Source organism: Leucoraja erinacea, chromosome 5, assembly GCF_028641065.1.
Source record: "Leucoraja erinacea ecotype New England chromosome 5, Leri_hhj_1, whole genome shotgun sequence".
NCBI classification, from domain to species: Eukaryota; Metazoa; Chordata; class Chondrichthyes; order Rajiformes; family Rajidae; genus Leucoraja; species Leucoraja erinaceus.
In genome coordinates this window covers 45,592,360-45,736,538 of record NC_073381.1, presented here as the reverse complement: position 1 = coordinate 45,736,538, position 144,179 = coordinate 45,592,360, and the positions used below count along the sequence as shown (strand labels likewise).

At 43.1% G+C, this 144,179-nt stretch overlaps 1 protein-coding gene across 1 annotated transcript; it reads left to right on the top strand.

Annotated features, from left to right (window-relative positions):
* The first annotated feature begins 37,235 nt into the window (after window positions 1-37,235).
* Window positions 37,236-130,091, top strand: slc30a2 (solute carrier family 30 member 2). The gene is made up of 7 exons (XM_055635491.1): window positions 37,236-41,463; window positions 74,224-74,429; window positions 93,265-93,411; window positions 110,996-111,149; window positions 117,046-117,262; window positions 124,457-127,409; window positions 128,042-130,091. The coding sequence occupies exons 1-6, from the start codon at window positions 41,384-41,386 to the stop codon at window positions 124,595-124,597; spliced, it is 945 nt and encodes a 314-aa protein (XP_055491466.1). The 5' UTR covers window positions 37,236-41,383; the 3' UTR covers window positions 124,598-127,409; window positions 128,042-130,091.
* The last annotated feature ends 14,088 nt before the right edge of the window (window positions 130,092-144,179 follow it).

Sequence of the window (144,179 nt, the reverse complement as noted above, 5' to 3'; positions counted from 1 at the left end):
ATGGTGTTGGGTAGACTGATGGGACTGAAGGCTGATAAATCCCCAGGGCCTGATGGTCTGCATCCCAGGGTACTTGAGGAAGTGGCTTTAGAAATCGTGGACACATTGGTGATCATTTTCCAATGTTCTATAGAGTCAGGATCAGTTCCTGTGGATTGGACGGTAGCGAATGTTATCCACTTTTTAAGAAAGGCGAGAGAGAGAAAACAGGGAATTCTGGACCAGTTAGCCTGACATCGGTGGTGGGGAAGATGCTGGAATCAATTATAAAAGATGAAATAGCAACACATTTGGATAGCAGTAACAGGATTGGTCCAAGTCAGCATGGATTTATGAAGGGGAAATCACGGTTGACTAATCGTCTGGAATTTTTTGTGGATGTAACTGGGAAAATGGACACGGGAGAGCCAGTGGATGTAGTGTACCTGGACTTTCAGAAAGCATTTGATAAGGTCCCACATAGGAGATTAGTGGGCAAAATTAGAGCACATGGTATTCGGGGTAGGGTACTGACATGGATAGAAAATTGGTTGGCAGACAGGAAACAAAGAGTAGGGATTAACGGGTCTTTTTCAGAATGGCAGGCAATGACTAGTGGGGTACCGCAAGTCTCGGTGCTGGGACCACAGCTATTTGCAATATACATTAATCATTTAGATGAAGGGAATAAAAGTAAATTAATTAACAAATTTGCAGATGACACAAAGCTGGGTGGCAGTGTTAACTGTGAGGAGGATGCTATGAGGATGCAGGGTGACTTTGCAGGGTGAGTGGGCAGATGCAGTTTAATGTGGATAAATGTGAGGTTATCCACTTTGGTGGCAAAAACAGGAAGGCAGATTATTATCTGAATGGTGTCAAGTTGGGAAAATGAGTACAACGAGACCTGGGGGTTCTTTTTATCAGTCACTGAAAGGAAGCATGCATGTACAGCAGGCAGTGAAGAAAGCGAATGGCACGTTGGCCTTCATAACAAGAGGAGTTGGGTATAGGAGCAAAGAGGCCCTTCTGCAGTTGTATAGGGGCCTAGTGAGACCACACATGGAGTATTGTGTGCATTTTTCGTCTCTATATTTGAGGAAGGACATTCTTGCTATTGAGGGAGTGCAGCGTAGGTTCATGAGGTTAATTCCTGGAATGGCGGGACTCTCATATGTTGATAGAATGGAGCGGCTGGGCTTGTATACTCTGGAATTTAGAAGGACGAGAGGGGATCTTATTAAAACATATAAGATTATTAAGGGTTGAGACACTCTAGAGGCAGGAAACATGTTCCCAATGTTGGGGGCTTCCAGAACAAGGGGTCATAGTTTAAGGATAAGAGGGAAATCTTTTAGGACCGAGATGAGGAAAACTTTTTTCCCACAGAGAGGGGTGAATCTCTGGAATTCTCTGCCGCAGAAGGTAGTTGAGGCCAGTTCATTGGCTATATTTAAGAGGGAGTTAGATGTGGCCCTTGTGGCTAAAGGGGTCAGGGGTATGGAGAGAAGGCAGGTACGGGATACTGAGTTGGATGATCAGCCATGATCACATTAAATGGCCGTGCAGGCTCGAAGGGCCGAATGGCCTACTCCTGCACCTATTTTCTATGTTTCTATGTTTCTATGTCTAAGAGAGAATAAGATAGAGCTCTTATAGATAGGGGAGTCAGGAGCTATGGGGAGAAGGCAGGAACGGGGTACTGATTGGGGATGATCCGCCGTGATCACAGTGAATGGCGGTGCTGGCTCGAGGGGCCGAAGTGGCCTACTCCTGCACCTATTGTCTATTGTCTATTGAATTTGAACTCATGGACAAAACGTATGATTTTAAGGAGATGTCTGCGAGAAATAAGAGACCACACAGCAGCAAAATTCAGGGGTTTCATTCATGAAGAAATTATGTGTTATCGTCTTTATCACCTAAGATAAAAAGTGGGGAAAACAAAGCGAAAAAGACCATAATAGACATAATAGATAGGATGGTAAAGAAAGCTTTTGGTATGCTAGCCTTTATAAATCAGAGCATTGAGTATAGAAGCTGGGATGTAATGTTAAAATTGTACAAGGCATTGGTGAGACCAAATCTGGAGTATGGTGTACAATTTTGGTCGCCCAATTATAGGAAGGATGTCAACAAAATAGAGAGAGTACAGAGGAGATTTACTAGAATGTTGTCTGGGTTTCAACAACTAAGTTACAGAGATAGGTTGAATAAGTTAGGTCTTTATTCTCTGGAGCGCAGAAGGTTAAGGGGGGACTTGATAGAGGTCTTTAAAATGATGAGAGGGATAGACAGAGTTGATGTGGACAAGCTTTTCCCTTTGAGAATAGGGAAGATTCAAACAAGAGGACATTACTTCAGAATTAAGGGACAGATGTTTAGGGGTAATATGAGGGCAAACTTCTTTACTCAGAGAGTGGTAGAGGTGTGGAATGAGCTTCCAGTGGAAGTGGTGGAGGCAGGTTCATTGGTATAATTTAAAAATAAATTGGATAGGCATATGGATGAGAAAGGAATGGAGGGTTATGGTATGAGTGCAGGCAGGTGGGACTAAGGGGAAAAAAAGTTGTTCGGCACGGACTTGTAGGGCCGAGATGGCGTGTTTCCGTGCTGTAATTGTTATATGGTTATAAGGTTATATAATTAGGAGGAGAAAAGCAATGGATCATTATCTGACCAGCAGTGTCTGGAGTTACTGTTGCAAATTTCTTCTTGGGACCAAGACGATTCGGCAGATGTGAGTGTGGATTGCTGAACCCCTGATCTTCCAATCTCTTTAAGCTGGTTCCTTGGTGTGCCACTTGGCTTCAGTTGGGCTGGAAATCTCTCGGCCTTTGCACAGAGATAACTTTCACTAACTGAGATAGAGGCAGTTGATATTTTTCACTGACATTCATGAGATGGTTTAAGGCCTCTTGGCAACCGAGTCCTCTAGAAGGATTGAGGTCTCAGGCTCAATCTGCGATTGCAGGAGGTGTGAAGTGAGATAAGTGATCCAGACTGCCAATCTTCTGTGCAGTTCCTTTCTAATCATTTAAAAGTATGCATGGTTTGTGAGCAGATTTTACTTTCAGCCTTTCCTGGTCTACTTTTTGTTCTTCCTTTATATTTCCCCTTCCACCCAATCATGAGTAGTGACCTTTCGACTGCACCTTGTGTCTTCTTGCTCTACTGGGGTGGGGTGTTGTGCTGAGAGGGGATAGAGAACCTGGGTCATATCCAACCCCAGTGCCCAAAAAAAGCCAAGCAAAGTCACCAAACATTTCCATGACAGTCACCTGTGTACTGGAGAATTGCAAGGTACACACAAATGCTGGAGAAACTCAGCGGGTGCAGCAGCATCTATGGAGCGAAGGAGAAATGCAGATATGAGAACAAAGGACAAAGGACAAAGGACAAAGAACATTTATTGTCACATACACCAATTGGTGCAGTGAAATTTGAGTTGCCATTGCAGCACACATATAAAGTAAACACAACGTTATAGAATTTAACATTAAACATAAAAAAACATCCCCCACAGCGGGATCAACGTTTCCCACTGTGAGGGAAGGCAGCAAAGTTCAGTCCTCTTCCTCTGTTCACCCGTGGATGGGGCCTATTGAGGCCTCCGCAGTCGCCGCTACGGCAGCCCGATGTTTCAGGCCCTCCCGCCGGAATGATGGAACAGCAGCGTCAGAATAGAAGAACACTCTTAGCGGCTTGTAGTTCCGAAACGGCTGCTTCCTCCTGGAGACCACAGCTCCCAGAAGTCCACAGGCCGTGCTGGGCGGAGCTCCAACATTGGTGACCTCGGCGAGAGATCCCAGGCTCCGCATTGATAAAGTCAGCGCCACCACAGCTCCATGATGTTGAAGTCGGCACTCCGGAGCTCCACATAGCGACCCAGGTAATGCATCGCCCCGCTCCGCGATGGTACCTCAGTGCTGAATCTGCAGCTCGATGCTCTGGCCAGTCTCCGACAGGAAAGGCCGTGCCAATCCAAATGGTAGGCCGTGAGGAGGGGGAAAAGATGCGGCTCGGAGGAAGGATGCATCCTCGCCCAGGTAGGGACTGGAAAAAACGGTTTCCCCCTTCCCCTTCCATCCCCCACGTAAAAAGACTAAAAGGCCTCCAGAACAAAACTTAACAAACTAAAAATAAAAATAAAGAACAGTATCAACTTGGCTTTTGTCCTGTGTTGCTAATGTCTACTTGACACTCAATTCTGCCAAGTGATTGACTGCCTATTAACATTACGAGTATAATAAGATTAGCATGTTTGTGTTCAACAGTTTGCCTTGCAGGAAAAAAAGCCAGCAAGTAATGGATTGGGAGATCCAACCCTAAATAATTCAAGAAAGTTTTCATGGTGAGTTGGTTTGAGGCTGTGAAGGAACAAGTGGCACAGGGTAGTAGTGTCAATCCCTCATATTTCCAATGACTCCAATGTGAGCCTAACATCAGTGGAAGGAAAAATTCTGCAAGAGAGGTTTAACAATCACTTTGAAGGACAGGGGCTAATCAGATAGACCGTCTGCATGGCTTTCTCAAGGGCAGATCATGTCTGATTAATTTGATTGAAATTTATTGATGAGGGCAGGGTAATAGATGTGGTTTTACATGGACTTTAGTAAAAGCCTTTGGAAAGGTCCCATATGGGAGATGTTCAAAAGATCAGAGCCAATGGGATTCAGAGTAAATTGGCAAGTTCCACATTTGGCAAGAGGATTTGGAGGGTGATGGTAGAGTTTATGTTTGTGATTGGATGCCTATGGCCATTGGTGTCCGACAAGGATTGGTGCTGAGCCTCTTTGTAATACACATGTTCTCCTGAGTAGCTGCCTGGCCCGCTGTGTTACTCCAGCACTTTGTGTCTTTTTTTTGTAAACTAGCATCTGCAGTTCCTTATTTTGTACTTTTTTATTTGCAGATATTTTCAAACTGCTGCCAAATGTAATGTGAGAAAAGCCTCAGAGGGAAATAAATATTTAAGCAAAGGGAGAAATGTAATCAGCAATGTACTGCATGTGATGTGCACTAATTTCATTTAATATGCAGGCCAGGTCTTTGGAATGGCAAGATAAATAATCTTGGACGCGCAGGTCAAAGACATGATGATGATAGAGTAAGCACATAAAATGAATCCACTCCTAACTAGGATCCCTGGTAAACAATTGCATACCAACATATAACATAAATTACAGAGAAAATGTAAATTGGATTGGAGATCATAAAGGGAAGTTTCTGAAAGAATGGAAAGGAAAAGAGATTAAATGAGAAAATGTTGCACAGTGCAAGGTTAAAGTGAATGATAATGTGATAAATAAGGGAACTAAAGGCTTGGTTGGAGGAGGTATGAAAGAAAAAAGCAGTACAATTAACTGAAATTACCCATGAAAAGTGGAGTGCCTGTCTGAAAACTGAAATAAATGGTGACAATGCTAATTGTATGAAATCACCCTAAAAGTAGTGATATACCTTTTAGAATATGCAGTCAATTCAGATTACATTGACCTTAGCTATAACTTATAGGGAAAACTTACTCCGATAATCCGACCCGAAACATCACTCATCCTTTTTGGCCATAGATGCTGCCTGGTCTGCTACTCCAACACTTTGTGTCTATCTTCAGTATAAACCAGCATCAGCAATTCTTTTCTACACGTTTGGACTGTTCCACTGCAAGATCTCGTTAAGGTATGCCTACTTTGAAGATGTTCTCCTCGCTCCGACTGGAGATCTGTGAGTCTCTCTCACTGCTCCCCCTCTGATTCCAATTGGTCTCCCACCAATGTTTTAACCCAGACTTGCTCATCCTAATATCCCTTCATTATCATCTCTTCCCCAGCCAATAATGGGCCTTTGTAGGCACCATCTTTCCTTGGTCATCGCTTTGCTGACCCTGAGTTATTCTGGCCCTTTCCTACCTCTAGTTCCCTCCACTCTACTTTCAGTCTGAAGAAGTGTTCCGACCCAAAATGTCATCCATCCTTTTTAACCAGAGATGCTGCCTGACCCGCTGAGTTACTCCAGTACTTTGTGTATATCTTACTCTATCATTACATGGACAATGACAACTGAAGTATATTCCAAAAGCAACAGAGCATTCGAACATAAGAATATATCTCAAATAAGAATAACAATAAGGAGATACTGTAATTTAAAAAGGAAAAATTAAAGGCTTTTTAATTTCAATATACGCAGCCTTCTCAGGAAGTTTGGCCAATTGATAAACAAACAGGAATAAACAGATACAATCCAAAAGCAATTACAGAGATTTTATTGCAAAGCAACCAAAGTTGAAAATTGAATATTCCAGGATACTTACCTGATAGATGTGATAGACAAGACAGGCATGGAAAGAATTGCATCTGATATTGAAATGGTAAAAATAACAAAGAACAAATCTTAGCTCAGTAATTGAAGAATTAGTTAGCTGGAGATAAGAGGCAGTGAAAACCATAAACTATTAGTAAGAATTCCTTATAAGCCCTCAAATAGACGAGGTAATGTAGGACACAATATAAGTACAGTTATTGAGCCATATAGCAGTAAAATAAGCCCTTCAACCCAACAAGTATGTGCTCAATTGCATGAATCCATCACAAATCCTGTTTCATTCTTTCTACAATCTTTTCGACTTCCCCAAATTCTACCACTCACATACACACTGAAGGCAATTTGCAGAATTATTATATAGCTTACAACAAATATATTTCCATTAAGAGCAAAAATCCAGCAGGAAAAGTGGTTCTCCTATCACTGACAAGAGAAGTTCAAGATAATATTACAAAAATAGGCATAAAATGGCATCAGGAAGAGCAATACATTTTGAAAAGGAAGAATTTCAGAATTCAGCAAACATGACCCAAGGTCGATAGAAAAATAATGGTATCATGGGTTTCATGCAATGAAAAATATTGATGTTCAAATGTGTCCATGTACACAAATCATTGAAAGCTGATGTGCAAGAATAGCAAGCAATTGCGAAGGCGATCAGTTTGTTGGAAATACTTGCAGTGGGATGCAATGAAAGTTTACCAGATTGATTCTTGGGATGGGAGAAGTGTCATTTTGTGAAAGCATTATGTAGGCTTGACCTTTATTCCTTAAAAGAATGAGATATGGTCTCATTGAAACATCAAAAATTCTTATGAGACTTGCCAGAGGAGATGCATAGACGATGTTTGTCCTGGTTGGGCTATCTAAAACCCAGGACCACAGGCTTCAAATAATGGGTTGGCCATTTAGGCCATTGAGGTGAGAAGGAATTTCTTTCCCCAAAGGGCAGTGAATCTTTGGATTTTTTTACCCAAGAGAATCATGGTCAGTCAATGTGTTTGTTCAAGCAAGAGATCAATAGATTTATGGGAATTAAGGGTATTGAGGTTAATACAGGAAGATGCCAAAGTAAAACAATCAACAATGGCCTTACTGAATGAGAGACCAGGCATAGTGACTCAGAGGACCTTTTCATTCTATTTCTTATCCCCATTTTATTATTTCATACTTTACTGTTATGCTGGAATTTGTAAAATAATAACATAAGGATATAATTGCATAACAATAATATATGGATCCAAGTGTATACTTTTCCTGTATTCCTGCAAAATATTTTTTCATAGTTTATATTTGAGTTGATCACCAAAGCTTTGATATCATGGGTTATACTTTGTGTTCCTGCACCTGGGGATATATATCCAGTAAGGATATAGATAGAAAATCATTTTATCTTGCCTGCCTTTTTTATGTATTTACTGCACCCATCTAGTACAAATTGTTGAAATCTAGATTAGTTTAGCAGTTCTACCCTGGACGAGTTAATTCTGTGGGGTTTTTTCCCAAATAGGAGTTGATTTTGCACCTTTCTAATTCACAAATTAAGTTTATATGGAGCCTTCAACCATTCTATTTTGGGGTAATGTCTTTCTTGGGGATATCAACATAGAGAGGACAGCAAATCCCAGTTAAATGTTTGGAAAAGGAGGAATTTTGAAGGACATACAGAATGTACCTTGTGTGGTCCACGGTTGATTAAACTGGACATACAAAGAATCAGTGCCAGAAAAAGCTCAGGCTCAGAACGAAGGCTGTCAGTGACATACTGTATGCTTCCAACTAAAACAATACCTGCAGGTGCATTCAATAATTGGCATTCCTGTTCTACTTCAGTTGGAATAACAATGCTGAATTTCTACACAGCAAAGCCATTCCAGTGTCCCTCGGGGATTTATCTACTTTAATTTGTAATGCAATCAAGGATGTGACAGATGCTGGATTTTTTTAACACAATCCAATCTCTTCCAAAGTAGCATTGACATTAACAGAAAGAATACAGTTACTTCAACAATTGTGTTTCTTTCAAAATATATAGATTGTACCCACGTTATTCCTGATATGCCTTCGGACTGCAGTATTCATGAACTGCAAGGGTATGGGTCATTCACTTGAGAATCAGGAAACATGTGAAGACATCAGACGAGTTCATTTAATTTCACCCTAAAACAATTGTGTATGTCCAGGTTAAAAAGTTGGAAGTGCCTTTGCCAAGAGATCTTGCTTACCTTCTTCAATTCCGTAATCCTGCTGAATCTCCTGGACTCTTCTGCAACCATTTTCATTCAGGCAAATAGGAAGATGTTTGCAAAAATGTCTAAGGTGGGCTTTCAAATTCCACATAGAAACATAGAAAATAGGTGCAGGAGTAGGTCATTCGGCCCTTCGAGCCTGCACTGCCATTCAATATGATCATGGCTGATCATCCAACTCAGTATCCTGTACCTGCCTTCTCTCCATATCCCCTGATCCCTTTAGCCACAAGGGCCACATCTAACTCCCTCATAAATATAGCCAATGAACTGGCCTCAACTACCTTCTGCGGCAGAGAATTCCAGAGATTCACCACTCTCTGTGTGAAAAAAGTTTTCCTCATCTCGGTCCTAAAAGATTTCCCCCTTATCCTTAAACTGTGACCACTTGTTCTGGACTTCCCCAACATCGCGAACAATCTTCCTGCATCTAGCCTGTCCAACAGTATGGAGAGAAGGCAGGTATGGGATACTGAGTTGGATGATCAGCCATGATCATATTGAATGGCGGTACAGGCTTGAAGGGCCGAATGGCCTACTCCTGCACTTAATTTCTATGTTTCTATGTAACCCCTTAAGAATTTTGTAAGTTTCTATAAGATCCTCCCTCAATCTTTGAAATTCTAGCGAGTACAAACCGAGTCCATCCAGTCTTTCTTCATATGAAAGTCCTGACATCCCAGGAATCAGTCTGGTGAACCTTCTCTGTACTCCCTCTATGGCAAGAATGTCTTTCCTCAGATTAGGAGACCAAAACTGTACGCAATACTCCAGGTGTGGTCTCACCAAGACCCTGTACAACTGCAGTAGAACCTCCCTGCTCCTATACTCAAATCCTTTTGCTATGAATGCCAACATAACATTCGCCTTCTTCACTGCCTGCTGCACCTGCATGCCTACTTTTATTGACTGGTGTACCATGACACCCAGGTCTCGTTGCATCTCCCCCTTTCCTAATCGGCCACCATTCAGATAATAATCTACTTTCCTGTTTTTGCCACCAAAGTGGATAACCTCACATTTATCCCCATTATACTGCATCTGCCATGCATTTGCCCACTCACCCAGCCTATCCAAGTCACCTTGCGGCCTCTTAGCATCCTCCTCACAGCTAACACTGCCCCCCAGCTTCGTGTCATCCGCAAACTTGGAGATGTTGCATTCAATTCCCTCGTCCAAATCATTAATATATATCGTAAATAGCTGGGGTCCCAGAACTGAGTCTTGCGGTTCCCCACTAGCCACTGCCTGCCGTTGTGAAAAGGACCCGTTTACTCCTACTCTTTGCTTCCTGTCTGCCAACCAGGGGTCCAATACTGAACCCCCAATACCGTGTGCTTTAAGTTTGTATACTAATCTCTTATGTGGGACCTTGCCGAAAGCTTTCTGAAAGTCCAGATATAACACATCCACTGGTTCTCCCTTATCCACTCTACTAGTTACATCCTCGAAAAATTCGATAAGATTCGTCAGACATGATTTACCCTTCATAAATCCATGCTGACTTTGTCCAATGTAACCTATAACCTGGAAATTAAAAAAATAGCATAATGTATCTGTAAAATTAATGGTTATTGGAATAGTATTGAATTTTACATATTATGCGATGGGCAGCTCTAATATTACCATTGCAGGGACAAGTTGAAGACAGACAAGGTATAGTGATAGGAGACACAATAATCAGCGGGACAAACAAGTAATTTTATGGCAGCAAAAGGAACTCCAGGATGGTGTGTTGCCTACCTCAGATTCAGATTCAGATTCAATTTTAATTGTCATTGTCAGTGTACAGTACAGAAGACCTGGTGCCAGGATCTAGGATGTCTCAGAATGACTGAAAAACATTCTCAAGGGGGAAGGTCAGCAGCTGGAAGTGGTGCACATTGAATTGAACTGAATTTATTTGTCATTCAAAAAAAATGTTAACAAAATCTCATTACCATTCGGTCATAAAAAGCAAACAAAACACATAATTACATAAATTCAACATAAACATCCATCACGGTGACTCTCCTCCAGGCACCTCCTCACTGTGATGAAAGGTAAAAAAGTCTTAGCTCTTCCTTGGCACAAACGACATAGGTTGGAGAAAGGATGAGGTCTTGCAAAGTGAATATAGGGATTGTCCATTGTCTATTGGGAGTTAGGCAAAATGTTGTAGTGGCCATTTGGCTTGATTTGCATGTAATTGATGATGGCATGTGCCTTTAAATTTTAGACTGCCAGTTATATTGTGGGTGGGATTTATGACGTGATTTTGGGCATGTTTGGAGCTTAGATGCTTGCGCAGAAGTTTAGTTTTTAGATTAGTTTGGAGAGACGATAGGGAAGTCTAACCCTTTGACCATGCGGGGTTCATGCAGGATCTAAAGGAGATCATTCCAGTGTAACAGAGACACGAGGAGTTTTCTAATGTTTAAAGTAATAAGCTGTAGTTCGATGAAGATTGCAGTAACGTTGGAAGAAGTTTGGATGTATCTCACCGTTTTCTATCAACAATTAAGCATTTATTCATCTAAAGACTGTGTTTTCAAAGACTTATCGATGAAGAAGCTCTGAAAGTCTCTGTGAGCCAGTTCGCATGCGTTTCGAAGATACCCCCTCCAACAAAAATGCTCACCCATTTAGCGGCTAGGGTGCTAATTACCTGAAAGATATGAAAATCTGCCGCTACAAACGTAAAGAGCAGGACCTCGAGGGTGGTATTCTCTGGTTTACTCACGGTGCCACATGCTAAAGAGGGCAGGAATAGAAGGATAGGCTAGATGAATATGTGGCTGAGGAACTGATCCAGGGGACAGGGATCTGGGTTACAGGATCATTGGAATATTTTGTGGGACAGGTGGAACCTGCACAAGAAGGATGGATTGCACCGGAACTAAAGGAGAACAAATATCCTGGAAGGGAGATTTGCTTGTGTTATTCGTGAGGGTACATTAGATTGATAGGGAGCAGGGTCCTTGAGCAGAAAGGAGGTAGAGGTTGGGGACAAATACAGAAGTCAAAGAGAGTAAGATTAGCAGACGAGACAGGCAGATGCATGGTAAAGAGAGACCTGTTGATTGAACTGTGTTTATTCCAATGCCTGCAAGTTAATAGGAAAGGTGGACAAACTCACGGTGCGATTGGCTCGAAGGTGTTGATATTAAAGCCAAAGCAGAAACTTGGCTGTGAGAAGGGCAGGACTGACAACTAAATATTCTAGGGAACAGATGTCATAGTTATGATAGAGATGCAGGTAAGAGAGAAGGAGGTTTGCCTTTTTGATCAGGGAGGACATAATTGAGACAACATTCTTGGGGGATCATCCATTGAGGGGAGCTATGTGCATAGAACTTAGAAATAGGAAGGGAATATTCACTTTGATGGGAATGTATGATAAGACCCACCAATTGTCAGCCTGCATTCAGTCAAATCAAGTCACTTTTATTTCTATAACGCATTTAAATAACAACTCTCGTTGACCAAAGTGCTTTACATTGGTGGAGGTACTAACGTTATACAACATTGGTTCATATATTAAGTACATACATAAATACATACATATAGCCCTCCCTCAGAGGCCGTCAAGAAAGGCTTGAGAGTAAAGATGAGTTCTAAGTCTCGACTTAAAAGAGTCAATGGAGGGGGCAGTTCTGATGGGAAGAGGGATGCTGTTCCACAGTCTAGGAGCTGCAATCGCAAAGGCGCAGTCGCCCCTGAGCTTATGCACCTGGAGGTCCCTTAGAGAAGCAGGTGTGTAGGGAGATTGCAGGTAGATGTAAAAATGATAGGATACTGTTAGAGGGAGATCTTAACTTCCCTTATATTGACTGGGTCTCTCATACTGTAAAGGTTTTGGATGGATGGAATTTGTTAAGTGTGTTCAAGAAAGCTTACTTAATCAATGTATAGAGGGCTGTGATGTAATTAAAGTGAAGGGGGAGATGTGATGTATATGTAATGTAATATGTAATGCAAATGCCAGTGCCCCTTGTGGCCAAAAGCAGAAGCTGGCAAATGTACCTGTGCCTCATGACTGAGGTCAAGTGACCTTCTAGCAGATTAAACTTTTCCTACAAGATGTCGGATGTGTCTTCATTATGCTAGTCACAACAAAGTCTTACGGAAGACATTACAAGGGCCTTATGAGAGAAGGTGTAATATTAGACCTCCTCTTAGGAAACAAAGTAGGATGTGACTAAAATGTCAGTGGAGGAGCACTTTGGGACCAGTGACCATAATTCTATTTGTTTAAAGCAGTTATGCGAAAGATAGGACAAGCCAAAAGGTTAAGGTCCAAAATTAGGGCAAAGCTGATTTTGGAGGCATTAGATAGGAACTTATAGAGGATGATTGGAAGAGTCTGATAGCAGGTAAGGGGATGGCTGGCAAGTGGGAGGCTTTCAAAAATAAGATAGTATAGGGGTAGCATGTTACTGTTATGGTGAAGGGAAAGAGTTTAGGGAACTCTGGTAGATGAGAAATGTTGAGGCACTGGTCAGGATAAAGCAGGAGCCATATGTCCGATTTAGGCAGTCAGGACCAAGTAAATCTCTCTACGAATATAAGATGTGTAGGAGTGCACCCAAGAAGCAACCAAGAGTGCAAAACGAGGACATGAAATGGATCTGGCAGGCAAGGTAAAGAAAAATCCCAAGAGATTCTACAGGTATATTAGGTGTACAAGGGTGGCTTAGGAAAGGATAGGTTTCCTGAAAGATTAGCATGGCTGTCTTTCACTAGAACCACAAGAGATACAGGATATATTCAATTTACTCATCCATTTTACTGACGAGAAAATCATAGAAGCTGAGGAAATGAGGCATAGGAATTGTGATGTCTTAGATCATGTACAAATTACCAAAGAGGAATTATTGGAGCAAGTTATTGTGAATAAAACCCCAGGGCCTCACCAGATACATCCTCAGACCATGTGGGAAGCTAGGGAGGAAATTGCGGAGGCCTGTGCAGAGGTATTTTCATTATAATTAGCCACCAAGGAAATTCCAGAAGATTTTACGGGGGATAATGTTGTATTATTATTTAAGAAGGGCAGCAAGGACAAGCTGGAAACTAGTGGTTTGTGAGCCTGACATCAGTGGGGGCTATGTTGCCGGAGGGGATTCCTAGGGATAGGATCTACCAACATTTGGATACGAACGGACTGATTAGGGATAAACATCATGGTTTTGTGCATGGGAAATTGTGTCTCACAAATGTGATAGCATGGGTCACCACGAGGACTGATGAAGGCAGGGTAGTGAGTGCTATCAATATGGACTTTAGCAAGGCCTTTGATAGGGTCCGCATGGTAAGCTTATCTGGAAGGTTAGATCGCGTAGAAGAGGATAGTTCATATCTGGAATGAGCTGCCAGACGAAACTATAGAAGTGAATACAATCACTTTTAAAAGACATTTGGACAGATATATGGATAGGAAGTGTTTAGAGGTTTTAGTGCCAAAAGTAGACAAATAGGACTAGCCCAATCTGAAGCAATTATGGTTGAAGGTGTCCTGTAATTGTTTTAGAAATCTATTGCCACTTGAGCATAACTGTTCGGTCTCTAAAGAAGCTGCACATTTGCAAATTTCTTTTGACACTGACTGAGGGAAATTGATATTTCCAGAAACACTTTGTTTCAATTTGACTTTCCTCAGGGGTTCATCACCAAAACTGTATTTTACTTTCCACTCATTAAGCTTTTCAATTATAACATTTTCCAATTCTGATGAAAGGCCAATGACTTGAAACACCCTCATTATATTATTTTCTTTCAAGACATTGCCGGACCTACATGATCTCTCCAGAAACCTCTGTTGTAATTTCAAATTCCCAGCTTTTACTATACTCTTCTTCATGCTGCTTCTTGGACTGCTGTAATGAAGATTGTGTTTGATGAATTGTTTTCTTCTTACCTTTTATTTGAATGTGTTTGCATAATTTCACAGATACACCGCATTATTTTAGATTTGCACTTTAACGATGCGGAACTGAGCAATCAATAGGAAAATTGCTTGTTGACCCCTTTATTAGGCATTGTCGAAGGAATTCAAAGACCTGTTTTAATGAAGATTACTGTGTATGGCATGAGACAAAAAAGATTTGTGGAAGTTAATTACATACCAACGCATGTCATCCTTAAAAACCTGCAACATTAAACATTAAAAACCTGCGACAAATCAGGCATATAGAAGATGCCTGATTTGTAGAAATGTGGCAAGTTAAGCAGTAAGGGTGAATGTTAATTATTTTACACTCCTTTTAGGGGATATGTACCTAATATTGATTGAAATCTCTATCACAGGATTTTCATATCTCAGCCATAAGAATAGAGAATAGCCTAGCAAGAGTACAGTAATGCAGATTTTTGTCAATATCTTAAAACAGAATCTCAAATAGAAGTAATAAGGATATCTCAGAATTATTGCATTGTGTAAAATGATTCAGGCTTACTATCTGATAAGGATTGTTTCTTATCATTACACGCAAATAGAACAGAGTAATGGAACAGACACAAAATGCTGGAGTCACTTCGCGGGACAGGCAGCATCTTTGGAGAGATGGAATGGGTGATGTTTCGGGTCGAGGCTCTTATGAAGACCCTTTTGTGTCTACCTTTGATTTAAAGCAGCATCTGCCGTTCTTTCCTACACAGAGTAATGAAACAGGCAAACCATGGACATTTACAGTGCAGGGGTCCTTTAAGCCCATCATATATATATTGTTTTTGCGCCAGTTATCAAAAATAATTGCCTATTTCCAAACCCTGTCCATGTGTCTTCCACCGAATCAATTATTTGTCTTTTTTTTTGGTAGAAATTCTTTTTTGGGAAACTGTTGACTTTAGCAATAATTGCTCAAATTACAGATAATACTGCTCCTACATAACATGTTTTTATTGCAGAATGTTTGGATGGATATCATAACTACTTTTGCACATTCCGATTCTCATATTGATGAATAAAAATATGTGCAGATGCATCAATGACAGATTTAGGTGATTTTAAACCTCTTCAAATATAGTTCATCAGTATGTAGATCTTAACTGTAAAATAGTTATCTTATGTATTTTGACATTTGATGAAGTGCTATATAAAAATGTATTTTGTAAAGAATTGAACACTATTATAAAAAATAACTCAGTTCCACAAATAGATGAATGGGGAGAAACATTAGGGTAAATGTAAAGAGATAGGTTAATAATTGCAGGTAGTGCTTTTCCTTTTTAAAAAATTATTAGCAGGCGGCACAGTTGCACAGTGGTGAATTTGCTGCCTTACAGAGCTTGCAGTGCCAGAGACCTGGGTTCGATACTGACTACGGGTGCTGGCTGCATGGAGTTTGTACATTCTTGTGACCTGCGTGTGTTTTCTCTGAGATCTTCGGTTTCCTCCTACACTCCAAAGATATATAGGTTTGCAGGTTAATTAGCTTGGTATAAGTGTAAATTGTCCCTAGAGTGTGCCGGATACTGTTAATGTGCGGGGATTGCTGGGCAGTGAGGACTCGGTGGGTCAAAGGGCCCGTTTTCATACTGTATCTATATACATAAACCAAAGGAATAGTCAGATCTCAAGTTGGGTGTTGAGCAGCCAGGTTGTTGTCTCTGTGTCAATGTCTGCCAGGCCCTGAGCTCCATTTGGTGGTGGTAGAGCGGACACCCAGAGATGACAGGGTTGGCTGTCTGTTGTAATTGATAATACCAAATTAGAGAGTAAGGCGATCAAAATAAAGGAAGTTGTGGACCAATTTACAAACACCTGACAGGTGCGACTTAATCTAGAGAACTATAAAATAAAACATTTTGAGGCAACTAAAAATGTAAGAAATTAAAGTAATAAATTCTACGTGAGTCAAGAGTGTTTTATTGTCATATGTCTCAGATAAAACAATGAAATTCTTACGTGCTGCAGCACAACAGAATATGTAAACATAGTACACTGTAAACAATATAATAAATGAGAGAGAAAAAATATTCAGTGTGTGTATATATACAGTAGATACTCACAAATACACACACATGCACACATACATACACACACAAAAAAATAACAATAGTGCAATAATAACGATAATAGTATATTGTAGTTCAGAGCTTATTTGCGGTTGTAGTGTTTAATAGCCTGCTGGATGTAGGGAAGAAGCTGTTCCTGAACCTGGACATCACAGTTTTCAGGCTCCTGTACCTTCTTCCCGATGGCAGGATCGCAAATGAGTGTATGGCCAGGATAGTGTGGGTCTCTGATGATGCTGGCTGCCTTTTTGAGGCAGCGACTCCGGTAAATCCCTTAGATGGTGGGGAGGTCAGAGTCGGTGATGGACTGAGCAGTGTTCACAACTATGTAGTCTTTTTCGCCCCTGGGTATTCAAGTTGGCAAAGTAGGCTGTGATGCAACAAGTCAATATGGTCTCTATGGTAGAAGTTCAAGAGAATCCTCTCTGACATACCAAATCTCGTAATCTTCTCTGGAAGTAAAGGCGTTGATGTGCTTTCTTTATAATTGCATCAGTGTGCTGGGTCCAGGAAAGATGTTCGGAAATATGCACACCCAGGAATTTGAAGTTTTTGACTCTCTCCACAGGATTGTGGGTCCTCATCCTTATTCTTCCAAAGTCCACAATCTGTTCATTGGTTTTACTTATATTGGGAGCCAGGTTGTTGTGCTGGCACCATTTGGTCTATTGGTCGATCTCACTACTACACTCTGACTCATCACCATCGGTAATTCGTCGAACAATGGTGGTGTCATCGGCGAACTTGGAGATGGAGTTTACACTATGTCCGGCTGTACAGTCATGAGTATAGAGCGAGTAGAGCAGGGGGCTGAGCATGCAGCCTTGAGGTGCTCCTGTACTGATTGTTATTGAGGAAGAAGTGTTTCTGCCAATTCGAAGAGACTGTGGTCTGTGGATGTGGAAGTCAAGGATCCAATTGCAAAGGGATGCGCAGAGACCCAATTCCGTGAGCTTGGTAACCAGCTTTTTTTTGTATCAAAAATAATTTACTTAATTACGATCATGATACAAAACAAAACTGGTAATACACCCACCACCTTAGTACAAAATCACCAAATTATCCAGACACAACATTTTCAAACAGCCAATCCTTACAAAGATACTAAATAACTACTACACAACCATGTCCCTCTCATACACCACCCAAGCACAGACGTAACCCCGGAAAAGGGGCAAGCATCTGGCTCGGGCAAAGCCCTCTTCCGCCTGGCGCCGTGACAGGCGGATGGCCAGCTTGGACAGGCCTAGGAGCAACCCAACCAGGACATCTTCGGACCTACCCTCTCCCTAGATCCCGGTCGCTGACAGCAGAGCCGCTCCTCCCCCTACGGACCCTAGGTGAAGTGGTGATGCACCTTGCCCTCCAGATCTTGTCTATAAGGGACACTCTACTGGTCCCTCCACCCTCAACAAGAATGATGCTGCTCTGGGTCTCGGCGTCCAAGAAGGACCTGTGCTGATGCCAGTCATTCCCCTTCACCCCATGCACCTTCTTGCCCCTCCCCCTCCTTTTGAGGATGAGGTTCAGCGAGCTGGTAAGCCTGTGTAGGTTTGGCCTCGGGAGTGAGGCCAGTCTGGGCCGATGTTGGGCTCCTTCGGTGGCCATGATGAACTCGTGGATTTCCTCCACTGGAATGAGTGGAGTGGTGTCGGGGGGAGCGAGAACATCAATTGACTCTGTCCGAGGAGTTCCCTTCCACCCACTCACTGCAGATGGAGTCACCATTCCCATCCTTGGACCAACGGTTGCCTCTTCCCCACTCGCTGGTCTCTCCTCCACCTCAGTCCCAACCCTGGGGTCAGTGGCATAGGGGCCTTCCCCAGATGTACCCAGAGAGGCAAGACCTTTGACAGTGGGGGTGCCTATCCCTCCCCCAGTTGGGCCCAGAGTGGGCTAAAAAATACCTCGCCCTATATCCCTGATGGGGGAGGAAATGGATTAGGGCTTTGGAGGAGGAGAACGTGGGACGATTATTGGCTATGGGAGATTTGAAGGCACTGTTGGTGAAAGTGATAGGAACCACTAAATTGACAGAACTACTGAAGATGGCTGGTATAAAAATGATGCGAACAATGGAATAAGCAATGGCATGATGTTTGACACAGTCAGGCAGAGGGTATGGCAGGCTCTGAGATAATGTTACCCACTTAAGGTGAACCCCAAGGAATAAAGGGGAGATACACTAGGAGAGGCAAATAATCCTGCAGCCTATCTGGAAAACCAGCTGAAAAGGTGGAGAGTTGAAAATGAACACGAAATAGAAGGCAACCAGTTAATGAACATTATATTATGAACTACTGTGGTGGATGTCGTTCCTCTTATAGTCAAGCCTAGATTGGAGGAGGTGGTGGGATTGTCATTTATTTCTCACCCCTGATTCAGCGATCGGTTGGCCTCTGCGGACGAGAAATATCGCAAAGATAGGAAAAAGACGCAAACCAACAGGAAGAGCTTAAAAAGAAAAAGTGTGAAAAAAGAAAGACAATGTTGTCAATAACAACGGACCTGGTTGAAAAGACTGAAATAAGTGATGAACTGACACAAAGTGAGTCCTATGACAAAACCAAGCAGGGCCAGAGAATTACATGCCAATAATAAATGTCTTTGGGGAAGCGTTTCCTCAAAATGTCCTATCAGGAGTGAAATAAATCTGGATATAAGCCCTAACAGGACTGGGGTCCCCAAGGGAGGGAGGGATTTAAAGGAGGATGTCAAGAAAGGCTAGGATGAGGTAGGGTTTTGAATACTAGCCCCATGTTTTAATCAGATGATAAAGGCAGAGTTGGAAGGTGTACCCTTAGAAAGTATTTGATGATGTGGATGTGGATGATTTGTTGGTTTGTTCCACAAATGAGAAGCAATGTAAGAGAGAGAGACATTGTAGGTCTAAAAATTTCAGAATGTAGGACAGAGGATGATGACCGTGGGAAAGGCAGGATATAGTTCAGACTAGATTGGAAAATATGTTGAAATTGTGACGTCATTAAGAAAGGTAATGAAGGAAGAAGGATAAACAAGCCTAAAGAATGTTTTACAGTCAGAGCTTTTGAATGATGGAGACAAAAAGGTTTTGTTTGTGAATGTTTATTGTTAAAGGGATCATAATAGCAAGTATGTAGGGTTTGAAATGGTGTATAAGGATGAAGTAGACTTTAAGGTAATTAAATTAGAAGCCTGTAACGTTGCTTAGCTCAGTTGGCAGAAATTAAGGCTTTAAGAGAAGCATGTGACATGAGGGAAAGTGAGAAAGATGAAGTTTATACCGATTAAGCATATGATTATGGAGTTTGTCATATGTTTATAGTAGTAGGGAAATAGAAAGGCTTTGAGAAAAGCAACGGAGACCAAATGTTAGCAGTAAAGTTAGACCTGATAAGAGCAATATTGAAGTCAGGGGCACTAGCTGTCATTAAATGTCAAGCACAAAAGAAGGGAAATTAAAGTGTAGACGAAGCAGCTAGAACAGCATCTGGAGGATGATAAGCTGTTGTTGCGTCTAGGGTAAGTTTGAATAGATTTAGGTATGAGCACTATAGTGTCGTTTATGATGAATAAGGTAATTAAGCAGCTTTGACAACGGATTGTTTTCATTTAGGGATTAGTCAAGTTGGCGATACAGGCCCTTAGAGTAAGACACAGATTTGGGTGTGTAACACCTGCAGTCACAGGCATGGTGGAAAGAATAAATGGAACATTGAAGGTTAATATAAATAAGATTTGTGTAATTACAAAGTTGAATTGGATCGATGCCCTGCCATTGGCACTGAAGAGATGTTGCATGCAAACTAACCGAATAACCCACATAACACCACATGAGATGTTTATTGTCCGACCTATGTAGGTGGCACAATGGAGAGGTCCTTACAAGGGACCGAGTTTGGAACAATTAGAGATAGAATTTAAGAAGTGTATGCAACAGTTAATTATGATATACAAGTCTATTTATGAACAGGTAAAGTAAAAGCTGTTGGAGGTGGACCAGGAGGAAGGACCCTTTAAACCTGGAGACAAGGTGTATGTATGAGCTTTCCAAACCACCGACCCATGTTTAGGTAGAAGGTTGATATACCTGGTACCATTTCAATCATTACATGAGGGCTGTCCCGCAGGTAGGAATAGATAATAGCCCTGAAGTAAGTGAACAGGAGGACAAAGAAGTGAGAAAGGAGTAGAGTTTTAACAAGAACGTTGTTTGACATCAGTGGTGGGCAAAATAATGGAAAGGATACTTAAAGATAATATATATAAGAATTTTGATAAATAGGGTAGGATTAGGAAGAATTAGCATGGATTTGTGATTAGAAGGTCATGTTTGACTAATCTCGAATTTTTTGAAGAGGTTATTAGGGAAATTGATGAGGGTAAAGTGGTGGATGTTGTCTAGATGAATTTCAGTAAGGCCTTTGACAAGGTCCAATAAGGAAGTAAGGTTGGTTAAGAAAGTTTAGTAAGTAGAAAGATGGCTTAAACAGTGGCTGTGTTGGAGATAACAGAGAATAATGGTGGATGGCTGTTTGTCAGGTTGGAGGTCAGTGACTAGAGGGGTACCTTAGGGATCTGTGTTAGGTCCACTGTTGTTTGTCATGTGAATCAATAATCTGGATGCTGATGTGGTAAATTGGATTAATAAGTATGCAGATGATACTAAGATAGGTGGTGTTGTGAATAATGAAGTCGATTTTAAAAGTCTACAGAGAGATTTAGGTCATTTGGAAGAGTGGGCTGAAAGATGACAGATGGGTTTAATGTTGATAAGTGTGAGGTGATACATCTTGGAAGGACAAATCAAAATTGGACATACATGGTAAATGGTTGTGAATTGAGGAATGAAGTTGAACAAAGGGATCTAGGAATAACTGTGCATAGTTCACTGAAGGTGGAATCTCATGTAGATAGGGTGGTAAAGAAAGCTTTTGGTGTGATGGCCTTTATAAATCAAAGCATTGTGTATAGAAGTTGGGTTGTAATGTTAAAATTGTACAAGGCATTGGTGAGGTCAATTGTGGAGTATGGTGTATAATTTTGGTAGGCAAATTATAGGAACGATGTCAACAAAATAGAGAGAGTACAGAGGAGATTAACTAGAATGTTGCCTGGGTTTCAGCAACTAAGATACAGAGAAAGGTTGAACAAGTTAGGTCTTTAATCTTGGGAGAGGAAGAAGGTTAAGGGGGGATTGATAGAGGTCTTTAAAATGATGAGAGGGATACACAGAGTTGACGTAGATAAGGTTTTTCCATTGAGAGTAGGGAAGATTGAAACAAGAGGACATGATTTGAGAATTAAGGGACAGAAGTTTAGGGGTAACATGAAGAGGAGCTTCTTTACTGAGAGAGTGGCAGTGTGTGGAATGAGCTTCCAGTGGAAGTGGTGGAGGTAGGTTCGATTTTATCATTTAAAAATAAATTGGATAGGTATATGGAAGGGAAAGGAGTGGAGCGTTATGGTCTGAGTGCAGGTAGATAGGACTAGGTGAGAGTAAGTGTTCGGCAAGGACTAGAAGGGCCAAGGTGGCCTGTTTCATTGCTGTCATTGTTATATGGTTAAGATAATGTGAGTTTTTTTTGGAGACATTAGTGACTATGAAATTGGTGTAAATAAGGTCAGAATAACGGGTGTATGTGTCTTGTTTGGGGAACAATGTTTCAATTTCATACATAATAATACTAGCCCGGAGGGGTCTTTCACTAAAGCCATGGATGTTAAAAACCTAAGGTTAAAAGAAACGTAGAGTTAAGACATCAATTGTGTGGGTGGCTGGAGAGGATGTTGGGGGTTTGGGGAGAATGGCTAATTCAAATTGGTCTGACCATTGGGGTCGTACTACATGCAGTGGCAATAATGTTGTGCTGTGTTTCCCCTGTATTAAGTCCCTCCTGGTGAAAGATACTGTGAAACAACTGCCAATGATAACGGGTGCAGACGAATCCGGCCCTAAAGGAAAGTGGACCTGGGTGATACAATACTACTACGATGAAGAAGAACTGTTAGGAAAATGTTAAATGTAGCCTGCCTGTAAGGGAAGCTGGATCTTTTTTCCTGCCTCACGTAATGGGGGTGGGTTTTGGTCCAGTTTCTCAAGGGGTCAGAGAAAGAACATTACACAGCATTACGTAAAATTAATGAAACGAGCCTGCATTTTAGGGCTATATGAGTGATTTGACTTGGGGGATGTGTGTGTAGTTTTCTTTGTCTTTTGAGACCTAGTAAAGTCTCAGAGAAGGAAGTTGTATAGACGTTATATAGAATGTATATAGAAGAAACACGTTACTTCTTAATTTTACCAATATGTTTAAAACATTCAGTAAAGCTCGCAGATGTCAGCTATTTTTATGTGATCAGAAGTCAAGGCCCAAAAACATGTTATTGCTCAGTATATTTTGCTTTAGCTTAGAACATCATGGTAACTCAGAGATTGGAGATAAAGGGCAAGGACAGTGAGAGGTTAAAGTTAGTAAAAACATGCATGCTAAGCAGCCAAAGATAAGAACTGAAATTGTAATAAAACGCTGCTTGAAATTATGGATCAGAGAACATTTGGAGAGTGGCCAAGCTGTACTATCTCTGAATGTTCCAGGCCCAGATTTGTGCAAATTAAAGGCTTCTCGTCTTCTTGAAGAATTCTCCATGTCTGGAGACCGCCACCCGACCCGTGGAGCTGGAGACCGCCACCCGACCCGTGGAGCTGGAGAACGCCCCGGAGCTGGAGAACGCCACCCGACCCGTGGAGCTGGAGACCGCCACCCCCCGGAGCTGGAGAACGCCCCGGACCCGCCACCCGACCCGTGGAGCTGGAGAACGCCACCCGACCCCGTGGAGCTGGAGACCGCCACCCCCGTGGAGCTGGAGAACACCGCGGAGCTGGAGAACGCCACCAGACCAGGGGAGCTGGAGACCTGCACCAGACCCATGGAGCTGGAGAACGCCACGCGACCCGTGGAGCAGAACGCCACCCGACCCGCGGGGAGCTGAAGACGCCACCCGACCCGCTGCGGAGTAACGCAGAAGCCCCGGGGCAAGACCGGAGCGCCGCGGGGCTGAAGACCGCCTGCGGAGTAACGCAGACGCGGAGCAACGGAGCGGCAGAACACCAGCGCGCACCAAGCCAGCTCGGCCCACCAGAAGCACCAACAGACGGCGACGGGTACGAAAACACCGCCGGGGACGCAGAGGTGGGTTAAAGGCCAGGTTAGAGCTAGCCCCACACAGGGCAGCTATTCCTAGCCTTTTCCTCGCCAACGTGCGCTCACTGGCAAACAAAATGGATGAACTCCAGCTAAGGATCACCTCCCACAACCGGATCAAGGACTGCAACATCTTGATCTTCACTGAAACTTGGCTCAACACTGACGTTCCTGACAGCGCCATCCAGCTATCGGGGCGTCATTTACTCCTAGCGGACAGGACATCAGACTCTGGTAAGACCAGAGGGGAGGGGTCTGTGCATTTATGTAAACAAAGCATGGTGCACGGACTCCACCATCATCGAGAGTCACTGCTCAGCTAACCTTGAGTTCCTCTTGGTTAGATGCAGACCGTTCTATCTGCCCAGAGAGTTCACCTCCACTGTTGTGACTGCAGCCTATATCCCTCCTGATGCTAATGCCAAGCTTGCAATGAAAGAGCTGCATACTGCCATTAGCAAACAACAGACGCACAACCCCGAGGCAGCCTTCATTGTTGCGGGTGACTTCAATCACTCCAACCTGAAGACTGTACTCCCCAAATTCCACCAACATGTATCCTTCCCCACTAGAGTAGACAAGACACTGGACAAAGTCTACACCAACATGGCTGAAGCTTACAAAGCCATCCCCCTCCCCCACCTTGGTCAGTCTGATCACATCTCATTGTTCCTGCTCCCTAAGTACTCCCCACTCATTAGACGGGTTAAACCAACTGTAAGGACAGTTAAAGTCTGGTCAGAGGAAGCGGACTTCACACTTCAGCAGTGTTTTGGAAACACTGACTGGAAGGCGTTTGCAGCCCAGGCCACCCTTGACTCTCACACGGACATTGATTCCTACACATCCTCTGTTCTGGACTTTATAAACTCCACCATCAATAGTGTCACCTCCCTCAAACAGGTGACCATATACCCGAATCAGAAGCCATGGATGAACAGCGAGGTCAGGCTACTGCTGAAAGCACGGGACACCGCTTTCAGGTCAGGCGATGCTCGAGCCTACAGTTCATCCAGGGCTAACCTGAAGAGGGGCATCAGGAAGGCCAAGCACTGCCATAAGCTCAGGATTGAGGAGCACTTCAACAACAACTCCGACCCCCGACGCATGTGGCAAGGCATCCAGGCCATCACGGACTACAGACCCTCCAACATCACCCCCACATCCAGCGACGCCTCCTTCCTTGAGGAGCTTAATCACTTCTATGGCCGCTTCGACAGGGACAATCTAGAGACAGCCATCAAGGCTGTGCTACCTGCCGATCACCAACCCCTCACACTCACCCCCTACGACGTGTACGTGGCACTGAGTAGGACTAATGCACGTAAGGCTGCTGGCCCTGACGGCATCCCCGGGCGCGTGCTCAGGGCCTGTGCTGCGCAGCTGACAGACGTCTGGACTGACATCTTCAACCTGTCACTTGCCCAAGCAGTTGTCCCCACTTGCCTTAAAGCCACCTCCATCGTGCCAGTGCCAAAACACTCCACTGCGGCAAGCCTCAACGACTTCCGCCCAGTTGCACTTACCCCCATCATCACCAAGTGCTTCGAGAGGCTGGTCCTGGCACACCTCAAAAGCTGCCTACCCCCCACACTGGATCCCTATCAGTTTGCCTACCGCAAGAACAGGAGTACGGAGGATGCCATCTCAACGGCACTTCACTCCGCCCTCTCCCACCTCGACAACAGAGACACTTACGTAAGAATGCTGTTCATCGATTACAGCTCAGTATTCAACACCATTATACCATCAAAACTGATCACCAAACTCGGTAACCTGGGCATCGACCCCTCCCTCTGCAACTGGATACTGGACTTTCTAACCAACAGGCCCCAGTCTGTGAGGTTAGACAAGCACACCTCTTCAACCCTCACCCTGAATACCAGCGTTCCACAGGGCTGTGTGCTGAGCCCCCTCCTCTACTCCCTCTTCACCTATGACTGCACACCTGTACATGGTACTAACACCATCATCAAGTATGCAGATGATACAACGGTGATTGGCCACATCAGCAACAACGATGAACTGGCCTACAGGGAGGAGGTCCAGCACTTAGCAGCATGGTGCGCTGACAACAACCTGGCCCTTAACTCCAAGAAGACCAAGGAGCTCATTGTAGACTTCAGGAAGTCCAGAGGCGGCACGCACACCCCCATCCACATTAACGGGACGGAGGTGGAACATGTTTCTAGCTTCAGGTTCCTGACTCAACTACATGGGGGGGTGGGAGTGGGGGTTAGTGGCACCGGAGGTGTAGTCCTCCGCCCGGGATTTGGGACACATGCGCACACTCACACACATACACTAAACCACACACACACACAAGGCTTTGAAGGCTTCAGCCGTGTGCTCTATGGACGGTAATTAGTGGCGGGTGCCGCAGTCGTCAAATAAATCGCATAAGGCCCACAGCCAGCAGGGAGAAGCAGCGCTAAATGCAGCTCAACTCTGCCTGTCTCGCCGGGTTAACCTACAGCCCTGCCTGGACTGACGGGACACCAGTCGGGAGCCGTGGAGCTAGCGCTGCTTTTCCGCGCTGGCTGTAAACCTGGGCCGTCATTGGCAGGCAGAGTTGAGCTGGGTTTAGCGCTGCTTCTCTGCGCTGACTGTGGGTGCCGCTCCCATCTGACTCACGATGTCTCTGTTTTTTCACAGTTAATAGGCCATAGTCAAGGAAGCGTCTTTGAAATATCGTTAACTTAGAACAGGCCTCTAACATTCCTAAAGTTATTAGTTTTGTATCTGATTCCAGTTTAATTTTAAGTGTTTTAGAGAAGATATCGAATATTTTTTTTTTAATCAGAAATATTTATTCAAACATTAAAATAGTATTTACAACACAATAAAACAAAACAGATCCCACCACCATAGTACAAGACAAAACAAATATACCAAGTAAACTACTAAACAACTATATTACAATCCTTGTCTAGGATACATTCAACCCCCCTCGGTGCCTAACGGTCCCGGAAATCCCCCAGGGTGCCCGTGGACAGCGTGTAGACCCTCTCCAGTACCACCGGGGCGCGGACGTAACCCCGGAAAAGGGGCAGGCAGCCAGCTCGGGCAGAGCCCTCTTCTGCCTGGCACCGTGACTTGTGGATGGCCAGATTGGCCAGACCCAGGAGCAACCCTACCAGGACATCTTCAGCCCTACCCTCTCCCCTACGCACAGGGTGTCCAAAGATGAGGATGGTGGGTGAGAGGTGCAGCCAGAAGGCAAGGAGCAGCCCCTTTAGGTATTGAAACAGTGGCTGCAGCCTCATGCACTCCATATACACGTGGTACACAGATTCTTCCAGCCTGCAAAAGTCGCATGCGGCTAGCGAGTCTGTGAACGTATGAATTTACGAAGGATTTATTTACGAGGAGGAAATCATGCTTGACTAATCTTACAGAATTTTTTGAGGATGTAACTAGGAAAATGGACAAGGGAGAGCCAGTGGATGTAGTGTACCTGGACTTCCAGAAAGCCTTTGATAAGGTCCCACATAGGAGGTTAGTGGGCAAAATTAGCGCACATGGTATTGGGGGTAGGGTACTGACATGGATAGAAAATTGGTTGGCAGACAGGAAATAAAGAGTAGGGATTAACGGGTCCCTTTCAGATTGGCAGGCAGTGACTAGTGGGGTACCACAAGGCTCGGTGGTAGGACCACAGCTATTTACAATATGCAATAATGATTTAGATGAAGGGATTAAAAGTAACATTAACAAATTTGCAGATGACACAAAGCTGAGTTGCAGTGTGAACTGCGAGGAGGATGCTATGAGCATGCAGGGTGACTCGGACAGGTTGGGTAAGTGGGCGGATGTGTGGCAGATGCAGTTTAATGTGGATAGATGTGAGGTTATCCACTTTGGTAGCAAGAACAGGAAGGCAGATTATTATCTGAATGGTATCAAGTTAGGAAACGGGGAAGTACAACAAGATCTGGGTGTTCCTGTTTGTCAGTCACTGAAAGTAAGCATGCAGGTAAAGCAGGCAGTGAAGAAAGTGAATGGCATGTTGGCCTTCATACCAAGAGGAGTTGAGTATAGGAGCAAAGAGGTCCTTCTGCTGTTGTACAGGGCCCTAGTGAGATCACACCTGGAGTATTGTGTGCAGTTTTGGTCTCCAAATTCTTGCTATTGATTGAGTGCAGCGTAGGTTCACGAGGTTAATCCCGAGATGGCGGGACTGTCGCATGTTGAAAGAATGGAGCAATTGGGCTTCTATACACTCAAATTTAGAAGGATCAGATGGGTTCTTATTGAAACATATAAGATTAGTAAGGGATTGGACATGCTAGAGGAAACATGTACCCGATGTATGTGGAGTCCAGAACCAGGGGCTACAGTTTAAGATTAAGGGATAGACCATTTGGAACGGAGTTGATGAAAATTTTTCTCACCCAGAGAGTTGCAAATCTGTGGAATTCTCTGCCTCTGAAGGTCGATTCTCTGGATGCTTTCAAGAGAGAGTTAGATATAGCTCTTAAAGATAGCGGAGTCAAGGGATATGGGGAGAAGGCAGGAACGGGGTACTGATTGTGAATGATCAGCCTACTCCTGCACCTATAGTCTATTGTCTATTGTTTGTAGGTTAGTTACCTAAAATTGGAGAATTCAATGTTCATACCATTAGGTTGTGAGCTACCTGAGCGGAATATGAGGTGCTATTCATCCAGTTTGGAGGGCCTCCAGTTTCCAGTGGCCTCACTCTGGCAATAAAAGAGGCCCAGGACAAAAAGGTCAGGATGGCAATGCAAATGTGAAGGGGAGTTAAAATGGTCAGCAACTGGAAAGTCCAACAGTCCTTGGAGGACTGAGCGCAAGTGTTTGGTGAAACAATCATGAGTGCCACCGATATAAAGGAAGCCACATCGGGAACATCGAATGCAGTAGATGAGGTTAGAGAAGGCATACAGAACCTTTGTCAAACTGGGAATGACTGCTGGGGTCCCTGAATGAATGTGAGGGAGGAGGTATAGAGATAGTTGTTACATAGCCTGCAGTTTCAGGGGAAAGTACCTGGTGTTTGGGTGGTTTGGGTAGGAAGCGATGAGTGAACCAAGGAGTTGCAGAGGATGGAAGATGTGACTGGTGTTGGGATCAAGTTGATGGTGACGGAAATGCCAGAGCATGCTGTGTTAGATGCGGAGGCTGGTGTGGTAAAAGTTAAGAACAAGGGAACTCTATCATTGTTCCGTCTGGGGGAAGGGGGAGCATGAACAGAACTAAGGACATAGAGGAGACTTTTACATTTTAAACTTTAGGGGAGGCACAGTAGCACAGTGGTTGAGTTGCTGCCTTACAGCACCAGAGACCAAGATTCGATCCTGACTACGGGTGTTTTTGTCTGTATGAAGTTTGTATGTTTTCCCTGTGACCACGTGGGTTTTCTCCGGGTCCTCCAGTTTCCTCCCACACTCCAAAGACGTACAGGTTTGTACATTTGGCTTTGGTGAAAATTTGTAAATAGTCCCTAGTGTGTACGACAATGTTATTATACGGGGAGATCGCTGGTGAGCAAGGACTCGGTGGGCTGAAGGGCTGTATCTTTAAAGTCTAACGGAGATGTGGGTGAGGGATCAATCTATGACAGCAGGAAGAAAACTACATTCACTGGAGAGAATAGGTGTGTGAGTACTGTAAGTGTGTGAGTGAGAGGGTGAATTATGAAGTTAGATAGGAAGAGGCTGTTGAGTATAAATACTGATATAGACTTTTTGAACATAAGTATTTTTCTGTGCAGCACAACTATGTAACTGGTATTTATCCACTTACTCTTAAAAAGTGCATTATTCAGCATCACATCATAACATCATCCAATAAATGTATTTAACAAAATTTCGCCCAATTCCTTTATTTACTCACTTAATGCCAAATTTAAATTGACAAAACCTCATGGTTAACTACCACAGCTGGAAGAGAATGGCCTATTTTACTTCGGAGTCACGTGAGTGACTACGTGAAGACCTCGTCCAGTACGCATGCTTGTCATATCGTCCATCGCATTGCGTGACGACTGGCAGGGTGAAGTGATTCTCCTGCCAACAACAGACCTGAGGTATGTTTTTAAAATACCTGTTAAATCTTCTTGCAGGAACCTCTACTTAGAGGTCCTGCTTAAAGTCCGGGGCTAAGTCGGGACGGAGGGGAAACCCCAGTCTCGAACTTCAGGGAACCCCGGTCACGGGGAATCCCGCCCACGGACCTAGGCGCTCGTAAACCGCGGAATGCGGGTAGCGAGCGGCTGTAAATTCACCATTGAGCCGCTGACAGCAAACCAACGGCTTGATATGGTGGAGAACCCGCTCGGGAGACCGCAGGACGTGGGGAGCGGACGGCAGGGTTCACCTTTGAGCCGCTGGCTGTGGAGCCAGCGGCTTCATATTGGTGCTGAGGAGGGCACCTGCATAGCCGCTCTGGAGACCGCGGGGAGCGGATGGCGGCGGATTCACCTACATAGCCGTCCCGGAGACCATGGGGAGCGGACAGCGGCGGATTCGCCTTCGAGCCGCTGGCTGCGGAGCCAGCGGCTTCATATTGGTGCCGGGGAGGGCACCTGCATAGCCTCTCCGGAGACCGCGGGGAGCGGACGGCGGCAGATTCGCCTTCGAGCCGCTGGCTGCGGAGCCAGCGGCTTCATATTGGTGCAGGGGGCACCTGCATAGCCGCTCCGGAGACCGCGGGAAACGGGGAGCGGACGGCGGTGGATTCACCTTCGAGCCGCTGGCAGTGGTGCCAGCGGCTTCATATTGGTGCCGGGGACACCGGGACAGCCGCTCCGGAGACCGTAGAATTCTGGGAGTGGCTGAGAACCCGCCCTGTAGACTGCGGGATGCGAGGAGCAGACGGCAGTAAGTATAACCCCCCCCCCCCCCCCCATTTGTAAATTGCGGCTATCCCTTTGATGGGGACTGCGGGGATATCCCGACTGCAGTTACTGCGGGGATACCCAGATGGGGGGGGGGGGGGGGGGTGGGGGGAAAGAAAGCCCCAGCTGGAGAACACCGTGGAGAAGCCCTGTTATAAGGGACCGCGGAGAATAAGCTGGGGGGGGAGAAATAACCCGCAATGGACTGTTTCTACAAGGACCACAGAGGAACCCCACCTGTAACAAACCATGACCACGAGACCAGGCTCGGGAGGAGTGTTGCCCCGCAGCAGACATACGGGTAAATTCCTTACTCGAAGATCGTCGTGTGCTGTTTTGTGAGAATATGTTACAGGAATGGACGCCGGCGGGAGCAACTGTGATCGCATATCCCGCATGGAGCGGTTGATGGAACAGAAGCTCCAATGTGACATGCTCCGGTATGTGGACCCTAGTCACCAGGGGGTCCTTGGACGCCCACAGCAGCACCTTATTGAGGGCTGCATAATGCAATTCCCTCGACAGAGGGGTGTATTAGGAGTCACTTCTGGGCTGACTCTGAAGACAGGGGTTTGGCTGAAGAAACCACAAGTGTGCAGGGGGTGCAGGAACAACACTACCAGCAGCAGGAGCTCGACAAGTGGCGTCGGGTTCAGGAAGGCCACATCATCACACAAGACCTCAGATCTTCGACGGCAGCACCCCTACGCACCCACCAGCAAACCAAGATGAACTGAAGCTGGTGAAAGCTTGAAGGCCGTACAACCAGGACAAAGGTCTTTTTTAGGCCACAGCCCAGAACGGCCTTTGTTGGAAGATGCGCCAACCTCGTACGCGAGCTCCTCTACCTCCAGGAGCAGATGTAATCATGCACACATGTTTGAGGCAGCTCCTGGGTCGGGTTGCATAAGTCCTCCCATTCGGATAAAGGTATGGAACCTCATCGATGATGTCCCCAGTCACGGATACATGTTGGTAATATTAAACTGGTTTGAATATTTGCACTGGTTTGGGATAACACTAGATTAGTTTATACTGCACACAGGTATGGTTGGAGTTGCCTTTCAAGACAAGGCTCACAAGAATGGGATGTGGACTGATCATTGTCAACAGCCTCAACCCGCATGTGCAATATAGACTTTTCTGCATAACTTCCATGTCATCATTTCCACTCACAGGGTTGAAGATATTTGAAATTTAACTAGATGAGGCAACGATTCGCTCAGTAGCGTTACAATGGGCTAACTCCAGTTTCCAGATTATTTACCAAATCACTACTATCAGTGCTTCGACTGCACAGAGCTAACAAATAAGTAGCATGGCCAATCTGGATGATATTGAACATACTGTATTTTACTAAATTAGCCTTATCAGCCACATAGCTATATTTGAGGAATTGGTTCACACCCGTCCAGTTAAATTTAAATTAAGTTGATACCAACTGAAACTATTGATTGTTGCGATACAATCATCCATTTATTGGGCTGGGATCAGCTCTGAAATAAAAATTAGACCTCTGCTAATTTTAGCTGAAACAATCAAAGTCACTATGATGGACAGCTTTGCTCCACTAAAACCTCTTATCCGTAAATCTTCAGTTATTTCCAAACTGATGCTATTGCCCAAAGATGGGTAATTTACTAATACCATCTCTAGTTACGGAGGCAGATAGGATTAGCATGAATTATCAAGTGTTCAGTCATGGTATCAACTGCCAATGGACACCAGGTGCATTCTGGGCATTAAAGAGTGTGTAGATATGCATATAAGGCATGCACAAGTCCAAGGTGATACACTTTGGAGGTGGTATATGTTAATCACAAAGGTACAATCAAATCAAAGTATCCGGTGATAGTTTTACCAAACCACATTTAGCACGTGTATTATTATGCAAAATCAATGACAACACAGAATGAATGTGTGATCACAAAGTATTTAATGACAATGTGGATTGATAGAACACTAACTATTGAGTTACTTGTATCCAGTTTCAATCAACAGAGAACGAGGCATACAGTGGCGAAGGGTGCATTCTCGCTACACTAGGAAGGAATGTTCTTTTATGACTTCCTCCATTTGGCCTCAATAGACGGGTTTTGCAAAATTCAGCAAGATTCCCGCTTCCGGGTTTTCATAGTGCCTCCCTGGGTTATACACCTATGGCTCCTGCTGAGGCGAAGAATTAACATAAAACCTTACATGGTTAATTCCGGATAAAAAGATGCTGGTTCAGTTGTGATGTTGAAACCATCCTCTGCATGATATAATCATTCATAGACTCACAGACTCTGAGAGGTTGTTTCTGCAGCTTGGGTTGTCAAACCATGAGCGTTAGTGTGCTCACTACAGATTGCAGGGATAGCACCATATAGCAGCTATCTGCATAGGAGATGGGAAGCATTGTTTATGCTTCCTTACGTTTAACACGGCACGGATGACTGACACATTAAAATTCAGCTTTATGGGATTATAACATTAAATTACTATTCCATTACTGTGCCTTAAGTACCTCCTAATCATTTGGCTGATGAGTACATAAACCACTCTGTCCGGTTCTCACCCTCTGTTATCCAGAGAATGAAGGTACCGTCAGCTTAAAACCTCCCAGGTTTAGGGACGCAGAGATATGGGTTGTTAACATTGTACTACATCACTTCACCGATGGGCATCAGCAACATCCCTGCCCATGGTCATACTCACGTACAAATGATTACGCCATGACACTGAGTACAGGGCTATGGGTCCAGTCATTGCAACACTGGATAGGATGATCATATCTGCGGGCTATTATAACATGTTTGTTTATGATTAATCAAGCAGATTAGACAGGGACATAAGACCAAACTAGAGTTGCATACCCCATGGACCTTGGATTGCATGTGATCACGCATTTACACCAGTATGTCAAGGTTCCTAAGAGCTTTGTAGACTGACAGCAATATTATAAGTTACATAAAATCTTGTTAGAAGGTATCACTACAAACCTTCTCCAGATGGTTATATGAGTCTGGCATATACAGGAATGTACATTGACATTGAGTCTCACTCCACCAGGACCGCTATATCTCAGCAGCAGGGATGGACCACATCCTAGCGGTTGCAGGATGGTCAAACTACTGATCTATCCAAATATTCAGAATAAACCTATTGCCAGAACAGGGGTATTTGCCAACTCTGTTAGGTATGGTTCATACTTCCTCCAGGTTGAGGGAAGTTACTATTGCCACTATTATTCATTTATAGCATCAACATGTCTATATCTATGTCATGTCTGAATGCATTCTTAATGCTCACTCATCATTGGCCTACTGATGCAGTGTATGACGCCTGGACTTGGTTCCACGGCATGAAATCACAGAGCTTTAAAATCTTCACGTAGTCACTCACGTGACTCCGAAGTAAAATAGTAAGATTAAACGAGAACTTACCAGTTTGAAGTTTGATCTTTATTTTATGAGGAGTAACGTTGAGAGATTACGTGCCCTCTGCTCCCAGCCCTCTATCATAAAGTTCAACAGGTGTTATGGTTCTCTTATCTTACTATGTTCATTTCAACAACTGTTTTCTGTGATTTCACACCGCTGCTTTGAAGATTGACACGCATGCGTACTGGACGGGGTCTTCACGTAATCCCTCAACGTTACTCCTCATAAAATAAAGATCAAACTTCAAACTGATAAGTTCTCGTTTAATCTTACTATTTCTGATGAACTCGCAAAATGTTATATTGGACTGCGAGATGTTATGGCCAACAGCTAATACAATTTTAACCAAATACCGTCATGAGACTTTTCACTTTACACCCATAAATACTTACATTAATAAACATGGTAATCATTACTTTTTATGAAATAATAATGTATCCATAATTCTGTATCTAATAAGAAAAAGTATTTCATTTGTATTCACAGATATGAATTTTATCTTTGTTTAAATGCCGCATCTGAGTCTCAAAAATAAGGAAATAATTGGTGGCCTTTTTATAACTGTGCTACTAGCTAGCATGCTGCAGGAGATTTAACATTTTCAGTCACCCTCTTCTTATCTCCCCTTTTGCAAGATTTTATCAGTAAATCTAATTTGCCTCTTTCAATTGTAATACCATACAAAATGTACCATGCTTGAGCTATTCGGTCAACCAACCCCACATGCACAGCAGCTTAAACAGTGGAAATATTAGATCAGGGGTCGAGAGTCATTCTTATGGATCTTTGCATAAGATAGATGTATTTTATTACCAGTCATCTACTACTGATCAATCATTCTATAAATTATTTTCCTCATTTAGTTAAGAAAGTCAGTTAATGAGTAAGACACTGTCCTCAGTAAGCACCATGACATTTTGTGATCAAAGCAATCAGCAACAGAGAAAACGTACACATAATACTTATAACTAATACAAGCAACATTAATGCAAAACACATGCATGTATCTATTTTTAACCCGAAATTTACATAAATTGGTCATATTTTAAAATTAAACTGGTCCATTATTACACCAATGATTTCCAAGTCTATATTGCATTTTAAATCATTTTACATATTGCACATGGAACAGTACAAATAAATTGGATAGGCATATGGATGAGAAGGGAATGGAGGGTTATGGTATGAGTGCAGGCAGGTGGGACTAAGGGAAAAAAAGTTGTGTCGGCACGGACTTGTAGGGGCGAGATGGCCTGTTTCCGTGCTGTAATTGTTATATGGTTATATGTTATATGGTTATAATTTGAACATGCCCTTAGACTCACAATGCCAAATTATCCAATTCCTTTTGCCTGCAAATGATCCATATGTCTCCAGACCCTGCATATTCCTGTGTGTATCTAAAGACTCTTAAAACAACATTGTCAACGGCCTGTCACACTTGGCGATTTTTTTGGCGACTGCCGGCATCATTGACTGACGTATCAGGTCACCGAAACGTCGTAGCGTGATGCATTGTGATGCGGCACGATGACGTATGACGCGCGGTATTTTTTGAGTTTTGTTACATTTTTGTCGCCGCTGGATTTTGAAATGTTCCAAATCTTTTGGCGACACTGATATGACGCCGAAAAAAATCAGCAAGTGGGACAGGCCCTTTATGCTACTACTCCCACCCCTGCCATCAAGATCTAGGCAACTACCACACTTGGTGTAAAAAAAACTTGCTCGCACATCTACTTTAAGCGTTTGTTCTCTAACATTAAAATTATGCCTACCCGCATTTGACATTTCCACCCTTGAGAAAAGATTTTGTTTACCCGATCTAATCTCCCATAAATTTAGAAACTTCTATCAGGTCAGCCCTCAGTCAACCTTCCAGAGAAAACAATCCAGGTTTGTCCAGTCTCTCACTATAGCTAATATTGTACATTCTAATCCAGGCAGCATCCTGGTAATCCTCTTCTGCACACTCTCCAATGTTTCAGCAGCTTTTCTGTAGTGGGATGATCAGAATGCACACAATACACCAAATGTGGTCTGACCAAAATTTTATAGTTGCAACATGACTTCTTGACATACTCAAATCTTGACAAGTGAAGGCAATCATACCATCTGCTTCTGTCCCACACTTTCCACTTGCTTTGCTACTTTCAGGGAGATATGTCCTGGACCATAAGATCCCTCTGTATATCAATGCTGATAAGACTCCTGCCATGAACTGTATAATTTCCCCTTGCATTTGACTCCAAACGTGCAACACCCAATTTTCCTAGATTAAACTCCATCTGCCATTTCTCCACCCATATATGTAACTGATCTATATCCTGTTGTATTATATGACAGCCTTCTATACTGTACGCAACTCCAACAATCTTTGTAACCTCTGCATATTTACTAACTACTGTATCTATATTTTTGTCCAAGTCCTTCATCTATATCACAAACTGCAAAGATTCCTGTGGAACCCTACTGGTCACAGACCTCCTGCCAAAATAACAACCTTCCATCTGTCTTCAATTGGTAAGCCTGTTGTGAACCCAAACGCCCAAGTTCACTGTGGATCCGTCTACCATGAGGTAACTGCCAAATGCCTTACTAAACTCTCTGTAGACAACATCCACTGGCCTAAACTCATCAATCATATTGGTCACCTCCACAAAAAGTAAATCAGGATTTTAAATCATGATCCACCCTGCACAATGCAATGCTGCCTGTCCCTAGTTAGCCCATTCTCTTCCAAATGCAAGTACGTCTTATCTCTTAGAATGCTCTTCAATTGCTTCCCTATCGCTGATGTGATGACTGGCGTATATTATTCTTAAGGCACTCCTTTGGCATGTCTTGTGAGTGTTCTTGAAATAATTCAACCAACTTTAACCTTGGTGATGAACAATGTTTGGGACATGGATGCTTCACTACGTAACTTCTCACTAAAATATAGGAAGGGATATTGTCACATGTGACTAGGCACAGTGAAATTCTTTGCTTGCATACACAATGCATACAAACAGCAGCCACCCATGGCGCTGACAAAGTAACAAAGCACGCCGGCTCCCCCTTTTGTCCCCCACCCACCACAGCAGTCCCCACACACCGTGTCCCCATTGCTCTTCCCCTCCCCCCTCACGGCAGTCCTCCACGCTCTCATCGATCGTCGACCTTAGCTCGACCCGCGAGTCTTCACTGCCGCCGAGGCCCCATCGTTGCGAGACTTCACCGCCACCGCCATTTCACCGCCGCCAAGATCTCACCGCTGTTGACGCTATCACCTGCTGCAGGTACAATTGCAACTGTAGAATAGGCGGAGGATTACATTGCTGGCGGCTTTCAAAGCTTCTATGGTGATGAATTTTTTTTTGTCCTTCCATTATTTTTCTGCCGTTTAGTTTGATGCATTCCTCAACCAATTCCTCCTCATCGATCTCACCCTGGATGCAGGCCATTTGTGCCAGACTTTTACCACGAGTGCCTCGAGTGTATCTTATCAGATAAAATGTGAGATAGAGAATTTGGTAGAGGGAATACAATTTTATTTAATGATTTGCGCCTCATCATTGATCATGGCTTCAATAACTCCATTCCCTCTAACAGTGACTACAACCATTCATTTAGTACACGCAGGGCTTTCTGGTTAATTCCCACTGTCTCCTGTTATGCATCTTCTTGTCCTACAAGAGAAACTGAGTGTACCAGTGTAATGTAACGTATATGAGTGATATGGCAATCTTGGGCAAATAGTAGGTGGTGTGTGCAAACACTGGGAGGTAGATCTGAGGCTTTCAAAAGTGTTTTGTTAATGATTGGAGCATATGATCATTAGATAGGACTCCTGATCTATTGATATATAAGTAATAGAACTTTTTAATACTGTTTGAAATCAGTTGAGTAGTTAGCGGAATGTGGAATTGAAAGATGCATCCCCTGATCTTGCCTTCCCTTGTGAAGTTATTGAAATTTGTCAATGCATCCAGATACTTAAAGCTACACTCTGTGATTGATCTCCATTGCTATCTGTTGCCACAACTTTTTCATTGTTAAAAAGTCACTAAATTCTCAGCATTTATAGGAAATCACTCCATTGCCTCCAGCAACTCTTAGAGAATACTCTCCCTGATGTTGTCCACTTATGTTAGGTTTCCCAAGATAAATTCAAAAGAAGCTCAACTACCAGGTATTGCACCAGCCATCATACATCTCCTTTTTAAGTGGTGTAAGCTTTAACTGGAACTTATGACTCAATGTTGTCCCCCTCCTGGTGCATCCAGATAATAATTAGCATGGTTAGTGCTGACTGGATGCCCCTTTTACGGAAAAAGGTAGAAATGTAGATTTATCACATACCACAATATATATGCCAGTTTTCAGAACCTTCAAATCTAGCCCCCTCTCTGGCTCTTTTCAGAACTTCTGTAACATGGCGTATAACATATCTCCGGGGTATAAATTAATAATTCTATTATGTTAATGATACCACAGCGATTATGTTACTAAGCTGGTATACCGAGGTCTATTTTAGTACTCCAAAGAACAAGACATTAAATCCAACTCGGGAATTAAAAAAAAAATCTGGGAATTAAAAAGCCAACACTTGATTTTTAAAAAGGTCCTTAAAAAAAAGATTCTACAACAGAAAACCTGCTTCATATGTGTGGTGCTCCTTCACAATAATGCTGATCGACGCTAAAGTGATCTAGAAAGCAGTTGAGTCAAACCAACTATAATTGAGTCTAAATAGTGGATTCTCCTTAGGCATTGGTTCAAAAGGCCCACTGATACTTGAGAGTAATTTGCAATTAGTAAATGCTGACCCTACCAGCAATATCCACATCCTGAATATTATCTGTTAAGGCCTTGTGTTATTCTATGTTATTGCCTTCCTCCAAGAATTAAAACTTTCAATATATTTAATTTTCACTTCTTGCTACCTAGCCCAGTAATCGCTTACTGCTTCATCAGTACTTTCAAGATGCTTATACATAAAGATGAATCATACAATTGATCAAGGACTTTACTTGTCATGTTTTGGTGCACCAGATGCCTTGATTCTATGCAGATATTTTGGGGGGTGTTTTGATGTTGAATTACAAAGCCACTGTGGAAGTGAAAGAAATTAAAAATATAATTTTTATCTGACAAAAGGAAGGAAGGTTTTGGAACAAAGAGAAGAGATAATAAATTAGCACTTTAAGTGACTTGAGCACAACCAAGGAAAGAAACGTATGCAGGAATGTTTGAGATAGCCCTGCTTTTGGTCCTGAAGACCAATTTGAAATTTGGAAAAAGTGAAAATTATTTTAACAGTTTTGAATAGGTTTCACTCATGGTCACATTATTATTGTTGCTTGTCTTCCCTCTCCATACTTGCAGATTGATGATCGTATCCTTCAAGACAAGTTTGTTCAATTCTCTTCTGTTGTTATGTGCTGCTTATTAAAAATTCAACACCTGGAGAATAACCATTCACATCCTCACTCATATCACGATGCTAATGCGCAAACATAACTGGAATACAAGGAAGAAGATATTTTGCCAATTTCCAGGTTTTGCACAGTATAAAAGGTGGGTCATGATATTGGGTATTTTAAAGTGGGGATTGGTTGGTTCTTTATTAGTAAGGGTGCCAAAGGTAATGGGGAGAAGGCAGGCAAATGTGTTGGAAAGGGAAAATTAGATCAGCCATGATCGAATGGTGGAGTAGAGTTGATGGGCCGAATGGCCTCATTCTGTTCCTATGTTTAGTTTATTATTGTCATGTTTACCAAGGAACAGTAACTTTTTTTTAGTTTCATGTTATCTAGTCAGCAAAAGACTATACATGATTACCGCAGTGTATAAAATAAACAGGATAAAAGGTGTAACATTTTGTGGAAGATAAAGTCCGATTAAAGATTGTTCGAGGGTCCCCAATAAGGTAGGTAGGAAGGAGGTCAGGACAGCTCTTTAGTTGATCAGAGGACAGTTCAGCTGTCTGATAATAGCTGGGAAGAACATGTTCCACAATCAGGAGTATGCCTTTTTAAACTTCTGTACCTCTTGCCTAGTAGGAGAGAGGTCATCACTGGTCATGGCCTTTAAAGAGTTATACACAATAGGCAATAGGTGCAGGAGTAGGTCATTTGGCCCTTCGAGACAGCACCACCATTCAACGTGATCATGGCTGATCATCCCCAATCTGTACCCCGTTTCTGCCTTCTCCCATATCCCCTGACTCTGCTATTTTTAAGAGCCCTATCTAGCTCTCTCTTGAAAGCATCCAGAGAACTGGCCTCCACCACCCTCTGAGTCAGAGAATTCCACAGACTCGCTGCTCTCTGTGAGAAAAAGTGTTTCCTCGTCTCCGTTCTAAATGGCTTACTCCTTATTCTTAAACTGCGGCCCCTGGTTCTGGACTCCCCCCAACATCGGGAACATGTTTCCTGCCTCTAGTGTGTCCAAACCCTTAACAATCTGTCAACAGAACCACACAGAAGGTAAGAACAGGAAGAGGTCATGGGGCGACCCAAAATCTGGGGTGATGAGATGCATCACTGGGAAACGTGAATTGAAGAGCAACAAGAGAACTGTTATTGCAGAGACCGTCTCAGCGAGTAGCAGGTCAGCCTGCCGTCTCGAATGAGTTATGACACGATCCGAAGAAGAGCCTGTAGGATTCAAAATACAAAACTGAATATAAGTTGGACTGAACCGTGCATTTGAAATCGATTTTCCATTTATAAATGAATCCTCTGAAACCTGTTGAAAGCCTCGCACGCTCTGGTAAAAATAATTTATATGATAAACACATATCTTTATGTCGCCGAAAAGACTTCGTGTGCCATTTGTTGTCCCTTGACGCACTGGACAAGTTTGCACCTGAGCTGCAGAAATGCCCAGAACGGAGCCGTTCTAGTATTACAAAGACACCCGAGCTCGCATTGTTATTTTAAAATGTGCATATATTCCAAGAATCGACGTGTTCAGAAGGCGGCAGAGTTCAAGCCACCGTTCCTACGGCGAAACAAACTAGGTTTCGCTAGCCCTTTGGTTTGAAATATGTGACAGCGGTGTCGGCACACGTCGCACAGTGAGCTGGAAGCAGAGCTTCTTTCAGTCAAAGCAGCTCCGATTGCCCTTTGCACACGACTCTCTCCTATTAACAAATAGCACAGCGCGAACGAATCCCCGAGTCAAAGCAGCTTCAGCCCAGCAGCAGAAACTTTGGGTGGTCGGAGGCGCCCCATTCAGATTGTCTCCGTGAAAAAAACGTTACGGTTTGAGATGATCTTTAAACAAGTAGCATCTTCGACAAAGTGATTTAAGTTAATAGGGAGGATATCTGTTTAGTGCTTTCCAAGTTCGAGAGTATCATTTGGAAATATGGATCAGTTTGTGGATTCAGAAAGAGCTAATCTGATAACTGAAAGCAAGGCAAGAATGTACACGCTGCGCCTGAAAAGGTAAAATAATAGGTAAAAGGTCGTCAATTGCTACGTTACAGTAATGCGTTGGCATTGACTAAGGTTGCCTTCAATCTATGAATTTTTAAACAGTTAATAGTAAATTAATTAATGCAAATAAAATTGCACCCTGCGGGCTATCTAACTACTGTAACCAAGTATAAGAATGTGGAATGTGTTGTACATGTCACTGGTCATTCCGCGATTCTGTTTTACATTTTAAAATCTATGTACTTTAAATGGGCGAGCATTACGTTGAGATGGTGCTATTACAATAGGCTGTGGGAATGTGACCACTTCATTATTCAGTAAAATTGGGTAAATATTTACTAACGCACAAAGCTGCACAGGTAGTGTAAGGTGACTAATAACCACGTTTCAAAGACGCCGGTCGATGCCGTTCTCAATTTCCATTCGCTTGCTTCACCTACTTTTGTCATTGTTGGATTAAATGTAGTTTGAAAGGAAACATATTGGGAAGGTTTTAGAATCATTTGATGCATCTCTCGAGCAGCGCGATCACACCCTGCAGTCTAGAATAGTGCGCTAGCGGGAGGACATGGCCAGTTCCACTGTTGGGGGTTTAAATTGTACTTATACACGGATTACAATGCCTATTCTACCGTAAATATCATTTAATATTAATCATTATCGTTTGATCTAATTAGTCTGCCAATAAATACCTAGCCATTTCCCTTCATCTAACTTGTGTGCACACTGATCAAAGGCGTGATCGCAAATGTGAAATTTGAGTTTTTTTCCCCAGCGGGTTTGTAATTTATGGCTAAAACCCAGCGTCAGAACACAGCCGCGAGAGCAGTTTGTGTGAAGAAATTCATTTTCACGCCTGGTTTCATTTCAGACAATCTGTGATTAATAGCTTCGCGAACTGATCATTCAGTAGATAATATAAAAGGCAATATTAATGATTGATGCTATTTTATAAGGACATTAAAAATTCGTTTCACGTTCACGTCCACGATGTTGTGTAGTTTAATCGCCAATTGTTTGCATGCATTAAGCCTGCACGACGATGTGGCTTAATTGATAACTTTTGATGGGAAATGTTGAATTGAAATCTTCCAAATGTACAGATAAGTCGGCAGTTTCGAGACGTTCACGTTTTAAAATCTATTCAAAATAAATCAACCACTTTTACTGAAAAGGAGGGTTGAAAACGTTGATCACAATTTCAGTTGCGTGTGACTGAAGAACAGCGAGACACGCCGAACATGGTACAGGCAGAAGTCATACAAATTAAAGAACAGGACACCGGCTCTGCCGTGTACTCACTTGCTGGTCTTTATTTCTCTCTGAGTGCCGATGAAAGGACCAGTGTTTTACTACAGCATTATTTGTGAGATTCAGTTTCATCAATGATTTTGACACGATTTAACTAGTTTCACCAGATGTCATTGTGATGTGTTCCAAAAAAAATCATGAAAATGGCTGTTTACATGGGAACCAGAATTAGCCCCTTGGTTTAAAATTGTAAATTTGCCTTGCAATTTGCCAAACTTAGAGTGGTTTATAATTTAGCGACGGGAGGGCAAGGATCAGGAAATCTTGCGCCATAGTTTGAGACATTTTGATCATCTAAATTGTAAAAATATTTTATTTACTTCACTGAAAAGATGGTCGAAGTCATATTGCAACATCCGATGTGATCAACTACACTGGTTGATGTGGTTCCAGGGGCAGCGGTCAATCATTTATTTTTGGACTTACTAAATTGCCCTGCCATCTCACATAATTCGCAATTAACATTCTGTTAGTGTATAAACGACATTAATACTTTCTGGGCCCTAAATATCAACCAATGATCATAAAACAAATTGTATCACATACACATTGGCCTTCACCTGGATTTCAGTTCGCTGATAAAATGTAAGGATGTTGGTAGTCTGGGCAAAAGGGGGTCTGTTGCATTTTCTTTGATCGTCTCATCAGACTGGGACATTGGCTTAATTCAGATTTGGCTAATAGGGGTGATTCTCCAATGAAAATATATACCTGTTAATATAGACTTGTAACGAACTCGGAGGAGGAGGTTGTGCCACAACTGCGAAATAGAGCGAAGCAGTTGAGTGAAGCTAGCCGCGTCAAGGTTGGGACAAATCAATAGTCAATTTATTTACGACTGGCATTGTTGTCCTGAGACCATCTTTATGCTGTAAACAAACACAATGCAAGACATTAAGAAAATACCTTTATTGGTTTGAATTCAAACAAAAATTGAACCACTGCACGTCGTTTTAACTGCTATCAAGAAAACGATCAAAAGGTGTACGGACAACAATTTTTGTTGTGTCTCACGAACACCCCCTCCCTCACCCCCTCCCCTCAGTTACATTATTTGACTGCGGTCTAATTGTGCGGGAATTACTTTCTGTTCTGTTTTAATTTGATTGTCTCGTTTCCCTTCTCCTCCCTACAATCTACTCTTTATCACACAAAAACACGCACAGAAATGACACCCTATTTCCGATTTCAGTCGCTGTTGGTTCCAACGAAAATGGCCAAATCACCAACTTTATTGCAGAAGGGCAAAGTTGTAGATCTATTAGAGCATAAATATGGGACCTTTTAAAGATAGATCAATTTGCCAATAAAAGTACAAAATCAAATGCCATCTTTCATTTGCCTGTTAATTGCAGAGAATAACGATTTATCCCTTTCTATGGTTCTGCAAAAAATAACCTATTTTCTAAAACTTAGAAAGTTGTCTTATTAAGAGGATTTCAGGATTACAATTTCTCATGTTTACTTCATCTAAAATTCTTTTAAAAAGATCATAATTTTCCAGACGATATTTCTTGATACAATGGCAAAAAATACTATTTTCCAAAAGATATTCAAGAGTCAAGAGTGTTTTATTGTTATATGTCCCAGATAGAACATTCTTACTTGCTGCAGCACAGCAGAATATGTAATCATAATAAATAACATAACAAAACTCAAAAAAACAAATAATAACAGTGCAGCAATAATAATAGTATTCTATTGTAGTCTATTGTAGTTCATAGCTTATGAGGTTTTTAGTGTTTAATAGCCTGAAGGTTGTAAGGAAGAAGCTGTTCCTGAACCTGGACGTTACAGTTCTCAGGCTCCTGTACTTCTTCCCGATGGCATTGGTGACACGAGTGTGTGGCCAGGATGGTGTGGGTCTTTGATGGTGTTGGCCAGGGCCGGATTTAGATGAATAGAGCTGTTTTACTTGTGAGGCCCCTCCCAATCCCCCACCCGCACGACTAGAGGAAGATGGACCACCAGATTGACACCGATTTGCGGCCGAGTGTGGCCAATGAGATAAGGGTCTGGAAAGCTGCGCTTATTTATTTATTTATTTATTTATTGCACTGCTGGTGTCGAGTTATTGGCTTAAAACACTATTATTCTGAAATGGAGGGCAAGGAAAATTACTGAAGGGTTGTTTAGAGACCACAGTGCATTGTGACAGCATATGTAAGAAAGACCTATGACAGTGTCAAAAATATGATACACCTTGCAGGGCTCTCACGTAATTTTTTTTCTCTATTGTCAGCCGGGCAACCTTGGCAGCTTTTTGGGTTGCCAAATGGTCATTTAAGACGGCTTGCATAACGCGTGCGATAATGTGCTTGGACGAAGTGCGTAGTTACCAATCGGAATTATGCTCAATGAAGCATTCACATATTATTTCTGCTTCAAATAAAGTCACAAACTAAACATATTCACCAATCAAGACATGATATATACCACAATGACATGCAGCAAAATTATAATACAGTATCTCAACACTTTTTACACATTGCAATGAATGCTTATTTCTTTCCACTTCCAAACAAATCTGTGGTTGGATTATTCAGCGTATGATCAACCTCAGTGAGACCAAGCACAAGCTTGGCGATCGCTTTGCACAACACCTCCACTCAGTTCGTAATAACCAACCTGATCTCCCGGTGGCTCAACACTTCAACTTCCCATTCCAAATCCGATCTTTCTGTTCTAGACCTCCTCCATGGCCAGAGTGACACCCACCGCATATTGGAGGAACAGCACCTCATATTTGCTTGGGTAGTTTACACCCCAACGATGAACATTGGCTTCTCTAATTTCAGGTAGTGCTTGCTTTCTCCCTCCTTCCCATCCCATTCATAACTAACAGTCAAAATACAGATATTGACAGTCAAAAATGGCACGAAGCCAGTGTCCAAAGACAAATATGGAACAGTTTGAGGGAGGCAGTGAGTGATGTTGCCTCGGACATTGATAATGGCAGCTCCCCCACAAAATTGCTGCGTCACAGCCTCTTCGACCGGCTATCTCATCTCTCCTGCGATCCCCGGCGAGCTGCTGACCTTCACAGACAATCCCAGCTGATCCTCTGCTTCTCCAGCAACGGAAGGGACTTGCCTGCAGTCTTTGATGTTGGAAACCTTCTCCCTTGGAGAGAAAGGAGGCTTTGTCAGCTCCATGCTCCAAAGTCGCAGAAAGATGTTGAGACGGTGCAGGTGCAGAAATCCTCCCACACCACAGGAAAGACAGACCAGCCCGGTCAGCACTGACGAGGCAGTGGGAGTGGGGGGGGCGGGGGGGGGGGGGTTGTTCTGGACGAAGGTGTAACAGTCCAGAAAGATTTACTACCTTCTCTGGTGCACAGCAGTTCCTGGCAGGTTGCAGTCCCAAAAACAAGCAGAAACTTTAAAATAAGTCTCTGCACTGTCGCAGCGATACACAAAGATGTTTAAATGTATCGCTGTGCCTCCTGCGAAATCCCAAAAAGATGTTTAAATCACTTATTTCTGTATCTGGACAGGAGCTACAAATTACCACACCTCCTCACGTAACCAGTTTTTTTTAATAGTCAAAAATGTTTATTCAAACATTAAAATAGTATTTACAGTACAATAAAACAAAACCCGCCACCATAGTACAAGACAAAACAAATATACCAAGTAAACTACTAAACAACTATGTTTAAGAACGAACTGCAGATGCTGGAAAATCGAAAGTAGACAAAAGTGCTGGAGAAATTCAGCGGGTGTGGCAGCATCTATGGAGCGAAGGAAATAGGCAACGTTTTGGGCCGAAACGTTGCCTATTTCCTTCGCTCCATAGATGCTGCCTCACCCGCTGAGTTTCTCCAGCACTTTTGTCTACCTACTAAACAACTATATTACAATCCTTATCCAGGATACACTCAACCTCCCCTCCGTGCCCGACGGTCCCGGAAATCCCCCAGGGTGCCCGTGGACAACGCGTAGTCCCTCTCCAGTACTACCCGGGCGCGAACTTAACCCCGGAAAAGTGGCAGGCAGCTGGCTCGGGCAGAGCCCTCTTCCGCCTGGCACCATGACTCGCAGATGGCCAGATTGGCCAGGCCCAGGAGCAACCCTACCAGGACATCTTCAGCCCTACCCTCTCCCCCACACACAGGGTGTCCAAAGATGAGGATGGTGGGTGAAAAATGCAGCCAGAAGGCAAGGAGGTATTGAAACAGTGGCTGCAGCCTCACACATTCCATATATACATGGTATACAGACTCTTCCAGCCCGCAAAAGGGGCAGGCGGCTGGCGAGTCCGTGAACCACGAGAGAAACAGGTTGCAGGGAACTCCTCAGTGCAGTACCCTCCATCCCTGGTCCCCAATGCGTAACCAGCTTTTTTTTTCCTTAATTTTTATTTATCAAAAAATGTATTCAATTATTTAAAAATAATATTTACACTACAATAAAACAAGCCAGAACCCACCACCATAATACAATACAAACAAATATCCTAAATAAACTACTATACAACTATGTTACAATTCTTATTGAGGATGCATTCAACACCCTGCGGTGCCCAGCGGTCCCGGAAACCCCCCAGGGTGCCCGTGGACAGGGCGTATTCCCTTTCTAACCCCACTCGGGCACTCCTCGGTGCAGTACCCTCCACCCCAGGTCCCCAAGGTGTAACCAGCTTGGAGGTGATAATGGTATTGAACATCGAGCTGTAGTCTATAAACAACAGCCTGACGTAAGTGTTTTTATTGTTCAAGTGGTCCAGTGCGGAGAGCCAGTGAGATCGCATCCTCCATGGATCTACTGAATCAGTGGGCGAACTGTAATGGGTCGAGGTTCTTATTGAGGTAGGCCATTAAATGCCCCATAACCAACCTCTCAAAGCACTTCATCACCACGGACGTTAGTGCCACTGGCCAATAGTCATTGAGGCACGTCACCTTACTCTTCTTGGGAACCTCAGCAGTAAGGGGTTGAAAATGTCCGTAAAACCCCAGCCAATTGGTCAGCACAGGTTTTGAGAAGTCGACCGGGTATACCATCAGGTCCAGGCACTTTCCGAGGATTCACCCCCTTGAAGGATCTTCTGACGTCGGCCTCTGTGACTGTGACTATAATACCATCAGGGCGTATGGGAACTTGGGAAAGCACATCAGTGTTCTCCCTATCAAAGCGTGCGTAGATGCATTGAGCTTGTCAGGGAGTGATACCGCTGTCGCTTGAGCTGCCTCCTGATTTTGCCTTGTTAGAGGTCTTGACATTCAAGACCTACCCCAGTTGCCGAACACTCGCCCCATCCTCCAGCTTTGAGCGGAAGTCCCTTTTGCCCTTCTTGATGGCCTTGTCAAGGTCATATCTGGACTTCTTATAGACCTCTGCATCACCAGACATGAATGCCCGAGATCTGGTCTTCGGAAGAATGCGGATCTCCTGGTTCATCCAAGGCTTCTGGTTACGTAACACTCGGAAGGTTTTTGTAGGAACGAAGTCCTCCACACATTTCCTTATGAAGTCTGTAACGACTGTGGCATATTAATTTAGGTCCGTTGCCTAGTCCTTGAACATTGCGCAGTCTACTGACTCCAAGCAGACTTGTACTTGTTCCTCTGCAGCCTTGACCTTACAGGGCTCTCACTTAACTTTTTTTCCCTGTTGCCAGTCGGGCAACCTAGGCAGCTTTTTAGGTTGCCAAATGACAGTTTAGGTGGTCATTTAAGACAGCTTGCATGACACTTGCAATAATGTGCTCGGACGAAGAGAGTAGTTACCAGTCGGAATTATGCTCAATGAAGCATTCACATATTATTTCTGCTTCAAATAAAGTCACAAACTAAATCAAGACATGATATATACCACATTGACATGCAGCAAAATTATAATACAGTATCTCAACTCTTTTTACACATTGAAATGAATGCAATTTCTATTATTTCTTTCCACTTCCAAACAAAAATGTGGTTGGATTATTCAGCGTATGATCAACTTGTGTCAATAAATCCTGGACCATGGTAACATATATGCTTAACCATGCACACTACAGATTGATGCAAACATGTTTTCTGTGAAGGACCGAAAATTATCATGACATGGCCATAGCATGGGTCGTTATTGCTATTGGTACAGAAACACTCTCGCTTCCCACATAATTTATCCACAACAAAATATACAGGTTACAAGGAAATTTCTAAAGGCATTTTATGATAATAGCTGTTAAAACCGACTATAACCATCTGAAAGGTTAAACATTACACTAACTGACATGAGATGGCCAAAGGACATAACTGCAGCAAATGTTATTTTGGTAATATGTTTAAAGGTCCCACACAGGAGATTTGTGGGCAAATTTAGAACATGGTATTTGGAGTAGGGTATTGACATGGATAGAGAATTGGTTGGCAGACAGGAAACAAAGAGTAGGAATAAACAGGTCCCTGTCAGAATGGCAGGTAGTGGCGAGTGGAGTGCCACAAGACATGGTGCTGGGGCCGCAACTATTTACAATATATATTAATGATTTAGATGATGGGATTAAAAGTAACAATAGCAAATTTGCAGATGACACAAAGCTGGATGGCAGTGTGAACCTTAATTTGCCGCGGACTAGCGCCCGCCGGGGGCTTTGACCTCGACTTCGGGAGGGAAATGGAATGCAGGGGAGAGACAACAACTTTGCCTTCCATCACAGTGAGGAGGAGAGCCACTGTGATGGATGTTTATGTGAATAGTGTTGGTGTGTGTTTTGGTTCTTTTATTGTATGGCTGCAGAAACTAAATTTCGTTTGAACCTCATGTTTTTCAATTCAACTTTAATGTCATCGCACAAATACAAGTATCAGTACAACGAAATGCAGTTTTGCGTCAGACCGTAGTAGTTGTACATAAAGAGAAAAAACAAGAAAAAAATAGAAAGAGAGAAGATACAGAATAATCAGGAAATACAGAATGATTAAACAAAGGGGGACGGAGGGACCAGAGAAGTCTATCGTCAGGACTCCGAGTTCAGCAGTGTGATTGTGTTGTTATAGAAGCTTTTCCCCATCCTGCTGGTACGTGACCTGAGGCTCCTGTACCGCCTCCCTGATGGGAGGAGGGCAAACAGTCCATGGTTGGGGTGTGAGGGGTCTTTGATGATCTTCCCAGCCCGACTCAGACACCGTTTTCGGTGGAGGGCATCCATGGCAGGGAGCGGGGCACCGATGATGTGCTGCGCGGTTTTCACCACCCGTTGTAGTGCTTTCCTGTCCGCAGCAGTGCAGCTGCTGTACCATACCGTGAAGCAGGTGGTCAGGATACTTTCTATGGTACAGCGGTAAAAGTTGGTCAGGATCTGGGGGGACAGGTGGGCTTTCTTGAGCCTCCTAAGGAAGTAAAGGCGCTGCTGTGCCTTTTTGATCAGCTTGGAGGTGTTGAGGGACCAGGACAAGTCCTCCGAGATATGCACTCCGAGGAATTTATAGCTGGAGACGCGCTCCACCTCAGTCCCGTTGATATGGATAGCGGTATGACTGCCTCCTCTGGTCTGCCTGAAGTCGACAATAATCTCCTTCGTCTTCGAGGTTCAAATGACAAATAAAGGTATTGTATTGTATTGTATTGTATTGTATTGAACTGCGAAGAGGATGCTAGGAGGTTGCAGGGTGACTTGGATAAGTTGAGTGAGTGGGCAGATGCATGGTAGATGCAGTATAATGTAGATACAGGTAAATATGAGGTTATCCACTTTGGCGGTAAGAACAAGGAGGCAGATTATTATCTCAAGTCAAGTCAAGTCAACTTTATTTGTCACATACATGTACAAGATGTGCAGTGAAATGATTGTGCAAAAACAACAGAACAACAGAACAGAATAGAATAGAACCACTATTTACATTTTAGAAAAAAAATTAAAAATAGACACAACATAACAGTAAATTAGTCTCTGGTGAGATAAGAGTTTACAGTCCGGATGGCCTGAGGGAAGGAACTCCATCTCATCCTCTCTGTTATCACAGCGTGACAGCGGAGGCGCTTGCCTGACCGTAGCAGCTGGAACAGTCCGTTGCTGGGGTGGTAGGAGTCCCTCATTAAGTTGCTGGCTCTGGATCTGCACCTCCTGGTGTATAGGTCCTGCAGGGGGGTGAGTGTAGTTCCCATGGTGCGTTCAGCCGAACATACTACTCTCTGCAGAGCCTTCCTGTCCTGGGCAGAGCTGTTCCTAAACCATATTGAGATGTTGCCGGTCAAGATGCTTTCTACAGCCCCAGACTAGAAGCACTGAAGGATCCTCAGAGAGACTCTGAATTTCCGCAGCTGCCTGAGGTGGTAAAGGAGCTGCCTTGCCTTACTCACCAGTGCGGCAGTGGGTGTTGTCCATGTCAGATCCTCTGTGATGTGGACTCCCAGGTATTTAAAGCTGCCTTTGATACCATAGATACCTAATCAATGGTATCAGATTAGGAAAAAGGGAAGTGCAACAAGACCTGGGTGTCCTTGTACACCAGTCACTGAAAGTAAACATGCAGGTACAGCAGGCAGTGAAGAAAGCAAATGGCATGTTGGCCCTCATAACAAGAGGATTTGAGTATAGGAGTAAAGAGGTCCTTCTGCAGTTGTACACTGCCCTGGTGAGACCACATCTGGAGTATTGTGTGCAGTTTGGGTCTCCTAATTTGAGGAAGGACATCCTTGCCATTGAGGCAGTGCAGCGTGGGTTCACGAGGTTAATTCCCGGGATGGCGGCACTGTCATATGAGGAAAGATTGGAAAGACTGGGCTTGTATTCACTGGAATTTAGAAGGATGAGAGTATATCTTATGGAAACATATACAATCATAATAGGACTGGACAAGTTAGATGCAGGAAAAATGTTCCCAATGTTGGGTGAGTCCTGAACCACCATTAATCATAATACCAATCTGTAACATTTTGTTCCAGATGTTCCATACCTTTTGAATTCTTGATATTATGGAATAAAGAGGAATAAGAGCCAAAAGCAAGCATCTCAAGTACTTAATGAATCTTGTGGAATACAATATGTTTCTTCTCAAACTGAAGTTCTTTCTTCACAATGTACATAGGATAAACGTGCATTTCACCGTACTTAGGATTCCAATTATTTGAGCATGATAGATTATATTGTTAACCTTTCCTCTATATTGCCAATAAGTGATCAAGATCTAGTTCTGCAGATTAAAGCTCCCACAGATGGATAAATGTGGAATTTGATGAGTGGGAGAAATTAGTTGAAACAAGGCAAAAAGGTGTCATGTCTATATTTAAAGAACACAGGAATTGAACTATTAAGCATCATCTGTGGCAGCAACAAGCACACAAAAATTGGAGAAATAATCAGTGTGATAACACAGGAAGATAATTGGCTAATGAGTATTGCAGTTTGTTTTTCATCTATTTTAAAGGGGCTTAGTCTAAATTATAATGCAGTAGGAAAATAATAGAGCAGTGAAACGAAAACTGGTAAGAGCGCCTTTAAAAAGTTATTATTAACTAGACTAAAATGTTATTGAATCTTTTAAATACTCTTTGACAAACTTAATTACTCATTAAATAATTTAAATTATGACAGACATGGCAGGGCAGGTAATATTATTGTGACTGTAGCTTATGAGATCTGGAGGATACAGATGTGATTCAGAGCAACTACGTCAGTAGCAAATGTCTGCTACTAAGGAAAATTCAGCTTAGAGTTGAGGAGATGATTCTTGCCTCATAGAATGAAGCATTAAGGAGGAAGTTATCTTCAAATAGCCACGCCTTGAGTTTAAACATTGTGGATTTGAACAGTGGACTGGAATATGACTACAAGATGGGCAGCTAAGTGGATTCAGAAGTTAGTTCAGGAGGAGGCCCAATCATTGAACTTGCCTAATCCAAAATATAAATAGAAAATGCCAGAAATCAGAAGTCAGCAGATCAGGCAGCATCAGTGGAAAGAGAAACAGAATTAACATTTCAGTTCAATGCTGCTTGATCTGCTGAGTGTTTTCAGCATTATCTATTTTTTTATAGTATGTATTATGTCTTGGTCAATCTGCATGCAGAAACTGGCTGCTTGAGTTGTTGAGGAGTAACAACTGGAACAGAGCAATGCAGAGTCTCTGTGAAAATCCCTATTCTGACAGAGAGATGAATGGAATATTATTGATCAAACAATTGGAAATGGTTGGCCCAGAGTACAGCCCTGCAGAAATGTTGGAGTGATGTGTTGGGATGTTTGACCTCCAGCTGCCATAGCCATCTTGCATGTGCAAGGTATAGTGAAATCAATGACTATTGACAGGTTTTGCCAGGGCTCTTTTACATCACAATCTGTCAAATGATATCAAGAGCAGTCATTCTGAAATGGATCGTTGATCTATATTTGGACCATTGCGGTGCTGAGGGTTAGAGCTGAGTGCTGCTGTCCAAACCTGAACTGGGTATCAGTGAACAAATTATTGAGGAATGATGCCATGTGATAGTATAACTGTTAAAAGCTTCTGTCGTTTTCCCACTGATTTAGAATACTGTTTGGAAAGTAAATGAGTGGAATAGAATTGTTTTAATCTTTTGTGAACATGGCACATCTGGCCAACTTTCTACTTTGTTTGCCAGATGGCAATATTCCAATTGTGCAGAGGCACATTGATCTAGGGACACAATGACTGACTATGGAGTGCAAATCTGGAGTGCAAATCTTCAGAACAATTGCTGGGATGTTGGCTGATCCCCATAGTCTTTGCTCCACCCACTGCTCTCAGTCATAACATCTCAAAGAGACAATTGTATTTGTTGAAGACTGGCTTCTGTGACAGACGAAGCCAAGATGGATCATAAACTCATGATGCTCACAAATCTTCAGCCTTGCCTTCAGCATGTGCCTGATTGAAGATGGCATATTCTTGGAACTCCCAGCTCCTGTTGGCTGTTGGATTGTGCCTCATCAATCATCAAACTTTAATCAGATTCATTGATTGTGGGGTTACGTACCCCTGTCCACTGCATGCCAGTTTTGCTGTTTCAAACACAAATGGTCCTATGCTGCACTTTCATGAAATGGGCATTCATTTTTAGATAGGCCAGGAGCTGCTCCTAGCATATCCTTCAGGATCCCATTGAACCCAGGTTGATCCCCTGGCTTTATTGTAACGGTAGAGTGAAAGAAATGCCAGACTTTGACAGATTATGTTGCACCTTATGGATTCTCAATGTGAACTCATGTTCTGTGTGTTAGGTATGTGATAATTAGCATCCAAATACACGACACTGTGCATATCCCATTTAACACAATCGTAGTGTCACAGAACATACGCCATACGGTTGCGCCATATGATGGCAACCTCGCCAACGGTCTGTCTCGTCCTTTTCATCTTTTGTTGTATTTAGTCTATTGTTAAATGTATGTTTCAGTGTAATAATAATAATAATAATAATAATAATAATAATAATAATAACAACTTTATTTGTTAAGCACCTTAAAAACCAACCAAAGCTGACCAAAGTGCTGTACAGAAAAAAATAAGCAAGACATCATAAAACAGGCAGAACAACAGAACATACAGCTAACACGATGCGCATAAATTACATACGAAAATCCAACAATAAACTAAAAGACATAAAACATGAGTACGAACCATGCAGCAAAACCAAGCAAATAAAGTAAATAAATAAGTCGACACCTTACTGGTCTACAAAGTTCATAGTTTTGTATTACGTGGAAGGTGGGAGGGGGAGGATGGGAAAAACTTTTTTTATCTCCGCGACAGAGATGCGACTTTTCCGTATCGTATCTCCGTCCGCACTGCGACCTAACATCGAGGAGCTGGCAGCATCTTGCTGGGAATCGACTTTGGGAGCTCCAGCTGAGGGAGCCTGCGGACAACATTGTGGAGCTTGCGATCCCTTTGTCGGTGATCGACTTCGGGAGCTCAAATCACAGGAGCCTGCGAACTTAACATCGTGGAGCTTGCGGTCCCTTGGTTAGAGACCGACTTCGCAAGCTCCGAGCCGCAGGATTTTGCGAACAAATCACAGGAGCTTCGATCGCCCCGACGTGGAAGCTTCGATCGCTGACTGAGGGAGCTTTGATCGCCCGACTGTGGATGGCTCGACTGCCCCGATCGCGGGAGAAAAGGAGGAAAGAAGATAATACGTTACTGTCTTCCACCACAGTGGTGGATGTTTATGTTAATTTTTATGTAGTTGTGTGTCTTGTTGCTTTTTTGGTATGACTGTATGTGTTTGACTGCAAATCAAATTCCTTGTATGTTTACTTACTTGGAGAATAAATTTATTACAATACAATTACAATACAATTACAATACAATCCCAATTACAATACAATCCCAATTACAATAATGGCAAGTGCTCTCGTTGTGAAGATGGGACTTTCTCTCAACAAGGATTGTTCACTAGTCACCTCGAACCAGTGCTGTCATGCAAAAATACACCTTAGTTTAGTTTATTATCACATGTACCAAGGTACAGTGAAAATATTTTATTGCGTATTAACCAGTCAGTGGAAAAACATTACATGATTACAATCGAACCAGTGGACAGGGATGAGAGGATGGTCTCCCTGGTACCAGGATTCAGGATGTCACATCCTGAACATCCTCGAGAGAGAAGGTGAACTGCTGGCAGTAGTTGTGCACGTAGGTACAAATGACATCGGGAAGAAGAGGAAGGAGGTTCTCCAACATGAGTTCAGAGAGTTGGGAAGAAGACTGAAAGGCCGGACTTCTAGGGTGGTTACCTCTGGATTGCTTCCAATACCTCGTGCTAGTGAGGACAGGAACAGGGAGATAGGGGATCTGAATGTGTGGCTGAGGGGCTAAGAGCAAGGATCTAGATTTATAGACCACTGGGATCTCTTCTGGGGTAAGGGTGACCTGTACAAAAGGGATGGGTTACACCTTAACTGGAGGGGGACCGACATTCTGGCACGTAGGTTTGCTAGGGCTACACATGTGGGTTTAAACTAAATAGTGGGAGGAAGGGATTGACAAATTGGGAGTATAAAGGGAGTTGAAGGGGAAGTGGCTACAGGAAAAATTACAAAAGATTCTCGAATTAATTGGAAGGAAAGCTTGAGAATGGACAACAGAGTAAGGTCAGGGCCAATTGCGAGGGGGGAAGTGAATACGGAGATCAAAGTACTGTATATGAATACACGAAGTATAAGGAATAAAGTGGATGAGCTTGAAGCTCAGTTAGAAACTGACGTTGTGGGAATTACTGAGACATAGCTGCAAGAGGGCCAGGGCTGTGAACTGAATATTCAAGGGTATACCTCCTATCGAAAAGACATACAGGTGGGCAAATGAGGTGGGATTGCCCTGATGGTGAGGAATGAAATTCAGTCCCTTGCAAGGGGTGACATTGAAACAGGAGGTGGAGTCAGTATGGATAGAATGGATAGAACTAAGGAATTGTAAGGGTAAAAAGACACTAATGGGACTATTTTACTTCGGAGTCACGTGAGTGAATACGTGAAGACCCCGCCAGCACGCATGCGCGACATAGCGGCTCACACAGTGCAACAGGGACGGGCGGGGAAGAGATGAGGGCAGCCGCAGGGACGAGCAAGACCACATACCCCAGACGGCAGCACCTCTATGCATCCACCAACAGGCATCAACACCAGGGTGCTGATGAAAGCATGAGGGCCGCACAGCAACCACAAAGGTCTCTTTTAGGCCAAGGCCCAGAGCGGCCCTCATGGAAGATGCGGCAACCCCACACTCCGGCGCCTCGACCACTGAAGAGGCAGAAGCCGAAGAAATGAACATACCACCGGTAACCATGGAGGTAGGTGGGTCTGGTTTCTTCCAGAACATAAAAGGTGTAGGTCCTGTACTAACATTCCTGTAAAACAAGGTTACACTTGTTTTGGGAAGCATAGAGTACTGTTACAATTAATTAATATATACTACAAAGTATTCAGGGATACCTCTCCAGCATTCGGAAATGGGAATCGTACTGCTCAAGGACTGGTGTAGCATACAAAACAGCTATAGTTACTAACGTCCTGGAGTTCCTATCCAGCCTTCACTTTGATGAAGGACTATTCACCGTTACAGCACTATTAACAGTGCTAGGAGTGCTCTGTCAGCATATTTATGGCAGGCACCGGGCCAGCAGTCCATGGGATCCCATCCTTTAGTTGCCAAACTAATGAGGGGTATCTACACCACCAATCCTCCCAGACCAATGTACACCTAGATCTTGGACGTCAGTGATGTACTGACATTGCTAAGGGGTTGGTCACCAGCAATGTCCCTGTCCCTGGAACAGCTCACACTAAAAACAGTCATGCTGATGGCATTGGTCTCAGCTCAAAGGGTCCAGTCCCTATACAAATTAAGATTGGACAATACGAAAACATCAACTGTCAAGATAACCTTCCGGATCTTGGAGTTGGTCAAACAAAGTAGACCAGGAACATCGGGACTGAATTTGGAATTCCAGGCATACCCAACTGACCCCCGTTTGTGTGTCATGACACACCTACTGCTTTATCTTAAAATGACAAAAACCTTAAGAGGAAGCAAATTGGCGCTATGGGTCAGCTTCAAACAGCCTCATGGCCGGGTGTCAGTACAGACCATCTCTAGATGGCTGAGGCAGGTTCTGGGGGCTGCTGGGGGTGGATACTGACATTTTAAAATCTCATTCCACCAGGGCAGCAACAACATCGGCGGCTAGAAACATGGAGGTGCCAATGGACCATATCCTGGCGACAGCAGGATGGTCTAGGGAAAAGACTTTCCAAATATTTTATAATAAGCCAATCGCCAAACCTGCGGTGTTTGCAGAAAGTATTTTAAGTTCTGCAATATAATTTAGCCCGTGGGAGCATTATTTTCTTTGTTAAAATAAATCGTTTTTGTTTTCAAAAATTTGATTCATGTTTGATTACGATAACATACTTCCTCCCTTGGATGACTTCGGCAATGAGTGAACCATGGATTCGTTCCACGGCATGAAATCACAGATCTTTAAAATCTTCATGTAGTCACTCCGAAGTAAAATAGTAAGATTAAACGAGAACTTACCAGTTTGAAGTTTGATCTTTATTTGATAAGGAGTTACGTCGAGGGATTACGTGCCCTCCACGCCCACCCTCTATTATAAAGGTCAACTGGTATCCTAGTTCTTCTTATCTTACTATGTTTATTTCACTTACTATTACTGTGATTCCACACCGCTGCTTCGAAGAATGTCGCGCATGCGTGTTGGCGGGGTCTTCACGTAATCCCTTGACGTAACTCATAAAATAAAGATCAAACTTCAAACTGGTAAGTTCTCGTTTAATCTTAATAATCTATAGGCCCCCAAACAGTAGCCTAGACATAGGGTGCAAATTGAATCAGGAGTTAAAATTGGCATGTAGTAAAAGTAATGCTGTGGTTGTTATGGGAGATTTCAACATGCAGGTAGACTGGGAAAATCAGGTTGGTTCTGGACCCCAAGAAAGGGACTTTGTAGAGTGCCTTTGTGATGGATTCTTTGAACAGCTTGTATTGGAGCCTACCAGGGAGAAGGCAATTCTGGATTTAGTGTTATGTAATGAACCGGATTTGATAAAGGACCTCGAGGTTAATGAGCCATTAGAAGGCAGTGACCATAACATGGTCAGGTTTAATCTATAATTGGAGAGGGAGAAGAGTAGATCGGAGGTGTCAGTGTTGCAGTTGAATAAAGGGGACTATGGGGCCATGAGGGAGGAGCTGGCCAAAGTTGACTGGAAAGATACACTAGCAGGGATGACAGTGGAACAAAAATGGCAGGTGTTTCTAGGAATAATACAGAAGGTGCAGGATCAGTTCATTCCTAGGAGGAAGAAAGATTCCAAGGGGAGAAAGGGACGATCATGGCTGACAAGGGACGTCAGGGACAGTATAAAAATTAAAGCGAAGAAGTACAACGTAGCAAAGATGAGCGGGAATCAAGAGGATTGGGTAATGTTTAAAGAACAACAGAAGATAACCAAAAAGACAATACGGGGAGAAAAGATGAGGTACGAAGGTAAGCTAGCCAAGAATATAAAGCAGGATAGTAAAAAGTATGTGAAGAGGAAAAAATTAGTTAAGACCAAAGTTGGACCCTTGAAGACAGAAAAAGGTGAAATTATTATGGGGAATAAGGAAATGGCAGATGAGTTGAATGGGTACTTTGGATCTGTCTTCACACAAACAATCTTCCTGATTTAGTAGTGGCCAGAGGATCTGGGGCGATAGAGGAACTGAAGGAGATCCACATTAGGCAGAAAATGGTGTTGGATAGACTGATGGGACTGAAGGCTGATAAATCCCCAGGGCCTGATGGCCTGCATCCCAGGGTACTTAAGGAAATGACTCTAGAAATCGTGGATGCATTGGTGATAATTTTCCAATGTTCTATAGACTCAGGATCAGTTCCTGTGGATTGGAGGGTAGCTAATGTTATCTCACTTTTTAAGAAAGGCGGGAGAGAGAAAACGGGGAATTATAGACCAGTTAGCCTGATATCGGTGGTGGGGAAGATGCTGAAGTCAATTATAAAAGACGAGATAGCCGCACATTTGGATAGCAGGAACAGGATCGGTCCGAGTCAGCATGGATTTACGAAGGGGAAATCACGCTTGACTAATCTTCTGGAATTTTTTGAAGATGTAACTAGGAAAATGGACAAGGGAGTGCCAGTGGATGTAGTGTATCTGGACTTTCAGAAAGCATTTGATAAGGTCCCGCATAGGAGATTAGTGGGCAAAATTAGGGCACATGGTATTGGGGGTTGAGTGCTGACATGGGTAGAGAAGTGGTTGGCAGACAGGAAACAAAGAGTAGAGATTAACAGGTCCCTTTCAGAATGGCAGGCAGTGACTAGTGGGGTACCGCAAGGCTCGGTGCTGGGACCGCAGCTATTTACAATATACATCAATGATTTGGATGAAGGGATTCAAAGTAACATTAGCAAATTTGCAGATGACACAAAGCTGGGTGGCAGTGTGAACTGTGAGGAGGATGATATAAGAATGCAGGGTGACTTGGACAGGTTGGGTGTTGCAGTATTGGTCCCCTAATTTGAGGAAGGACATTCTTGCTAATGAGGGAGTGCAGCGTAGGTTTACAAGGTTAATTCCCAGGATGGCGGGACTGACATATGCTGAGAGAATAGAGCAGCTGGGCTTGTACACTCGGGAGGTTAGAAGGATGAGAGGGTATCTGTTAGGGAAGTCCAGGACAAGGGGTCACAGCTTAAGGATAAGGGGGAAATCCTTTAAAACCGAGATGAGAAGAACTTTTTTCACACAGAGAGTGGTGAATCTCTGGAACTCTCTGCCACAGAGGGTAGTTGAGGCCAGTTCATTGGCTATATTTAAGAGGGAGTTAGATGTGGCCCTTGTGGCTAAGGGGATCAGGGGGTATGGAGAGAAGGCAGGTACGGGATACTGAGTTGGATGATCAGACATGATCATATTGAATGGCGGTGCAGGCTCGAAAGGGCCGAATGGCCTACTCCTGCACCTAATTTCTATGTTTCTATGTTTCTATCTCATTGAAACATATAAGATTGTTAAGGGCTTGGACACGCTAGAGGCAGGAAACATGTTCCCGATGTTGGGGGAGTCCAGAACCAGGGGCCACAGTTTAAGAATAAGGATTAAGCCATTTAGAACGGAGACGAGGAAACACTTTTTTCTCATAGATAGTGGTGAGTCTGTGGAATTCTCTGCCTCGGAGGGCGGTGGTGGCAGACTCTCTGGATGCTTTCAAGAGAGAGCTAGAGAGGGCTCTTAAAAATAGCAGAGTCAAGATTAACAAAATACTGGTGGATTGCTGTAAAACCAACGTACTGTATTGGCAGAGCTCAAAGTTGAATGACCTAGTGGAGGACATGATTTACTTAATTACTTAAAATGTCTTACTTTTTACCACAGTCATTTCAGAGTAGAATAGTAAGATTAAACGAGAACTTACCAGTTCGAAGTTTGATCGTCATGTTATGAGGAGTAATGTTGAGGGATTACGTGAAGAACCCGCCAGGAAGCATGCGTGTCATTCTTCAAAGCAGCGGTGTGAAATCACAGATAACAGTAATGACTGAACATAGTAAGATTAGAGAAGAGGCTACCAGTTGAACTTTATGATCAAGGGTGGGAGCGGAGGGCACGTAATCCCTCAACGTTACGCCTCATAAAATGATGATCAAACTTCGAACTGGTAAGTTCTCGTTTAATCTTACTATTTTACTTCGGAGTCAAGTGAGTGACTACGTGAAGATTTCAAAGCTCTGTGATTTCATGGCGTGGAAACGAGTCCATGCATCACATCTGCCTTAATTGACTAAGGGAGGAATTGTGTTAACATATTTAAACATGAATCCGACATTGAAAACCCATGATAAATTTATTAACAACATATTATAGCCCCTATTTCATGGGGTGAAATCATAATACAGAACTTAAAATTGTTTCTGCAAAAGTTCCAGGTTTAACTACTGGTTTATAGTAGAATTATTGGAACGTTTTTTTCCTAGACCATCCTGCTGTCTCCAGGATTTGGTCCATCGGTACGTCCAATTCCATAGCTGCCGATGTAGCTGCAGCCCTGTTGAATATGTTAGTATCCACCCCAGCTGTTGTTAAAACCTGTTTCAGCCATCTGGAAATAGTTTGAACCGACACCTTTTTGTGGGGTTGTTTGTGGCTGATTAGTAGTGCCATCTCATTGCCTCTGATATTTTTGGTGTTCTCTATGTATAACAATAAATGTCTTATTATACAGAGCCGATCATCTATAAGGTAAGCCCTAAATTCTATTTTGAGGCCTGATAATCCCGTTCTGTTCTGTTTGACTAATTCGTGAATATGAAAAATTATATTTCTTTGTGAAGAAGTCATATCGTCCAGCCTTAACTTATGTAAAGATTGTACCCTTTGTGCTGAGACCAAAGTCATCAGCATTACAGTTTTATGCGTCAGTTTTTGCAGGGACAGAGCTGTTGCTGGAGACCAGTTCCTTAGCAACGTTAGGACAATACACACATCCCATATATGAGAGTACCTGGTTCTTGGGGGATTGGTATTAAAAACTCCCCTCATAAGTTTGGTTACCAGGGGGTGAGTCCCAACAGAATGACGCTCTGATCCTCGCCACAGATATGCTGAAAGGGCACTTCTGGCGCAGTTAATGGCACTATAACTGAGCCCCTCATCATAATGGAGGCCTGCCAGGAATTCCAGAACAGACGTTATGTTCATCGTGCTGTAAGTGATGTTGTTTTTGAAACAATATATCTCCCATTTCCTGATGTATACCAGATATTGTTTTTTGGTGGACTGCCTGTGGGCCGCTGAGATAATGTTCAATGTTCGGTCCGTCAGTCCCAATTCCAGTAGAGGTTTCTTTAGACTACAAATTAATAAGTTTGTCGTATTATGACATGGATGGCTATCCCCCATTATGGGATGAACCAACAAATCTGGTCGTTTCAAGACGGTGATACATGGTTCTAAGACCATGTCGAGAATCACAGGGAACCATGGTTGAGTAGGCCAATCGGGCACATTGCATTTTCGGTGTTGTTCTGGCCGGCGCGGGGGCGAAGTCGGGCACAGCTGATCCTACTACTGGTGATTCTAGTGCCATCAGTCGCTGCTGGCTGCCCGCAACACCGCGGTCCTCCCCAGCCAGCTTTGTCGCAGCTGTAGTTGACTTTTTGGTTTTATCCATCGTTTCCCCACCTGTGAAAGTACGGGAAATAACAACGACCGCAGAGTAACTCGCTTACCTGTCGGTCTTGGCTTTTAAACTTGCCGCTACAGGGGAACATCGTTCCACCCCGTCTGTCGTTTCGCAATGTGTGTAGCGATATAACACGCATGCATTCTGGCGGGTTCTTCACGTAGTCACACGTGACTCCGAAGTAAAATCAAGTCAACAATATTGCTCTGGGTCTGAAGTTGCACAAAAGGCTAGGCACGACAACAGATTTTCTTCCCTAAAGGATATTAGTGGAACAGATGGGTTTTTATGTCAATTTGGTAGCTTGCCACATTACTGATTTATTTAATTAACTGAATTTAAATTTCCCAGCTGCTATGAAGGGATTTGAACTTGCATATCTACATCATTTGTCCAGTTCTCTGCCTTACTCATCAAATAACATGATCATTGTGCTAGTGTACTGTTAAAGTTGCAAATGTTAGGTTATGTAGGATTTTTCGATGTAACCCAAGAGGAAAATCAGTTCTTATCATTATTTTATTATTTGAAAAATAGTCAAATATTGTGTGTGTTTCTATTTGTTTTTTGTAAAATTAATCGCTCCACTATTTTATTTTTGCACTCATACCAGTTTTAAGTCAAATTTGACATACAAATTAAAATCTGTAATATGGACCCTTTTGTATTTTTAGCTGACTTCTTATACTCTTTCGATATTCCCCCATGAGAGGTATTCTATTATATTCTGAGTCTTATAACCAGTGCACCTGCACTGTAGCAATTTTATATAATTCCAAAGGCTTCTTAATTATCCATTCAGAAAATGCAGTTTGACAATTCAATGCAAACAGACTTTCTGCTTATATTGGGCAGAGCTTTGTGTAGAAAAAAGAGGAGTGCTTTATATGACATCCATCAAGTGCTGGCTGGTAGTTGAGCTGTTTTGTAAATCGTTGAATCTGCTGGCTGAGATTTGATGAGCTGAATATTTCCCATTGCAGCTCTAACCTGGGGCTTTCTAATTCACATTCGGAGAACAATGTATTTTAGTTGGATGGTGGAATTCTGAGCAGATCAAATTAAACATGGTGCTGGCCACCAACAATTGATCCATGTAATTGAAGCAAATGAACATCCCATTGCATAGAAATGCATCACTTACATCATGATATGTGGAATATTATAACCAATTGTTGTACAAAATTCAATTTAATTTTGTACAACAATTGGTTATAATATTCCACATTCATATTCTATGATTCAAAGAAACATAGAAAAATAGGTGCAGGAGAAGGCCATTCAGTCCTTCGAGCCATTCGATATGACCATAGCTGATCATCTAAAATCAGTACCCCATTCCTGCTTTTTCCCCATATGCCTTGATTCCTTTATGCCCCTGTCCCATTTAGGAAACCTGAACGGAAACCTCTGGAGACTTTGCGCCCCACCCAATGTTTCCAGGTGGTTCCTGGAGGTTGCAGGTGGTTGCCGGAAGTTGCAGGTAGTGGAAGCAGGTAGGTAGACTGACAAAAACCTCCGGGAATCTCTGGGAACCTCACGGAAACCTTGGGTGGGGCGCAAAGTCTCCAGAGGTTTCCATTCAGGTTTCCTAAGTGGGACAGGGGCATAAGCCCTAAGAGCTAAATCTAACTCTCTCTTGAAAACATCCAGTGAATTGGAATTCACTGCCTTCTGTGGCAAAGAATTCCGCAGATTCACAACTTTCTGGGTGAAGAAGTTTGTCCTCATCTCAGTCCTAAATGGCCTACTCCTTATTCTTAAACTGTGACCTCTGGTTCTGGACTCCCCCAACATTGGGAACATTTTTCCTGCATCCAGCCTTCCAATCCTTTAAAAACATTATATGTTTCTATAAGATCACCACTCATCCTTCTAAATTCCAGTGAATACAAGCCCAGTCGACCAATTCTTTCATCATATGTCAGTCCTGCCATCCCGGAAATTAACCTGGTGAACCTACGCTGCACTCCCTCAATAGCAATAACGTCCTTCCTCAAATTAGGAGACCAAAATTGCACACATTACTCCAGGTTCGGTCTCACCAGGGCCCTGTACAACTTGGTCCTTGGTCCTCCTTGGTCCTAAACTCAAATCCTCTTGCAATGAAGGCCAACATGCCATTAGCTTTCTTCATTGCCTGCTGTACTTGCATGCTTACTTTCAGTGATTGATGTACAAGCACACCCAGGTCTTGTTGCACCTCCCCTTTTCCTAATCTGACACCATTCAGATAATAATCTGCCTTCCTGTTCTTGCCACCAAAGTGGATTACCTCACATTTATCCACATTATACTGCAACTGCCATGCATCTGCTCACTCACCCAACCTCTCCAAGTCATCCTGCAGCCTCATAGCATCCTCATCGCAGCTCACACTGCCACCCAGCTTTGTGTCATCCGCAAACTTGGAGATGTCACATTTAATTCCCTCATCTAAATCATTATTGTATATTGTAAATAGCTATGGTCCCAGCACCAAGCCTTGCGGCACCCCTATTCTAAACACAAAATATCCCCAGAAAACAAAATTAAAAAGGCAAGTATGTGTTACAAGGGAACAGGTTCAAGGACCTTGCTAACACTCTGTCTGTCCCTTCCTTCTTTTGTTGTTTGTTTGTATGTGTTAAACGTATGCTTTAGTGTTCTTTAGCTTGTTTTATTTGGGGGTGGGGTTGGGGGAAACTTTTTCTAATCTCTTACCTCGACGGAGATGTAATTTTTTCCCGTATCATAGCTCCGTCTGCACTGCAGCCTTGCATCGAGGAGTTGGCAGCCTTTGCTGGAGACCGACTTCGGGAGCTCCACCCGCGGGAGCCTGCGGACTTACCATCGTGGAGCACGCGATCCCTTTGCCAGGGATTGATCTCTGAGCTCCAACCGCAGGAGTCTGCGGACTTTAACATCATGGAGCTCGCAGTCTCTGGTCAGAGACCGACTTCGGGAACCGCAAGCCACAGGAGCATCGACCGCCCCGGCGTGGGAGCTTCGATCGCCCAGACGCGGGAGCTTCGATTACCGGCTGCGGGAGCTGCGATCGCCCCGACTGCAGATGGTTCGACTGCCCCGACTGCAGGAGAATAAATAGGAAGAAGATTAGACTTTATTGGCTTCCATCACAGAAGAACGTGGGGAATTCGTGTGGTGGATGTTTTTGTTAATTTTTATGTAGGTGTGTGTCTTGTTGCTTTTTTTTGGTATGGCTGTATGGTAATTTGAATTTCACTGTACCTTAATTGGTACACGTGACAATAAACTGACCTTGAACACCTTGATAGTGAAGAACATGGTCATAGATGGATGCTAGACTCTTTTGTGGAAGATGGTCATTGCATTTTGTGTCACAGGTGTTGTTTGCCACTCACCGGCTAATGCCTGAATGTTGTTAAGGATGTGGTGCATGGAGGCACCTAATTATATGGTGTGTAATTAAAAATTGAATTTAGCATTGTGACCATCCCCTCTTATAACCATATAACCATATAACAATTACAGCACGGAAAACAGGCCATCTCGGCCCTTCAAGTCCGTGCCAAACACATATTTTCCCATCTACCTGCACTCAGACCATAACCCTCCATTCCTTTCCCATCCATATACCTATCCAATTCATTTTTAAATGATAAAATCGAACCTGCCTCCACCACTTCCACTGGAAGCTCATTCCACACAGCTACCACTCTCTGAGTAAAGATGTTCCCCCTCATGTTACCCCTAATCTTCTGTCCCTTAATTCTCAAGTCATGTCCTCTTGTTTGAATCATCCCTACTCTCAATGGGAAAAGCTTATCCACATCAACTCTTATTTGGTGAAGTGATTGAAGATGTTTGGACCTAAGACTCTGATGTGAGGAACTGATTCAGTGATGTCCTAGGGCTGGAATGATCACAACTAGTAACCACACTGTCTTCTTATATAAGGTATGATTCCAGCCAGTGACATATTTTATGATTCTCAGTGATGTTGGTTTTTCCAAGGCATTTGATATCACACAATGTCAAAGGGCCTTAGAGTCAAGGGTGGTCACTTTCACTACCTTTTGGAATTTAAAGGGCCTGCCCCACTTGGGCATCATTTGCGTGTCATTTACGCGACATCCTAAAAATTGGTTGATGTTAAAGTCCGCAGACTTGCACGTGGTGAGGTGTGGTGGTGTATGCAGTTATGCGCGGTAACGCGTGGTCCTTCCCTATCGCCCCAGGATTTTGGAATGTTCAAAATCCTTGTGCGCCACCTGCGTGATGTATCCCTTGCGTACGCTGATGTACTGATGGCGTACGTGTAGCGCATGGTGACGCATGGTTACGCACGGTGACGCACAAAAATTGCCTATGCTAATTTATTATGCATCACCGTGCGTCAACATCTGTAACCATGCGTCACGCATATGCCATCAGCACGCCATTTGCATGTCATTTGAACGCCGCACCACGTGATCACCCGGGTATAAAGCGCGCTGAGTTTTGAAAATTTTTCACTGGGAAAATCCTTGCCACGGAGAAATCGACTAAAATAACAGTACAGTACGAACGACATTGCAATGGCTCCCAAAAGAAGCAGGGCCCTCAAGAGCAAAGCGCGCAACTGTCATACTGCTAGACGATTTTCGCACGACAGTCACTGCTGGCCTGTCGTGTAAATAACACGCAAATGCGCCCAAACTAGGCTAGGCCCTTAACTCTTTGGTTTGGAACTAGTAATCTTGGCCAGGGTGGCAAATCTGTGGAATTCTATGACATGGATGGCTGTGGAGGTCAAGTCAGTGGGTATTTTTTAAGGCAGAGATAGATAGATTCTTGATTAGTACAGATGTCAGAGGTTATGAGAAGGCAGGAGAATGGGGTTTGGAGCGAGAGATAGATCAGCCATGGTTGAATGGTGGAGTAGATTTGATGGGCTGAATTCTACTCTTATTCTCTATGACCTTATGAAAATTCCAGTACTGGTAAGGAATGGTAAACTGGTAACGTTATGAATAAACTGGTAACTTTATGAATAAGTTATGGTAAGCATTACAATAAAGTCCGATAATCTGTAGCATTAAGGTTTAACTTGTGCTTTGCTACATGAAAAAGCAGTTGAGTGGAAGTGTGCATCAATAAATATTGTTCAACAAGCTGTCAGATTGATTGATGAATAACTGCTGTGGATGTAAAAGCATGAATGAACCACTGATAAATTACTGTTTCCAATGACTGTGTAACACTGGGGAAAAAAAGATAAGATGTTCATCAGGCATTTATATTTTACTCGGCTGGATATCTGACACAAACACTAACATTCTGTTATTCTCGCTGACCTTGACAGCCAAGTATCATATCCCTGAGTTCTTACTTTCTCTTGGTCAGAAGCTGCTTTTTTTTTTTTAAATATCCTATTTATTAATATCTATGTGAGTGGCGAGGGGAAAAGGAGTTTTCTCTATGGAAAGAAGTTAATCCAGATTTTTACAAGATTTGTGAGGAGGCCATGATGAGAAGTAATTGGGTTTATAGCTTTTGCCAAAAGCATTCATTACCTGCAGTAGTTCCAAGTGAAGCATATGCCAGCAAGCAGAGCCTATCAACATCCAGAAGTGAAAACAAATGCCTTGGGCAAACAGATCACACATATTGCTCTTCATTCCTCATTATTATACCATACGCCGCTCAGTTACACGCATTGTCTGTGAAGCTGCAGTAGTTCATGTACGAGAACCATTTCATCCGTGCAGCAGTAAGCAGTTTCACAGAAGTCACAGAAGTCACAGAAATGAAAGTGAAATTCTGCAGAAGCTGGGACTCTTCAAATAAATACATGAGCCGTTAAAAATACCAAGCAGCTCAGGAAGCATCAGTGAAGGAGAAACAGACTTAATGCTTTGTACGGTCGTAATAGCCATTATATAGGATTTGTCTGCAGCTTAATCTAAACTGCATGTAAGTTGGGTTGTATTTCATCGCGCCAACAAAGCTGCGACTAAAGAAAGGTTGAAATTCAGCAATGGCATTGTTAGCTGGCAATAATATTTATTTCATCAATATTCCAAAATAAGTCATTATTTAATGCATAAGTTGCTGTTTAAATATTTTAGATCATTTCTGTGATACATTGCATATAGTCTTGTGAAGAATTGGCAGCACAAACTGATCTCACAGCATCACTACCTAAGAGTCAGTAAAAATGAACATTAGACAATATATTCAAATATATTCAAATAGTTCTGCTGCAAAACCAGGTGAAGATTTAATGTATTACTAGACCAAGTGCAGACCCATTGTGTCTGCTCCCACAACGCACCCGTTCCCTACCCGTAGCCCCCAATTGCACTTGCCCTGCATGTTGCAATAGCAATTCGCCCTTCCCCTCCTGTGAGATGAAAAGGTCAGAGTGTTCCTGTGTTGCAACATTGGATCGAAGTGTGTTGGAAGCTGGCAGGAATGATTTCAACAGTAAAAATCTTGTGAAAGTTGGCATTTTTAAAGCTTTAATTGCGAATAACTTGAAGCTGATCAGCTAGCCGACCCATTGTGATGTCATCAGTTGAAGCTGGTCGTTCTAAATTCAAAGTCTTTTGATTTTGTTAAATTCTAATCAGTAATAAGTCTAGAAATAAAGCATAAAATGTTCAGTGAAGGTGATCTCTGCCTTGAGGGGATAAATGTTAATCAGAAAATGTAAAAATCTTGTGAAAGTTGGCATTTTTAAAGGTTTAATCGCGAATTACATGAAATATAGGATGAAATCTTCAGTGAAGCTGATCACTGCTAGCCGAGCCATTGTGACGTCATTAGTGAAAGCTGGTCGTTTTAAATTCAAAGTTTTTTGATTTTTTTAAACTTCTTACTTACTTTTAATCAGTAATAAATCAAGAAATAAAGCATAAAATGTTCAGTGAAGGTGTTCTCGGCCTCAAGGGGGAAAATGACAATCAGAAAATGTAAAAATGTAATCGTTACCACGTAGTGTTTTTGCAATGATGTAAAGACAACCACATATACAAACACATATACACACGTACAAGATCAGACTTTTAATAAGTATACTAGACCAAGTGCAGATCCGTTGGGTCTGCTCCACCAACACACCCGTTCCATACCCACAGCCCCCACGGGAGGCGTGGTCCTCCAAATCAAGCCGTTCCCAAACATAAGATTCCAGCACTCCCTTTGCCTCTCTCAGCAGTGCTCTTTAAAAAATTTCCAATTGCACTTGCCCTGCGTATTGCAATAGCAATTCGCCCTCCCACTGCTCGTCTAGCAATTGTGGCGTCCTCAGTTGAAGCTGTCATTATGACATCATCAGTTGAAGCTTGTCGGTTTGAAATTCAAGTTATTTGGATTTTTTTAAAATTTTAATCCGTAATGTCGAGAAATAAAGCATAAAATGGTCAGTGAAAGTGATCTCTGCCTAGAGGGGGGAAATGTGAATTAGAATATGTAAAAATCTTGTGAAAGTTGGCATATTTAAAGCTTTAATCGCGAATAAAGTGTTAAATATAGGATGAAATCTTCTGCCAGGGGGTATGGGGTGTGTGTGGACAGGGTTGTGTGTGGGCAGGGGGGGCTTGTGGGGGGGAGGGGTGTGTGGGGCATGGGGGGGGGGAAGTTGTGGGGGGAGAGGGGTGTGTGCGTGGGGGGGGAGGGGCCAGTAAGGGCAACCAGAGAGGTAGTGGCTGGAATTGGCGGTGCGATGGGGCCTCACAGTGGGCGCTGGTCGCTGGTCGCTGGTCGCTGGTCGCTGGTCGCTGGTCATTCTCCTCTGCCAGGACCAGTCACCGCTTTCCGTTTGGCGACATCGGCGACATCGCCTACTCCGGGCTGGGCTGGGTCTCCGACTCTGAGCTGGGCTGGGTCGGGTCTCCAATGCTGGGCTGCGGTTTGGGGCGGGGCTGGGCTGGGCTGTGCTGCTTGGAGGCTGTCTGGGCTGCTTCGGTCCCTCCGAAAGTCCAGTTGGAAACCTTCGCCGGCCATCCTCAGCTCCAGTGAAGACGCAGGGAGGGGCGGACCGTCCCGGGGAGTGACAGGGGAAGAGACTAATCTGCGCGGCGCTGACTGGCAGGAGAAGAGATCGATCTGCGCACACACAGTTTTTAAGATTTTTAAACCTCAATATCTTTTATGATATTCAATCGATCGAAACGAAACTTGGTACACTCGCAGCATGGGAGAACGGTGAGTGAACTGGTGAATAATCGTAGCTCTATCGCGAACCGTTTTTGCGCAAATAGAAAGACTGTCAAACCGGAAGATAACAGGAGCAGAGTTTTAGTTATGTATAGATATGATGATAGTTTCAATGGAAAATAAATCATATGCTGCTAATCACATTTTCTCTCTCTACTTCCTTCCCAAAACACAAAACAACACTGCATAATAAAGAGAATTTGACTATATCGGTATTCTCCTGCTAAAAAAATCATTTGTGATCCAGCATGGAGTATAATGTATTCAATGCCTTTTTACAATGAGATTCAAAATGCAGTAGACTTTTTCTGCAATAACAAGGAACTGCAGATGCTGATTTATACCAAAGAAGGACACAAAATTCTAGAGTAACTCAGTAGGTCAGTCAGCATCCCTGGAGACTTTTTGTTCTGTAGTCATCTGGTTTTACAAGTGAGCAAGCTAACCGTTCTTTGAAAGAAGCATTGGAGACAGCCACCAGCAAAACAAAAAGCTATCCATTGACTTCATGAGTTGGGGTGAAGTACGTTCCCAGTCTGCATCAATGGTGCTGACATGGAGATGGACAGGAGTTTCAAGTTCCTTGATAGAAATATCACTAACAGTTTGTCCTAGTCCACCCACATTTAACGTCAGTGCCAAGGAAGCCTCATTATCCGCAGTAGGCCAAGGAAATTCAGCAGGTTTCCATTGATTCCTATCAATTTTGACAGATGTATCATAAAAAATAAGCATTCTATCGTGATGCATCAATAATGGAAAATTAAATACACCAATATGGACACTAGGGACAAATAATTTGGTAAAGCACAATATGTGGCATGTCTTCAGAAATAATCATGACGTTGGTATGACATTACCAGAGAGAATATGAACTTGCACAAATTAATCTAAAACAGATTTCTTAATGAGATCAAGCATTCATTTGCAATGGGTAATCATTCCCAGCATGTACTATGTGAAAAAACTAATAATCTCAATCTGTGTCTAAAATTATAGAGTCCATTCATATAGGCACATCTATTGAATCCAGTGTGACATGATGATAAACTATTAAAAATGAATGCAAATTTATATATTTATAATAGAAGCATGCTATGCAAAAGCAGGGAGGTTATTGTGTCCGGTTATGGGTACCACAATATGGCACAGTTGAAGTCTTGGAAAGTATATAGAAAACTGAAGCTAAATGGTACCGAGAGTGAGAGATTTCAATACACGGAGAACCGGAGAATCTGAGATTATTGTCCTTAATTCAGAGAAGGTTAAGGGGAGATTTAATAGAGATATTGCATATTGTGAGATGTTTTGATTTTGAGATGAAGAAGAAACTGCTTACACTGGCAGGAGATTAGTAACCAGATAATTTGAGATAATTGTCTTAAGGAGAGTAAAAGATTGGTCGGAGATCTGGGAAGGGGGAGGGATGGAGAGAGAAATCAAGGGTTCCTTGAAGTTAGAGAAGTCAATATTCATACTGCTGGGGTGTAAGCTGCCCAAGCAAAATATGAGGTGATGTTCCTCCAATGTTCCTCCAATCACCCTGACAACTCTCCCCCTTCCTAGTTCCCCGTCCAGTCTTACTGTCTCTGACTGCATTTTATCTCTGTTTGTTTTATTGTTACTTTCTCCCAGCTAACAATGATCTATTCTACATTTCCCTTGATCCCCATTCCCTTTGCTCACTTCTCACACCTTCACTCTTTCTTATCTATCTATCTCCCTCCCCCCTGACGTCCGTCTGAATAAGGGTCTCGACCAGATACGTTACCCATCCCTTCTCTCCAGAGATGCTGCCTGTCCCTAAGTTCCATCCGGCACTCAAATACACCTGGACCATTTCCGACACTTCCCTACCATTCCTTGACCTCACTATCTCCATCGCAGGTGATAGACTTCTGACCAACATTCACTATAAACCTACTGACTCCCATGGCTATCTGGACTACACTTCTTCCCACCCTGCTTCCTGTAAGGACTCCATCCCCTACTCCCAATTTCTCCGTCAATGCTGCATCTGCTCCCAGGATGAGGCGTTCCACACCAGGGCATCTGAAATGTCCTCATTCTTCAGGGAACGGGGGTTTCCCTCCTCCACCATAGATGAGGCTCGCACGAGCGTCTCTTCCATACCCCGCAACACTGCTCTCTCTCCTCATCCCCCCACTCGCAACAAGGGCAGAGTGCCCCTAATCCTCACCTTTCACCCCACCAGCCGTCACATACAACAAGTAATCCTCCGTCAGTTTTGCCACCTCCAACGCGTTCCCACCACTCGCCACATCTTCCCATCTCCCCCCTTCCGCAACGACCGTTCCCTCCGTAACTCCCTTGTCAACTCTTCCCTTCCCTCCCATACTACCCCCTCCCCGGGCACGTTGCCTTGCAACCGCAAGATATGCTACACTTGTCGCTTTACCTCCCCCCTCGACTCCATTCAAGGACCCAAGCAGTCGTTCCAGGTGCGACAGAGGTTCACCTGCGTCTCTTCCAACCTCGTCTAGTGCATCCACTGCTCTAGGTGTCAGCTGATCTATATCGGTGAGACCAAGCGTAGGCTTGGCGATCGTTTCGCCGAACACCTCCGCTCGGTCCACATTAACCAACCTGACCTCCCGGTGGCTCAGCACTTCAACTCCCCCTCCCATTCCGTATCCGACCTCTCTGTTCTGGGTCTCCTCCATGGCCAGAGCGAGCAACACCGGAAATTGGAGGAACAGCACCTCATATTCCGCTTGGGGAGTCTGCATCCTGGGGGCATGAACATTGAATTCTCCCACTTTTGTTAGCCCTTGTTGTCTCCTCCCCTTCCTATCTCTCCCTCAGCCCTCGGGCTCTTCCTCCTTTTTCCTTTCATCTCCCCGCCCCCCACCCCCATCAGTCTGAAGAAGGGTTTCGGCCCGAAACGTTGTCTATTTCCTTCTTTACTCCAGCTTTTTGTGTCTATCTTCTGTTTAAACAAGCATCCTTCATACACATTATGTTTTTCTATATAAATGAGTTACGGATGCTTTCAACTTATTCCCAATTGTTATGGTCCAATGCACAAAATTTTAACATTTAGCAAGTTAATTTTAGCATTTTCCACTTGAAGGAAAATCTAATTGAATCAGACTGACAGCTTAGCAGCTCTTCATTGCAGTTTTCATTGTTCACACAAACTCTTGATAAGTTTTATGATTGTAGGGCGTAACATAAGAATCTGTCCCTTATCCTGTCAGAACTTGGCATTCAAATGGAGTTAACTGGAAAGTGATCAAGGCCAAAGATCTTGGTGGATTTTCTCCATTGAAACCCTGGAGTAAAGAAATTCTGCTGTATTACATACCTCTTAAGATAGGCATCATGAGAAGACTGTCTTTCAGTATACTGCTCACCTTTTAAATTGTTCATTTTTGTTAGTTTGTAGATTGGACACAATATAAGTTGATGGGTGTTGGTGGTATGGAATGATCAAGTATTTTATAGAAATAATGTATCAATCGATATGCCTTTGAAACTTTGAAAATTAAAATTAATTATCGGGTGTAAAATTTGCATGAAATAATACAAGATATACCGGTAAATGATTTGCATAATATGATTGTACCTTATTTAATCAGGTTGCTTTGTTTGTGTTGCAGCCCTTTTTCCAGTTCAAAAGAGGTCTACCCAAATTATCCACTTGACAATGGAAACAATGCCAACTCTATTGAATTGGAAAGATATGTAAGTCAGCACTGCCACAGATCTGCATCGGACACTGAAAATCGAGAAAAACTACAAGCAAGAAGGAAACTCTTCATTGCTGCCATTATTTGTCTTATATTTATGGTTGGAGAAGTTGTAGGTAAGTGTGGTGGCATTATTGCAATGTACATATTGTTCTGGTGTTTTACGTTGATACACAATGGCAAAGAGCTTGCTTCACAATGTTATAAGGAAAATCATCCCACTTAAACCCTTTTACAATCATTTATGAAATAACTGATATTGGCTCTGTTGGTCTGTTCAAGTCACTAATAATGGTAAAGATTGGGTAGTTATTATAATTTTGGACACAAGCTTAATCTTAGATGTTTCTAATATTGACAAAATCAGAATTCAGTCAAGGAGAGATTGAGTATGCTAGGCCTATGTTTTCTAGTCCTTGAAAGAATGAAATGTCCACAATTCTTATAGAGCTGTAGATGGATGGATGATTCCCCTCATTAAGGAGTTTTGAACTCCATGTTAAAGCCTAAAAACAAGGGAGAGCTAGCAGACTGTTTAAGGAATTGACTTCATGAAAGAAAGCAGAGGGTGATGGCGGAAGTTTGTTTATCGGTCTGGAGGCCTGAGACTTGTATCTCGGGGATTGGGGCTGGGCCCTTTGCTGTTTGTGGTTTATGTCAATGATTGGATGAGAAATATACAAGGCATGATTAGGAAGTTTGCATATGACACAAAGGTTTCATTGTAGATAGCGAAGATAGTTATGAAAAGTTGCAGCAGGACCTTGATCATTTGGGCAGGCGGCTGAGGAATGTTTAATGGAGATTAATACAAATAAGTGTGAGATTTTGCATTTTGGGAAGTCAAACCAGGGCAGACCTTCACTATGAATGGCAGGACTTGGGAGTATTGTAGAGCAGAGGGATCTAGGAGAACTGTTACATAGTCCTGTAGCCGGGGGAGGGGGATGACTTGAGGCGGGGTCTGTCGGGGGGTGAGCGAGCATCGTGCAGCCAGGGGAGTGGGATGGCTTGAGGCGGTGAACCCCAGCCGAGGTCCCGGAGCAGCAGAATTTAAAATTGAAGGAAACTTACCCGTGGAAACGTTGCTTCGCCGTTGTGAAGAGTGGGAAAAAAAGATGCCGATCTTCTGAAACAAAATTCTGGATAGGCCCCAACTGCACAGGCGTGGCTGAGGACCCGTTGGGTGCCCTTTGCGACGCCAGTAAAGACGCGCATGAGAACTCTCCCCCAATTGTGCATGCGCGGTTTGTAAACATTAATAACTTTTAAAATATAGCAGATAGGACAAATGTAGATGGGACATTTTGGTTGGCATAGACAAGTTGTGCTGTCGGGCCTGTTTCCATGCTGTAAGACTCTATGACTCTAATAGGGAGGTCATTTGTGACTGAAATGAGACAACATTTATTGACATGTGTTGGCAAATCTTTGGAAATATTTATCCTCAAAGGCTTTGGAGGCTTTGTTATTGATGGTTTGAAACAAAGATCAATAGGGGTCTGGAAGTTAAAGGAATCAAAATAAACTGAATAATGGGGGCAAAGTTGCGAATGTGCGGTAAATAGAAAAGTAGGGACAAGGTTAGAGAGTAAGCTATAAATAAGGGAAATGGTAAACAGACTGAGACAGGACGGGATAGAGAGCACAAATCCAAGAATAAATCATTCGATAAGGCTAGATGTTATAAAGATAATAGGAGAAAACTAAAAATTCTGCACCTGAATACATAAAGCATTTGAAACATAATAGATGAATTGTGAGCCCAAATAAAAATAAATAAGTTTGATCTGATAACTATTCCAAGTCAATACTTCAGGGTGTAGAGAGGACCTGAATATTGAGATAAGAAAAAATAAAGGCAACATTACATTTGCAGAAGTGGTGCATGAGTCCTCTAACTGTAATCATATGGTAGGATAAAGTATAAAATAATGGGCACTCATTGGAAATATATACTGATTGTCATGGGGGGGATTTAATCTACAGATAGCCCAGAAAAATCTGACAGCCACCGGTGGCCTAGATGAGGAGTTTATAGAGTATTCTTGCAGTAGTTTCTTGGAGCATGACATTCTGGAGCTAGAGGGCAGGGAATAGCAGGCATGTATGGTGCAAAGAGACAGGATTAATTTATGACCTTATATGAAAGGTAGGAGCAATCATAATATGATTGACTTTTATATGCACTATGAAAGACAGAAGAATGACTAGTATTTTAAACAGGTAAGGGCAATTATGAGGAATGAGAGCAGCACCAGCTAAAGTGAAGAGGTAAATTAATTTACAATCGGGTAAGTTGCAGTGCCAGATAATTTGAAGAATCTTTCAGAATACAAAGAATGTACACACACCAATGAAAAAAAAGGTGGCTAACTAAAAAGGTAAAGACAATATCTATATCTATACCTGTACTAGTAAAAGTCTCAACTTGTTTGTCTGTGATGTCAGGAGCTACGCCAAAATGGTACACAACTGCCAAAATGTTTTGCAGAATCTTACTCAGCTTTTTCCCATGGTCGTTCGTATCATGTTTCTTCACATTTGATGTTATATTTCACGTTATTGATATCTAAAGGTTTAAAAAAGCCAACTTTGAGAATAATAACTGACTGTGAGAGGGCGGCGATTCTGGCAGTTTCCAGTGATGATGTCACAATGGCATCTCAAAGTCCTCCAATCACAATGGGATCTAATTTACCCAAGCTGCCGTGCAGATTCTGAAAATGACATCACAATGTGATCTCTGCTGCCAATGCACAAGCTATGAAATGGGGGAGGGGACGAGATCACAGTGGGATGTGATGACTCTGCTGCCAATGGGATCAGCAGCTTCAATAAGGAGAGAGTGAGATTTTTGCTCCCCCAGGTGGGAAGGGATTGGGGAAGCGCGACGAGACCCAGAAGTGTTATTTAAACATTGGATCTTTAGTGGGGTTGCGTTGGGGGGATGGGTGCGAAAATTAGTCAGGGGGGTAGGGAGTGAAGAGGGGTTATGGAGGGTGGGAGGGAGTGAGGAAAGTAGGGGAAAGGAAAGGGAGTGAAGAGCGAGAGGGAAGTAAGAGAGAGACAATGGGGGATCAGCAGCTTCAAGGGGAGTAAGGAGAGAGTGAGATTTTTGTGATCTCTGCTGCCAATACACAAGCTATGAGAATGTTTTTACATTGTTGTAAGGATGGGGACGTAGAGGGGGAGATTAAAAGTTTTAAAGTGACATTTAAAAGTTGTATTTCCCACTTGGTCGAGTATTATATAAAAGCTGCACTGGACGTCGTCAGTTAGGCAGTTCATGACGTCATAAAATGTTTGCATAATCCTACTTTTTCCCCGGCTACATCGTGTTTCTTCACATCCCAGAACACTGAGATATCTAAAGGTTTAAAAAAGCTAACTTTGAAAATAATAACTGACTGTGGTGAGAGGTTTCTAGCTGTTTCCATCTCACAGTCGTCCAATCACAATGGGATCTCATTTACATACACTGCTGTGAAGATTCCAAAAACCAGCTCTGCTGCCAATAACCAAGCAGCACAGCAATTAAAAGTTTTAATGATTTGTATTTCTTTATATTTTAGGCAGTTAACAATAATGGGGAAGAATCTGCAAATGTCAGGGGACCTAACCCAGCACAGCAAGGTTTAATGATTAGATTTGGATAACAAAAGATGACCTTGTAGGTGGCACCTACATCACATTAAATCTTACTGCAATCGCATTTAAAAAAAGTTTTAAATGACCTGCACAGTTGGGGGCTTTGGGTGAATGGTGGAATGTTGCATTGGGGGAACGGGTTGTGTTGGGGGAACGGGTGAGTGGTGGAATCTTACGTTGGGGAACGGGTGAGTGGTGGAATCTTACGTTGTGGAACGGGTAACTTTGGGGGACCAGGCCTCCCGTGAGACAGGGACCCAACGGGTGAGTGGTGGAATCTTACGTTGGGGAACGACTTGCATTGGGGTCCAGGCCTCCCATGAAGACCATGGGTGAGTGGTGGAATATTGCATTGGGGGAACGGTTTACGTTGGGGGAATGGGTGAGTGGTGGATTATTGCGTTGGGGGACGGGGCCCAACGGGTCCCACTTGGTCTAGTATCTATACATAACTAAAACTCTGATCTTGTTCTCTTCCGGTATGCACGTTTTTTCTATTTACGCGATAGCACTACATTTTTCGCAAGCTCAGTCACCATTCTCCTGTGCTGCGAGTGTAACCAGTTTAGTTCCGATCGATGGTATATTGTAAAAGTTAGCGAGGCATGTGCAGATCGATCTCCTCATCTGCCAGTCAGCGTGGCGCGGATTGGTCTCTTCTTATGTCAGACCCCAGTACGGTCTTCCCCTTCCTGCACCATCGCGTCTTTACTGGAGCTGAGGGACACTGTGGATGGCCGGCGGAGGTCTCCAACGGGACACTATTTCCGGAGAGACTGGAGGCAGCACGGCGCAAAGTCAGAGCTGTCGCCGATATCACCAAACGGAAAGTGGAGACTCTGATCCCGGTGGAGGAGAATGACCAGCGAATAGTGCCCGCTGTTAGTCCCCATCGCAACACCAGCTCCAGCCCCTTCCCCTCTCATCCTCCTCGCTGGCTCCTTCCCCCCTCCCTCGTGATACCCCCCTCTCCCCATGGCTCTACCCAATCTTTCCTCCAAGCTCTATCCCCCCTTCCCCCACCCACACACCCCTCTCCCCCACAAAACCCTCCGCCCATATCCCCCCCTCAGACCACAACCCCCAATCCCACAAACCACCCTCCCCCCACAACCACACACCACCCCAACCCCTCCCCCCATACAACCGCCCACCCACACACCCCCCCCTCATCCCACAACACCCTCTACCCCCACACCACTCCCCCCCCACAAAGAGTTGACAAAGGGAGTGTCCTTGATATGTGAGGCCATGGTTGCCAAAGTGATTCCCATGCATCACAGAGCAACCCAGTTGATAGGTTATCTACAATTTGAGAGGGAGAAGGGTAAATCGGAGGTGTCAGATTTCAAAGGGGACTATGGAGCCATGAGGCAGGAGCTGGCCAAAGTTGACTGGAAAGATACCCTAGCAGGGATGACAGTGGAACAACAAAGGCAGGTAATTCTGGGAATAATACAGAAGGTGCAGGATCAGTTCATTCCTAGGAGGAAGAAAGATTCCAAGGGGAGTAAGTGGCGACCGTGGCTGACAAAGGACGTCAGGAACAGTATAAAAATAAAAAGAGAAGAAGTACAACGTAGCAAAGATGAGCGGGAAGCAAGAGCATTGGGTAATGTTTAAAGAGCAACAGAAGATAACTAAAAAGACAATATGTGAAGAAAAGATGAATTACGAAGGTAAGCTAGCCAAGAATATAAAGGAGGATAGTAAAAGCTTCTTTAGGTATGTGAAGAGGAAAAAATTAGTTAAGACCAAAGTTGGACCCTTGAAAACTGAAAAGGGTGAATATCTTATGGGGGACAAGGAAATGGAAGATGCGTTGAACAGGTACTTTGGATCCGTCTTCACTAAGGAGGACACAAACAATCTTCCTGATATAGTAGTGGCCAGAGGATCTGGGGTGACGGAGGAACTGAAGGAAATCCACATTAGGCAGGAAATGGTGTTGAGTAAAGTAATGGGACTGAAGGCTGATTCCCAGGGGCTGATGGTCTGCATCCCAGGGTACTTAAGGGCCTGCCCTACTTACGCGATCTTTTTGGCGACTGCCGGCACCCATCATAGGTCGCCGAAAAATATCAACATGTTGAAAATTCAGCGGCGACAAGAAAGACGCTACGACTCTTTGTGTGACTCGGAGACCTCTCACGACCATACAGGCGACCTCCTGGCGACCTGTCACGCCCATACAGGCGACCCCCTGGCGACCTGTCACGACCATACAGGCGACCCCCTGGCGACAAACTCCCTGGAGACATCCCACGACACCCGCGACATATTCGCCTGACAACGGTGATGGGGAAGATGCTGGTGTCAATCATAAAAGATGAAATAGCAGCACATTTGGATAGCAGTAACAGGACCTGGATTTATGAAGGGAAAATCATGCTTGACTAATCCTTTGGAAATGTTTGAGGATATAACTAGGGAATGGACAAGGGAGAGCCAATGGATATAGTGTACATGGACTTTCAGAAGCATTCGATAAGGTCCTACATAGCAGATTAGTGGGCAAAATTAGGACACATGGTATTGGGGGTAGGGTGCTGACGGATAGAAAATTGTGTTGGAGACAGAAAACAAAGAGTTGGGATTAACGGGTCCCTTTCAGAATGAGAGGCAGTGACTAGTGGAGTAACGCAAGGCTCGGTGCTGGGATGACAGGGATTACAAGCAACATTAGCAAATTTGCAGATGACACAAAGCTGGGTGGCAGTGTGAACTGTGACGAGGATGTTTTGAGAATGCAGGGTGACTTGGACAGGGGTGAGTGGGCAGATGCATGGCAGATGCAGTTTAACGTGGATAAATGTGAGGTTATCCACTTTGGTAGCAAAAGAAGGCAGATTATTATCTATATTGTGTCAAGTTGGGAAAAGGGGAAGTACAACGTGTTCTGGGGGTCCTTGTTCATCAGACAATTAACGTAAGCAAGCAGGTACAGCAGGCAGTGAAGAAAGCGAATGGCATGTTGGCCTTCATAGCAAGAGAAGTTGAGTATAGGAGCAAAGAGGTCCTTCTGCAGTTGTACTGGGCTCTAGTGAGACCACACGTGGAGTATTGTGTGCAGTTTTGGTCTCCAAATTTGAGGAAGGACATTCTTGCTATTGAGGGAGTGCAGCGTAGGTTCACAAGGTTAATTCCCGGGATGGCGGGAATGTCATATGCTGAGAGAATGGAGCGGCTGGGCTTGTACACTCTGGAATTTAGGATGGGAGGGGATCTTATTGAAACATAAGATTATTAAGGGTTTAGACAAGCTATAGGCAGGAAACATGTTCCTGATGTTGGGGAAGTCCAGAACCAGGGGCTGCAGTTTAAGAATAAGGGGTAAGCCATTTAGAACAGAGACGAGGAAACACTTTTTCTCACAGCGATTTGTGAGTGTGGAATTCTCTGCCTCAGAAGGCGGTGGAGGCAGTTCTCTGGATACTTTCAATAGAGAGCTAGATAGGTCTCTTAAAGATAGCGGAGTCATGGGATATGGGGAGAAGGCAGGACCGGGGTACTGATTGGGGATGATCAGCCATGATCACATTGAATGGCGGTGCTGGCTCGAAGGCCGAATGGCCTACTCCTGCACCTATTGTCTATTGTTAATGAAGACAGTTCAAACGAAGATATGTCAAAGCTGTGAAATACATGCTCAGAGCCTTAGGTGACACCTGGTATCAATGGAAGTGTGCTAGAAATGCCCGGTCAATCAAGCAATGTCAATGATGACAGAAAAACAAAATTAATATTGTAGACAATAACCAGATGTATAGGTTAATCGTATTCAAACAGGAAAAGGATTATCTGAAATTGTTGAATTCTGGGTGGCACAGTGGCGCAGCAGTAGATTTGCTGCCTTACAGCACCAGAGACCCGGGTTCGATCCTGTCCATGGGTGCTGGTCTGCATGGAGTTCGTACGTTCTCCCCGTGCTCCAGTTTCCTCCCACACTCCAAAGACGTTTAGGTTTGTAGGTTATTTGGCGTGGTATAATTGTAACTTGTCCCCAGTGTGTGTAGGATTGCATTAGTGTACAGGGATCGCTGGATTGCACTAACTCAGTGGAACGAAGGTCCTGCTTCTGCCCTATATCTCGAAACATAACCCCAGATGCTTCAACAAAGCCCCAGATGCTTCAACATGTCCAGGCAGACGATGATGTGTTCCTCAAGTTTATGATAGGCTTCATTAAAACAGTTCTGGAGGCCACAGATGGCTAGGTCAGCATGGAATAATATGTAAAACACAAGGTTAATATCTGTCAGAAAGAATTCATTAGACATAATTATTGAATACTGTACATTATAACAAGGGACAGGAAAATTCAAAATAGTTAAGCATATTCAACATGTTTTTGCAAAAGGCAAATCATGTCTAACTAATTTATTCGTGTTTGAAGAAGCTAACATGTGCTATCTGTAAGGAACCAGCAGATTTACCATATTTAAATTTTCAGGAACTATTTGACAAAGGAGCCATATCAAAGGCCACTGCAGAAAGAAAAGCCTATTGTACGAAAGGTAACATATTGATATGGATAAAAAATTGGTTGGCTAACTGAAAAATAATAGTAAGATTAAACGAGAACTTACCAGTTCGAAGTTTGATCTGTATTTTATGAGGAGTTACGATGAGGAATTACGTGAAGAAACCGCTTCAGCACGCATGCGCGGCATACTTCAAAGCAGCGGTGTGGAATCACAGATAGACACAGTTATTTGAAGTAAACATAGTAAAGACAAGGAGACATCAGTTTTCTAGTTTGATCCATATAACGAGGGTGGGAGCGGAGGGCACGTAATCCCTCATCGTAACTCCTCATAAAATACAGATCAAACTTCGAACTGGTAAGTTCTCGTTTAATCTTACTATTTTACTTCGGAGTCACGTGAGTGACTACGTGAAGACTTCAAAGCTCTGTGATTTCAAACCGTGTAACAGTTCATACTTCACTCGCTGCCGAAGTCATTCGAGGGAGGAAGTATGTTATCGTAATTATGATCAGCCATGATCATATTGAATGGCGGTGCAGGCTCGAAGGGCCGAATGGCCTACTCCTGCACCTAATTTCTATGTTTCTATGTAATCAACCATGAATCTGTTTGTAAAACAATAATGGTGTTATTAACAACAACAAGATCAATTGCTCCCCCGGGCTTAAATTATATATTTTTTGCAGATTCTTTTTCTGCAAACGATACAGGTTCTGTCAGTGGTTTGTTAAAAAACGTTTGGAACATATACTCCCTAGACCAACCTGCAGTAGCCAGGATGAGGTCCATAGGCTCTTCCATTCTCTTAGTCGCTGACGTGGGAGCCGTCCTGGTGGGATAAGACTTATACACGTCAGTATTTTCTCCAGCAACTCCTAGTACCTGCTTGAGCCACTAGAGATAGTTTAGCTCGTCACCCGACCAAGAGGTTTATTGTGGCTGACCCATAAGGCTTTTTCCTCTCCCTCGGTATTCCTTATTGTGTGGATGTAGATCTCTGAGTGGGTCATGACACATAAAACGTGGTTCAGGTGGGTATGCCCGGAATTTCATGACTGGACCTGATGTTCCTGGTCTGTTCTGTTTGGCCAACCCTTGAATGGGAATGTGACACTATCTGGTGTCATAACCATGTTGTCCCATCGCAGTAGATGGGAGAACTGGCTCTTTGTGTTGAGGTAAGGCCACCAGCATGTCCATCTTCAGGGTAGGCTGTTCCAGGGTGAGTGACCTGGCTGGTGATCATCCCCTAAGGTATGTCAGGGTTTCACTGACATCCCAATTTGGGTGTACCTATTTCTGGGGAATGGAATGAATATACCTCTCCTGTATCTGATCACCAGTGAGCGGTACCCAAGTTGAGTAGGCTGACAGAACATTTCCTTCATTGTGGTGAAGACCTGCCAGGAGCTCCAGTACAGTTTTTTTGGGGGTTTTTTTGTAGTTGAATGTGTAATTCCTGTTTTGGAAAAACAGTGTCCCATTTCTTGATGCTCCTCAGGTATGTTCCCTAGGATATGCGACGGAATGCTGTCATCAGGTTGATAGCGCTGCTGATCCAAACACAGCAGTGGTCTTCCCAATTTTGCAATTCTTTTAATGACCATATCGAGGATCACTGGGAACCATGCCTGTGGACTTGGTCCACTGTAATTTGCGTAGTACCCGACTGATGAAGCCGTAGTACCTATTGAAGAGGTAGAAGGAAAGGAGAATTTAGAGATTAGATTTCCCCCACCCCTCAATACGTGGGAATGTCTCCATTGCCGCTGCCTTGAAATTGGTTTCATGTGACGTAAGTTAGTACGTGGTGATTTGATTGGATATAAGGATTCGATATCTGGTGTCCATATTGCTTAGTAATTTCAGCAAATATTTTTGGTTTAAATGTATGTTTACAGTATTTAGCTCACCTGATAGGTGAGGTTACTGATGGTCAAATATGTTTGACGACATACGGTTACCAATTGTTAATAAATTGGCACCTAATATCGATGTTCTCCGCCCAAGTGGTTTGGTATATGCCACCACTGTGATGTTGTTAACTTATAAACGAACATGCAAATTTGGTGGATTACTGAGCAAATGCTTCACTAGAATTAAGTAAATTAATATATAACACGTTTAAGTCAATTTGTATTGGCACTAAGTATTACAAGCTCAGTAACACATCAGGCCACATAAGATGTTACTCAAAACAGGTGGAAGTGTACAACCATAATCCTTCCTGCCGATAATTCCATGATAACACTCCAGATTAATCCATTTGCCCCCATATCACAGGTATGGATATAGTTTTGAACACTAGTATCTCAGCTCATAGGAAAGGTACAATGTTCAGTAGCTGGTAATGCTGCTACTATCCCAATACTTTGCCACGTAGTTGATTGGTGGTTAATGTTACCATAACTGATAGTCTTAATGAATACCAGATGACAAAGTTGTGGATGGTCACGTAATATCTGGATATATGGCAGTGCCCGCTAAATAAGTTAGTAGCTAATGCAGCTAAAGCTGTATCCAAGGATAGTGTGTCGTTAATATATAGACATGCCATGACGGATGTTTCTTAAGTGTCAGGGCTGGTTGATACTGGATAGCTTTGACTTAAATGCCGCAATGCTCATCATGGTTACTCCATCCAGGTAATTGCGGTATCCGAAACTTATATGAGAAGGTACTGAATAGTATGCATCTTCAAGGTTGATGTCTACCATAAAGTATCCTTGGTTCCATGGTAGTAGTTACAAATCCCATGAATGGGTATACCTGGTGAATACTCAAGTGGTTTATCAATGATGGTGCGACATTCACCATCGCGGGAGGGTAGACCCCTTGGGGTGCTTGCTAAATTGGTGGCAAGATATTATATATAACTACCAAAGTGATAGCTTCCTAACCAGGTGTGATTCACCCACCCCTTGTTAGTACAACCCTTCACCTTTATGTGATGGTAGGAACCATACTTATCTGTCTTTATTGCTGTTTTCTTTGGTTTCTGGTTCCTTATTCTTGTAGGGACGATGTTTGTTGGGGAGTGGCGCATTTTCCCTGGGGCCTGCTCTGGGCCGTGGCCTAAAATCCTACGGGTTTGGCATGCAGGCCCCGAGCTTTGACCAGTACCTTGAGGTAGACGCCGCTGGTGGACGCGGAGAGGTACTGCTGTCTGGTCTTCTGTGTGGTGCTCATTCCAGACTCTGCCCTCTTGTGCCGAATAGTTTGAACACTTCGTCCAGTTTTTTTTTAGGACTGGTTTGGTAAGTGCCAGGTAGCAGGATCTGTGCTTGTGAGGTCGGCGTTCTCATAATCCTGTTAATTTCATAGATTGAGGGCAGGTTTGTGACTTCACTAGAGAAGTTATGGGGTATACCGTTGAACATTAGGGTCAGGTGTTTTGCCATACTACCCTGCCCTTCTGGAATGAGCAGGTGGACATGATTGCCGACGTCAGGTATCAAATGCATTTTAAAAACATTTAGGTTAAATGCGCTGCTCAATGTATCCCCCAATAATGGCGGGCACTTTGAGTAAATGCAATTTAGGGGTGGCGTGATAAAACCAATGCCTCATGGCTACCTGTCTTGGAGAGGTTTTTTGGAAAAGACAGGTAGTAGGCTGGCCTCAGTTAAGACTGAAGCCATCTCGCTCGTGGTGAAACCAAGTAGCGGCCACACCCAGCAGCTCTTCCTGTTCCTGTACTTCAAAGCATACTCCCGATGTTGTTCAGCCAGTGCCCCTTCTTCTTGACCAGCCCAGCTCTGGTCGCCAAAGCTGTCCTCGAATGAGGAAGAAGCAATGGCCAGTGCATGAGGCACTGTGGAGGGAGTGCCTGAACTCCCTCTGCGAAACTACTCCCCATAAGCAAGTCTCGCTGGAGCTTATGCTCCACGAGCCGCTCCATGTGGCTCAGGCGGCTGTCTCTGCCCTAAGCGGGTGGTGAGACGTCCCCGTCCAGCGAATCGGATACCACCGGCCGGATGTCTTGACATCCAGTCCGCTGCTCAGGCGCTAGTGGAACTGGGCTCGGCTCGGTGTCGGGGATGGCGGAGCGCCGGGTTGGCGGTCCTACCGCCCTCTGTCCTCCTGTGATGAGACGCCTGTCAGCTGGAGCTGAGCTGGGGACAGGTTTCTTGTAGAGTCTTGTTCTGTTCTTTTTTCTTGGCTGTTGGAACAAGCAAAGAACTCTCCTCTGCCAGTAAAACCGACCTCAGAGTAGACTTATCTGATGGTCCTTTTTTAAACTTTAGCGGGAGCGCCTGACTCCCGCTGTTCTCTGGACTGGAACCCGGCACAGCTCCCTGTCTGTGGACCGCAGCATGTGCGGTCCTGGTGGCATCTTTCCCCCTTCCGCGAACGGAACACTCCTTCCCTGGAGTCCAACGGGGGCCACTTGCGTCCGGACTGGCACCGGTGCAGCTCCCTGTCCGTGGACCGCAGCGTGTGCGATCCTGGTGGCGCTCTCCCCCTTCCGTGAAACGGAACACTCCTTCCCCGGAGTCCAACGGGGGCCGCTTTCTTCTGCTGCTTTGCTCCACCTGGAGCAACAAACAGACGTGAGTCGCTGTTGACCTGAAGGTAAGACTTACCTAAAGCTTCCTTTCAGGGTTGTAGCGGGAGAGCCTAACTCCCGTCTGCCGCTGTTGCCTGCTGAAACGTAATGCCGCACATGCGTGCTGAAGCGGGTTCTTCACGTAGTCACTCACGTGACTCCGAAGTAAAATTGGTAATAAATGGGCCTTCTTTTCGTGCCAATGTTTAACAAGTGACGTGCCAAGGGAATTAATACTGGGCTCTAATGGCTAGTTTTCACGGGGCGACTTGACGCAAGATGTAGCCAGAGTGGAGTGGTCGTGGTCTAGCACGATATCACACGATATAACGGGGGTAGAGTAAAGAGTTCCCACGGTACTCGGCAATTCTGTCATTTGTGCGAGTGACTTGTCCGTCTCCCGATCTTTCCCATTAATCGTGAATGAACATCGTGGACTGTAGTGTAGTTAATCACGTGGCACAAATGATGTTACTTTGTTGTCACACATTATATTTGTTTTTTTTCACCCGAGCTCTTTAATGAGCTGAAGAATAATCTGTGTTTTTTTAGACAAATGTTGTTTGGTGTGATGCACCTTCTCTCAATATGTGCAAGAAGTCGTCTTTTTATTTTGTCAAATATGAATAAACACTGTATCTCACATTGACCGTGATGATTGTGTTATTTTATGATCTACTGAGGGGTGAAACTTTCAGTCTGAAGAAGGCTCTCGACCCGAAACGCCACCCGTTCCTTCTCTCCAGAGATGCTGCCTGTCCCGCTGAGTTGCTCCAAGCAACTGGTGTCTATCTTCAAAGGACTGACCAGGACTGCCTCTCTCTCTCTCTCTCTCTCTCTCTCTCTCCCTCCCTCTCTCTCACACAGGCATGAATGGATGAACTCCGCGGGCCAGGCAGCATCTACGGAGGGAAATGGACAGGCGACCCATTCTTCAGGCTGCCTTATGTCTCTCCCCTCCCCCCCCCCTCACCCCAACTCCCACCCACACACACGAATGCTGGAGAAACTCAGCGGGTGCAGCGGGGCCGAAACGTTGTCTATTTCCTTCGTTCCATAGATGCTGCTGCACCCGCGGAGTTTCTCCAGCATTCGCGTGTGTGGGTGGGAGTTGGGGGGAGAGAGACATAAGGCAGCCTGAAGAATGGGTCACCTGTCCCTTTCCCTCCGTAAATGCTGCCTGGCCCGCGGAGTTCCTCCATTCATGCCTGTGTGAGAGGGAGGGAGGGAGGGAGGGAGAGAGAGAGAGAGAGAGAGAGAGAGAGAGAGAGAGAGAGAGAGGCACACACAAGGTGGATGCAAAATCTCACCTGCCTGTTTCAGTGACAGACACCCACCGCCAGTAAATGAAGACACCCCCATCTGTCTCCCCCTCCTCTCCCTCGACTCCCCCACCTTTCCCTCCCAACACCTTTCCGTCCCGACCCCCTGGGAAACTGAAGGTTTCCCGCTGTAATTAAAGAGTTCCCACGGTAGACTGTAAAACTGGGACCCTGGTTCTGGACTCCCCCAACATCGGGAACATTCTTCCTCCATCTAGCCTGTTCAATCCCGTAGATACGATTAGACAGGTATCTAGTTATGTAATTCAATTAATGATTTCTATCGCCCAGCCTCTCATCTTTCAATCGGGTTCGGCCAGGAAGGAACTGCAGATGCTGGATTAAAACGAAGATAGACACAACATGTAGCTCAGCGGGACAAGCAGCATATCAGAAGGGTCTCGACCCGAAATGTCACCCATTCCTTCTCCCCAAAGATGCTGCCTGCCGTTGAACTCATTCTCTTTAAACCGGCATCAGCTGTTCCTTCCGACACATACACAAGAAATAAGCAACTTTTCGGGCCGAAACGTTGCCTATTTCCTTCGTTCCATAGATGCTGCTGCACCCGCTGAGTTTCTCCAGCATTTGTGTGTGTGGGTGGGAGTTGGGGGGTAGAGAGATAAGGCAGCCTGAGGAAAGGCTCGCCTGTCAATTTCCCTCCGTAGATGCTGCCTGGCCCGCGGAGTTCCTCCAGTTAGAAACTGCTTTCAGACAAAAAGAGACACACTGACATTAATGAAATGCTTGTTAGCTAGTTTTATTAGATTTGTATGTAAATAGCAAACTGGCTGGATTCACTCTATCCAACTTCCGGGTTCACCGTTCGCAGGAGTTCCCACGGTGACCGCAAGAGTTACTACGGATATCGCACTGGCCACTACGTTCATAAAATGTTGCAATGCTTAACCACAAGTGTACAAGTCACTCTTGGACAAATTCAAACATGTTTGAATTTTCTCCCGAGTACCCAAGTTACACGATTACCTGCCGTTAGCGCCACGGTGGTCCACGAATGCCGTACTGTTACCGCACGAGGTTCCCACGATGTCAAACTCTGGTTACCTCTTGCGTCAAGTCGCCCCGTGAAAAGGGGGTTTTAGTATTTCACAATTTATGTATAAGATTTGGATGAAGGGTCTATAGGTGCAGTTGGTCAATTTGCTGGTGGTGTAAATATAGGTAGGAAAGTAAGTCATGAAGGGGAATAGGGAGGAAATAACAGGATTTGGAGTGGATTAAGTGAGTGTGCTGTTAAATGGGGGATAATATGTGCAAGCGTGAAATAGTCCATTTTAGCAGGAAAAAATAAAAAAAAGTAACCAATCTAAATGAGAGATTGCAGAGCTTTGAGAGACATAGGTTGTGGTGAAGCCTAGTGCATTATTCGCTGACAAATAATAGTAAGTAGGTACATTAAGTAATTAGGAAAGCTAATGGAATATTATTGTTTAGTGCCAGGGAATTGAATTCAAAAGTGGTTGTACATTAGTTATCTTCTCCATGGATTGTCACCTTGTTGTGGTGAAGAAGCTTGTGTGGTCCAGAGATCCTGAGAGTGATGCCGTCTGGAGCTATGCTCCTGGTCGAGGAAGAGGTCTCTGACAAAGAGCAATCCAACCAAGACGTCAACGGTGTAACAGGCGGAGGATGATGGCTGATGCAGCGTCACAACGGCTGGGAAGGCGAATGAAGGCTGCAGCAGAAAAGGGTCACTGGTCGTCTTGGATTCCATGCCACTGGATTCTGACCCAGATCTGTCAAGGACCGTGTGGCGGCTGTCTGTGCCCCAGTTTCCCCACGTTAAACAAAGTCACGCACAGGCGTCCTCCATGAGAGGGCAGTCATACTCGTTTCGAGTGACCGCCGATGATGATGATGATAATGACATTAGTTATGTACGGGACAGGAATACAGTATTGGTCTCCCTATTTAAGGAAAGAAGGAAGTTTTTTCAAAGCAGTTCAGAAAAAGGTTCTCTATATCTTGAGTGGGCAGAGAATGTTAGACAGCTGGGTTTATATCCAGTGAAATTTAAACGCTTGAGATAGATCTTGATTGAAGCATATGAAATCAAAGGGGGGGGAGGGTCTTGACAGAATGGGTGTGAAGATAATGTTTTCCCTTGTGGGAGAATGTAGAACTTGAGGTCACAATTTAAAATATAGAGCTTGCTCATCATACACAAAGATGGTCACGAGTCTTTGGAACTCTTGTTCAAGGGCAGCAGACTCTTTGAATATTTTTTACAGGAAGGATGTGGAGGGTTTGAAGAGGGTGCAGAAGTGGGTTACAAGGATGTTGCCTGGATTAGAGAACATTAGCTTTAAAAAGATAAGCTTTACAAAGAGTTGATAAGCTTTAAAAAGAGGTTAGACAAACTAGGATTGCTTTCCCTGGAGTGTCGTAGGCTGAAGAGTGACCTGATAGAGGGATAACATTTTGAAAGGCATAAATAGGGTAGACAGTCAGAACCTTTTCCCCAATTGCAAATGTCAAGGACTAGAGGGCATAGCTTTAGGGTCAGAGGAGGAAATTTTGAAGAGATATATGGGACAAGTTTTTACACAGAGCGTGGTGGGTGCCTGGAACTTACTGCCAGGGCTATTGGTGGAAAGAGATGCAATAGTAATGTTTGAAGAAATATTAGCAGGCAGAGGAGATTAGTTTGATTTGGTCTCATGTTTGACAGGCATTGTGAGACAAAGGGCGTATTACTGTTCAATACTTTATGTAAGGTGGAGATTGCTAAATCCTTGGTTATTGGTGATAAGCATAAATACAGAGTTGAGATTAAAGCAGGTCAATTTATTGAATGGCAGAGCAAGCATGAGGGACTGAATAGCCAATACATGCTTCTATTTCATATGTTCATTTGTGGGAATTGGGCATGAAAATGTTGAGCTGGAAAATCTGTTCTGACATTGTTGAATGGCAGAGCAGGTTTGTGGCAGCCAGTGGCCTACTTTGCCTGTATTTCTTATTTATATTCTTACTTTTATGAATCATGTTGAATTTTGCCATTACTGCATACTAGTTTAATATTCTTAAAGAACATTCTTTGTTCAGTCAACTAAAAGTAAATATGTTAAATGTTTTATGATTTTTCTTAACTGGCACATTCTGTGATCGACTCTGAGGTCAACCATCGCCTGAGTTGTACTAGCGCAGCCTACGCCAAACTTAGGATAGGAGTCTTTGAAGACCGAGACCTAAAGGCTCCAACATAACTGCTGGTCTACAGAGCCGTTGTCCTCTCCACCCTGTTGTATTGAGCCGAATCATGGACCACCTACAGCAGGCACCTGAGAGCCCTGGAACAATACTTTAAAAGATTACGAAAGATTCTGAGGATCAACTGGGAGGACAAATGCACCAACATCAACGTTTTGGAGGAAGCCAACATGACCAGCATCACCACCACAATAATGCAGCACCAACTTCGATGGACTGGCCATGTCATCAACACACATCTCCCTAAACAAATCCTGTACTCTCAATTGACAGAAGGTGGGCGAGCCCCCGGCGTGCCAAAGAAACGCTTCAAGGCCAACATCACATCACATCGAGCAACTGGGAGCACATTGCACTGGACAGGCGCTCCTGGAGGAAATCCGTACAGAAAGGTGCTGCACGTCACAAAATAGAACTATGCCTTGTCACAGAGATAAAGCGACAGCACCGTAAGGAGAGAGTGAAGGGGGCTCGACGACTACCAACCACCGCCAGTCTCCACTGCCACATTGCACCAAGGTGTGTGGATCGCGGATCGGCCTCTACAGACATCTGCAGACCCACAAGTAGACCACCCTATGGAGAGGAGAGGACAGTCATACTCGTTTCGAGTGACTGCCAATGATGATGATTCTGTGATAAACACACAGCAGATTGGAAAAGACAGTGGCTGGAAAATTATTTATTGTGAGCTATCCTGTATAATGTACGATAATTTGAAATGAAGGGCTTTTAAACCTTGAAATCTGTATGGTTACATTTAATGACAAAAGTGCACATCTAGGCTGCAGGCACAGAAAATGCCAGGACTTTCTTTCAGGTCGGGCAGTATCTGTGGGGGGAAGAAATAGAATTAATGGTTGAGATCTGAAAAATTAACTCAATTTCTCTCCCTCCATATACTATCTGACCAGCTGAGTATTTTGAGCATTGTTTATTGAGCAAAAACAAAGTACTGGAAGAACTCAGCAGGCGAAGCTGCATCGGTGGAGGGAAATGGACAGACAAGATTTCAGGTTGGGACCCTTTAGAGTGATGGGGTAGCGGGGAGAAAGGTGGAAACGATAGATGAGGGATGGTAAGGGGGGGGGGGGTGATTGGAAAATAATTGGAGATAGCAACAAAGACTAGAGGTGAAATGGAGACTGAGGTGCTAAGGATGAATATAAGGAAGAAAGGATGAAATGTAAAACTAGAGGGAAGAGGGGAAATGAAAGGAAAATTGTGAATTTATTGGGAGGAATGGGAGATGAGTGGAAGGAGAAGGGGAAAAAATTGGGTGACATGGGGCAGTGGGAGAAATGTATGTGTATGGTCAGGTAACAAAACAGGGTAGATGAGAGGAAGTTGGTTGACCTAAATCCAATGCTCATGCCATTGGGTTGTAGGCAACCCAAGCGGAATTTGAGATGCTGTTCTTCCAGTTTGCGTGTGGCCTCACTCTGGCAGTGGAGGATGCCCAGGACAGAAAGGTGGATATGGGACTAAGAAGAAGACGTGTTAAAAAGGCAAGCGACTGGGAGCACCAGCTGTCCTCGGCAGACAGAACTCAAGTGTTCCGCATTTTATTTCAGCTTTCCAGCATCTGCAGTATTTAGCTTCTGGATTAAACTTGTGTATATTTTTTTCAGCAAACACATTATACTGTATGTGGCTTCCAAAATGATAATGCATAATGGGTTTGCCTTGGCTATTTCTCTTTCAGGTGGCTACTTTGCTCACAGTTTGGCCATCATGACGGATGCAGCTCACTTATTGACGGATTTTGGCAGTATGCTAGTTAGCCTTTTCTCTCTTTGGATTTCCACACGACCAGCAACAAAATCTATGAACTTTGGTTGGCATCGGTCAGGTAGGAGAATTTTGCTTCACTATACACTTATAATTTGGTAGATATTTACAAAGTCATTAACTAGATAAAAAATGTAATAGGAGAACAAAGAACAAAGGTTTGGTAATTCTCATTTCTATTTAGTTAAATACTTGGTATCATAATTGAGTTGATTTTCTTTATGCATTTCCCTAAACTATGCTATCTACAGTGGCTTGCAAAAGTATTCATACCCCCTTGAACTTTTCCACATTTTGTCACGTTACAACCACAAACGTATATGTATTTTATTGGGATTTTATGTGATAGACCAACACAAAGTGGCACATAATTGTGAAGTGGAAGGAAAATGTTACATGGTTTTCAAATTTTTTTACAAATAAAAAACTGAAAAGTGTGGCATGCAAAAGTATTCAGCCCCCTTTACTCTGATACCCCTAAATACAATCCAGTGCAACCAATTGCCTTCAGAAGTCACCTAATTAGTAAATAGAGTCCACTTGTGTGTAATCTAATCTCAGTATAAATACAGCTGTTCTGTGAAGGCCTCAGAGGTTTGTTAGAGAACATTAGTGAACAAACAGCATCATGAAGCCCAAGGAACACACCAGGCAGGTCAGGGATAAAGTTGTGGAGAAGTTTAAAGCAGGGTTAGGTTATAAAAAAAATCCCAAGCTTTGAACATCTCACGGAGCACTGTTCAATCCATCACCCGAAAATGAAAAGAGTATGGCACAACTGCAAACCTACCAAGACATGGCCGTCCACCTAAACTGACAGGCTGGCCAAGGAGAGCATTGATCAGAGAAGCAGCCAAGAGGCCCCTGGTAACTCTGGAGGAGCTGCAGAGATCCACAGCTCAGGTGGGAGAACCTGTCCACAGGACAACTATTAGTCGTGCACTCCACAAATCGGGCCTTTATGGAAGAGTGGCAAGAAGAAAGCCATTGTTGAAAAAAAGCCATAAGAAGTCCCGTTTGCAGTTTTGCCACAAGCCATGTGGGGGACACAGCAAACATGTGGAGGAAGGTGCTCTGGTCAGATGAGACCAAAATTGAAGTTTTTGGCCTAAATGCAAACCGCTATGTTTGACGGAAAACTAACACTGCACATCACCCTGAACACACCATCCCCACTGTGAAACATGGTGGTGGCAGCATCCTGCTGTGGGGATGCTTTTCTTCAGCAGGGACAGGGAAGCTGGTCAGAGTTGATGGGAAGATGGATGGAGCCAAATACAGGGCAATCTTGGAAGAAAACCTGTTAGAGTCTGCAAAAGACTTGAGACTGGGGCGGAGGTTCACCTTCCAGCAGGACAACGACCCTAAACATACAGCCAGAGCTACAATGGAATGGTTCAGATCAAAGCATATTCATGTGTTAGAATGGCCCAGTCAAAGTCCAGACCTAAATCCAATTGAGAATCTCTGGCAAGACTTGAAGATTGCTGTTCACAGATGCTCTCCATCCAATCTGACTGAGCTTGAGCTATTTTGCAAAGAAGAATGGGCAAAAATTTCAGTCTCTAGATGTGCAAAGCTGGTAGAGACATACCCCAAAAGACTTGCAGCTGTAATTGCAGCGAAAGGTGGTTCTACAAAGTATTGACTCAGGGGAGCTGAATACTTTTGCACGCCACACTTTTCAGTTTTTTATTTGTAAAAAAATTTGAAAACCATGTATCATTTTCCTTCCACTTCACAATTATATACCACTTTGTGATGGTCTATCACATAAAATCCCAATAAAATACATTTACGTTTGTGTTTGTAACGTGACAAAATGTGGAAAAGTTCAAGGGGTTGTGTCCTTGGGGAAGACACTTCACCCACCTTTGCCTTTGTGTAATGTAATGTAATTATGTGAAGCACTTTGGGGTCAATGCAAGTTGACTGAAAATGTGCTATATAAAAAAGATTTAAAAAAAAAAAAAAAAAAAAGGGTATGAAAACTTTTGCAAGCCACTGTACATTGGCAGTTTTTACAGAAATCATTTATTCTATGCTGAAAAACACCAGTGTAATATTTATGATTATATTTTGCACTGAAACCTGTACGCCAGAAAAGCTGGCTGCTAGATCTGGGAAAAATACTTCCAAACAATATAAATTGGTTAAGTAAACTCAATTAATTTAATAATATTTAAATTACCCAAGGCTTAACTTATTCCCTTACAGTCATTCCTTTCTGTGCAAGTGAGGATCTAAGCTGGCCTATGTTTTGTGGACGGATGTTCCAGTGTGCAGTGTGCACCTGTCATGTTCAAGAATTTTATATTTACTTATGTGGAGAAATTGCAGCTCTTCCAGTCCAATAGATTTAGAAGATCATCGTTGTCAAGCATTTATGGTTAGATTTTTATTGGTGATAGTATTGGCGCGTACAACGATACATTGAAAAATTTTGTGTTCTATTCAGTCAAATCATATTATACATAGGTAGTGCAGAAGAGAAAATATGTATGCAGAATAGAGTGTAACAGCTACAGCGGACATCCAATATTTTTAAAAGTGCAACTGCAACAAAATGGTAGATTGGAAGATCAGGTATTCATCTATAGTATCTGAGAGGTCCATTAAGAAACTGATATCAGTGAGAGAGAGGCATTCTTGAATTTAGACAAAAGCGCTGGAACATTGCCTATTTCCTTTGCCCCATAGATGTTGCTGCACCCGCTGAGTTTCTCCAGCACTTTTGTCTACCTTCGATTTTCCAGCATCTGTAGTTCCTTCTTAAACAAAAGCATTCTTGAATTTGGTAGTTTCAAGCTTTTGTATCTCCTGCCTGATGGGAGAGGCTGAAATGAGAGATTGATTGGGGAATAAGCACTCTATAATTATGTTGGCTGCTATCCCATGGCAGCATGAGGTATAGGTGGAGTTGATGAGGTGGGAGGCTGGTTTGTGTGATGGACTGGGCTATGTCTGCAATTTCTAGCATCTTGGGCACAGCAGTTGCCATACCAAGCTGTGATCCATTTAGATAGAATGCTTTCTATTAAAGACTATCAGTATATCAACCCATAATAGTACTGTTCACTTGAGGTCTTTTTTTGAAGTGATACTTCATAGCAGAGAATTGGCCTTTCTCAATGTGTACAGAAGAGTAGTGTTTTTATTGTCTCCGTTGCAGTTTGTGGTTTGGTTGAGAATGTACAAGGTATGATTAGGAAGTTTTCAGATGACACTAAAGTGTGTGGTATTGTAGATAGTAAAGATGGTTGTCAAAAATTGCAGCACGATATTGATCAGATTGGCAAGCGGGCTGAGGAATGACTAATGGAGATTAATATAGATAAGTGTGAGGAGTTGCATTTTGGGAAGGCAAACCAGGGCAGGACCTTCACAGTGAATGGCGGGGACCTGGGGATAGTTGTAGATCAGTGAGATCTAGGAGTGCAGGTAAATAGTTCCTTGAAAGTGATGTCACAGATAGATACGGTGGTCAAGAAGGCCTTCATCAGTCAGGGTATTGAATATCGAAGTTGAGATGTACTGTTACTGTTGTGCAACCCATTAGTAAAGCTACATTTGGAGTATTGTGTTCAGTTTTGGTCTGCTATAGGAAAATGTTGTTAAGTTAGAAAGGGGACAAAGAAGATATACGAGAATACTATGAATATGAAAGCTTTAGAGGGATATAGCCCAAACATGGACAGTTGGGACTAGTGTAGCAAGGGCATCTTGGTCGGCATGGACAAGTTGCAGTATGTGGGAGGTCAAGGACACTGCTGTGCCATAGGACCTTTTTCCATGCTGTATGACTCTATGACTAATACAGTCATGGCTCTACGGTGACATACAAAAATTAACCGGAATGCTGCGCTTTTTAAAAATAAAACCATCTTTTCCATCAAATTGGGACATCAGACTGGGCCTTTGTTTAATGCCTTTGCATTCAGAAGTCTGAAGTGGGACTTCTGACTCTAAAGCTGGAGTACGACCATACAAAAGCATACATGGAGAGTTTGGTAATGATGGAATGCTCAATGTTACATCTCAACAAGGCTGATTCATGCAGCCGTAGGTGGGAGGCACAAGTGTGGCAGAGCTGAATAATAACGGGCAAATAGCACTTCAAAATTCAACATACAATTATTACTGTCAAGAAAATACAGCACTGGTTAATTTGCAAATGTCTGGCTCTGATAAGAGGAAGATTGAGCATGTTTGTGCAGGTTGGGAGCATTCTGATATAATAGACATAGAAACATAGAAAATAGGTGCAGGAGGAGGCCATTTGGCCCTTCGTGCCAGCACCACCATTCATTGTGATCATGTGATCATTCCCCTATCAATAACCCGTGCCTGCTTTCTCCCCACTTTCTCTCTTCCAGTACCTTTGGTGTAACAATCTTACTGTAGGACTTGTCGAGGAACGACTCAGTTTCTTGGACAAACCTGAGGTCATCCACTTGCTTCTCCAGTTCCCCAACACGGTCCTTCAGGAGCTGTAACTAGATGCACTTCTCACATTTGTAGCAGCCAGAGGCACCAGCAGTGTCCTTGACCCCCCACATACTGCAAGCATCACACTGAATCAGCTTGCTTGACATCTCCTTTTTTTGTCTCTCTCTCTCCAGCATTTTGCGAAGCCTCCTCTCCTCAGTCTCCTCGCCGAAAACTCTCGAGCCAAAGACTCGCACTTTACTCACAAGACTCTCGAGCCAAAGACTCACACTTTTCTCACAGGGCACTTCCCTCACAAGGCCGCTCCCTAACTGCCGCTCCCTAAGAGCCGTCCTGCTTATATTGACTGATAAATTGCCTAATTTACCAATTTACAAACCAAATTCCTCAGTTTTCAACTGTTTTCCCCCTCTGGCTCACCTCTAACTCTCCTCCCACTCAGGCGAGAGCCAATCAGTGTTTTCTCCTGCTTCTCTTTGTTGCTGTTGCTTCAAAATCCACGGGAGCTCTGAAAGACCAAAGCTGCATGTTACTACATAGGGAGGTTGTTGACCAGACAACAGATCAGTTGTGCTTAAAGCTGTTTTCTCTGTATGAGGAGATGGTCCTCAATTCTTTTGTTGACAATTCATCACAGAGATTGGTAAAGATAGTTGGATGGTGTGGTATCATCCATTTATTATTAACATCTCCATACTCTCCCAGTGTTTCCTTGTCAGGCTAAAGTGTTAAATAAACATGTGATGCACAACTTGTCTTATGAATTTATAGTATCTTTGGTTTATAATTGAGTTTAGAGATACAGAATAGAAGCAGGCCCTTTGGCCCGTCGAGTCCAGGCCGACTATTAATCACTCGTTCACTAGTACTATCCTATACACTAGGGACAATTTACAGAAGCCAATTAACCTACAAACCTGCATGCCTCTGGAATGTGGGAGGAAACTGGAGGACCCCGAGAAAACCCATGCTATCACAGGGAGAACATGCAAACTCCATACAGTCAGCACCCATGGTCAAAATCGTTCCTGGGACTCCAGTGCTGTCAGGCAGCCACTCTACAGTTGCATTACTGTACCTCCGCACTGTGGTGCAGTGGTAGAGCTGGATGGTGTTACATTTCTTGAGGGTTGCAGGAGCTACACCCATCTAGGTAACTACAGAGTATTCCATTACACTTCTGAGTTGTGCCTTGTAGACATCAGAAACTATTTGGGTTGTCAGTGGTTTTATAGCCAACGTATATGGGTATCTGATCAATGGTTATTCCAAGATGTTGATGGAGGAAATATGTGAGAGTAATGCTGATATTGTAATGTGCCTTGTATCGTAACTAACCGTTGGATCAATCATTTCCAGATTAGTACCAATATGCCTTTGAAGAGGCATTTTCAAGAACGACCTTCAGATAATTAAAAAATATGAATCTAACCGAACAAAACACGTGGGTTTTATTGGGACCCCAAAATAGACAATAGACAATAGACAAAAGGTGCAGGAGCAGGCCACTTAGCCATTCGAGCCAACACCGCCATTGAATGTGATCATGGCTGATCATCCACAATCAGTACCCCGTTCCTGTCTTCTCCCCATATCCCTTGACTCCGCTCTCTTTGAGAGCTCTAACTCTCTCTTGAAAGCATCCAGAGAACTGGCCTCCACCACCCTCTGAGGCAAAAAATTCCACATACTCACAACTCTCTGTGTGAAAAAGTATTTCCTCATCTCCGTTCTAAATGGCTTATCCCTTATTCTTAAACTGTGGCACCTGGTTCTGGACTCCCCCAACATCGGGAACATGTTTCCTACCTTTAGTGTGTCCAAACTCTTAATAATCTTATATGTTTCAATAAGATTACATGTATTGAGGATGTAACGGTGGTAAAAACCATCAGGAGGCGTGCCAATCAGAAACCTCGGCTAACTGAGGAAGTGTGTTCCCTACTGAGAATCCGGAATGCGGCATTCAAATCTGGGGACAACGAAGCATACAAACTGGCAAGGAGTAACCTATCCCGGGGGATCAGGGAAGCGAAGAGGCTGTACGGACAAAAACTCAATAGCCACTTCGCAAATGACAAAGACACACGTCGTTTGTGGCAGGGATTTCATACCATCACTGACTACAAGCCCCCCCCGCTGCGGATATGCCAAAACAACCCCTCCCTACCAGATGAACTGAACGAGTTCTACGCACGGTTTGAGGTTAAAAACAGCACCCAGACACGTGCACTATTGCCATCTCTCAGTGACCAGTCGCTCAGGCTGTCCGCAGCCAGAGTTAAAAAGGCCTTTGCCAGCGTCAATCCACGCAAAGCTGCAGGGCCGGACAACATTCCTGGATGCGTTCTAAGAGACTGTGCCGAGCAACTGAAAGATGTCTTCACAGACATTTTTAACATCTCACTCAGCCAGGCAGTAGTGCCCAACTGTCTTAAGACTGCCACCATCGTCCCTGTCCCGAAGAAACCAAACCCAGGCTGCCATAATGACTTTCGACCAGTGGCCCTAACACCCATTGTAATGAAGTGTTTTGAGCGACTAGTTATGCAGCACATCAAAAATAGTCTATCTGCCGACCTAGACCCACTGCAGTTCGCCTACAGAGCCAACCGATCCACAGAGGACGCAGTCTCCACAACACTGAACCTCGTATTGTCACACCTCGATCGGAAAAATACCTATGCCAGGATCCTCTTCATAGACTTCAGCTCTGCTTTCAATACAATCATTCCGCAGCAGCTGGTGGAGAAGTTGGAGCTATTGGGGGTTGATGCTGGCACATGTAACTGGGTCCTGAACTTTCTGTCGCAACGGCAGCAGACAGTCAGGGTGGGCAGTAGGACATCAAAAACCATAGCCATGAGCACTGGCTCACCCCAAGGCTGTGTCCTAAGCCCCCTTCTGTTTAGTCTGCTGACACACGACTGTACTGCCAGACTCAATAACAACTTCATCAACAAGTTCGCTGATGACACAACAGTGGTGGGTCTCATCAGTGACAATGATGAATCGGCGTACAGGATGGAGGTGGAGCTGCTCACAGGTTGGTGCAAATCCCACAACCTCATTCTTAACGTGGGAAAAACTAAGGAGATGGTTACACAAATAAGCTGGAGAAACTCAGCGGGTGCAGCAGCATCTATGGAGCGAAGGAAATAGGCAACGTTTCGGGCCGAAACCCTTCTTCAGACTGAACGGGGGCGGGGGTGGGTGGGGACAAGAAAGGGAAAAGGAGGAGTAGCCAGAAGGCTGGGGGATGGGAGGAGACAGCAGGGGGGCTGAGGAAGGGGAGGAGACAGCAAGGACTAACAAAATTGGGAGAATTCGATGTTCATGCCCCCGGGGTGCAGACTCCCCAAACGGAATATGAGGTGCTGTTCCTCCAATTTCCGGTGCTACTCGCTGTGGCCATGGAGGAGACCCAGGACAGAGAGGTCGGAGGCGGAGTGGGAGGGGGAGTTGAAGTGCTGAGCCACCGGGAGGTCAGCTTGGTTATTGCGGACCGAGCGGAGGTGTTCGGCGAAACGTTCCCTCTTAAACACTAAGGAGATGGTGGTTGACTTCAGGAGGGCGGGGAAACAACACCATACACCTCTGCACATCGACGGAGCTGATGTGGAAAGGGTCAGCAGTATGAAGTTCCTAGGACTACATCTGTCTGATGACCTGACGTCCACGGCCAACACCACAGCTCTGGTCAAGAGAGCCCAGCAGCGACTTCACCCTCTCCGAAGACTACGTAAAGCAGGCCTCCCCACTACATACCTACGGACTTTTTATAGGGGGACTGTTGAGAGCACACTGACCTACGGCATCACTTCCTGGTTCGGGAGCTGCAAGGCGTACGAACGGCACCAACTGGACAGGATAGTGAAGACCGCCAGCAGGATTATTGGTGCTCCACTCCCCTTCCTGCTGGACATATACAGGAAGAGATGTATCAACAGAGCCATCTCCATCATCAAAGACCCTTACCACCCATCGCATGACATTTTCTCCATCCTCCCATCTGGGAAGAGGTACAGGAGCATTAGCTGCAAAACCAGCAGGATGCTCCTCAGCTTCTTCCCACAGGCTATAAGACTGTTAAATGGACTTTGCCCCCTGCCATGTATCGCGCACAAACCCCCACACTGCAGCAGAGCCACTGTTGTGCCGCTGCCGGTCGGAACGGCTGTTGAATGTTTAGCAGAGTGTTAAATTTGTTCATGATACATGTATTTTTTATTTCTATTTATTTTTCATGCACACTGAATGGACACTGGTTGAGCAACGTTTTTTTGTTTCCTCTGGGTATGCGAATACTCAGGAAATGACAATAAAGATATACAACAATACAACAATACAACTACAACAAGATATCCTCTCAATATCCTTCTACAATCCACAGTATACAAGCCCAGCCGCTCCATTCTATCAACATATGACAGTCCTGCCAATCCGGGAATTAATCACGTGAACCAATGCTGCACTCCCTCAATAGCAAGAATGTTCTTCCTCAACTTTGGAGACCAAAACTGTCCACAATACTCTAGGTGTGGTCTCACTAGGGGCCTATACAACTGCAGAAGGACCTCTTTGCTCCTATACTCAACTCTTCTTGTTATGAAGGCCAACATGCCATTCGCTTTCTTCACTGCCTGCTCTACCTGCATGCTTACTTTCAGTGACTGATGAACAAAGACCCCCAGATTCCATTGTACTTCCCCTTTTCCCAATTTAACACCATTTGGATAATAATCTGCCTTACCGTTTTTGCCACAAAAGTGGATAACCTCACATTTATCCACATTAAACTGCATCTGCCATGTATCTGCCCACTCACCCAACATGCCCGTCACCCTGCATCCTCATAGCGTCCTCCTCACAGCTCACTGCCACCCAGCTTTGTGTCATCTGCAAATTTGCTAATGTTACTTTTAATCTCTTCATCTAAATCATTAATATAGAATAGAATAGAATGAATAGAATGCCCTTTATTGTCATTCAAACAGCTTGGTTTGAACGAAATTGCATTTCTACAGTCTTAACATTACAAAAAAAACCCAAGACACACACTTAACACAATTTACACAAACATCCATCACAGTGAATCTCCAACACCTCCTCACTGTGATGGAAGGCAAAAGCCTTATCTCTTCCCTTTGTTCTTCTCCCGCGGTCCAGCAGTCCAACTGCAACGTCGAGGCGACTGGGGCTCACGATGTTAAAGCCCCCGGCGGGCGATGGTAAGGCGGGCCGGGTGATGTTAGGTCCCGTTCCTAGTCATTTAAACCCCGCGATTCCAGCAGGAGAAATTGCCGTTGCGGGAGCTCCAAAAAGCGGTCTCCCACCAGGGACCTGCGAGCTCCCGATGTTCCAGTCCACCGGGCCTGTGGCCAGAACCTCCAAAGATCCAAAGTCGGGTCGCAGTCGTGCGCCACCACAGCCCTCCCCGCTCAGAAATCGGCCAGCTAGGCAATGGCAGGTCCGCAGGCTCCGCGACTGGAGCCCTCAGGTTAGTTCCGGCCGGAGGCCGCCGCCGGCTCCACGATGTTAGGCCCAACGACATCGGAGACCCGACGGAAAAGATCGGGTCCCCTGTACAGGAAAGAGATTAAATGGTTTCCCCCACACCACCCCCCCCCCCCCCCCCCCCCCCCCCACATAAACACAGCTAAAAAATAATAAAAACTAGAATCAATACATACATTTAACGAGACAAAAATTTAAAAAAAAGACAGACGGACTGCAGTCGAGTCGCTGTCGTTAGGCGCCGCCACACCACACCATATATATTGCAAATAGCTGCGGTCCCGGCACCGAGCCTTCCTGTACCCACTAGTCACTGCCTGCCATTTTGAAAGGGACCTCTTAATCCCTACTCTTTGTTTCCTGTCTGCCATCCAATTTTCTATCCATGTCAGCACTCTACCCCCAATACCATGTGCCTAATTTTGCCCACTAATCTCCTTTGTGAGACCTAATCAAATGTTTTCTGAAAATCCAGGTACACTACATCCACTGGCTCTCCCTTGTCCAATATCCTAGTTACATCCTCAAAAAATTCCAGAAGATTAGTCAAGCATGATTTCCCCTTCGTAAATCCAGGCTGACTCGGACCGATCCTGCTACTGCTATCCAAATGTGCCGTTATTTCATCCTTTATTATTGACTCCAGCATCTTCCCCACCACCGATGTCAGGCTAACTGGTCTATAATTCCCTGTTTTTTCTCTCCCACCTTTCTTAAAAAGTGGGATAACTTAAGCTACCCTCCAATCCACAGGAACTGATCACGAATCTATAGAACATTGGAAAATGATCACCAATGCGTCCACGATTTCTAGAGCCACTTCCTTAAGTACCCTGGGATGCAGACCATCAGGCCCTGAGGATTTATCAGCCTTCAGTTCCATCAGTCTACCCAACACCATGTCCTGCCTAATGGGAATTTCTTTCAGTTCCTCCGCCACCATAGATCATCTGGCAACTAGTACATCAGGGAGATTGTTTGTGTCCTCCTTAGTGAAGACAGATCCAAAGTACCTGTTCAACTCGTCTGCCATTTCCTTGTTCCCCATAATAAATTTGCCCTTTTCAGTCCAATTTTGGTCTTAACTAATTTTTTCCTCTTCACATACCTAAAGAAGCTTTTACTATCCTCCTTTATATTCTTGGCTAGCTTACCTTCGTACCTCATCTTTTCTCCCCCTATTGCCATTTGTAGTTATCTTCTGTTGCTCTTTAAAAGTTTCCCAATCCTCTGGCTTCCCGCTCATCTTTGCTATGTTATACTTGTTCTCTTTTATTTTTATAATGTCCCTGATTTCCCTTGTCAGCCATGGTTGCCCCTTACTCCCCTTGGAATCTTTCTTCCTCTTTGGAATGAACTGATCCTGCACCTTCTGTACTATTCCCAGAAATTCCTGCCATTGTTGTTCCACTGTCATCCCTGCTAGGGTATCTAAAATTATTTCTATCTCACTCCTAAATGATTTTAGAGGGTGACAATCAGTCATCTTGATGTTACAATCCTGTGTGGTATAGGGGTCTCACATGGTGCTGTTAGGTTGGGGAATTTCAGGGCTTTGATCCAATGATAATGTAGTAACAGTGATGTATTCCCAATTCAGAATGAGGAGACTTCGAAGTTGGTAATTTCCACGCACCTACTGTCCTTGTCCTTCCACTCAAGGATGGCACAATGGTGCAGCTGTCATAACGCCAGAGTCTTGGGTTTGATCCTGACCACAGGAGCTCTCTGGGTGGAGTTTGCACGTTCTCGCTGTGACCACATGAGTTTCCTCCGAATGTGCTAGTTTTCTCACACATCTCAAAGACATGTGGGTTTGTAGGTTATTTAGCCTCTATAAACTGCCCCTAGTGTGCAGTGAGTGAATGTGAAAATAGGATAACACAGAACTAGCGTGAACAGGTGATCAATGGCTAGCATGGATTCAGTTGGCTGATTGGCCTGTTTCTATACTGTACCTTTCAACCAGCCAATAGATATCAAAAGTTTAATTCCTATTATTACACAATATTATTACTATTAAATCCCAATTCTTTGTTCACCATTTAATTTTTATAAATGTCAGCCAGTTAATTCACATTCACACAGTATTCTTGCAGAATTACAATAATAGTCACCTCTGGAGTGGCTGGGAGAAAAATAGACTCCAGTAAGTACTAATGGTCATCAAGATTTAATAGGTGTTACCCAAGGCCATGTTGTTATGAAATTGCTTCAGCTGAAACCTGTAAATTTTCGCCTCAATTAACTTAATGCCACTGCTTACCGTTCACCTGGAGGCAATCACTCATTTATATAAAATATTTCTTCTCGAGTTTTGTTGATTTTCATTTAGATTACATTCCCGAATTACTGATTGAGCAGACAGCGCAATTTTTAGTTGCTGTATGAATCTTGATTTGTGCCTCATCTCTTAAAAGCAAACTCGACATTCACCACAAACAAAGACAATTAAAGAGATTTTAATTTATGCAGATCACCACACTCACATTTACTGTGCCAGCAGTGTTTGTTGATAGTGTAACAACACACATTAGTATTTTATTCAGCAAACTTTCGAACAATTAAATTAATTATTGCAAAAGGAAAAACAATCCAGTTTTTTTGTTAATCTTTCGTAAAATGTAAAGGATCACAAAAAATTACAATGACTTCAACCTGAACGACATTTTAAAACTGATTTAATGGACTTTTTTGTTCAGTTATTTTGTTATACAAAAAACTAATTAACACGGGAGCTTTAAATTTGGATTCCAATGCATTTTGATTTGACTGTCAGGTCATCAAAAAAAAAAGATTAATGGAAAGTAGTTTGATTATTATTTGAATTTTGCAAAAAATATAACTTTTTGAAGAACAATTTACATAATTATTATATAAGGGCTGCCGTTTCAAGTTCTCCCCCACAGTGACTAGATATTGTACATTAATTGGCTCTGTCATTCAGACAGGCTTCGGGATAACTGGTATAGAATGAAAATGCAGGAGCAATGAAGAACACCTTTTTCATGGAGTCATGAACTAGATTTTTTTCAGATTAGGAACCTGAAAACCTACACCATATTTTTTGTAAGAACTTCTACTAAAAGGTCAGATAATATTAAGATATATTCTAAATGCACAGCACGGAAACATTCCTGTGTCAGAGATGCTTATACCATTTTCACACTATGATTTTTGTATTGTTGAAAATATTGACGTTCTCATCACTTTAAGGCCAAAAAATTATTTTCTTTGTCCACTGCCATACTAGATCGGGACATTTTTGTCTGAGAGAGATCTATCCAAAACAATGAGTAGATTATTCGTATTGCTTATTGGGCCATTTAAGCCCATTTAAGATTTGTTTCTGGGATTACAGGCAGTCTGTTTGGAACCTTGTCTTGGAAAGGTAGCCTTTACTACTTCAATGTTTTTCATTTCTGACAACAGTCATTAATGTTGGCCTCTCTGTGCAATATCAATAGCGAAGGTGTTAATACATAAAGGCCAGCATATTGGCGCAACTGGACGAGCTGCTGTTTCACAGAGCCCTGGATAGATCCCGTCGTTGGGTGCTGTCTGTGTTGCACCTTCTCTCTGTGACCGTGTGGGTTTTGTCCGGGTGCTACGATTTCCTTCCTTATCCTAAAGATGTGTGGGTTTGTTGGTTAATTGGCCTCTGTAAATTGCCTCTAGAGTGTATACGGGATGTGAAAGTGGGATGACATAGAACTTGTATCAACGAGTGATCAAAGGTTAACATGGATTCAGTGGGCGAAAGGACCTATTTCCATGCTGTATCTTTCAATCAATCATTTATATGAAATGCTTAACATTGTTTAATAAAAACTTAAATATTAAAAATACCCCACCTTCTAAATATTTTTGAATCATTGCACTGCTTTATGATTCACAATGTTACAGCATTGGATTTACAAAATTGAGATCTGAATATGTATTCTGCAATGTTAATAACTTGCACTGTTATAGCACCTGCAGAAATATAGGTCCTTTTCATTGTTTTAATATAAGAAAACTGGAAGGCAAAATAAAGAAACATTAAAAGTGATCAAAACTGAACCAAGTGACTCCAGTCATACTGAATCTCTGCCTAGTCAAAAGGGAATATATTCACTGAGCAACCCAGAATCACTCTTGGTTCTGTCAATGAAGCATAACACAATTAAAATATGAGGTAAAGTATTCCGAGAGTCAGAAGATGGAAAATTGGTGCGATGCTCACTATGAGAGATAGAGTTTAGGACAGTAATGGTTTCTGCCTAGATTACGTTCCACACGAGAAGCATTGTAAAGTGTGTTGGCCTTTCATTCCTCTCCCTCCTGTGTTTAGTAATGCTGCTCCAAGCTTTTTCAATGAACTGCTTGTGAAATTGCAATGGATATCTCATCAGTAAGAATTACTTTCTCCCATTTCGAGGCAAGAGAGGAGAAACTTGGGCTTGTTTCAATTACACTGTATTTGCGGACTTTGTGGGATTCAAGGACCAATTCGTTTAAGACAGAGAAATGAATTGATGCACTTTCAGCAGATCTTCACGTCCATCTCTGAGTGTTTCCCTGGGAAGAGACTGTCGATCAGAGGGTGGCTCAGCGAGTGAGGCAGCATCTATGGAGCGAAGGAAATAGGTGACGTTTCGGGTCAAGACCCTTCTTCAGACTCGACCCGAAACGTTACCTATTTCCTTTGCTCCATAGATGCTGCTTCACCCGCTGAGTTTCTCCAGCATTTTTATCTACCTTTGATTTTCCAGCTTCTGCAGTTCCTTCTTAAACAATAGATCAGAGAGTCCTCTGTTACGCAGCTGCTCGAGATGAACTGTGACTAGGACCCTTGCATCTTTCTCCGGACCCGCTTGTCAAATGCACACTCTGCAAAGAGGTGGGCAACCTTCTCCACTCCATAACAGCCATCTGGAGGGCAGCACAGGTTGGGAGTTAGAGTCTGATGATACAGGAAGGATCTGTCTGGGAGAGGCCCTCTCACTGCCAGCCCAATTAGGTCTTGGTGCCTGTTAGTGATGGGGTATTGGTGATGAGGTATTCTGCCAGACGAACGGGGCAGTCTGTTCAGGGAACCACCCCACAGGATACATCAATTCCTTGGTCCTCAATGTCTGCAGGATGTTCTGTGCTGACCACGCTCCGATGGTCTTGTGGTCAAAGATGTTGATTTGGAAAAACACTACCATGAAGGATATGTGGTGGGTCAATGTCTAGCTGACTAGCGCATTGCGCAGCAGTGGTGCTAGGCCGATCCTATGCACCACCATGGATAGGTAGAACACCAGCAAGTAATGATGCATGCTGCCCACTGGCTGTGGCTCCACGCACAGCCTGATGCAATAAAACAACAAAGTTGCCCATCAGGATGATGTGGGATATGCTTTTGCTACTATTGTCTTATGCATCATTCCATCAGACTTGCTCCATCTTTGATTCCCAGATGAACTGGAAGACAGCCCAAGTGATTGCCAGAATGGAGCAGTAGGGTATGGGCCACACCTGTGCTAAGTACAGCAGCCCTAAGAAGGCCTCACACCTGATGATCACGTTTTTATCGGTTATCAAGAAGGAGTGCTGCTCCCACCACCCCAATCGTTGTTTGACCCCGCTATCCATTCAGTGCAATTTTGTTGCACCCTGCCCAAACCAAATTCCCATCACCTTATCGTCACAGTGGTCACAGATGGTCAAACTAGTCACAGATGCTGATCAATCTGCAGACTGACCATGGATCTGAGCATGAGGGAGCAACACTGTCCATGTACAGGGAGGCTTTGATCTGAGTGCTCTCTGCCTGCCAATATCACCCCTCTTATGCTCTCATTCTTCCTGATGGATTCAACAAAGGGTTCTAGACAGCACACATGCAAGATGGGGAGATCCTGGTCCCTTTATGTCCAGGTAGTGGAACAATGGACTGACCAAGTCATAGGGAGAAAGTTAATCCCTTTTCTTCAACCCACTAAACTGAGGTTGTATTTTGCAAAGCTGCAGTTTGAAGAAGGGACAGAGAATTCTGCCAGTTTCTTCACAAATTCCTCTGTTCATTTTAATTCATTCACAGCTGGAATTTAACTAATGAGGCAATTGCTACAACAATGTGTCAACGAGGCACTCGGCAGCAGCAATGGAGGTACATGCATGCTCATTTTCATCAAGCGAACATGTAACAACAATATTACTGTAAATCTGAATGTGTTAGCCCCGCTATTTTCGAAAGAAAGGCAAGAGAAAATAGGGATCTGCAGACGAGTTAGCCTGAAGTCAGTGACGGGGGAATATGATGGAATCTATTATCGAGGAATAATGAGTCACTCTAATAACAATAGGTCTAGGCATTGGCATGGATTCATGGAAGGGAAATCGGGTTCAACAAAGACATTGGAACTTTTGATGACTGTTAGAAATAAAATAGATAAGGACAAACCAAATGATCTGGTGTGTGTTAACTTTGGACTATCAAAAGGCCTTTGTTAGGACACCACATGAAAGATTAATTGTCCAAAATGCAAGCTAACAACCATGGGGCTAAGTTATTGGTGTGGTTTAGAGATTTCATAATTAGCAAGCAACAGAAACTTGAAATAAATTGGTCAGTTTCGGGCTGGGAGGCATGGCGTGCCACAAGAATTGATACTGGGACTGTGGCTATTTACAATCAATGTCAATTAGTTGGATGTCAAAATCAAGTACAATATTTTTTATATTAATATTTAATGCTGGAACTACCCAGAAGGTAATTCAGGAGTTGTGGAGTGAGAAATCGAGTTCATGTTTCAAGTCAATTACATTTCTTCATGACTATTAATAATTTGTCATCAAAGTTCAATTGGAACCCCTTTTCACAGGATCAAAATCTCACTTTGTCAAGTCTGTATGGTAGCTTGTGTGCAAGGATCATCCACCTTTAAACCAGGTTATACATAAGCAACTAGCACTCCTCCATTTGAGGTTTGGTGCACGGAACACCATGACCTTTGTGTATAGTTCCCACTGTGACAGACATTAACGTCACTCTCCCATATGCAGCAGAAAACTGGATGCTTTGACAATGGCAAAGCCACTGTGATACACAACTGGTAGGAGATGGTCAGCTCAAAATAAGTGCAAACAGGTGAGGCACCATTTTCATATGTCATTAAGAAATAAATGCCCTGGCATCTCATTGTCAGGCAACTCAAAGCCCTGGACAGTTACCAGCAATTGTCTCTCCAAAATATCCTCCAAATGAACAGGCGGGATGGGGAAACAATACCATTGTCCTCCCCTAGATTGATATCCTGAAATCCAAATTATACTCAATTCTATCCATTAGGACCCGAAGCTTTGTTTGGGGATTCTGGTAAAATTGGGCTATTCTGATAAATGGAACCTCAGGTGTGTGAAATTGTTGCATTGTAACCATGTAAACATGTTATCTTGCTTGTATGAAATTCTCTGCACTTATTTTGAAATTTTTTAATATAATATCTCTGCTCAAATAATTTGCCTAATGGTTGTAAAATGATTCACTATAAATATTTGGGGGAACAGACAGGTCATTTGATTGTCACGATGAATATTATTCTGCATTTTGACAGCAAATCCAAAAGTAAAAACATCAGGGATCAGCAAAATACAAACAGACTGCCTTGTTCTAATCTGTGTGCTTTTTTTTCTGCTTTGTGTCACAGAGATTCTGGGAGCTTTCCTCTCTGTACTGTCAATCTGGGCAGTGACAGCAGTGTTGGTCTACCTTGCTATCCAGCGACTGATCAGCAAAGACTTTGAAATTGAAAGCCATGTAATGCTTATTACATCTGGGTGTGCTGTAGGAGTCAATATCATGTAAGTAATCTTAATGTTTTATTTGAACATTTTAATCACACAATATTTGATTTCTGAGTTCCAACAAACATGCCAAAAACAGTTGATAATTGGAAATGTAGACTGTAATATAAAATAATAAAACTGATTAAATCGGTGAAATTTAATGGCTTTTCTGCCTGCCTTTACATTCAATTGTCCCTTTTTCCACTTTTCAAAATTTACACATCAAGAAAATAGGTCTTAATGAAAACTCTAACAAAATGAGTCAGTTAATCAAACAAAAAGCTGGAAATGCTGGAAATCAGAAAGAGAAGCAGAAAGTGCTGGAAACATTCAGCAGGTCCGGCATCATCTGTGAAAAGAGAAAGAGAATTCATGCTTTAAGATCCTTCATCAGAATATTTCCTGTTTATATGTCTCAGGTAACAAATATAACAGTTTACTTGCAAATTGGGACACTGTTGCAAAGGTACTTGAGACTTCTGATATGTCATGATATTCAGATGAAACAAAATAGCTCTAATAATATTTTTTAAATAGTGTTTTCTTAGTCAAGTTTGTTCGTTTCTGAGCTGTCATCCATGTTGCTGCAGAAGCCTCAGGGTAGAAATCAGAAAATGGAACACTAGTTTATTTTATTTTCCTCTCTAGACTGAAGGGCTTTGACTAATCTTAAAATGTTTACGGAGTTCAGCAAACCAAATGCAGCCAGAACCTTTGCCTGCTCGAAAAGGAGGTATTAGGGAAGATGACCAAAGGTTTGGACAGAGAGGTAGGTTAAAGAGAATATTAAAGAATGACAAAGGCTTCAATTTGAGGTCTAGAATTCCGACTGAACTTCTATGATTCTATGAAAGGAAATAGACAATAGACAATAGGTGCAGGAGTAGGCCATTCAGCCCTTCGAGCCAGCACAGCCATTCAATGTGATCATGGCTGATCATCCACAATCAGTACCCCGTTCCTGCCTTCTCCCCAGATCCCCAGACTCCACTATCTTTAAGAGCTCTAACTCTCTCTTGAAAGCATCCAGAGAATTGGCCTCTAATGCCTTCTGAGGCAGAGAATTCCACAGATTCACAACTCTTGTTCCTAATCTCCATTCTAAATGGCTTACCCCTTATTCTTAAACTGTGGCATCTGGTTTTGGACTCTTCCAACATCGGGAACATGTTTCCTACCTTTAGCGTGTCCAAACTCTTAATAATTTTATGTTTCAATAAGATAACCTCTCATCCTTCTAAAATCCAGAGTATACAAGCCCAGCCGCTCCATTTTATCAACATATCTGGGAATTAACCACGTGAACCTACGCTGCACTCCCTCAATAGCAAGAATATCCTTCTTCAAATTTGGAGACCAAAACTGCAAACAATACTCCAGGTGTAGTCTCACTAGGGCCCTGTACAACTACAGAAGGACCTCTTTGCTCCTATACTCAACTACTCTTCTTATGAAGGCCAACATGCCATTCGTTTTCTTCACTGCCTTCTGTATCTGCAAGCTTCCTTTCAGTGATTGATGAACAAGGATCCCCCCAGATCTTGTTGTACTTCCCCTTTTCCCAATTTGACACCATTCAGATAATAGTCTGCCTTCCTGTTTTTGCCACCAAAGTGGATAACCTCACATTTATCAGTGTCTTGACCCGAAAAGTCACCTATTCCTTCGCTCCATAGTTGCTGCCTCACCCGTTGAGTTTCTCCAGCATTTTTGTCTATCTTCGATTTTTCCAGCATCTGCAGTTCTTTCTTAAACCTCACATTTATCCACTAAACTGCATCTGCCCACTCACCCAACCTGTCCAAGTCACCCTGCATCCTCATAACATCCTCCTCACAGCTCACACTGCCACCCAGCTTTGTGTCATCCTCAAATTTGCTATTGTTACTTTTAATCCCTTCATCTAAATCATGAATGTATATTGTAAATAGCTGCAATCCCAGCACCGAGCATTGCAGTACCCCATTAGTCACTTGTACAAATTTGTAGAAACATAAAATTCAGGATTGTAATTACAGAGCTCAGTCTAAAAAGCATATAGTCATAGGGCACAGAAGCAGGCCATTTGGCCCATCACATCCATACCTTACATCAAGTATCAAATGATACTAATCTCATTTACTAGCAAATAATCTGTAGCCTTGTAAACCTCTGTAATTCAAATAGGCTTAAATATTGTGAGACTCCACCAATTCCTCTGGTTGCGAGTTCCAGATTCTCCAGCATTTTTGTCTATCTTCGATTTTTCCAGCATCTGCAGTTCTTTCTTAAACCTCACATTTATCCACTAAACTGCATCTGCCCACTCACCCAACCTGTCCAAGTCACTCTCACACTCTCAGTAAAGAACATTCTTCTGATCCCATCTAAACCTTATACATGAAATCTTACACCTATACCCTTTAAGTATATCATTCTTTAGGAAACAGAGGTTCCCCTCTTCCATTATTGATGGGGCTCTCACTAAGGTCTCCTCGATATCCCACAGCTCCACCCTTGCTCCTCCTCCCCACATTTGTAACAAGGACAGAGTCCCCCTTCCACCCCATCAGCCCTCCCATACAGCATATAATCATCCAACATTTTCACCACCTCCAACGGGATCCCACTACTGGCCACATCTTCCAATCTCCACCCCTTTCTGCTTTCCGCAGAGACCGTTCCCTCGGCAAATCCCTGGTAACTCGTACCTTCCCACCCAAACAACCCCCTCCCCGGGTACTTCCCCCTGCAGCCACAGGAGATGCAACACCTGCCCCTTTACCTCCCCCCTCGCCTCCGTCCGAGGACCCTGACAGTCTTTCCAGGTGAGGCAGAGGTTCACTTGCACCTCCTCCAACCTCATCTACTGTATCCGCAGTTCCAGGCGTCAACTCCTGTACATCGGTGAGACCAAGCGCAGGCTCGGCGATCGTTTCGCTGAACACCTCCGCTCAGTCCGCCTTAACCTACCTGACCTCCTGGTTGCTCAGCACTTTAACTCCCCCTCCCATTCCCAATCTGACCTTTCTGTCCTGGACCTCCTCCATTGTCAGAGTGAGGCCCAGCGCAAATTGGAGGAACAGCACCTCATATTTTACTTGGGTAGTTTACACCCAGTGGTATAAACATTGACTTCTCCAAATAGCCTTTGCTTTCCCTCTCTCTCTACCCCCTCCCCCTTCCCAGTTCTCCCACCGTCTCTGACTACATTCCAGCTCTGTACCGCCCACTCCCCTGACATCAGTCTGAAGAAGGGTCTCGACCCGAAATATCACCCATTCCTTCTCTCCAGAGATGCTGCCTGTCCTGCTGACTCCAGCATTTTGTGTCTACCTTCAATTTAAACGAGCATCTGCAATTCTTTCCTACACACATCTTACGTCTATACCCTGTGGTTTTTGAACCTCTGCTATGGGAAATGTTTTTTGCTATTTATCCTACTCATACCCCTCTATCAGTTCCAACCCAATACTTTCATCTCAGTTGCCACTGCTCCAAAGAAAACAATCAGTCTGAAGAAGGGTCTCGATCCGAAACATCTTTTGTCCATTTCCTTCCACAGATGCTGCCTGACCCACTGAGTTCCTCCAGCAGTTTTCTTTTTGCCCAGCCAACCCTGTCTTGCTTTATCCCAGGCACCATCTTGGTGAACCTTCCCTGCACCTTCTCCAGCGCAGTTACTGCCTTTCTACAGTGTGGCAACCAGAGCTGTACACAATATTCCTAACCAATGTTTTGAACAGTTGTACCACCGTTCTTATAGGCTTTGCCCCTGAAAAATGAAAGTAAATATTCATGGTTCGTGACATATACCAAGGTCTTCCGTTCTTCAATAATCCTGAGAGCTCAGCCATTCATAGTTATAATTGATTGATCAATTTTGGGCACATTGTAGAAATCATGATTGGCCAGGCTGCACTTGGTGTATGCATTCACCACGCTGCAAAAAGAATGCCATTAAACTAGGGAGGGTTCAGAAAAGTTTAACAGGAATATTGCCTGGACTGAAGCGATAAGGAAGTGATTGGATAGGCTGAAACTTGTTGTCACCGGAGCAAAGAAGGCCGAAGGTGACCGTACAAAATTATAAGCGGGAATGAATAAGGTAGAATCCCTTGTCTATCCCTCTCATCATTTCAAAGACCTCTATCAAGTCCCCCCTTGATAGAGGTCTTTGAAATGATGAGAGGGATAGACAGAGTTGATGTGGACAAGCTTTTCCCTTTGAGAATAGGGAAGATTCAAACAAGAGGACATGACTTCAGAATTAAGGGACAGAAGTTTAGGGGTAACATGAGGGGGAACTTCTTTACTCAGAGAGTGGTAGCGGTGTGGAATAAGCTTCCAGTGGAAGTGGTGGAGGCAGGTTCGTTGGTATCATTTAAAAATAAATTGGATAGGCATATGGATGAGAAGGGAATGGAGGGTTATGGTATGAGTGCAGGAAAGTGGGACTAAGGGAAAATAATTGTTCGGCACGGACTTGTAGGGCCGAGATGGCCTGTTTCCGTGCTGTAATTGTTATATGTTATATGTTATATGTTATAGGTAGACAGTCACAGTCTCTTTCCCAGGATAGGGAAGTCTAAAACTAGAGGGTGTGGGTTTAAGGTGATAGAGGAAATATTTAAAAGGGATCTGAGGGGCAAGTTTTTTACACAGAGGATGGTGGGTAGATGGAATAAATTGCCAGAGGAATTGGTCGAGGCAGTGACAATTACAACATTTAAAAGGATAACCATGACCTGGTTGCAGGTTATATTACATATATTAAACCATGCCAGAGAATTGTCTAGTAGTTTCAAGGTAAAGTTGTGGATTTTGGTAGCAAATGAGCTGAGGAGTTGATCAACAGAGGTGTAAAGGAAAGACTCTGAACTCTTGAAGTGTTGTTCCCTGATGCTGTAGATTTGCTGTCAAAAGCTTCCCTCAGTGAAACATGACATTCAAGCTACCAATAGTCTAGTTTCAGACAGATGAATCTAAGAATAATTCATGTTTTATAATTTGCAGCTGCCATACAATCAATTCAAAGATAAAAGCTACACTTATCTCCTTATCTGGAGAGCATGGCTGACGTGTGCTCGTAAAATGATTCTTCATTCCAAAAGTTAGATTTAAATTGGTTAATTTATCGGTTATAAATTATTATAATATTTAATTATATGGAATCTATTAATAACAAATTAAATGCAGATAAATGTCTCAAAATGTTAGCCAGAAAATATTACTTTATTTTGTTTCATAGATTGATCTATTTGAATTAGTCTTTGTTTTAATATTCAATATTTCTAACAAAAAAAAGAATACTTACAATTTGAACATATTTCATCTCGAATATTATGGTATTTACCACCTTACAAGCAATGATATATTACAACATTGACCTTTGATGTATGAAATATGGTCGCTAATTTGAACACAGCTGAGTACTACGACCATCAATCCAATCATAACCACATGATGTGTCTTGATGATATTGAGAAAGTGCAAAATATTAGGGTGATGATGGGCAATAATTCACTTGTTCTTCTTCAAAATGGTACTGCAAATGTTTTAATGTTCATCTGGGAGAACAGATGAGGCCTTGGCTTAACATTTCACGAGAAAGATGTGACTCACTCCATTATAAAAGGTTATGTGAACCTCGACTTTTATGTACTGGCATAGGACTCACCCCATAACCTTCTGACTTGGTAAAAATGCTGAGCTGACATGATCAGTAGCTTAAAGTGGCTCAAAATCACAAATAATGTCATTCAATAGGCTAGTGTATACACAACACAAACGCCTTTGAATGTGTCACACCATTGGCATTATTTGTGGGCTGTAAAAACTTCAAGAACTGAAATAACTCAAACTTTAATCCACCACAGTCCTTGAAAATAAAATGAATCTGATAGGTTTCTTGCAATCACTTCTGTTTCAGAATGGCTGTCATACTCCATCAATCAACCCCTTTCCACAGCCACAGCCACCACTATGCAGCTGGCTATGAGGAGTTAGAAAACAGCAGAGTTGATGAACACTCTTCTCACCCAAACCATCTGGGAAACACCAGTGTGAGAGCAGCCTTCATACATGTCATTGGAGATTTGTTCCAGAGTATTGGAGTGTTTGTGGCAGCCACGATCATCTTCTTTAAGGTTTCTGCTTTTATAAATATTATTTTAATATTGTGCATTATTTCTATGAGCTTATTCCACTGCAACAAATCAAATGTGCATTATGATAAATGTCACAAAATAATATTTTTTGATGGTAAGTAGTCAGAGATAATGTAATGGTAATTGTATTCACTCCAAGGCTAGATGCATTATTTTAGTGGTCAATAACTGATTCATTTTAATCATTAATGCTTTTCTCAAACTGGCACTCAAAAGAATTTGCAAAGAATTATGCCATATTCAGTCTAACCTGTCACACAGACTTTTTTTGCTCCATCAGTTCCTTGCTCATCTAACCATCTGTGTAGTCTCTGTTGCTCTCTCTCCCATCTGCACATCCAGCCTTCTCTTCAGTAAATCTATGCTTTTTGCCTCAAATGTTCAAGTGGTACATTTCACGATTTAACAATTTTTTTAGCCAACAATTTACTTGTCATTTCTAATTTGGATTTCTTGGTTACTGATGTTGGCTTCACCATGTGCTTTTCCCTCCAAGCAGAAATAAACTTTATCTATCTATCTATCTATCTATCTATCTATCTATCTATCTATCTATCTATCTATCTATCTATCTATCTATCTATCTATCTATCTATCTCTATACATCTTCTGTCTATATTCTATCTATCTATACACCATCCATCTATCTATCCATCCATCCATCCATCCATCCATCCATCCATCCATCCATCCATCTTCTAGCTATACATAACTAAAACTCTGATCTTGTGCTCTTCTGGTTTGCGCGTTTTTTCTATTTGCCCAAAAACGGTATGCGATAGCGCTACGATTTTTCGTCAGCTCACTCACCGTTCTCTTGTGCTGTGAGTGCTTCAAGTTTCATTCCGATCGGTAGTATATTGTAAACGTTAGCGAGGTTTAAAAATCGTAAAAACCGCACGTGTGCAGATCGATCTCCTCTCCTGCCAGTCAGTGCTGCACGTATTTGTCTCTTCTCCTGTCAGTCCCCGGGACGGTCCGCGCCTTCCTGCACCATTGCGTCTTTACCAGAGGTCTCCACCAATTTTCGGAGGGACCGGAAGCAGCCTGGCCCGGCCCGGAGATGTCGCCAAATAGAAAGTCTGATCCCGGCGGAGGAGAACGTCCAGTGCCCACTGTGAGTCCCAAACGCACTGCCAATGCAACGCCTCACAGCTCCAGTCCAATCCCCACAAGTCCCCCTTGCTGGCTCCTGCCCCCTTGCCCGTGATACCCCCCCTCCCCTCTTCGACTTTTCTCTGAGCTCTCCCCCCACCCCCACTCCCCCCACCCACATGCCGGCTCGACTGTAGCTGCTGGTGCTTCCAGGCCAAGCTGAGGATCCGAGGCCTGGCTCTAAGGGCGCCGACGGCTGATGTTCCTCTGGAACACGCATGAAGGGAGCCAAGCGGCAACCTCGAGATCCTTGGGAGGTGAGGAGGGAGTGTGGGGGAGGAGAGGGGATAGAGGGAGAGGAGGGGAGTAGGGAAGGGAGAGAAGTTATGGAGGGAGGGAAGGGAGGGAGGGAGTGACTGATGGTAGGGAAAAGGAGAGGTGAGGGAGGGATTGGGGGAGGGTAGGAGGCGAGGGAAAAGAAGAGGGAGGAGGTGAGAGGGGAGAGGGGGGGAGGAGGGGGAATAGAGGGAGAGGAGGGGGGGAGTAGAGGAGGAGGGGGGAGTGGGGGGGGAGGTAGGGGTAGGGAGTGGGGTGTAGAGGGAGAGAGGAGAGCAGTGGGGGAGGTGAGCAGGGATAGTGGGGGTATAGGGGGAGGTGAGGTGTGGTGGGGGGAGGTGGGAAATAAGGAGGGGAGATGAGTTATGGAGGGAGGGAGGGAGGGAGGGAGGGAGGGAGGGAGGGAGGGAGGGAGGGAGTGATTGAGGGAGTGATTGAGGGATAGGGAAAGGAGTGGAAGAGAGAGATGAGGGAGGGATTGGGGAGAGGGAGGAGGAGAGGGGAAAGAAGAGGGGAGGTGAAGAGGAGGGGGAGAAAGTGCTCGGGATGAGGGGAAGTGAACTGTGCCTGTACAATTGGGGGCTATGGGTGAATGGTGGAATATTGCGTTGGGGGACCAAGCCTCCTGTGTGACCACCCCCCCCCCCCCCCCCCCTTTTTTAGACAATCGACAATAGGTGCAGGAGTAGGCCATTCAGCCCTTCGAGCCAACACCGCCATTCACTGTGATCATGGCTGATCATCCCCAATCAGTACCCCGTTCCTGCCTTCTCCCCATATCCCCTGACTCCGCTATCTTTAAGAGCCCTATCTAGCTCTCTCTTGAAAGTATCCAGAGAACCGGCCTCTACGCTCTCTGTTGCAGAGAATTCCACAGACTCACAACTATCTGTGAGAAAAAGTGTTTCCTCATCTCCGTTCTAAATAGCTTACCCCTTATTCTTAAACTGTGGCCCTTGGTTCTGGACTCCCCCAACATCGGGAACATGTTTTTTTGTCTCTAGCGTGTCCAAACCCTTAACAATCTTATATGTTTGAATAAGATATCCTCTCATCCTTTTAAACACCAGAGTGTACAAGTCCAGCCGCTCCTTTCTCTCAGCATATGACAGTCCCGCCATCCCAGGAATTACCCATGTAAACCTACGCTGGACTCCCTCAATAGCATGAATGTCCTTCCTCAAATTAGGGAACCAAAACTGCACACAATACTCCAGGTGTGGTCTCACTTGGGCCCTGTACAGCTGCAGAAGGACTTCTTTGCTCCTATACTCGACTCCTCTTGTTATAAAGGCCATTAAGGGACAGAAGTTTAGGGGTAACATGAGGGGGAACTTCTTTGCTCAGAGAGTGGTAGCTGTGTGGAATGTGCTTCCAGTGGAAGTGGTGGACGCAGGTTCGATTTTTTCATTTAAAAATATATTGGATAGGTATACGGACAGGAAAGGAATGGAGGGTTATGGTCTGAGTGCAGGCAGATGAGACTAGGGGAGAATAAGTTTTCGGCACGGACTTGAAGGGCCGAGATGGCCTGTTTCCGTGCTGTAATTGTTATATGGTTATATGTTATATGTTAACAAGCCATTCGCTTTCTTCACTGCCTGCTGTACCTGCATGCTTACTTTCATAGACTGATGAACAAGGACCCCCAGAACCCTTGTACTTCCCCTTTTCCCAACTTGACGCCATTTAGATAGTAATCTGCCTTCCTGTTTTTGATATCAAAGTGGATAACCTCCCATTTACCACATTAAACTTCACCTGCCATGCATCTGCGCACTTCCCCAACCTGTCCAAGTCACCCTGCATTCTCATAGCATCCTCCTCACACATCACACTGCCACTCAGCTTTGTGTCATCTGCAAATTTGCTAATGTTACTTTGATTCCCTTCATCCAAATCTGATGTATATAGTAAATAGCTGTGGTCCCAGCACCAAGCCACTAGTCACTGCCTGTCATTCTGAAAGGAACCCGTTAATCCCTACTCTCTGTTTCCTGTCTGCCAACCAATTTTCTATCCATGTCAGCACTCTACCCCCAATACCATGTGCCCTAATTTTGCCCACTAATCTCCTATGTGGGACCTTATCAAATGCTTTCTGAAAGTCCAGATACACTACATCCACAGGCTCCCCCTTGTCCATTTTCCTAGTTTCATCCTCAAAAAATTCCAGAAGATTAGTCAAGCATGATTTCCCCTTCGTAAATCCATGCTGACTTGGACCGATCCTGTTACTGCTATCCAAATGTGCGGCTATTTCATCTTTCATAATTGACTCCAGCATCTTCCCCACCACTGATGTCAGGCTAACTGGTCTATAATTCCCTGTTTTCTCTCTCCGACCTTTCTTAAAAAGTGGGATAACATTAGCTTCCCTCCAATCCACAGGCACTGATCCTGAGTCTTTAGAACATTGGAAAATTTTCGCCAATGCATCCACGATTTCTAGAGCCACTTCCTTAAGTACCCTGGGATGCAGACCATCAGGCCCTGGGGATTCATCAGCCTTCAGTCCCATCAGTTTACCAACACCATTTCCTGCCTAATGTGAAATTCCTACAGTTCCTCCGTCACCCCAGATCCTCTGGCCACTAGTAGATCAGGAAGATTGTTTGTGTCCCCCTAGTGAAGACATTCCTCCTTAGTGTTCAACTCATCTGCCATTTCCTTGTCCCCCTTAATAAATTCACCTTCAAGGGTTCAACTTTGGTCTTAACTAATTTTTTTCCTCTTCACATACCTAAAGAAGCTTTTACTATCCTCCTTTATATTCTTGGCTACCTTCGTAACTCATCTTTTCTTCTCATATTGTCTTTTTAGTTATCTTCTGTTGCTCTTTAAACATTACCCAATGCTCTTGCTTCCCGCTCATCTTTGCTACGTTGTACTCCTTCTCTTTTTATTTTTATACTGTTCCTGACGTCCTTTGTCAGCCACGGTCGCCACTTACTCCCCTTGGAATCTTTCTTCCTCCTAGGAATGAACTGATCCTGCACCTTCTGTATTATTCCCAGAAATACCTGCCATTTTTGTTCCACTGTCATCCCTGCCAGTGTATCTTTCCAGTCAACTTTGGCCAGCTCCTCCCTCATGGCCCCATAGTCCCCTTTATTCAACTGTAACACTGACACCTCCAATCTACCCTTCTCTCTCTCCAATTGTAGATTAAACCTGACCATATTATGGTCACTACCTCCTATTGGCTCATTAACCTCAAGTTCCTTTATCAAATCCGGTTCATTACATAACACTAAATCCAGAATTGCCTTCTCCCTGGTAGACTCCAATACAAGTTGCTCTAAGAATCCATCACGGTGGCACTCTACAAAGTCCCTTTCTTGGGGTCCAGTACCAACCTGATTTTCCCAGTCTACCTGCATGCTGAAATCTCCCATAACAACCACAGCATTACCTTTGCTACATGCCAAGTTTAACTCCTGATTCAACTTGCGCCCTATGTCCAGGCTACTGTTTGGGGGCCTGTAGATAAGTCCCATTAGGGTATTTTTACCCTCACAATTCCTTAGTTCTATCCATACTGACTCCACATCTCCTGTTTCAAAGTCACCTTGGAAGGGACTGAATTTCATTCCTCACCAACAGAGCAACCCCACCCCCTCTGCCCACCTGTCTGTCTTTTCGATAGGAGGTATACCCTTCGATATTCAGTTCCCAGCCCTGGGCCTCTTGCAGCCATGTCTCTGTAATTCCCACAACATCATACTTGCCAATTTCTAACTGAGTCTCAAGCTCGTCCACTTTATTTCTTATACTTCGCGCATTCATATACAACACTTTGTCCTCCGTATTCACGTCCCCCCTCGCACCACTCGCAATTGGCCCTGACCTTACTCTGTTGTCCATTCTCAAGCTTTACTTCCCATTAATTCGAGAATCTTTTGTAATTTTTCCTGTACTCACTACCCCTTTAACTCCATGTTTATACTGCCAATTTGTCAATCCCTCCCCTCTCCCCCCAATGGTACTTATGGATGTTTATGGACAAATATAACAACATTTTGGAAGAAACAAGAGTCTGGACTAATAGGGAAACAAACTAATGAGACTGCCAGAACCCATTACGTAGGAAGAGGCTGTTGGACACTTAAAATAGGCATTATATGATACGGCAAAACCAGTGCGCTTATATAATAGAAAATAATGTTTAGCAAATCTAACAAACTGAAGGCTCCAGTGCTCACTACATTATTCAACCTCTCCCTGGACAAGTCCGTGGTCCCTGCCTGCTTCAAAAAATCCATCATTGTACCGGTACCAAAAAATACCTCCCCAGCCTGTCTGAATGACTACCGTCCGGTGGCCCTTGCCTCGGTAGTCATGAAATACTTTGAGAGGCTGGTGAAGAAACACATCTGCGCCTTCCTCCCTCGGAACATGGACCCGTTGCAGTTCGCATACCGTCCGAACAGATCCACGGACGATGCGGTCTCCCAGGTCTTGCACACCGCTCTCTCCCATCTGGACAGCCAGAAGGGGGGCTACGTGAGGATGCTGTTCATAGACTACAGTTCAGCCTTCAACACGATAGTCCCCACCAGACTGGCCGAGAAGCTAATGGAATTGGGGCTCAACACCTCCCTGTGTGCCTGGGTCCTGGATTTTCTCACCGCCAGGCCCCAGGTAGTCAAGATGGGAGGGAATACATCGAAGTCCCTTACCCTGAGCACAGGATCGCCCCAGGGTTGCGTCCTCAACCCCTTATTGTACTCCCTGTACACACATGACTGTGTGGCTAGGTTCAGCTCCAACTCATTAATTAAGTTTGCTGATGACACTGTGGTGGTGGGCCTGATCTCAGACAACGACGAGAAGGCCTACCGGGAGGAGGTGGCTGGTCTAGCACTCTGGTGCCAGGATAACAGCCTCCTCTTGAACATCAAAAAAACGAAGGAGCTGATCATGGACTTTAGGAGGGCACATCATCCGAGGACGTACACTCCATTGAGGATAAATGGGGATACTGTGGATTGGGTGAACTGTTTTAAATATCTGGGAATCCACATCTCCGAGGATATGACATGGACATCACACGCCGCAGCACTCGTGAGTAAGGCAAGGCAGCGCCTTTACCACCTCAAGCTATTGAGGAAATTCAGAGTGTCTCCGAGGATCCTCCAGTGCTTCTACGCAGCGGCGGTGGAAAGCATCTTGTCCGGAAATATTACCATCTGGTTTGGGAATTGCTCTGACAAGGACAAGAAGGCTCTGCAGAGAGTAGTGCGTTCGGCCGAACGCACTATGGGAACTTCACTTGCCCCCCTGCAGGAACTATACATCAGGAGGTGCAACTCCAGAGCCAACAATATCATGAGAGACCCCTTCCACCCGTGCAACGGACTGTTCCAGCTGCTACGGTCAGGCAAACGCCTCCGTTGCCATGCGGTGAGAATGGAGAGGTTGAGAAGGAGTTTCTTCCCAGAGGCCATTCGGACTGTAAACGCCTATCTCACCAGGACCTAACTCTACTGAACGTTTTTCTTTCCATTATTTATTATGTAAAAGAATATGTGTGTTATGATTGTGTTTATAGTTTGTTTGGTTGTTTGGTTGTTTGTCTTTTGCACAAAAGTCCACGAGCATTGCCACTTTCATTTCACTGCACACCTCGTATGTGTATGTGACAAATAAACTTGACTTGACTTGATTAAATTTTAAAAATGATTCTTACATTTTTTTTTTATATAAGCACTTTGTTCATTCTTTGTTTTTCAATTGCAGCCTGCATATAAAATTGCGGATCCTATCTCTACATTTTTCTTCTCCATTTTTGTCCTGTGCACTACTATTACTATTTTAAGAGATGTCTTCCGTGTGTTACTTGAAGGTAGGACAATTCAATGCCATTTGCCTAAAAATTGATAATTTTGATATTAGCCACGTCAGATCTTCCATGAAAATGAGGCATTAAATATACCATCAATCGTCAAATTACATTTGAAGTATAACAAGAGGACATGACTTCAGAATTAAGGGACAGAAGTTTAGGGGTAATATGAGGGGGAACTTCTTTACGCAGAGAGTGGTGGCGGTGTGGAATGAGCTCCCAGTGGAAGTGGTGGAGGCAGGTTCATTGGTATCATTTAAAAATAAATTGGATAGGCATATGGATGAGAAGGGAATGGAGGGTTATGGTACGAGTGCAGGCAGGTGGGACTAAGGGGAAAAAAAATTGTTCGGCACGGACTTGTAGGGCCGAGATGGCCTGTTTCCGTGCTGTAATTGTTATATGGTTATATATGGTTAACAGTCATTTGTGTTTACTTCATTAAATAATAGGAGTATAAAGTATTATGCTAATAGATTACTAGCACATAAATTCATTTGCTTACAAATTGTAGCATTATTTTGTGTTAGGATCTCTGGCTTGGCCAACATTCATTGATTATACTTTAATGCCCTGAATTAAATGGCTTACTTGACAGATAAAAGAAAAACACAATTTTGTAAGTCTGGGTCACACAAGGGCAAACGGAGTGAAGAAAGTATTTTTCTTTAACCAAGAGATTTGTCAACTGCATGATTTTTTGTGACAATCGAGTATTTTTATGGTTATCATAATTGACAAACATTTTATTCAGGTTTATGTAATTATTTTAATTTAAATTCCCCAGTTGTCATTTGTGTATTTGAACTTGTGTTTCCAGATCACTGCTCCAGGCTTTGCTTTGCTTATATTCTGACAATTTATAAGCAATGCAATTGTACGCAATACACAATGTGGGTAAACAGTGATCTTAGAAAAACAATGCAGATGCATCTTTTCCCAAAAACGACCTTATCCTGAATGTAGCAATGATGAAAATATCCAATGGATCTTTTCCTTGCAGTGAACATTTAGATGCGCAGTAATGATGAAGAGGCCTCAGCCCTTAAAGCACAACTTATGCAGCATCACTGCAGCAACTTGTGGTGATCCCTACAAAATGGAAGAAATTGGCAGAAAAGTGAAGACTCCAGGTTAAGACGACAAGGCAGCATCTCTGGGAATGGGATGTGCAAGAGGTGACTGGTCCAGCAGTTGGATAGCAGTGGGAAAATAGCTGTTCTTAAGTCTGGATGTCCTCATGAATATAACACGATCAGTACAAATTGACAACAACACTTACTACTCGATAACCATCAGCACATCAAAACTGTACTCAGCTCCCTGCTCTACTAACTCTATACCCATGACTGTAACCGGTCACAGTTCCAACTCCATCATTAAATTCACTGATGACACCATCGTTGTTGGGAGGAATTACAGATAATGATGGACAGATGACATTTCTTGTCGGGACCCTTCTTCAGACTGCTGGCATGGAATAATGACACCGGAATAATGAAGTTTCTTTGGAGACTACAGTATAGGGACAGAAGACTGTTGAGGTGAGAGAAGGAAGACATCGGTGAAGACTGTGGCCAATAAATTAGCACTTGACTTCAAAACCTGTCCAGGGATGCCATCCGGGGTGGAGTTTTTCGAGAGTTTACCCTTGTGAAATTAGTTTTGACTTCTGCCACCAAGATGTATGGGACTGAGTTATTGGGGGATGGGCATCACACAGAGCTGGAGCTTTGCTTGCCTGTTCAAAAGAGGCATAAAATGCACTGAGTTCATCAAGTAGAGATGTGCTATTGCCAAAGATTGCCCCCAATTTCGGCTTGTAGCTCGTGATGGTATTCAGGACCGCCACAGTCGTCTGGCATCCAGTTGACTAAATTGAAGCTCCACCTTGTTCTGCCACGTTTAATGTGGCCCCACCACCAGTCACATCTTCTTTTTGCCTTCCACAGAGACTGCTCGCTCTGCAACTCCTTGGTCACTCATCCTTTCCCACCCTTATCCCTCATCCACCAGGTACTTTCCCCTGCAACTGCAGGAGACATAACACTGTGGTAGTTACTTTACCAGACCGACAGTCATGATTAAAGAAGACAGCTCATTATCGCCTTGCAAAGGGCAATTACGTTTGGGCAATAAATGCTGGCCTTAGTAGCAATGCCCATATTCTGGGAAATTAATTAAATTGGGCCAAGAGAATCTACATTAGAAATAGTTAATTACTAGATAAAGTATAGTTTGAGCGCTTATACCGAAACAAATCAAAAACTCTGGACTTACAAACACACTGTCCATCCTTGACAATGTGATAATGAACTGTTTTCTTGGACTGCTAATATCGTTCCGGTGAAGTTACTGCCACAGTGCTGCTGGGTAGCAATCAGAGATCTAAAATACTGACAGCTGAAATAAAAGAATGTCTCACACTATATCCTCAAAGTGTAGGTGCTGTCAAAATTGTGAAGAACAATAGAATTCTAATTTTAAACCCGAGGCTTGCTTACAGTGAGACTGCTATTGTGCCAAATTGAGCAACAAGCTGCAGCAGTAATTGCATTTTCTCTGCAGTGGGTTCTTAAGAATAGGGACTTTTGTAACTTACTCCCCTCATGAAAAAAATAACTGTAGAAATTTCCCTTTCATTGCTTCCAATCTGAATAAACTTTGTTGTTGTGCTTTAAACACATGTAATAACCTACTGTTCATGCGTAGGTGCTCCTAAAGGCTTGACATTTAATTCAGTGAAAGAAGTACTTCTTTCCGTAAGAGGAGTGAAAGCTGTCCACAATCTCCAACTCTGGGCTTTGACATTGAACCAGCCACTGCTATCTGTCCATATTGCCATAGGTGAGTAATGCTATAATCATATTATTTATATGATTTAATTATATCATTCTATTTAGATCCGAAATATTGTTATAGAGAGAGAGGATGTTGTCTGGAAGTTTCTAAGTAGAAAAATTTGCTGCTGAGGTCCTCAAAAAAAAACAAAGACTTATATGGTGGATATATGGAACGAACTGTCAGGGGAGGAGAGGAGGTAGTTGAGACAGGTACTATAATAACATTTAAAAGATATTTGGACAGGTACATGAATAGGAAAGTTTTAGAAGGATATGGACCAAACAATGACAAATGGGACTAGCTTAGGTAGGGAATCTTTGATGGGCATGGACGAGTTAGGCCAATGAGCCTGTTTCTGCACTGTATGCGTCTAAATCCAAATCAGATTGGAAATAATGCGGAAGGTCAGGGCTCTGGGTGTTTGGAGTGGTCTAACTCTAACATACACCCAATTGATTGGGGAATTAGAAATAAACAATTTTAGACCATATTTTGTATCAACAGTACCACCAATATCACTAAATGCGTTGTCGAACAAAAGTACCAGTAGTTTACTTTATAAATGAATAATTTAATACATTTCTATTTCTGTGGATCACCTATGTAATGCTTTTCTGCTAATCATACTATTGCAGAGGAGAATGCAGATGCTCAAACTGTGCTTAAGGAAACCACTGAAATCCTTCGAAGCAAGTTCTCCTTCCACACTACAACAATTCAAGTTGAAAAGTTCACAGAGGACATGTTAGACTGCAGCCAGTGCCAAGATCCAAAAGACTGAGATTGTCAAAAACCAAGATCCCAGGAGGTGCCATTTGTTGTTGTGTTGTACATTTGTCTATGTATTTTACATGATTTCCAAAAATCTAGCACAGCTTCCACGGCCATTGAACTTACACCATTTGGGTATAGGAGCTCAATGCTTTTCTGCAAAGCAAAAATTCTATGGGAATGTATCAAAAATAGGCCAAATTATTCTTGATTGAGTAGTTACTTCCCCAGTCAGAAACCAAAGTAGTTTAGTTTTAATATTTTGGGTGGAGGGCAATACAGAATTAAGTGGAGTTCAATAATTATTGGTCTGAATTTTCCTGAAAATCACTGGGAGCTCTATGTGCAACTGCAGGTGTTTTATTCCATCAGTGTCAAGAAACTGTAAACACGGTTTACAACCCTGTGTGCACAGATCGGTCTTAGATCCTCGCACCCCACCCCACCACGTGATGTTCATCAGCAATTTCCCAAAGGAGCTCTGAAGTTGGGCTGATCAAAGAATCCAGAGGCAGAGAGCCAATTTTCTGAAATTTTCCAGCAAGTTGTAGAAGACATTGGTGGTGCTACACTTGTTATTCTGTGTTCAGTTTTTGTCACTCACCTACAGGAAGGATGTTATTAAGCTGGAAAGTGTGCAGAGAAAATGTATGTGGATGTTGCCAGGACTTGAGGGACTGAGCTATACGGAGAGGTTTGGCAGGGTAGGACTATATTCTGTGGAGTGCAGGTTGCTGAGGGGCGATCTTATAGGGGAATAGATAATCTGAACTTTTTTACACAGGGTAGGGGAATCAAAAACAAGAGGATATAAGATGCGATTTAATATGTACCTGAGGGGCAACCTTTTCACTCAGAGGGTGATGGGTATATGGAACAAGCTATTAGAGGAAGTAGTTGAGGCAGATATTATAATATAATTTAAAAGGCACTTGGACTGGTGGATGAATATAAAAGGTTGAGAAGGATATGGGCCAAATGTGGTCAAATGGGACTAGCTTAGATGGAGCATCTTGGTTAGCATGGACAAGTTGGGCTGAATAGCTGCATGACTCTGTAAGCCGCCCCCAGACCTATGCCAATTCACTGACTCCATAAATTTCAAAGGAGATATAGCTATGACCGAGAAAGTACATCTCATGCACTTTATATCTTTTGAACTAATTGGGATGTGACTAATTTTTAAATAGTTTTAAAGTGAAATGCATATGAGCAACACAGCCATCTTTTTATTTAAGAGCCAGTGAAGTCTGGGGACAAGGCTTAACCACCTTTCGATGCATTTCTGTGAAACAACATGTGCAGCCTTGCTACATGAAGTCATTTGCAACCATCCAGCCTTGTGCTACACTTGGCTTTGTTTAGCAGGTGGAGCAAGCTTCATCTGGAAGTTGCTGCTTCAAGATCTGTTCACAGTAAACACTGGCAGAATACAGGAATGGAGCAACTAGCTGCTGCTGCCAGGAAATTCCAGGCCACAGTTTATTGTGCACAACTTAAGGAATCCTGGAGTTAAAATGTAACAACTGGTTACCTGAACAAAATCAGCATATTCAAGACAAAGGGATTTCTTGATTTATTCATGATTCACCCAGAGAGATGTGAATCTGTGGAATTCTCTGCCACAGAAGGCAGTGGAGACCAATTCACTGGATATATTCAAGAGAGAGTTGGATTTAGCTCTTAGGGCTAACAGAATCAAGAGATATGGGTAGAAAGCAGGAATGGGGTACTGATTTTGGATGATCAGCCATGATCGTATTGTATGGTGGTGCTGGCTCGAAGGGCGAATGGCAAACCCCTGCACTTATTTCCTGTTTCTATGATTTGATTTCCATCTTTGCTAGATTCATCTATTTTTTTTAGTGACAAAGTATCTTATTCGATTTGTTCATCTTAAAAGTGTACATCGTAGTTTACAAGTATTGCTAGGTATAATTAAAACATGTTATAGTTTTAAATACATTTTATGGGGGTTGGGGGGCATGGGAATGTGTTCAATTGTGTCCTCGGGTGATACAATCTGGATGCAGGGAATGATTGGAATTGGTCCCTGAGTTTTGAGAGAGTAATTGGGTGAGTTATTGTTATCTGTGGTGCCTTCCCAGGAAGCTCTTGTTATTAGAGAATTCAATATGGAATCCCAACTTTGTTCACAAGAAGTCCTTACAGAAATGATGGGTAATGAAAATGGGTAATTGTAGAGATTTTAAATAGGCTTAGGATATTTTAACATTATTTTGAAGAGTATTATCTGTTAATTATTTACAACTGAGGAATTAGAGTAAGCAAAATTTGTAAGCAAAGATTTAAAAATATTTTTTCATATATTGGAAGGATTACGTAATGGGGAAGTGGAGGTTTCTGGTCCAATCCCAAATGTTCCTTGCACAAGAGTCCCAAAAAGTTGAGATATAGCTTGACTGGGAGGAACACAATAAGAACAGAGAACAGACATTTCTTATAAGAGTGACAGGAAGTTTGTGGAAAACTCCAAATGTGGCAGAAGAGACTACATGGTGGCTTCTTGGGCAAATAATGGTGGGGCAGTGAAAAACATTCTGTATCTCTTGGCTTCACATGAATGTTGGTTCATCTTTTACTGATGGAAATCAAGACAAGGAAACCTTGTGTTGTGCAAGTCTAGTTCTTGCAAAATCAGGAAGGATTCCTGTAACAAGAGTGAGTTTACTGATCAGCATCTATAAAGACAAGAGATGCAGTTTTAGGCAGCAAAACAGGACTGCTGAAATAATGTGACCCAATATCAGATCACATGACTTCCACACATCTTCGGGGGAAAGGACATGATCTCAAAATATGCATGTTTCTGGTCCCTTTTTGCATGAAAAAAACTTTTTCAGTTTCTCAGCCAATGCATCAATTGAAGAGGCAGGTGCTGACATGGACAGCAGCACATTATGTGTTATTTGCTCTGTACATGTTATTGCAAGTCACAGAATAGTGCTTACTGTTTTTAAAATTCTGCTCTCTGAAGTAACTTAAATGGGAGCCCTGAACCTTTGTGCTTTTGTGCTGGATCACATAAAACCTGATTTGTGGTAGAATAGAGATCAAATATAAACAAGGCTGAAGATTACTGCAGTGGAGTCACACTAAAAGTTTCACAGCCAACTTAGACTGGCAGGATTGCTGCAGTTTGAAACATTTCCTTTAATTGCCCATATGGTTCCTTTTTCTCTTTGTCAAATTTCCCTCTGGATTTTAAACATTTTCTTTCATCGCACCCTGTGTGAAGAGCACTGGCATCTTATCATATTTCCAAGTGTCTATCAATATATACTCCTGCAATAAATGCCAGAACACATTGTCTGCACCTCAAGAAACATCACAGCTAAGTTTGATCCCTTGGTCCATTAATACACACAAACTGATGGGATCAAAATACACTAAATTTCCCGTTCGTGCCCCATTCCCAACCTATGGATTTTAACTCTGGTTGCCATACCAGTGCCATCCTGGTGGATTTACATAGCAAACAGGAATGAAAACTAGAAGTGTCTTGCTGATCCTGTACACCAGGGGATTCCAAGCTTTTCAGCATGGGGGCCACATTATATATTTGGCACATTTTTGCGGTCCGGAGGAAAAAATAAAGAAATGTCAGTTTTATAAATTTAATGAACTCAAAAAAGAACTTTAGTGAAACAGATGGTAGAAATTCAAAATAAAACTTGTAGCCATCAATCAAGGTTAACTAACAATATCATAACGTTTTATGCAACCACATTAATGGGAAGGATGGAACTGCTTTTTTGATTTCAAAATGTCATTAAATTGAGGATCCAAATTTGAAGAGCCAATTATGAGGATGGACAAAAACAAACACTCAATTTACTAGCCCACGGCAAACTGACGTGAATTCTTACTTTTCTTGCCTTCCTCGTGCCGAATAAAAGAGGGTATTAGTCACGTACAACTAACAGTAACTGGTCAGTAGCTGCACACAAACCCTCAACTTGACAGCCTCTGGCAAACTGACGTGTAAGTTCCCGCACTACCACAGAACCCACCACACAGAACGTGTTAAGAGCTTGCTGCGGGCCAGATAAAATATCGTGGCCCGTGGGCTATAGTTTGGAAACCCTTGCTGTACACCTTGGTTTTTCAATGCACATAACCAGCACTCAGTTTTGGCACAATACATATGACAGACCACAAAGTTATTTTCAGCCAAACCCAGGAAGATAATCTATAACCTGAAAAAAGTTAAACTCAGTTGTTTTGCAATAACTGAACGAAACTGAAGGATTTGATTTGCACTGCACAGTGATTTTGCATTTTTTTCCTCTTCTGCAATATTTGTCTGTGGAAAATGAATTTAAACAAATATAATAGAGGTCTTATCATTGAGTCATAGATATAACCCATCGACTCAACACCAACCATTCATTTACATTAATTGTTTTTTTTATTCTGCCCACATGCTCATCAACTTCCCCCAGATTTTATCACATCTACACACTAGGGGCAATTTACAGCAGCCAATTAACTTGCCGACTTACATATCCTTGGGATGTGGGAGGAAACTGATGCACCAAGGGAATACCCACGTGGTCACAGTGAAAATGTGCAAACTACATACTGCTAGCAATCAAGATCAGGATCAAACTTGGGTCTCTAGCGCCGCAAGGCAGCAGCTCAACTAGCGGCACCACTGTATCTTAAATATAGCACATATTAGGCCGACTAAGTTATTTGCAATGGCTAGGGTAAACTGCATATCAAAATTCACACTCCCTTGGTTTATAAAATCAAATTCACCTGGAATTTAGGTTGATTCTATTTCTTGGTTCAAGAAAGTAAATTATCCAAGCTGTACTTAAAAATGAACTCCATGAAATTGACATCAAATAATGGAGCAAAACAGCCTGAATTTTACCTGTGCTGACAGCAAAGTTGTTGCCAACAGTTCACTGCACCACCACAAATGTAAGTGACACTGATGTTGGGATTAAGCCCTTTCCTGCTTCCTTGTTAAAATAATGAACTGCCAGAAGTCTGTACTCATACTGTAGTCTATTTATAAACAGATAACAAGCCCACAAATAATATGGTTAAATATTTATTAGTGATCGAATGACCTGACATTGAATATTGTAAAGTAACCTTTGACAAATTACCAACAGCTATTGTTTTACTGAGGATAATTATTCTGTGGATATAATTGAGAATAGTGGACCAAAACAAGAATTTAAGGATGTAATTTGTGGGTTTTATTTAAAGGGAAGTTGAATTGAAGAAAGCAGTTATACTGGTACTTTTGAGGTTTCCAGTTTGCAGCAACACTTAAGTGATCATTTAACATTTATAAAATCCTGATCCAGGATGAATGGTTTGAGATCCCCGAGGGATGTCACCTTATATTACTTGACCTCAATACACATGAAACCTCACGTGTCTCAACTTTGCTGTTGAAATAAAGCCACATGGATTACTTTGGTATTGGAAATGGAGTTGGGGATGGGTGGTGGGGGAAGGGGGGGGGGGGGGGAGATAGGGGTTGGGGTTTGGGGGGATAGAAGAGGCTGGTTCAAGAACAAAACTCCTTCATGATCCAAACAACTGAAGTGCCAAAATGTAAAAGTGCCTTAAGGGTAGCCACAGTGGAAATCTATGGGTCTCAGAACAACTTCAGCAGTCGTATAAACATATTTATATAAAAAGAGCTCTATACAGCTCAATTTTCATTATGATCTGGGCAGCTTCCTACTTGAATGGATGGTCACTCAAACTTTAGCTATGTACTGCATATATTTTTGGAATCCAGCTCTTCAAATGAATCCTTGTAATAATGCATGTACTGTTGTGCCTTTGTATACCTGTGGATTTTCATATACCTCCTGGCGATAAACCCATTGCAAGTTATTTGTGCTCAGTAGACTATCCTATAAAAAGATTTTTTTAAATATATAAAAATCTGTGAAGATGAAAAAAAGGTTAAGAAGCGATAAAAGAGTTTGTGATTTAAGATGCTTATCAAATCTTTATATTCCTTGACCAGCTTTCCCTTCCACAGTACTTTTTTCTGATGCTCGTGTGCCTGTATGTGTGCATGAGTGTGATTGAGCCATGTCTTCCAGCTGCCCCATGTGTCAGTTAAAAGGTGATGAAAGTGTATTCCCATTGCTCAGATGACTTCCAATTGAAGGATTCTAGCCACACAAGAGCCGTGACTGTGGTGTGCGCCTTAAAGTTGAAAAATTACAAGTGACGTCTTGTGGATCCTGCCTCAAATGATTCATTGGAGACCATATAAAAAGACACACTTAGATATATATATATATATATACTGCATTCACAACCTCAGGACCGCAGTCAATAAAGTACTTTTGGAAAAGTAATGTAACTACATTAAAAGGTAAGAAAGCTTTCCAAAGGGAGCAGTGCATTTACAATAAAATCTCTGAAAATATTTTCCCATCTTCCCCTTTCTGATAAACTTGCTTTACATCCACTGTTTCCAGCTGAGACCTCATTCTTCTCCCAACAAATCAACTTTGCTATCCGCACTTGTTGGGTGCATCAGTGGCACACTCAGTTTTCCTTATCTTCTCAGTGAGAAATGGGTTTGCTGCTAAAAGCCACAAGCCGCACGTGTGTGGCTAAGAATGTTAATTTTTGCACACATCTGTGGCTATGAATCCAGATTATAATTCATTAGCCAACATGTATATACTTACACACAATGATCCATGATAGAAATATTTCAGCAGATACTGTATTTGTTTCAATATTTAAACAGATCTTTCCTGCTGTAGAGACATTACCAGGTGATTAAAAAAAAAATTAAAAGCAACTTTTGCTGTAGAAATTCAACGACTTCTGGAATAAAGCAAAGCTACCTTTTAAAGATTTTCATATTAAGTTCTTGTTATATCAAAATCATTGAATTTCTGCCCACAATTGGTTGATAAATTCCATGGCTAGTTACCAATTTTAGATTTAATTCCCTGCATACAAGTAATGGTAAGTTAATCATCAGTGCATTTCAAATGGCCATGAATATGCAAATCCAGTATGCAGAGGAGTTTTGTAACACATGCATATGTATATGGTCATAAAGCATTGGCAGAAGCCAGGGTCTTTGCATCACAGTGATATATCAAGGTATTTTGGTCAGTATCAATTACTTTTCAACCATTAAAGCTAAGTGGTACAAGGCCACATAGACAGTAGTTTAGTTTGTTCTTGTTTTTCCTACATTTTGCACAAACCTGACTGACAACAGCTAAATAATATATTGCCCATTAGAGCATAGAATTAATCTAATATGCAATCCAATTCTGGTAACCTTCATCCAAAGACTTGAGACAAATTATGAAGAACAGTGGGAAGAGTTGCAGCACTGCTGGAGTGGAAGTTCATAACCATGAAGGTATTCATTATATCATCAATATAACCAAAGTAAAACTATATGAGTTTAACGCACAATAAGCAAAAGGAGCAGTTTATTTCCTTGAATGAAACAGTCCATAATAAAATAAATTACTGCTGAAAGACGTTACAAATAAAGCATTAATGAAGAATGTAAGAAAGATAAAACCAATTCATTCTAGGTGTTGATTGCAGAGGGAACACTGACCAGATTCACAATTTTAAAAGCATCTTAATGAACTACAGTGAGGCTAAATTAGATGCTGGAACAACTGAAAGACCTGTTCATCAGATTCCCTGGAGGTGCCTAATCTGTGTCAAACACCGCCAAATTACGATTGCAAATATTAGCTTTAACATTGAATGAGATTGACAGTTGATGTTTTTGATAGCAGTTAGTGAGAAGAATGTTGCGCAATGTATTAATGAGAATAAACTGCCCTTGTGAGAATAGTTGTTTGATATGTGTAGGTTAAGAGAGAGAAGAGGGAAATGGGCTAACATCATGTTTAAAATACAATAGTGATACTATTTTATATGGTCATCTTAAATTTAGTATGTATGTTATTGGGACTTGCTGACCTGCTTGCAGAGCTGTCTGGCTTGAAAGCCAGCAGTGTTACCACTGAACCAATTAATATCACTACTGAAGACTAACACTACACCAAGCTCTGGTAGTCACTAATGTAGTCACCAATTATCCTACTAACCTGCACGTCTTTGGAGTGTGGGAGAAACCTGGAGCCCCTGGAGAAAACCCACGCAGTCACAGGGAGAATGTATAAACTACATACAGGCAGCATCCATAGTCAGGATCGAACTCGGGTCTCTAGTCCTGTAAGGCAGTAACTCTAGCTGCGACACTATGCCGCCCAACTTGTAGACCGGCGCCACAAATATTGTCCCAGATGTGACACAGAACTTTGCTAATTATTGAAGATACAGAATGAAATTTCAATTGCGTTTACTATGTTAACTGACAATTAATAGTCCAGTGGTGAGGTGAAAATCAAGCAGCAACAGTAACATGCACATGATTCAGATTAGCTTATGTGTATAGGATGAAGTACATTAGCAAACAATTTAAAATGATTGCTATTAATTAAGTTTCTGAATAAAAGGCAAAATGAACCCTGATATATGGATATCTGGAAATTTGTGCTGACTACAAACTGATAAACAGTATCTACCCATGGTAAGAGATGAACATGAATCAAGAGTCGAGTGCTTAATTATCCCATACAACAGGAACAAAACAATGACATTCGTACTTGCTGCAGCTTTACAGGTCCATCAACGCAATGACTAAATATATAACAAATAATAATACTGAATGAAAAGGATGCTAGCACAAGTATGATATAGTCATCGATTCATGTTAGACAAAAGCAGAGATGAAAGCTATTTTCTTCTAACATAATAAAAGCAATAAGAAAATTTTGCACATTATGCGAGTTTAATAATTTGCACCTGATTAGACAAGTACTGAAAAATTCTAGAAGAAAAGCAAAATAACTGATTTGGAGGCTTATCTTATATAATGTGATAATAATATTTAATTTTATGTGGCTATTGTTTCCTGATTTGCACAATTTAAACCAGTTATGCAAAACATTTAATTAAAGTTGCTAGATTTTGCTGCAATATTACTGTACAGTATTTAGATCAGTTTAGATACAGTATTTTATGTGCTATGCACCAGTTATGGTGGCACATGATGCCATATAGGGTTAGGGATAAGGTTAGCTGCTGCTATACATTTTATTTTCTTTGAAAAAAGTTAGAAACCCATTTCCTATTAAATTATATAAAACTAAATTATTTAGTTAAAACACAATGTACTAAATTTTAATGAGTCATGATTCAATTAAAGCACCTACACAATACAGTATATTCTTGGCAAAGTCTCAATATCTATACATTTCAACAATCAAGGTTTCATGCCCAATTTAGAAATAATATTTTTCAGTTAAACTAACCATTGATGCTGAATAGTTTACTGTGTGAAGCTATTGAAGTATAAGATAACATACCTTCTATTTTAAATGAAATGTTCATTGTGTTGAAATTGTTCATGCTATTCCTACGAACCTGGTCAGTTAAGAGAAAAACCCACGCTTTAAAACAAAAGATAATTCTTTCTTGTAAATCTAAATTCACCTTCTCTAAATGTTAATTCTACGTCTTAATTTCATAAGAACACCACAAGTTAAATGTGCAGTTATCCATGGCAGAACTGCTTCATTTTCAGTTGCATATGATCGTTCCAAACAGTAACGAGATGCTGCCTCAATCCGCTCAGTTACTCCAGCATGTGTCTACCTTCGATTTAAACCAGCATCTGCAGTTCTTTCTTACACAATGAACAACAGATGTCTGAATTTGTAGAGGAGGTGCACATCATACTTATGGTATAATTTATGTTGCAGAAACTGCTGAGTTCCCATCTAGCATTGTGGAGCATATTCTTGAGTTTAGCAGATCCAGGATAAGCAAATGAAGGGTTTAAAAACATATAGAACATTATTAATTGAATGAAGGTACTTCTCCAGAATTGGGCAATCACACATGTTCAGACAAAGACCAAGTAACATATTTTGGCTCCGTAGAGGTAGCTGGTCAAATAAAATCAGGGAACTCCTATGTCTTTTGATCATTTACAGGACTGACTTAAATTAAAATCTTCACCAATTGGAAATACAGGTGCACAACCTTTTATCCGAAATCCTTGGGACCAGACACTTGTCGGATTTCAGACATTTTCGGATTTCCGAATGGAAGATTTTTAGCGTAGATTAGGTAGGTAGCGCGGGCGGCTTGAAAAGTCTGGAGCAGCTGCCTCCTCCCCGGAGACCGGGAGAATCATTGCATAAATGTTAGTCAGTTAGTTTGGAGGGATTTTATGTGGTGGTGGTGGAGTAGGGGTGAAGGGGGAAACTTGAATTCTTAGTCCCCTACCTGGTCGGCGACTCCCAACCTCGTGGAGCTGGGGGCTCCGTCCGGCCGTGGGTGGCGCCGGTTGGAGCTCCGACCCCGGCAACTCTACCCCTGGCTGCGCGGCTCCAAATCCAGCGACGCTCCGCGAACGTTGGGAGTCGGCGGCCTCAGCGCTCCGGAGCTTGCCGCACGGCGACCCGGTAAGGCATTGCCCGCACCCCGCTGGTATCCCAGCGCTGCGACGCCGCCGACTCCCGACATTCGTGGAGCTGGGGCGTCCGGCCGCGGGCCGCGCTGGATTTGGAGCGCCTCGCAGCCAGGGGTAGAGTTGCCGGGGTCGGAGCTACAACCGGCGCCGCCCGCAGCCCCAGCTGGGAGTTGGCGGCCACAGCGCTGCGGAGCTTACTGCACGGCGACCCGGTAAGGCATTGACCGCTCCCCGCCTCTCCGACCAGGTAGGGGACTAAGAATTAAAGTTTACCCCTTCACCCCCCCTTCACATAAAAGCCCTCCAAACTAACTGACTAACATTTAAGCAATGATTTACAGATGTTTAAGCGTCTCCCGGTCTCAGGGGAGGAGGCAGCCGCTGCAGTAGTACAGACCTGGGTTGACCGTGGGTCGTTTCGGGTCAAGTTTGGCGCCAAACGCGAGCTTTGGTGCGCAGACGACATCTGGAAAAAATGGCCGGTTTTCGGAATTTTTCGGTTTCCGGAACACCGGATAAAAGGTTGTGCACCTGTATTACATAGAATTAACAGCAAATAAGTTTAGCCCAATAGTTTTGCTTCAGTTCTCATTCCACTTCACTCATCACTGAGTACATATTCCTTTTCCCTTTTCTCCTCAAGTACATATCAAGCTTCAACTCAAATTCACACATATGATTTGCCTTAATCATGACTGTCATGTAGCCCTCAGCAGAATTTCTATTATGAACTAACGCAGTTCAGGTGACGATTTATGATCAAAACAAGAACATGTAACGTCTAAGTTCACATCACTTCATGGGACAATTAAATAATATTCAGTTACAATACAGCATTGTTTCTGTGATCACTGGGTAAGGATTGCTATCCCAAGGTCATCAGGCGATTAACTTGCATGATGTCAGACTATCTGCAATAGCAGATTTTATCATTAATAGAGCTTGCATATTCGACACTTTATTCAGTTACATTACTGCAAAGCACTACCTTTGAAAGTTATTGCCCCATAAAATGAAATAAACTGTGAAATAAGCCTTTCACATCCTGTCAAACAATATAATACGATTTGGATGGTCAGAATGTACACACATGAAATCACGTTGAAGGTAACATAACATGGAATCATAAGTTAGATTGAACCACAGGTTGCAGTTAGAGTAAGAATGGAATTTGTTGTATCTATAGTGAATGCTCATGTGAAAATTATGGTGTGAATTTTGTGTGTGCAGTGTTGTGTGTACTATATTTTGAAGTGCAGAGATTTTCCATGTAAATTGGTGGACAAATTCTAATGGAGCCAATGTTCTTTGTTGTACTGTTTTGTAAATAGATTCTGATTCATATGTGGGTATACGTGCACAGGAGTGTTGAACATAAGATGTTGTGTACTTTTTAAAATATTTTCATGCAAATAAAATTGACTGCTTACAGAAACTAGTATTCCCATTATCACACCAATCTTGCAATCCCAGTTTAGCTCATTCTTTAACAATTGCAGATTGACTTTTTCTGTGTTAAGACATGAATTTTCAATAGATCGTTGTTACAATAAAGACTTAAAATCCCTTGATGTTTTCTCTAGCTTCTTTTAATGTAAACAATGTTGATCAATAACCTGAAATATATGTGTAGGAAGGAACTGCAGATGCTGGTTTAACCCGAAGATAGACACAAAAAGCTGGACAGGCAGCATCTCTGGAGAGAAGGAATGGATGATGTTTCGGGTCGAGACCCTTCCTCAGACTAATCTTGGAACAAACAAGGAAATGAAATATATGTAAATGTTTTATCATGTTTTAAAGAGAATTTTACTGTCCTTCTATTGGCCAGGTGAATATTTGTGCTTAGATTTATTCAAAGCATGGTTTCATTTTAAGTAGAAACTTTTGTAGCAGGTCTTAACTGCCAGAAAAAAAAGACATTAACAGTACAATAATTACTGAAGTAGTAGGTTTTATATTCCAGAGTTCCTTATTTAATGAGATATGGACCTTCCTCTGGTCCCAATTGGTCACTCTACATAGAACCGAAACAATCAGGGCAATTTTCAACTCTGCATGCCTGGAGCGTCATAGCAATGTAAATGGGATCTCCTGTCAAAACCTATATCTAGTAAAGCTGTCAGAAGTCTTCTCCCACTATACTCAAAAGGAAAAAAAAAGAACTTCATTTCACCTAGGTACATGCGACAATCATTGAATCCTAGTGCTCATTAAGCTTCAAGCACCAAAGTTTTGAGCCTCATGGCTCTTAAATTAATAGACAAAGACAATAAGAGTAGGCCATTCAGCCCTTCGAGCCAGCAGTGAAGGCTGATCATCCCTAATCAGTAACCTGCCTTCTCCCCATATCCCCTGACTCCGCTATCTTTAAGAGCCCTATCTAGCTCTCTATTTAAAGTATCCAGAGAACTGACCTCCAACGCCCTCTGAGGCAGAGAATTCCACAGACTCACAACTCTCTGTGCGAAGTGTTTCCTCATCTCGAAATGGCTTACCCCTTATTCTTAAACTGTGTTCCCTGGTTCTGTGCGCCCCCAACATTGCGAACATGTTTCCTGTCTCTAGCGTGTCCAAACCCTTAATAATCCTATGTTTCAATAAGATACCCTCTCATCCTTCTAAATTCCAGAGTATACAATCTCAGCCACTCCATTCTCTCAGCATATGACAGTCTCGCCATCCCGGGAATTATCCTTGTAAACCTACGCTGCACTCCCTCAATAGCAAGAATGTCATTCCTCAAATTAGGTGACCAAAACTGCACACATTACTCCAGGTGTGGTCTCACTAGGGCCCTATACAACCGCAGAAAGACCTATTTTCTCCTATACTCAACTCCTCTTATATGAAGGCCAACATGCCATTTGCTTTTTTCACTGCCTGCTGTACCTGCATGCTTACTTTCATTGACTGATGAACAAGGATCCCAAGGTCCCGTAGTACTCGCCCTTTCCCAACTTGACACAATTTAGATAATAAACTGCCTTCCTGCTTTTGCTACCAAAGTATCCACATTAATTAAACTGCATCTGCCCACTCACCCAACATGATGTCCAAGTCACCCTGCATTCTCACAGCATCCTCCTCACAGTTCACACTGCCACCCAGCTTTATGTCATCTACAAATTTGCTAATGTTATTTTGAATCCCTTCATCTAAATCATTGATGTATATTGCAATAAGCTGCGGTCCCAGCACCGAGCCTTGCAGTACCCCACTTGTCACTGCCTGCCATTCTGAAAGGGACCCGCTAATCCCTCCTCTTTGTTTCCTGTCTGCCAATTTTCTATCCATGTCAGCACTCTACCCCCAATGCCATGTGCCCTAATTTTTCCCTCTAATCTCCTACGTGGGGCCTTATCAAATGCTCTCTGAAAGTCCAGGTACACTACATCCACTGGCTCTCCTTTGTCCATTTTCCTAGTTACATCGTCAAAAAATTCCAGAAGATTAGTCAAGCATTATTTCCCCTTCGTAAATCCATGCTGACTCGGACTGACCCTGTTACTGCTATCCAAATGTGCCACTATTTCATATTTTATAATTGACTCCAGCATCTTCCCCACCACTGATGTCAGGCTAACTGGTCTATAATTTCCTGTTTTCTCTCTCCCGCCTTTCTTAAAATATAGGATAACATTAACTACCCTCCAATCCACAGGAACTGATCCTGAATCTATAGAACATTGGAAAATTATCATCAATGCATCCACGATTTCTAGAGCCACTTCCTTAAGTATCCTGGGATGCAGACCATCAGGCCCTGGGGATTTATCAGCCTTCAGTCCCATCAGTCTACCCAACACCATTTCCTGCCTAATGTGAATTTCCTTCAGTTCCTCCGTCACCCCAGATCCTCTGGCCACAAGTACATCAGGTAGATTGCTTGTGTCATCCTTAGCGACGACGGATCCAAAGTACCTGTTCAACTCATCTGCCATTTCCTTGTTCCCCATAATACTGTATATTCACCTTTTTCAGTCTTCAAGGGTCCAACTTTGGTCTTAACTATTTTTTTCCGCTTCACATACCTAAATAAGTTTTTACTATCCTCCTTTATATTCTTGACTAGCTTACCTTCGTAACTCATCTTTTCTCCCCGTATTGTCTGGTCGGTTATCTTCTGTTGCTCTTTAAACATTACCCAATCCTCTTGCTTCCCGCTCATCTTTGCCACGTTGTACTTCTTCTCTTTTAATTTTATACTGTCCCTGACTTCTCTTGTCAGCCACAGTCGCCCCTTACTCCCCTTGGAATCTTTCTTCCTCTTTGTAATGAACTGATCCTGCACCTTCTGCATTATTCCCAGAAATATCTGCCATTGTTGTTCCACTGTCATCCCTGCTAGGGTATCTTTCCAGTCAACTTTGGCCACCTCCTCCCTCTTGGCTCCATAGTCCCCTTTATTCAACTGTAAAACTGACACCTCTGATTTACGCTTCTCCCTCTCCAATTGTAGATTAAACCTGACCATATTATGGTCACTACCTCCTAATGGCTCATTAACCTCAAGTTCCTTTATCAAATCCGGTTGATTACATAACACTAAATCCTTCTCCCTGGTAGGCTCCAATACAAGCTGCTCTAAGAATCTATCACAGAGACACGCCACAAACTCCCTTTCTTGGGGTCCGGTACCAACCTGATTTTTCCAGTCTACCTGCATGTTCAAATCTCCCATAACAACCTTTACTACATGCCAATTTTAACTCCTGAATCAACTTGCACCTTATATTCAGGCCACTGTTTGGGGGCCTGTAGATAAGTCCCATTAGGGTATTTTTACCCTTACAATTCCTTAGTTCTATCCATACTGACTCCACATCTCCTGTCTCAATGTCACTCCTTGCAAGAGACTGAATTTCATTCCTCGCCAACAGAGCTACCGCACTCCCTTTGCCCACCTGTCTGTCGTTTCGATAGGAGGTATACCCTTGGATATTCATGCATTTAAAAAGGTCCTTGCACATATGTAAGATTCACAACGAAACAGCAATGTGGACTGAAGCAAATTTGAAAGATGCAATTAGAAGCACACTATGCTGATATAGGGTCTGAAGGTGGGTTAGTGCCCGAACTGTCTGTTGCCTGTCCATTTGCTCCACAGATGTTGCCTGACCCACTGAGTTCTTCCAGCACTTTGTGTTTTGCTCAAGATTCGAGAATCTGCAGTTCCATGTCTCTATGAAATTGGAATGAAAAGGGAAATCTCTACCGAAATGGAAAAAATCTTGGCGTTTCTCCGTGTGATGTTGGCATAGCAACGAATCAAAGGCTGGCACCCACAAGACAGGCAGAAACACACACACACAGTTTTAATATATTACTAGACCAAGTGCAGTCCCGTTGGGTTTGTTTCCCCAACACGCGTTTGCGGGGGGGCTGCGGCATCACACTCACACTAACCACCCCCCAAACACACAGATGGGAGGGGGGACGGGGTGGGGAGAGGGGAG

Bases quoted from the DNA above. Each gene is read 5' to 3' on its own strand.
- slc30a2 (XM_055635491.1), top strand. From the start codon at position 41,384: ATGGATCAGTTTGTGGATTCAGAAAGAGCTAATCTGATAACTGAAAGC. The intron at 41,464-74,223 runs GTAAAATAATAG...TTTGTGTTGCAG, and splicing joins TACACGCTGCGCCTGAAAAG to CCCTTTTTCCAGTTCAAAAG. The intron at 111,150-117,045 runs GTAAGTAATCTT...CTTCTGTTTCAG, and splicing joins GCTGTAGGAGTCAATATCAT to AATGGCTGTCATACTCCATC.